Source organism: Solanum verrucosum, unplaced genomic scaffold (genome assembly GCF_900185275.1).
Source record: "Solanum verrucosum unplaced genomic scaffold, falcon-dt-bn FXZP01000252.1, whole genome shotgun sequence".
In the NCBI taxonomy this organism is placed as follows: domain Eukaryota; kingdom Viridiplantae; phylum Streptophyta; class Magnoliopsida; order Solanales; family Solanaceae; genus Solanum; species Solanum verrucosum.
The window spans coordinates 5,443,189-5,587,367 of record NW_026019988.1 but is presented as its reverse complement, the minus strand read 5'-3'; the positions used below and the strand labels follow the sequence as shown (position 1 = coordinate 5,587,367).

The window sequence follows — 144,179 nt, the reverse complement described above, 5'->3', positions numbered from 1 at the left end:
GTCCCAATTTTCGGCCCAAAACTAATTCAAGCCCTAAGCCATACCTTTTTAACTAGCAGGAGCTGTTCCTTTGTCTTCTATCGATAGTTTCCTCTTTTAGTTAAACTCCAGTGATCTTCAAAATGGCAGATACCATCCACTCCAATTCTATGCAAGCCTAGACAACTCCACTTGCTCTCTCTCTTATTCTCATCTCTCTTCTTTAATTTGGTCAAAGGAAAATGCCAAAAACTTCTGCGATTTCTGATGGAGTAAGCTCAGGGATTTGAGTTTGAATTCAAACGGCTCCTTCACTCTTTTGAATCCCGCCAAAACGCTAAGCCAGAAAACCTAGTCTTTACCTATAAATACATCCTCACATCTTTAGCCAGGGGGAGAGATTTTCAGCCTCCATAGAAGCCTTGGCATTCATTTTTAAGAAGTTTTTCCATCGCACGATAGCCCCCTTAACCACTGTGTATTTTGCTCCAAAATATCATTTTGGTTCTATTTTTCTCGATTGAGAACTCTAGTTTCGAGCTGGTCGTTGTTCGAAGGTAGGCCTTAGACCAAAGCATCTCCGTTCACTGCCCGATAACAGGTAATACTCGCCCTTTTCTTTTCCTCTATTTTTGTCTCTGTAATAAAATGTTGTGTGTGCTTTAATAAACTGATACATCGAGAGTGATTTGTTAGCTGTAATGAAGTGTAAAAAATGAGTCTGTGTCCTGTTTGAGATCTGTACAGAGCTGAGTTTGTATTGCCTTGAAGTTTCGAACGTCGAACTTAAAGAATTATCTTGTTTTACGACTAGACTAGATAGCCGCATGAATCCGTTTTTGCTCCAAGTTGTCTTGCATTTGATAAGAAGTTTCTGCCCATGTATTATTAGGAAGAAAGCGATATAATTTTGTCTTGTTTGAGTGAGCTGTTAATCATGTATTTTCTTAACAAAATGCGAGTAAGTAGCTCGGCCATATATCCCACACCTAAAAACTATAAAATTTCAGATTCCTTTGGTATTCTGTCATATCCATATTGTATAGTGATGTTCGTTTGATTCTCTTTAATTTGCAACTTATACTTTTTTTTTTTGGTTTAACAGAAGCATGTGAGAACCAATTTTAATTTTTCTTAGTTAGGTAGTATTGTGTAGAATAACTATTTAAACCATTTGTATCTCTCTTTCACGTTCCCAATATATACATTTAGTTATCTTAAGTAGGTGTATAAGTTATCATTTTAAATAACATCATATAGTATATATTGTCAAGACTCGTACATTATATTTCGTTGTTCATAATAATTCATAGAAATGACACTTCTCTTATAGCTCAAATCTGATGTGTTTAAATTTAGCTTATACTCGAAAGAATACATTTGTTTTGATTTTGTCATTGTTAGTCGGTTTAAAGGTCGTTATTCAATAAATGAGTATTTTATTTGATGCTTGCATATCTTGTGTTTGTAATAATATATACATTGTATAATTTTGCTTAGCTCTATATTTGATTTTCACTATTATTTAAAGTTGAATCGTCTCACTAATCTCTTCTTTACTTTCTTTTTATTTACATGTACATTCGGGGGGTGCGTATGGAGTTGCAATATGACTCCACCTCTATCCAAATTAGAGAAGCAACCTACCTTGCATTTAGCTCGTGTCTAGAATGATTCACTCATTCCAAAAGAAAATCCCGCACTTCCTCCTTATCTCAAAGCTTTATATTTTTTATGCATACATATATGTTGTTATCTTTGACTAACATTTTATACTTTCTTTTGGTACCTATATTTATGTTTTGTTTCAATTTATATTTGAACTTATGCAAACTAATCAAATAAGAACTTAAGCAAACCTAATAGCTCACCTTCCCCTCCTCTAGATATTGGGTTTAATATATTAATTTAGCTTAGAACAATGACCTTTAATTTAGGTTCTTTTGTTGTTTAATTCGTTTGTTAGTTTGAGAAATCTTTGTTTTGCAAAGAAGTTAGACCCTTTTTTATAATGAATATGTATCAACTTTTAAGCTATACTTTTTGATAAACTAAGGTTTTAAATACAACTTTTCTAACACTTTCCACAAACCTTTGTTAAAATTAAGAACAAGGTAAGTGATCTCTTGTTCCTTTTTCAAGCTTAAGTTGTTTTTAGCGGTCCAGCTCGCATACTCATACATTCCATGTACTGATGCCAGTTGGCCTGCATCGTTTTATGATGCAGACGCAGGTACCCAGGATCAGCATCCTGCACGCCGTTGATCCAGTTGAGCACTCTAGAGTCAGTGGTGAGCCTCCTTGCTTCCAAAGGGCTCAGTTATTTTGTTCTCTTAGTTTTGTTTATTAGGGTGTTGTGGGGTCTGTCCCAACATCCATCTAAGTATTTTAGAGGCTTCATAGACAGTCAGTTAGTTAGTTTTGAGTCTCTTATCTATGTATATATGTAAGTATTCTACTTTGAGACTCGAGTTGCCTTTTTGGCCAGATATGTATCATTTAAGTTGTTTATGCCTCTGCATAGCATTGAGTTATTCTGTTGAGTAGGTTTCCGCTGAGTTAAGAAAGCCAGGCCAAGGGTTCGCTTGGGGCCAGCAATGGTCTCCGAGTGCCGGTCCCGCCCAGGGTGTAGGCTCGGGGCGTGACACGAAATGACTTAATTGTGCAACAATTAAGGCACCAGATGTAGTTAACGACGAATGCCACCAAGATAAACCATGAGGGAATGTCAAATCCGGGTTATGAATAACTTTGTCCATGGATGAGTTGATTTCAACTTCGAAGAACTCAGCACCGTGATCATCACACTCAATAGTGACATTGTCTTTTAGAGTTCCTGCCCATGGATAGTAAAATGTAAGAGCTTTTGACAAAGAGTTTGCTAGATATTCAAATAATTGGTGTTTGGGGATTGTAGCCACTTCATGGTTTGGATAGAAAAAAACAAAGGGCATATACATATTAGCAACAACTTGATCGATAAGGGAAAGATTGTGGCATCTTTGAGTAGATGGGGTGGGAGAAGAAAGTTTGATAGTCTTCTTGGAAATAGTTGATATCATTTTTTTTATATATGATGAAGTATGTATTTCTTCTTTTACGCTCACATCAAATAACTATATATAGTGGTGACAACTGAGCTGAATTTGAATGGATCAAAATGAATTGAGTTAATAAGTAAGTGGGATATTAGTCTGTTCAAAAGTTACTTTTGTGAAATTATCTAGAAGGTAGGTCAAAACTCAACCCTTTCATCTCTTACTATGTTTTATTTGTCTTTCTAGTATAACTTTTTAGTATTTAATAAAATTATTATTTTTCTTCATTTTGGCTAATTATGTATAACTTATCAAATAGAAAAATGTCTTTTTCGAAATATCTTACAAGATCTCTCATAGACTAATTTGGGTTAGATATTAGCCCAAATTTTGATCGGTTGAAATAATATGAGTTAATAAATAAGCGAGTTAATAATCAGTTCAAACCAAAGCAAATTGGGCGGATTATGATTTCATGAACTTATATTGAGAGAGAGAGGGGATCTAGTTTTTAAGCTTTTCCAATTTGAACAAATATATAATTGTCAAACACTAGTGTAGATATTGAAAATTTGAGGAATTATGTAAGAGGTGTTTAATTCTAGTTGGAACTCTACAAGATGTATTTGATTCTAGTTAGAATTTTTGGAGGCTACTAATCCTAAACTCTTGCTTATGCCTATATAAAGGGTATTATATTCCTTAAAGACGCATCTCGAATATTCCACAAATTCATGAAATATTCATAAAGAGATCAAATCCTAGTTCAAGAAATACGCCACTAACGGGCCTGATATCATGAATAAAGGGAGGGATAAATGTTATTAGAGAAGAATCAAGAGACTCAAATCATGGATAAATGTTATGAGAGAAGAATCAAGGGAACAAAATTGTACCTGCATTACTTATCAATAAAATATTATTGTTTCTTCATATTTTATTTCTGATTACATTTTATTTTCTTTCACATTGAAATTTATCGCAACGGGATATACATACATATTGAACAATACATGCATCTGCGGAATAGTTACATCAGTGTTGTTATAATTTTGGTAAAATACGTATTTGTATACGGTGTCTACATTGGATTTATTCAACTTATTATGATCAACTAACTTTCATAAATTTACGTGGAGTGGACTTTTGTAAGGGTGGTGTTTAATTTTTGACCCCATTAAAAAAAATTTATGCAAAATGAATATATATACATCCATCAAATTTGGTGTTAATTCAGAATAATTTTAAAGGAAAAACATGTCAACAAATTTATAATGATCATTATGATTTCTAATTAATTGCAACTGTAGAAATAAAGGAATAGTTAGTTGATAGTTGTGTATAGATTAGTTAGTTAAGAAGTTTGTTATTAAGTTTCCAATTAGAAGTTGACAAGTGGATAGTTAGTAACTAACTTTGTAAATGTTTTTGTAAATGCACTGTGTATAAGTGGATCCATGATTGTAAGGATCAGTTCAGAAGTGTGAATAATAAGAAAATCTCAACACAACACAATTGCTCTCTATTAGCTTTCTTCCTTTTCTACTACAGAGCTCTCATCAATGGTGGCCTGAGTGCAAATTTTATCATGGTATTAGAGCACGGTGTCAGTGAGTTCCATAGCTAATGAGCTCCTTCATCGGCTTCCTTATTTTCCCCATTTCTTTCTTCCTTGAAATTCTTATTCTTCTTTACTGATTATCTGATTCAAAGTTTTTTGAACAATGGGAGACAATTCTACATCTGTTAGTGATGTGAAACAAGAAGATAAAAATAAAATAGAAATAAAAAAAGCTAGATAAAAGAGATAGACACAATTAAATTCAAACAACTAAGAGATGTAATGGTGATACTAACCAAAAACACCACTTAATTGGGAAATAAAAGCACCTAATCTATTAGAATCCTCAAGAAAGTAATAATCTTACTTGCAAATTCTAGGACAAAATGTTGAAGTTCAACAAAGGGCTTCCAAACTCTCACAAGAGGCATAACATGTCCAAAACTACTTATGAAACCCTAATATCTACTATTTATACTAAAACTAAAATAGTGAAGAAAGACTCAATTGCCCTTCATTAAAATTACAAGGTAATTAAAATGGTAGGGCACTTAATATATTAAATATCTTCAAGTCTTCCATGTTGGTGCCTTCCAAAGGTTCCATCTTCATCCATAAAGCTTGCAATGCTTGAAGATCCTTAGCTTGACTCCTTGTGAAAGGCCTCCTTGAAGTAGTGTCACTTTGATCTACATCACACTCCCCTTCTTCAAAAGAATTCGTCCTCGAATTCGCCATACCTACATCAAAAAGAGATAAATCACTAACATTGAAAACATTATGGACCAAATACTCACTTGGTAAGTCTACTTTGTAAGCATTATCCCCAATCTTCTCAAGCACTTGAAAAGGTCCATCTCCTCTTGGCATAAGTTTGTTCTTCCTTTTGCTTGGAAATCTTTCCTTCCTAAAATGAACCCATACCCAATCACCGGGTGCAAACGTGACTCGCTTTCGTCCCTTGTTGGCTCTTTTGGTTGCATCATTGTTGGCCTTCTCAATTTGCATTCTTACTTTCTCATGGATGTTCTTCATAGCTTTTGCCTTAGCTTTTGCATCTATACTCACAATAACATCTTTGGGTAAAGGAGTTAAATCTAATGGAGTCAAGGGATTAAAGCCATAAACACACTCAAAAGGGGTTATGCCAATAGATCTATGAATAGTTCTATTATATGCAAACTCAATTAATGGCAATTGATCCTCCCAAGAAGTTAACTTCCCTTTAACCATAGCCCTAAGCATGTTACCTAAGGTTCTATTAACCACCTCGGTTTGACCATTCGTTTGGGGATGACAAGAAGTAGAAAATAGCAACTTAGTTCCCAAATTTCCCCACAAACACCTCCAAAAATGACTTAGAAACTTTGAATCTCTATCACTAACAATTGTTTGGGGAACACCATGCAATTTCATCACATTATGAACAAATAAGGTAGAAACATGAGATGCATCATCACTTTTATGACAAGCAATAAAGTGAGCCATTTTAGAAAATCTATCCACAACAACAAAGATGCTATCCTTACCCTTCTTAGTCCTCGGGAGACCAACAACAAAGTCCATGGAAATATCTAGCCAAGGGCCACTAGGAATAGGCAAAGGGGTATACAACCCATGGGGTTGGGTACAAGATTTAGCATGCTTACAATCCAAACACCTAGCACAAATTCTTTCCACATCTCTTATCATCTTAGGCCAAAAGAAATGTTCACTAAGAATAGCTAAGGTTTTTGACACTCCAAAATGACCCATCAAACCTCCATTGTGTGCCTCTTTCACTAACAACTCTCTCCATGAGGACATAGGTACACAAAGCTTTCCATTCCTAAACAAATAGCCCTCCTTCAACTCAAACCTAGGAGTTCTAGCTTCATTACCCTTCTTAACAACTTGTACACACCTATTCAAGCTCATTTGACACTCCCCAAAGACTTTTTTAAAATCATCATCATTAGAATATAACTCCTTCAAACTCTCAAAACCCATCAATCTAGAAGTCAAGGTATTCATCAAAGCATATCTTCTAGATAAAGCATCCGCCACAATATTCTCTTTGCCTTGCTTATAATTAATCACATAAGGAAAAGACTCAATAAATTCTATCCATTTGGCATGTCTTCTATTAAGCTTATTTTGAACCGTAATATGCTTCAACGCCTCATGATCGGTTCTAATCACAAACTCCTTATGCCACAAATAATGTTGCCAATTCGCTAAGGCTCTCACTAGGGCATATAGTTCCTTATCATAGGTAGAATATTGCAATGGAGCTCCTCTTAACTTCTCACTAAAGTAAGCTATGGGTTTCCCTTCTTGCATCAAGACCGCACCAATGCCTACTCCACTAGCATCACACTCAATTTCAAACATCTTCTCAAAATTGGGAAGTTGAAGTAAAGGAGTGGAACTAAGTTTCCCCTTTAAGATTTTAAAAGCTTCCTCTTGTTTTATACCCCAAATGAAAGGCTTTTCCTTTTTGATGACCTCGGTTAGGGGAGCGGCTAAAGAACTAAAATTCCTCACAAACCTTCTATAAAAACTTGCCAACCCATGAAAACTTCTAACATCACTAATGGACTTAGGGGTTGGCCAACTCCTAATAGCCTCTACCTTCTCATCATCCACCTCAACTCCACTTGAGCTTACAACAAAACCAAGGAAAACAACACGGTCCACACAAAAAGAACACTTTTTAAAATTCACATACAACTTTTCATTTCTCAACACATCAAAAATCAACCTCAAATGTTGCACATGATCATCCAAGCACTTGCTATAAACCAAAATATCATCAAAATAAACCACAACAAAATCATTAATAAACGGTTTAAGTACGTGATTCATTAGTCGCATAAAAGTGCTTGGTGCATTGGTTAGCCCAAAAGGCATCACCATCCACTCATATAATCCAAATTTAGTTTTGAAAGCGGTTTTCCATTCATCTCCGGATTTCATTCGAATTTGATGGTATCCACTTCGCAAATCTATTTTAGAGAATAAGGTAGAACCACACAATTCATCTAGCATATCATCAAGTCTAGGAATAGGATGTCGATATTTTACCGTAATTCTATTAATGGCACGACAATCTACACACATCCTCCATGAACCATCCTTCTTGGGCACTAGAATCACGGGCACCGCACATGGACTTAAACTTTCTCTTATCAATCCTTTTTCCAAAAGTTCCTCAACTTGTCTTTGCAATTCTTTAGTGTCTTGAGGGTTGCTCCTATAAGCGGCTTTGTTGGGTAGTTGAGAACCCGGTACAAAGTCAATTTGATGTTCTATTCCCCTCAAAGGAGGCATTCCACTAGGCATTTCTTCCGGAAATAGATCTTCATAACCTTGCAACAAAGAAGAAACAACACTTGGCAAAGATAAAGATGTTAGTTCACTATTAGAAAGCAAAGAATATCCTTTAGGTTTAATAAGTATGACTTGAGTATCATCCTCAATGTTTAGCTCTTTCATACTCTCTTGATTTTGTAAAATCATGCACATCTTTCCTTTTTCTTTGACCTTTTGTTTTTCTTGCTCATCTTTTTTTTTTTTTTTGTGATAATTCATTCTCACTTGAGCTCTCAACCTCTCTTTTTCCTTCTTTTGAATTATCATTTTTCACTCCCTTCCTCTGCTCTTTTTTTTTTTTTTCAAGTTTTTCTTTCAACTCTCCCATTTTTCTATATTCCTCTCCCACTTGAAAAGGAGAAAGAGGGCTAAGAATGTGCTTTTTACCATCCTTAACAAATGCATATTTATTGGACCTTCCATCATGTTTTACGCCTATGTCATATTCCCATGGCCTTCCCAACAACAAATGACAAGCTTGCATAGGTACAACATCACAAAGCACTTCATCATGGTAGCTTCCAATCTTGAACTTTATCAACACTTTCTTGGTCACTTTGAGTTCACCACATTCATTGAGCCATTGCAACCTATAAGGTTTTGGATGCCTTCTTGTTGGAAGTTTCAATTGTTCCACCATAGATACACTAGCAACATTTGCACAACTTCCACTATCAATGATAAAGAAACATAGTTGCTCTTGAACCCTACACCAATTATGAAACAAATTTTCCCTTTGATCAAGATCTTCCCTCACTAGAGCACTCATACTCCTCCTTACAACAAGAACAAGTTTTCCATCATCATTAATTTCTTCTCCATCCCCTTCTCCCATAAACTCATCACTACTATCATCCTCTCTATGGTCATCCTTAGATTCATCTTCCGTTTGATAACCACCATCATTCAATGCAATGATAGTTCTTCTATTAGGGCATTCATTTGCTTTATGTCCATATCCTTGACATTTAAAACACTTTATTTTAGATGGAGTTTCAAGTTTAGATTTGTTACCTAAATCCTTGTAGTCCATCTTTGGTTTGGCTTTGTCAAAATTGGACTTGAAGTCTTGCTTTGCACCTTTGGAGTTGTCCCAAGTAGGAGATGATTTCCAAACGTCTTTATTTTTTGCCCATGAAGAAGAAGAAGATTGCACTCTTGATTTGTTTTCCTTTTGATGTCCCTCCACCTTGAGTGCCATTTGATAAGCTTCATATAAAGTAGGAAGACGATGCAAATCTAATGGTTGCCTTATCTCTTTATTTAAGCCCGAGATAAATCTTGCCACAAGATTCATCTCTCCATCATTGACATTAGCTCGAAGCCTAGTATGCTCTAGCTCCTCATAATACCCTTCCACACTCTTGCTTCCTTGTTGAAGATTGTAATACTTTTTGAGTGTATCTTGTTCATAATTTTGACCCACAAATCTTTCTCTCATTCTTCTTTTCATGTCATTCCAATTTGTAACAAAATTTCTATTCACCAAAGCATCCCTTTCAATTTTCTCCCACCATGTAGAAGCAAAACCCTCAAGGTGACTTATAGCATAATTCATTTTTTTAACATCGCTTACATTGTTGAGATTATATTGTCTTTCAAGCTTCACTATCCAATCAAGGTATTCATTTGGGTCACTACTTCCCTTGAAAAATGGAAGTGTAACCTTGATGTTGTTGAATCCTCGATCTTCATCATCATTCCTTCGATTGTATTCTCTACCATCAACCGGATGCCAACCTCCATTTCCTCCTCTTCTTCCTCTCCCACCTAACCTCTCTTGTTGAGCTTGATCGTCTATTCCATAGCCATAATTATCACCATCAAAAGAATCATGCTCCTCAAGGTTATGTTGGGCTCTCATTTGAGGTCTAATTACTTGTGGTGGAAGATTTGCTTGTTGACCCCCCCCCCCCTTTTGGAAGTGTCATTTGATTGTGAGCCTTCGTTGGTAATGTGACATTAGGAGATAGGGTATCTTGCACAATGAAGTGTGATGGAGTTGCATCAAGAGGAGTTTTACTTGATCCCTCATCATTTTGACCACTAGGATTGAAAATCTCAAGTGGTTGCTTTGCGATTTCTTGAGTTCTCACCCTCCTATCCACATCTTCCAATTTTCCCTTCATATCTCTCATGTCTTCCAATAGTTGTTGAAGCATCATTTCCATTTTGCTAGAGGGTTCTCCCTCCAATTGAGTCATTGTACCTACAAAAAGAAATAAAGAGTAAGTAGAAAAAGTTCCTCACCACTAGTTTTTTTTTTTTTTTTTTTCACTCACTCTCGTGTAGTACTCTAAGGCCAAGGCTTTTAAGGCTACCCTCCAATGAACTCACTTCACTCTTGCCTTTTACCACTCTTGAATAACCCAAGGTTGAGAGTCAACACCGTCAAATAATTCACAAGTGGTACTACTTCTTCGGGATGGAGTGGAGTTTATGTAAATCAAGAAAGGACATGGAAACAAATAAACATTCGACAAAATAAGATAAAAAAAAATAAAAAGAAGTGGCACGAACAAGAACTAGCTTAAGTTAAGTATGAACTAATACTCAAAGTAAACTAGCTAGAGTGAACTAACAAAAGTAGAGAATTTTTTTTTTTTTTTTTTTTTTTGTTCTTCTTCTCCAAGAAGTGGGTCAAATTTTTTTTCTTTTTTTCTTTTTTTGTGTGTTTTGAACTAATCCCCTTCAATACTCCATCAAATAGACTCAAATTCGGGAAAGCACTATTCCACAACTATATCAACAAGTTTTATCCACCAATTTCTACAAACAAACAACAAATCAACAAACCCATTTTCAAGTTTCTTCTTCAAAGCTTCAAATCCTAACAATGGCTTCTCATTTTTCTTTTGCCATGTATTCTTTGATTTTCAGCTAGAAAACAACAATATGTAGCTCAAAGAACTCAACCAACTCTCAAATTCATCAACTACACCCAATATTTTATTTATTTATTTTTTTTGGGCGGATTTTTTTTTTTTTTCTTCAGATTTCAGAAATTAAGCAATTCAAAGATTAAGAATTGTAGGAACAATTCTTTGACCTTGCTTTGATACCAATTTGATGTGAAACAAGAAGATAAAAATAAAATAGAAATAAAAAAAGCTAGATAAAAGAGATAGACACAATTAAATTCAAACAACTAAGAGATGTAATGGTGATACTAACCAAAAACACCACTTAATTGGGAAATAAAAGCACCTAATCTATTAGAATCCTCAAGAAAGTAATAATCTTACTTGCAAATTCTAGGACAAAATGTTGAAGTTCAACAAAGGGCTTCCAAACTCTCACAAGAGGCATAACATGTCCAAAACTACTTATGAAACCCTAATATCTACTATTTATACTAAAACTAAAATAGTGAAGAAAGACTCAATTGCCCTTCATTAAAATTACAAGGTAATTAAAATGGTAGGGCACTTAATATATTAAATATCTTCAAGTCTTCCATGTTGGTGCCTTCCAAAGGTTCCATCTTCATCCATAAAGCTTGCAATGCTTGAAGATCCTTAGCTTGACTCCTTGTGAAAGGCCTCCTTGAAGTAGTGTCACTTTGATCTACATCAGTTAGTACTGGAGTAACAGGTCCAAGAACTACTCCTCAATTGGATCGCAATGAAGCTGTATATGCAACATTCAGATACACTAGGTATCTCTCTCGTTCCTCAGCTGTTGACAGGAACTGATAATTACTCAGAATGGAGTAGATCAATGTTGTTTTCTCTGCTAGTAAAGAATAAAGTAGGGTTCATTGATGGATCTTGCAAGAGAGAAACATAACTGCAAGATGAGTTCAAGTTACATCAGTGGGATAGGTGTAATGCGATTGTACAGTCATGGATCATGAGTTCTGTGACTCAAGAATTGAGAAAAGGCATTGTATATTCTGAAAGTGCTCACAAGGTTTGGAAAGCATTTAAGGAAAGGTTTGATAAAGTATATGCAACCAAGATTTTCCAGCTTCACAAGGAGATTTGTATGATTGATCAAGGGATTCAAAACATCTATGTTTACTTCTCCAAGTTGAATGATTTGTGGGATGAGCTTGAGTCTATAATCCATTTTCCAGCATGTGATTGTGATAAATCAAAGAATTTCACAGCTTATTTGCATCAGCAGAAGTTTATGAAATTCTTGATGGGCCTAAATGAGACTTATGCTCCACAAAGAAGTCAAATTCTTATGGTGATACCTACTCCTACTTTGGATCAAGCGTATTCTATGATGATTCAAGAAGAGATCTAAAGAGGGAGTAATGGAATCTTTGGCGTTTCACCAGTAAAAAGGACTCACAGCTCTCTAATTGTTGCAAATATCTTTAATGTGAGACCTTGAAGGAATCCAAACACAGAATTAAAGTGTGATTACTGCAAGTTAAAGGGTCATACTAGAGAAACATGTTACAAGTTGATTGGATATCCTCCAGGGTTCAAGTTTAACAATAATAGAAGGAAGACCTCTTGTGATCAATCATCAGCACATAATGTGATGAATCAGGAAGAGCATGTTTTAAGGAATGGTGATAGGCTTCATGCGACTAGTGGTATGGGTTCTGTCTTCCAAGGTCTCAACAATGATCAGTACTTGCAGCTTGTGCAAATGATGGAAGATTTGAAGAAGAAGAATAAAGGAGAGGAAAAGAAAGATTCACCAGTAGATGTAGCCAATATGCCAGGTATGGTATCCACTAAATCAGACTGTTGGATTATTGATTCTGGAGCTTCAAATCACATGACTTCTTCCTTGAGTTCACGGATAAATCCAATTCCTTCATCTGAACCTACTTATGTTCATCTTCTTACTGGCATGGCACTGAGATTACACATACAGGGTCTTGTAGTTTGTTACCCTCTAAAAATCTTCACAATGTTCTGTGTATACCTAAATTTAACACCAATTTATTGTTTGTAGCTAGGAATACAAGAGAGCTTAATAGTTTAGTACATTTTTACCCTGATTTTTGTTTCTTTTAGGACCTCTCAAGTGGCAAGGTGAAGGGGATTGGTAGACAAGAAAGTGGCATGTACATCCTTAATCCTTCAACACCTGCTACAAGCTTTCCTTTCAAGTGCATGACTACTGCAGTATCTGTTTCTGTGTCACATTTATGGCATCAAAGGCTAGGTCATGCCCCCATTTCTATTTTGAAACATATACCTGTAATATCTAGGTTACTAGATGATGTTGCCCATTGTCATTGTCCTGTTTATCCCTTAGCTAGGCAGACTAGGTTGCCTTTTCTTGGTAGTATTTCTAAAACTTTAGTTGTGTTTGATCTTGTTCATGCTGACATTTGGGGACCTTACAGGGTTCCCACTTATAATGGATTCAAGTATTTTCTTACTCTTGTTGATGATTTTTCGATAATGACTTGGATTTTTTTACTAAGGCTTAAGAGTGATGTGTTTGTGCTGCTTAAAGATTTTATTCTTCTTGTTGGGAACCAGTTTTCTACCAGAGTAAAAATCTTGAGATCAGACAATGGTACTGAGTTTTTTAACACTTTATGCACTAATTTCTTAAAAACTAAGGGGATTATTCACCAAGTAGTTATGTTCATACTCCACAACAAAATGGAGTTGTGGAGAAAAAACATAGGCATCTCCTGGAAGTGGCAAGGGATAGTAGGTTTCAGGCTAGTATACCTATCAAGTTATGGGGTGACTGTATACTTACAGCCACTTATATTATCAATAGGCTTCCTAGTACTGTCCTAAATGGCATTTCACCTTATGAAGTTTTTCATGGTACACCAACAATTCTGTCTCATTTGAGAACTCTTGGTCTTTGTTATGCTACTATTCTTGTTTTACATGACAAATTTTCTTCCACGGTTATTACAGGATTCTTTATGGGGTATTCTGTTGCTCAGAAATGTTACAGGGTATATGACATTGCTGTAGAAAGGTTTATGATCAGTGGAGATGTTACATTTCATGAAAATATGTTTCATCTCTCTCATCCTAAGTCACAGTTTCTTCCTACTTCTAAGGACTCTTCTACTACTTCTGTGCCAGATTCTCCTCATGTACCTTCACTAGACCTTCCTGATGAGCATCCTGATTGTCCTAATCTTTGTGCCTCCTCACCTGTTATTTCTTCCCATGATGCTACCTGTATGGCTTACTAAGCCTCCTATATGGCTCACAGATTATGTTCATCCTTCTTTGCCCTCTACTACTTCCTCTACTTCTGCAAGTTCTTGTTCTCTTTATCGTATTCAGTCATATCTTTCATATTCTCATCTTTCTTATCCATTACAGGCTTTTCTTGCCTCATTTTCTTCTATTTCTGAGCCTACTTCTTATTCCCAAGTTTTTAAGGATCCTAGGTGGATTCAAGCTATGAAGCTTGAACTTGAGGCTTTAGATCATAGTCATACTTGGGAGGTGGTGGATTTTCCATCTGGGAAGGTTCCTATTGGTTCTAGATGGGTTTACAAGGTAAAATATCATGCTAATGGGACTGTAGAAAGGTTTAAAGCAAGGTTAGTAGCTAAGGGGTATACTCAGAAGGAAGGCATTGTCTTTCATGATACTTTCTCCCCTGTAGAAAAAATGACCACAATTAGGACTATGATTGCATTGGCTGCCCTTAGGCATTGGCCTATTTTTCAAATGGATGTCCACAATGCATTCCTTAATTGTGGTCTTTCTGAGGAGGTGTACATGGCTTTGCCACAAGGTTTTATTAGCCAGGGGGAGTCAAAGGTATGAAGGCTACTCAAATCCTCATATGGTCTGAAACAGGCTTCTAGATAGTGGAACCTGAAATTGACACAAGCTCTAACAAGTTCTGGATTCACACAGAGCAAGAATGATTATTCTCTTTTCACAAAAACAGTTAATAACAAGCTAGTGTTGATTCTTGTTTATGTAGATGACTTGCTTATCATAGGGTCTGATCTACAAGAAATCAATAGAGCTAAGCTTGATTTGCATAAAAACTTCAAGATGAAGGATCTAGGAAAACTGAGGTATTTTCTGGGAATTGAACTTGCCAGGTCAAGTGAGGGAATCCTCCTATCACAAAGGAAGTATGCTCTGGAAATGATCTCAGAGACTGGATTGAGTGGTTCAAAACCTAAGTGGACACCAATGGAGAAGAACATGAAACTAACCAGCAGTGAGTAAGATCTTAGATTCTCTGAAAAATCTGAGGATGTTCTTTTAGAAGACAGAAGTATCTATCAGAGACTGGTAAGAAAGCTCTTGTATCTTACAATCACAAGGCCTGATATATCATATGTTGTTCAGTCCTTAAGTCAGTTTATGTATGCCCCTAAAAGGTCTCATTATGAAGCTGCTTTGCATGTGGTGAAGTATATCAAGATTCAGCCTGGGCTTAGTCTCTTAATGTCTAGTAAAGGGGATGAGAAAATAGAAGCATATTGTGACTCTAACTGGACGTCGTGTCCTATGTCTAGAAGGTCTGTCTATGGTTTTTGTATTAAATTGGGAACATCTCTCATCTCTTGGAAAGCTAAGAAACAAAACACTATCTCTAGAAGTTCTACTGAGGCAGAATATAGGTGCATGACTCAAACAATAGCTGAATTGACTTGGTTAAAAGGGTTGTTACAAGAGTTGCAGGTGAAGGTGCAATTGCCAATTGATCTATATTGTGATAATAAAGCTGCATTACAAATATCAGTCAATCCCATGTATCATTAAAGAACAAAACACATTGAGATTGACTGCCATTTTATAAGGGAAAAATTGCAAGAAGGTTTGGTAAGAACTAACTATGTTGCAAGCAAGGAACAACCAGCATATGTCGTCAACAACATGCTGCATTACTGGTCAAGTTAGGAATGAAAAACATTTTCCATTCTCAACTTGAGGGGGAGTGTAGAAATAAAGGAATAGTTAGTTGATAGCTGTGTATAGATTAGTTAGTTAAGAAGTTTGTTATTAAGTTTCCAATTAGAAGTTGACAAGTGTATAGTTAGTTAGTAACTAACTTTGTAAATGCTTTTGTAAATGCACTGTATATAAGTGGATCCATGATTGTAAGGATCAGTTCAGAAGTGTGAATAATAAGAATATCTCAACACAACACAATTGTTCTCTATTTAGCTTTCTTCCTTTTCTTCTACAGAGCTCTCACCAATGGTGGCCTGCGTGCAGATTTTATCAGTAACAATTACCATAACTTTTTGTTAAGGCGAGTCTTGTGACGACTTATCAAAATTTATTGTTATAATAAATCTTGCTCTAGCAAATAAAAAATTATTACAGACTTTTATTTTTTACTTAAAAGTTGTTTGTTTGTTTGAATACAATTTTGGTAAACAATAATAGAGCAGAAATAATTATGTCATTAGAAAAAGAAACAGACAAAAAATATCTAAGTCATACTGACTCTTTTTAAATTGACTTTTAAACTCATATATTTCAATAATTCCAAATTGTTTCTATTTCTGCTGAGTCTAAAATTTTTGGAGCTCATTTAAGAACATTTTTGTTTTTTGTTGTTGAAACAATCTAGATAAATATTGAAAAAATTGTTTTAAAACTTAATTTAAAATTTTGATCTATTGTAAACGTGAATCGTTTTGAGTGAAAATATATCAAATGATTTGAAACATCGAGATGAGCTCATATCTAAAATTAAGGACTATTTAGAGCAGCTTTGAGTTGGTCTGGATTAGAAAAAAAAACCTACAATGTATAAATATTGTATTAAACATGGTATATTAATGTGTGTGTGTCTATATATATAATACATAGTTATACATTATATATACAAAACTATATGCTATTATACAATATTGATACATTAAATAACTATTTATAAAATGCCCTTAAACTATGCAAAAGGAACAAAAGCACCATCCGTTTGTAGTTTGATCCAAAAATATCCTTGTTGTCAATATTTTCGTCCAAAAATGCCCTTATTGTTATTTAATGGGTCAAAAATGCTCATTTTCCAAAGAAACATATTATTATTTTCTTTTTAACACATTCTTTTTCTAATATTTTTTTTAAAATTACCAAATGTTTATCTTACTTCAATTCAGAAAAAAAATAAAAAATGAAAATATTTCTTATTTTATTATCATTATTTTTTATCGTTATATAAATATAAATTAAGGATGGATATACTATGATCTTATATATGTATGTATATATATATATATATATATAACATATATTATCTGTCGAAAGGATACATGAAGTTATTCTATTTTAATTGATAAAATGAGATTAAGAAAACAAAATATTTCCTACATTTTTATTTGTTAAAGTGATTTTTAGAAGAAAGACAACAATAATAGTGTTCTTTAATAATATTTTAATTAGGAAGACGATGTATTTAAAAAGAAAAATAATAATATATTTATTCAAAAAAGCGAATTTTGTAACTATAGGGGCATTTCTGGACCAAAGTATTGATTGCAAGGGCATTTTTGAACCAAAGTGTTGACAATAATGGCATTTTTAAACCAAACTATAAACGGAGGACATTTTTGTTCCTTTCACATAGTTTAAGGGTATTTTTGACCATTTTCCCTATAAAAGAGGAACAAAAAAAAGTGCTAAATTGTGGACAAGAGAGAGTACGATATACTATTTTTAGCTTCATTTTAACATATAAAGCATTGTCTTAAATGTGGATAAGTAAGAGAACATACAGTAGACCAATTAATTAAAACATCACAAAATCATTTTTGGCAAATACAATAATAAGAAATGAAACACTAAAACCACTCTCATTGACAGCCCTGAAATTAATAACCAATGTGCTTGGCAGAAATACCCCCATCAATACCTCTACGATTATGAAGACATGATATATATATATGCTTGAAAAGCTTCACCACTTATTATAATTCCTCTTCAACAGCTCCACGTCTTTCATTCTCTCAGGAATCTCCTTTAAATTTGCACAGTCATAGATACCAAGACCTTTAATCAGAGGCATTGCACTTGTGCCTAAATGCCATCTTTCTAGCTTCTCAAGGTCACCAAGAATAAGGAACTCTAGTTGACTGAAGTTGTTATCACTGCACATTATTTCTTTTCCTTCATAAGCACTAACCAAATCGAGATTCCTTAGGTTTGGCAACATTCCCAAAATGGGCATCGGATCTTCTGTCAGTACTGAGTTCTCAAGAAGCATCATTGTGATGGAATTTGAAAACAGATGAGGCAGTTTCTCTATTCTACCTCTTAACCACAATTTTTGTAGCTTTTCACAACAATTAACAAATTCAAGGGATGGGAATGGAGATGAGTTACCATACTCACCCGACAATATGAGAGTGCTAAGGTTTTTCAAGCTGCTAATGTTGTTTAGGGAGTAAGATTTTGATGAGATATGAGTGTAAGGTAGTTAAGGAGTTAGTTATTTCACCAAGATGCTCAAGGGTAGTATAGACCTTTTATATTGTTTGTTACAACTAATTCTTCAAGTTAGTTAGTTAGTTTGATTAGAAGTTAGATTCTATAAATAGTACTTTTCAGCATTGTAAAAGTTAGTCTTTGAACTCAAACAATGAGAGTTTCTCTTCTTCTATCTTAGCTCCTTGTTAATGGAGATTTTGTGTTAACTCTGTTTCAGTTCGTTTTACTTCATGGTATCAGAGCCACACACAGTGATTACTGTGATAGGCAATTTCGATCGAGGATTATAGAATCAAGTTACAGATTCACAGATCCATCGGTTCATCAGTCGATCTATAGGTTTTACACAAAGTTTTGGGTAAAATTTGTAGATAATTGGTGAGTGCTTAGCTTCTGCAAACAATTGTTGATCAGCAGTGAATCAGGATGACGAATGGAAGAACATCTGCAGACTCAATTCCAGGCAACAATGGAGAAAACACAGGTGTATCAATGTCGATACCTAATTCTGTAATTGGCCAAGGTATTGACTACAATCATCCTCTTTTTCTTAGTCCTACAGATTTAAGTGGAGTAAATCTTATTTCGTTTCAATTACTTGGAATTGAGAACTACTCTCTATGGAATAGATCGATTACACTAGCATTGTTAGGACGCAATAAACTGGGGTTAATTGATGGAACCTGTAGTAAAGAGATGTTTAGTGAAGAATTGTGGGGACAATGGGAGAGAGTGAATGCTGTAGTACTGTCCTGGTTAATGAACTCAGTGTCGAAGAGTTTACTGAGTGGAATTGCTTTTGCTACAAATGCTTCTCATGTTTGGAGTGATTTAAAAGAAAGATTTGACAGGGTAGATGGTTCGAGAACCTATAGTCTTCATAAAGACATTGTATCACTACAACAGGGGACTGCTTCTGTTTCTGTGTATTACACCAGACTCAAGACCTTGTGGGATGAGTTTGAGGCTGTAGTTCCTTCTCCTGGATGTAATTGTGCTAAGTCGAAGGAGTTTGTAAACCACTTGAGCAGACAGAAATTGTATCAGTTTTTAATGGGGCTTAATGAGTCATATCATCAGGCTAGAAGTCAAATTTTAATGATGAATCCCTTACCAACTGTCAATCATGCTTATGCTATGGTAGTAGGGGATGAGAGTCAAAAGGCAGTGATTTCACACATTAGCAATATGGGGCTGAGTTCTGAGAGTATGGATCCTATGGCCATGTACTCTAAATCATCTGCTGCTGGTTCTACTTCAGGAGTGAATCAAAGATTTAAAAGGAACTCTCTTCTCATTTGTGATTTCTGTAAATGTAAGGGTCATAGTAAAGAATTTTGCTACAAAATTGTGGGGTATCCTCCTGATTTCAAGTCCAAAAGGAAGGTTCAAGGTGGTGTTCCTTCAGGCTACAACAATCCTGGTTCAGGTCAGGCTCATTTTTCTTATGGCTTGAATACTAATGTGCATGAAGCAGGATGGGATCTGAAGTCTGCTACTGCACAAAGTGAGCATGGAAGAGTGGATGGTAATAGCATTTCTAAAGCAGCAAGTCAAGCAGAAATAGATGTGAAACGATTACTGAAGGGTTGTACATTCACAAAGGAACAATATGACCATATTCTTAGAGGTCTCACACAAAACCAAGGCCCTGCAACATCTGAGAGCAATACTACTTTTGCTGCTCACACTGCAGGTAAATCCTTGTTTGTTTCTGAGACTAATGCAGTATGGATTGTAGACTCTGGTGCAACAAACCATATGGTTTCTCAGATGGACATGTTTATAAAAGGTTCTGTGTCAAAATTACAGATTCCTAAAATTGTACATCTGCCTAATGGGGGTACTACTCAGGTTACTCATGTTGGTTCTTGTGCCTTAACAGACAGGAGTGTTATCTCAAATGTATTTTACTTACCTGAATTCAAGTATAACTTGATGTCTGTGAGTAAGTTAACAAAGGAACTTGATTGTTCAGTTACATTCTTCCCTAACTTCTGTGTTCTTCAGGAGCTTTACAATGGGAAGGTGAGAGTGGTTGGTAAAGAAGCAGGGTGTCTGTATACACAAAGTTCTGGAGGTGATGAAAAGAATACTGCATTGACAGTAGCACAAGTCCCATCTGATATGGAATTGTGGCATCAAAGGCTTGGACATGTGTCATCTGTAGTACTAGCTAAGATGTTTGATTTGAATATCAATAGTATGTGTAAAGTTTCCAAATGTTTAGTATGTCCCTATGCAAAACAGACTCGACTTCCTTTTCCATCTAGTAGTATCAAAAGTTGTACTAGCTTTGATTTGATTCATGTTGATCTTTGGGGTCCATACAATACAGCTACATTTGATGGCAATAAGTACTTTCTTACCATTGTTGATGATTTTTCCAGAATGACTTGGCTCTTCTTACTTAAACACAAGTTTGATGTATGTGTAGCATTAAAGATTTTTTTGCAGTATGTTAAGAATCAATTTGCTACACAAGTCAAGGTGATCAGATCTGACAATGGTACTGAGTTTGTAAACTCAGTTTGTACTACAATGTTTCAAGAGTTGGGTATTATTCATCAAAGGTCTTGTTCTTATACCCCTCAGCAAAATGGGGTAGCTGAGAGGAAACATAGACACTTACTAGAAGTGACAAGGGCATTGAGGTTTCAGGGTAAAATTCCATTGAAGTATTGGGGGCATTGTGTTCTAGCTGCAGCATATCTCATTAATAGAGTTCCTAGTAGTGTTCTGAATTATCAAAGTCCCTATGAAAGATTATATGGAAGTAAACCTAGATTGACACACTTGAGAACTATTGGATGTCTGTGTCTTTCCAAAAATCTAGTTGAACATGACAAAATGATGCCCAGATCTAAGTCTGCAGTTCATATGGGGTATTCAGAGACACAAAAAGGTTATGTTTTATTTGATCTTACTGCTAAATCATTCTTTGTTAGCAGAGATGTTATATTTAGAGAAGATATATTCCCTTTCTCACAGATCAAGATGTCTGAAAAACATTCCTTGTTTCCAAATCCACTGTCAGATTCAGCTGCTCTATTTGATACCTCCACTACTCAATTTTTCCAAACACCTAGTTCTATCAATGATGAACTATCTTGTCTTGAAGGCTCATCTGTGCTACCAGATGTTGAGATTGTTTCTTCAGATGTTTCTGATTCAGTTGGGGAACCAGTTCCAGCAGTCACAGATGCTGTTATACCAGCTGATCCCAGAAGATCTACCAGAACTAAAAATACTCCTACATGGCTCAAAGATTTTGTTTCCTCCAAATTGCATTCCAAAGTGCAGTATCCTGTGTGCAATTATATCAGTTATGGTCATCTTTCTCCTACTTATCAATCATACATTGCTGCTACATCCTCAGTTAGAGAACCTACCACCTATTCAGAGGCTGTGACAGACACTAGGTGGGTAGATGCTATGCAAACTGAGATTCAAGCCCTTGAAGATAATAAGACTTGGGAGATAACTGAGCTACCACCAGGAAAGAAACCTATTGGTTGTCGGTGGGTTTACAAGATTAAATACAAGTCCACAGGAGAGATAGAAAGGTTTAAAGCAAGGCTAGTTGCTAAGGGATATAGTCAACTGGAAGGTATCGACTATCAAGAAACTTTTTCCCCTGTTGTGAAGATGGTGACTGTGAGGACAGTGGTGTCTTTAGCTGCTTCAAGACATTGGCACATTCATCAAATGGATGTGTTCAATGCCTTCTTGCAGGGTGATCTTGATGATGAGATTTATATGAAGCTCCCTCAAGGCTTTGTTAGTCAAGGGGAGAAAGTATGCAAACTAACAAAGTCATTATATGGGCTCAAACAGGCTCCAAGGCAGTGGAACCATAAGCTGACTGAAGCTCTTACTACTCTTAACTTCAAACAAAGTCAATATGATCATTCCTTATTTGTCAATAAATCAGAAGCAGGCATTGTTGTGGTGTTAGTATATGTGGATGATATGATGATTACTGGCAGCAGCTTGAAGTTAATAGAGAAGACAAAACTGGAATTGCAGCAGGCTTTTAAAATGAAGGACTTAGGTGAATTGAAATATTTTCTGGGCATTGAGTTCACTAGGTCAGCAGAAGGGATATTGATGCATCAAAGAAAGTATGCTTTGGAACTTATAGCTGAGGTTGGGATGTCAGCAGCTAAGCCTGCAGGTACTCCTATTGATGTTAATGTTAAACTAACCTCAAAACTATATGATGAACATGAGAAAAGTCATGGAGCTCCTGAAGATCCTCTAGTAGATCAGACAATGTATCAAAGATTAATTGGAAAACTGTTGTATCTGAACATGACAAGACCAGACTTGTCTTTCAGCACACAGAACCTAAGTCAGTTCCTACAACAGCCAAAGAAATCTCACATGGATGCAGCCTTAAGAGTAGTGAGATATTTGAAAAAACAGCCTGGGCAGGGGTTATTGTTTCCTAGCTCTTCTGATGAAGTAGTCACTGCATTTTGTGATGCAGATTGGGCATCTTGTCCACTTACCAGAAGATCAGTAACAGGATATGTGGTTAAGGTAGGGAACTCTTTGGTGTCATGGAAGGCAAAGAAGCAGACTATAGTTTCCAAGAGCTCAGCTGAAGCTGAATATAGGAGTCTTGCCTCCACTGTGTCAGAGTTAATTTGGTTACTTGGATTACTTAGAGAAATAGAAGTTGACGTGCAGCTACCAGTTCAAGTGTATAGTGATAGTAAAGCTGCCATACAGATTGCTGCAAATCCGGTATATCATGAGAGGACAAAACATATTGAAATCGATTGTCATTTTATAAGGGAAAGATTACAACAAGGTTTGATCAAAGTTAACTACCTTCCTACACAAGAGCAGCCTGCAGATGTATTGACAAAAGGGCTATCAAAGTATCAACACGAATATCTCTTATCCAAGTTAGGTGTCTTAAATATTTTTTGCCCCACCTAACTTGAAGGGGAGTGATGAGATATGAGTGTAAGGTAGTTAAGGAGTTAGTTATTTCACCAAGATGCTCAAGGGTAGTATAGACCTTTTATATTGTTTGTTACAACTAATTCTTCAAGTTAGTTAGTTAGTTTGATTAGAAGTTAGATTCTATAAATAGTACTTTTCAGCATTGTAAAAGTTAGTCTTTGAACTCAAACAATGAGAGTTTCTCTTCTTCTATCTTAGCTCCTTGTTAATGGAGATTTTGTGTTAACTCTGTTTCAGTTCGTTTTACTTCAGATTTCTTAATATCATCCATGCTTAATTCTCGAAGATTGACTAAATCAACTGGGTCAACATCTTTCCACTGATCACAACAGATGTTTTGAACAACTTGAAGACTAGTGAGTTTGCTTATATGTACCATAGGTTTTGTATGCCGAGCAACTATATGTCTTAGATTTATCAGGTCAGCTGTCTCGCGGGGTAGTTTGCAAGAGTATGCCCCCTCATTGACAACAAGTGTCTGTAGATTCTTGAGGTTGCCAATGGAAGAGGGAACATCACGGATACCTCTCAAGCTTAACAACTTGAGGTGGTACAAACTTCCTATGGCATCAGGTACGTCTATAGACATATTCCCAACATTCATATCCAAGTACAACACATATAGATGTTGGAACACACTCCTGAAGTTTATAAGACTCATCTTACGAAAATCTGGATTGAAGAATATAATTGACCTCAACTTTAAGTTAGAAAGATCAAGTGAGAGGTACCTTTCTCCTTGACTATGAATCACATGTCTGATACATAGAGAGGATATGGAGTGACTTTTTGGATCATAAATGTCAAAGAAGTTTACCTCCAATGCCTTTTGTATCGCAAGATCATGGAGTAAATCATGAACCCTACATTCAGTAACTCTTTCCCAAAATGTATAAGCCACTTGAACCAAGCTTCGTCTTATCAGTTCATTCAAGAAGCCTTCAGCGACATCCTCCATTCTTTCTTCTCCTCTGGGTATGAAACCCTTCGCCATCCACAACCGTATTATGTTATCTGCCCCGACCACTTTATCTTCTGGAAAAATACCAAAGTAGAGAAAACACTGCTTGAGCGCAGTTGACAAATCATTGTAGCTTAAGGATAGTATGTTAGAGATTTCAATAGATTTATCTTCTTTAATATTCTTCCAAAGGTGATCTTTCACCTTTTGCCATTCGTTTAGCCCCTTTTTATGGGAAAGTAGTCCGCTCAATACAACAATTGCAAGAGGTAAGCCTCTACACTTTTCCACCATATCCTTAGCTAGACTTTCCATTTCTGGAACCATTGATCGAACATCAAGTAGTTTCCTACGAAAGAGATCCCAACTTTCTTCTTGACTTAAGAAACGAAGTTTATGAACAAAACCTCTGTTGTCTGCTCTTTTAGCAACATCCTCTTTGCGCGTGGTAATAATGACTCTGCTGCCATTCTTGCCACCCGGGAATGCTCTTTCCAAACTCTCCCATGCTTCTCTCTGCCATACATCATCAACCGCCACAAGGTATTTGCGATCTTTCAATAGATCACGAAGGTAAATTTCTAAATCTCTTTCTGTCATCCTTTCCAACAAATCTAGAGTTTCCTTGGTGCAACCTTGGATGGATTTTATGATATTCCTAAGAAGATCCATTGTGTTGTAATCTTAAGAAACACATATCCAAGCGCGTGTAGGGAAGCTAGAGACTATATCAGGACTGTTGTAAAGTTTTCTCGCAAGAGTGGTCTTGCCTAATCCCCCCATGCCATAAATGGAGAGGACGCTTCGACGAGGCTCTGCTTTGAGAAGTTCAGCTAGCAATTTTTGTACAACATCCTGAAGTCCAACAAAAATGTAATCCTGGTCATCCACATATGAGGTAGTTCTCCTCAATGTTGTAACCTGATTACTTGTTCCTTCTCCTGCATTACTATTGATATTTGTAATACCATAAGTCTCTCGTTTGCGAGTGATATCTATGATTCGCTGCTTGAGTGATTGAATCTCCTCGGCGACATTGTAGAATTTCTTCTCCTTCCTATATATGCAAACGCAAGTCTTGACACGACTAGCAAATTCATCAACATCACCTTTACCAGCCTCGAAGCTGTAAGTCTCGAGTATAGCAACAGCGTCATTAGCAATAGTGTTGATCTCAAACACCCATTGTTGAACTCTATGATCTCCACTTTGCTTTAGTTCTGCATCTTTGAGGAAAGACTGTATGAAGAGTAGCTCATTTCTCAGCCATATAACTTCATCTCTCAGATTTGATATCAGGGAAACTTGTTGAATGAGGAAATCACCCAATTTTTGAACTGCAAATGACAGAAAGGCATCAGCCATCTTCAGGAGTGTTGATTTTTATCTGGAAAAGAGGAATAACTAGTTTTGATTGAAAAAAAGAGGAGGCTGTATATTGGAATAAGAGATATACACTCAGAAGCAGTAGAGATAAATAGTGTGTTCAAAGGGTCCACTTGTCTGATTGTTGAAATATGTATTAAAGCTCAACAACCATTACACAACTTGTGGGAAAATATCTACGGAGAAAAGTCTAAAAGTAATAATTATATGTATTGTCAACAAGAGAAATTAGAGCAATGAAAGTGATATTTGGCATCTTTGACTGGGCAAGAGAAAATCAAAGTGTTCCATTTTCAAAAATTAGAGCAATGAAAGTGAAATGTGCCCTATTTTGTGGTGTGGTCCTTCCCAGAACTTTGTTAGTGCTGAATATTGTGTGTACTTTGACTTTCTTTTTATCACATCGCTCAACAATGAAAGTACCACCCAAATTTAGTTCCTTTTAAGGTTAGATCATGTTAGGTGAAAAAGGCATGTAATTAAATTTGAGTCAGAAAATTAGACTTCTAATGATTGGATTATTTTGGTATACGTTGCTATGTAATTATGATTCTTTGAGGTCGTTAAAATGATTTTAAAGTTGTTTTTTGGAATTAAAATGTGATTTAGTATGAATGTCATCCTTTAATATTCGGATTCTGCAGCAACCAAGGCTTTAAGCGTGTTTATCTTGGATTCGGAGAAAATGAACCTCTGATGGATCCATCCTTCCATTTTCGGCTAGACAACAGGGGAAACCAGAGGACCATCAAATGGTGATGGCATTAGTGAATCCTTAGCAAAGTATGGAGGAGATAATGTTGATTTTGGATCTCGAGTTAACCTAGCCCAATCCCTCAAGAAGAAGTAAGCGTTGCACGCGTCTCCCACCTATTAGGAGAGAAATAACAATATGTCATGTGAAAAGTAATAGTTGTAAATGTTGAAGGACGATAAATCAGAAGCAAAAGTAAAAGATATTCTAAAATAAAAACATAATGTTTCATATGATTTGATCAAATGACCTATATATTCGAAAACTAATATAAAAAATACATGACAAACTCTAACACTATGCATGCACCTTGTGCAACATGCAAAAACTAAGAGCGATTCCTCCACACTCGAAATGGCTTAATTGTGCAAGAGTTAAGGGACCAAATGTTGATGACGACGAATCCCTACAAGATAAACCTTGTAGGAATGTCAAATCAGGGTGATTAATAACTTTGTCCATGGAAGAGTTGATTTCGACTTCAAAGAACTCAGCACCATGATCATCACACTGGATAGTAGCATTGTTTTTTAGACTTCCTGCCCATGGATAGTAAAATGTAAGAGTTTTTGACAAAGAAATTGTTAGAAATTTAGATAATTGGTGTTTTGGGATGGTAGCCACTTGATGTTTTGGGTAGAAAAAACAAAGGGCACATAAATGTTACCAAAAAATTGATCAAGAAGGGAAAGATTGTGCCATCTTTTAGTATATGGGGTGGGAGAAAAAGGTTTGATAATCTTCTTTGAAATAGTTGATATCATTTTTTTTAATGGTAAGTCCAATTAACTCTATAGTATATATATTGAATAATACATTGATATTAGATGTGCTAGTCAAAGTACAACTACTAGTTGCACATGGGAATTTAAGGCAAAAACAATGACAGGTATGTATATATTGGGAATATCACAAATTATAGAAGTCATGTACTACACCTATCTATTCGTCAATAATTTATATAACATTCAATGCGAAGAAATTCTTGTTTAGTCAGGACGTTGTTTTCGTTTGTTATTATACTTTTTTGAAATTTCTTGTTTTGATTTGATTATAAGTTATATTTGGATATACTATCTAAAATTGCAATATCTTATGAGGGTCAAATACCTCTAATCTCTACTATAAGTGTCAAAGAACAATAAAAAGAATCCTCAATAAAAGCAAAAAAGACCATCTTGATCAATGATAAACAAGATAAGATCATATCGAGGTTCTAATTGTACAACTTTGATATAATGGCTCAAACTGAAAAGTGTTACACTCCCTTGAAATAAGTATATGTACATCATACCTCCTACGATTGTTGCAAAAATTCCGAGTGAATCTGAAATAATTAAGTATTGCAGCCTCATTCTAACTAGGCTCCAAAATCAAATAACGAATTAAATTAGACCGGTCCACCAAACCGAAATTACTACTCCCTCTATTCCATATTAAGAGAATTTTTGGACCTTTTTCATTGTATGAAATGTTGGTGAAATTATATATTACAAATCACAATTGAAAATTGAAAATTGAAAATTAACTGAAACACAAATTGTAATTCGACAAACTCTAGACAAGAATTGAGTAAAATAATATGAGATTGAATGAAGAACTAATGGTCATGGCAACCACGTCCATTGAGCATTGAATCCAAATGGAGTAATTAGGGACACATGCCTCCAACGTTTTAATGCAGCAATGCGAAGATGCATATGTTAAATTTATACTAATAAAATGCCACACTAACACAAAATAATATGAATTTCTTTTCATATTTGCGCAAAATAATATGCATATTATTCAAAATTGAAGATAAATGTTCAATTGAGATATTTAATTTAGTGGGGATAAATTTTCCTAATATAGACGCAAAAACATTTAGCGACAATAGACAATCGATTTAATTTCCTTACCACAAAAAATACCATCAATATAAATTTCTCAAGGTTGTTGTCTCCTATATTCAGACTAGTCTTTGGAAACGTGCGCTGCACGTTAGCCTCCTACTGTTATAAATTTTGTGCATATTTAAAAAGTTTTAAGTTATAAAATAAAAATGCTAAAATCAAGGTATCTAAATTTATTCATTAAGAAATTCATAATAGTGGGACGATGTAATAGCCTCTAATAGCATGAATATATTAATGAAATCTTGAATCCTCATAAATGCATGTAAAAAATTCAAAATTACAAGAAAACATGAAGAAATACATATATTTTACAAAACCTGCAAATAGAGCACAGCTAGGATGGTTTGTTTAGATTTAGAAATACTTTATCAGATTAAATAAAATATAAAATCAACTTGCACTACCTAATCAAATATTATATTCCACTTTTCTCAGCCAAGCCAGGTATTTACTTAGAGATGTCGCTTCAAAGATTTTATTCTCGTAGTCTCAAATAATTAAAGAAATAAATACAAAAAATATTAAATGAGATTAAAATTTTAACACCACAGAAAAAAAGAGAGGATACATTCTACTTCACTAAAATTACAATACCTCTATATTCTATAATCCAGATTAATTAACAATTAAATGGTTAATTATGATACACTACAAGAATTATACATACAAATAAGACATAATTTAAAATCAACAATTTCTCCTTATACTTTTCATGCCTTGACAATCACAAAGTCATCAGGAGTTGAAAAGTATTTACCAAACAATAATTTTTTTAACTCCTATCTTATCGATCGATCTTTTATGTCTGAAGTACTTCGTCCATGCACAGAAGGTTGTACAAATCTGTTATATCCGATACCTGTTATTATGTTAAAATAAAAATATGAGCACGGTTATAAAACAAAGGGAAGTTTGCAATTTGTCAATTAGAAAGGAGAAGCAACCACATAATAATATGTATTGAATTATATGATTAGTTAGCTGCACTATGTGTACCTTCACATGATAATATGATGGTAAAAGTTAATTGCTTCTTCGTGGTGTTCAATAAAAAAAGTCCAGATTTATTTTATTTAAACTTGTCACAAGTAATATATAGCATGTGAAAAAGATGGTTAATTACCTCTCCTTCATTGAACCAAATGTGCAATTTGAGCTTTATGGCGAAGAAACTGCTTAACAGTAAGCCTGTTGCATTTGACAATGGATATATATCATGAAAAAGGAACAGAAGAAGACATCCTTAAAACCAATTAACAACAAATGGGCAAAACAAATCCCCACCAAAATATAAGAAGCTACTTTCCATATAAAAAGAGACTAAAAAAAAGAAGTTGAACAGTCTCTTTGTAACTGCTCTACTTTAGCATTATTATGAGATTGTGTAATAAACTTTTCATTTTCTCCAAGTGTTTGATTATTTGAACTCAGACGTGTTACTAATGAATAATAAACATAAATATTAATATGCTTATTAGTATAATATGATATCATTTAATATTTAATTAGTTAAATACTTTATAACATTTTAATTTAGTGTAGGGGTAAAATGGTAATCCAACTTTGCACTTTGGAGCTTCCCACTTTTAGTATTATATGATTAGCAAACCAGAAATAATAAAAGATGAAAAGAAAAAGCAATCCGAGTCCACAGAACCCATTGTGTGTCCTTTAAGAAATTTAATCCCCTCAAGTACCCGAGGTTGCAGATTAATTCCTCTCAAGATAAAACGGTTGAACCATTAAAGAAGTAGTGGTACCTCAAACTTCAATAATTTCAACGAACTCAAAATGACAGCAACGAATTACACACACAGACACGATCGATCGATTTTGTTTTGTAAGAAATGTATGCAAAAGAAGGGAAGAATTCAATCCAGAAAAATGAGAGAAAGACTCTCTATTTATAGCCAACAAAGGGTATAAATCTTAGGAAAGAAGACAATCTTTCATAAAGGTCACAACACTTTGGAAAAGGCACAACCTTTCCAACGGTCACAACCCTTTAGGAAAGACACAACCTTTCATAAAGGTCACAACCTTTCGGCAAAGTCACAACCCTTCATTTCCTGTTCACACCTTTAAAACCCAACAAAAAATTGATCATCTCGCTGACTTAAGAGTGATTTTCTCTTTTATTTTATCTTTTTTTTCTCGCTACTTATGAGCGATTTGCTCTCTATTTTTTTCCCAAATATCGCTCCACACCAAACTCAACTTCTTTTATTATATGTCCTCATAGTAATCCCGTCATTAATTTTCATTTAGATAACGATAAAAAAATTTCTATAAATATAGAAAACATTTTTATTTATTAATATTTTTTATAAATTGAAGTATGATAAACATTTTCTAATGAAAATATCATTATTAGGAAAAGAACATATTTTAAAAAAGAGATATAATATATTTAATTGTCTCAAAAATGTCCTTACCGTTAATATTTTTTATTTAAAAATGTCCTTGAACTATGCGAAAGGAACAAAAGAACCCTCCGTTTGTAGTTTGATCCAAAAATACTCTTGTTGTCAATACTTTGGTCCAAAAATGTCCTTATTTTTTAATGGGTCAAAAATGCTCAATTTTCCAAATAAATATATTATTATTTTTCACACATTCTTTTTCTAATAATTTTTAAAAAAATAGCAAATGTTTATCTTACTTCAATTCAGAAAAAAATAAAAAATGAGAATATTTCTTATTTTATTATCATTATTTTTTTTTATCGTTATATAAATATAAATTAATGATGGATATACTATGATCTTATATATATGACATATATTATCTGTCGAATTCTATTTTAATTGCTAAAATGAGATTAAGAAGAAAATAAAATATTGCCTACATTTTCATTAATTTGTTAAAGTGATTTTAAGAAGAAAGAAAACAAGAATAGTGTTCTTCAATAATATTTTAATTAGGAAGAAGATGTGTTTAAAAAGAAAAAAATAATATATTTATTCGAAAAAGAGTATTTTGACCCATTTTGTAACTATAGGGGCATTTCTGGACCAAAGTATTGACTGCAAGGGTATTTTTGAACCAAAACATTGACAGTAAAGACATTTTTAAGTCAAACTATAAACGGATGATACTTTTATTTCTTTCACATAGTTTAAGGACATTGGAAAAAAAAATTAGTAAATTGTGGACAAGAGAGAGTACCCATATACTATTTTTAATTTCATTTTTTTAACATATAAAGCATTGTCTTAAATGTGGATAAGTAAGAGAACATACAGTAGACCAATTATGTTCAAAGCAAAAAGCTTAAAACAATAAGAAACCAAACATTAAAACCACTCACATTGACAGCCAAGGATGAGGAATTAGTGGCTGTAAATTTGCATTTTTGTCAACTAAATTGGAAGAGAGATCGTGCATAAATGTACTCATGGTCTTCCTCTAGCCATCAAGACCACAGGTGGGATGTTATCATCAAAACCACATTCACTCGGGGATATGTGAAAACTAATTTCGAGAGAAATTGGTATCGGATAGTGAAAGAAATATCTCTGTAATGGCTTCTTTGCAAACTAATTAGCTATGATGCTCAGCTAAAGAAGTGTATGTTATGCTTCTCAATCTATCCAGATGACCATGAAATTGAAGTCCGTGGCGATGGCACAGAAACTGCAACAGATGTAGCTTTTAGTCAATTAATTAAAACAATAATGTTCAAACCAACTACACTCACTCAAAAAGCTTAAAACAATAATAAGAAATCAAACACTACAACCACTCTCATTGACAGCCCTGAAATAAATAACCAATGTCTTCAAGTGCTTGGCCCATCAATCCGTATAATAATAATTACTCTTCAACAGTTCCACGTATTTCATTCTCTCAGGAATCTCCTTTAAATTTGGACAGTCATGGACACCAAGACCTTTAATCAGAGGCATGGCATTTGTGCCTAAATCCCATCTTTCTAGCTTCTCAAGTTTACGAAGAATAAGGAACTCTAGTTGACTGAAGCTGTTATCACAACACATTATTTCTTTTCCTTCATAAGCTCTAAGCAAATCGAGATTCCTTAGGTTTGGCAACATTCCCAAAATAGGCATCGGATCTTCTGTCAGTACTGAGAAATTCAGAACCATCATTGTGATGGAATTGGGAAACAGATGATCAGGCAGTTTCTCCATTCTCCCATATAACCTCAATATCTGGAGCTTTTCACAACAATTAACAAATTCAAGGTCTGGGAATGATTCACCACTTCCACAAAACAATCTGAGAGAGCTAAGGTTTTCCAAGCTCCTAATGTTGGTTAGGGAGTAAGATTTCTTAATATCATCCATGCTTAATTCTCGAAGATTGACTAAATCAACAGGATCAACATCTTTCCATTGATCACAACCAACACCTTTAAGAACTTGAAGACTAGTGAGGTTGCTTATATGTACCAGAGGTTTTGAATAGTACGGAGCAAGTAAATGTCTTAAATTTATCAGGTCAGCTGTCTCGCGGGGTAGTTTGCAAGTGTATCCGTCCACATTGACAACAAGTGTCTGTAGATTCTTGAGGTTGCCAATGGAAGAGGGAACATCACGGATACCTTTCAAGCTTAAGAACTTGAGGTGGTACAAACTTCCAATGGCATCAGGTACAAATACTACAGACAAATTCCCAGCAGGTATACCCAAGTACAACACATATAAATGTTGGAACACACTCCTGAAGTTTATATGACTCATCTTACGTAAATCGGGATCGAAGAACATAATTGACCTCAACTTTAAGTTAGAAAGATCAAGTGAGAGGTACCTTTCTCCTTGACTGTGAATGCCATGTCTGATACATAAAGAGGATATGGAGTGGCTTCTTGGATCATAAATGTCAAAGAAGTTTACCTCCAATGCCTTTTGTATCGCAAGATCATGGAGTAAATCATGAACCCTACATTCAGTAACTCTTTCACAAAATGTATTAGCCACTTGAACCAAGCTTCGTCTTATCAGTTCATTCAAGAAGCCTTCATTCTTTCTTCTCCTCTGGGTATGAAACCCTCCGCCATCCACAACCGTATTATGTTATCAGCCCTGACCACTCGATCTTCTGGAAAAATACCAAAGTAGAGAAAACACTGCTTGAGCGCAGTTGACAAATCATTGTAGCTTAATGATAGTATGTTGGAGATTTCAATATATTTATCTTCTTTAATGTTCTTCCAAAGGTGATCTTTCACCTTTTGCCATTCGTTTAGCCCCTTTTTATGCGAAAGTAGTCCGCTCAATACAACAATTGCAAGAGGTAAGCCTCTACACTTTTCCACCATATCCTTAGCTAGACTTTCCATTTCTGGAACCATTGCTCGAACATCAAGTAGTTTCCTACAAAAGAGATCCCAGCTTTCTTCTTGGCTTAGGAAACGAAGTTTATGAACAAAACCTCTTTCGTCTTCTCTTTCAGCGACATCCTCTTTGCGCGTGGTAATAATGACTCTGCTGCCATTCTTGCTATCCGGGAATGCTCTTTTCAAACTCTCCCATGCTTCTTTCTGCCATACATCATCAACCACCACAAGGTATTTGCGTTGTTTTAATAGATCACGAAGATAAATTTCTAGATCTCCTTCTGTCATCCTTTCCAACAAATCTAGAGTTTCCTTGGTGCGACCTTGGACGGATTTTATGATATTCCTAAGAAGATCCATGGTGTTGTACTCTTGCGAAACACATATCCAAGCGCGTGTATGGAAGCTATTGAGTATATCAGGACTGGTGTAGAGGTTTCTCGCAAGAGTGGTCTTGCCTAAACCACCCATTCCATAAATGGAGAATACGCTTCGACGAGGCTCTGCTTTGAGAAGTTCAGCTAGCAATTTTTGTACAACATCCTGAAGTCCAACAAAAATGTAATCCTGGTCATCCACATATGAGGTAGTTCTCCTCAATGTTCTAACCTGATTACTTGGCCCTTCTCCTGAATTAGTACTATTGATATTTGTAATACCATAAGTCTCTCGTTTGCGAGAGATATCCATGATTCGTTGCTTGAGCGATTGGATCTCCTTGGCAACATTGTAGAATTTCTTCTCCTTCCTACATATGCAAGCGCAAGCCTTGAGACGAGTAGCACCTTTACCAGCCTCAAAGGTGTAAGTCTCGAGTATAGCAACAGCATCATTAGCAATAGAGTTGATCTCAAACACCCATTGTTGAACTCTTTGATCTCCGCTTTGCTTTTGTTCTGCATCTCTGAGGAAAGACTGTATGAAGAGTAGCTCATTTCTCAGCCATGTAACTTCATCTCTCAGAATTGTAAGCAGGGAAATTTGTTGAATGAGGAAATCACCCAATTTTTGAACTGCAAATGACACAAAGGCATCAGCCATCTTTAGGAATAACTAGTTTTGATTGAAAAAAAGAGGAGGCTGTATGTATATTGGAAAATGGGTGATACACATAAAAGTAAGACCTCAAATTAATAATTTGTTGAAAGGGTCCACTTATCACGTATGTGATTTAAGATTAGAAAAAAACGAAACATGACCATGTGGTTTCTGAATAAAGAATTACCATTGGATAAAAGGACAAAGATGTATTAAAGCTTTTTGAAATTTTCCACTAAACAAAAGGTAATTTTTTTTAATTAAAGCATCTTCAACAACCATTATACAACTTGGGGAAAAACACATATAGAGAAAAGTCTTAAAAAAAGAAAGCAACTTCAACAATCACTGCACAACTTGTGGAAGATATGTATTGAGAAAAGATTAAAAAAATTGAAGCATCTTCAACAATCATTACACAACTTGTGGAAAAAAAATATTTGTTTTTATTTGTTCATAATAATTATTTTATTTTTTTTCTCTTTGCTTGTTACAATGATATTAGTATCCGTGCCCGTCTGATGCGCGGTTTCATTATGTTAACTTATGACTGTGATTTTATTTGGTTAAATACATCAGGACATATTGAGTTCAAAAATATCTAATTATCATTTTATTTTTCTATATAATATATTCAATTACAAAATTATTATTAAATTTAAAGAAAATAAATTTTAAATACACTCATCAAATATAATTTTTTAAACTAATTTTTATCTCATAGTTTCCTTTTAGTTTGTACCAAAAAGACTTTATGAATTTTGTAGCAATTGTGTCATATATTTTAGATAGAACAAAGTGAGAAAACAGCCCGCTATACAATAAATGCTAAAAAAATAATTATCGATGTTTAACAAACTTTTTTAAAAAAAAAAGTAAATTGTATATATCAAGCAACTATAATCAGATAAATTCTTCTCAAATAAACAAATATTTCATAGGTCCTCATTAACGTGTTTAGAATGAGTGCACAACGTAATGCTTTGATCCAAGAAGCAACAATAACATGCATATCAAATTCAGAAATTGTTACTTTAATTCAATTTATGTATACGCTTGTAACATCCGAGTCAAATAAAGCATCATGTAATAAATCAAAATTGAATGTTCTAAGAGTAAAGTTAAGCACATAATAATCGCAATAACTTATATTAGTCCATTTAAATATTTGTATAGTTGAATCTATTAGGATTGAAATATGTTTATCTCTTAAATCCTCAACAAAATTTCATCTGTCTTCTCAAATGAGAAATAATTTGTTATTTTTTGAACAACAAAAAAAATATTCATCTTATCTCCATTTTAAGAATACATAATTTTAAATTTTGTATTAAAGCCTTTTTGAAATTTTCCACTAAACAAAAGGTAAATTTTTTTAATTAAAGCATCTTCAACAACCATTATACAACTTGGGGAAAAACACATATAGAGAAAAGTCTTAAAAAAATAAAGCAACTTCAACAATCACTGCACAACTTGTGGAAAATATATATTGAGAAAAGATTAAAAAAATTGAAGCATCTTCAATAATCATTACACAACTTGTGGAAAAAAAATATTTGTTTTTATTTGTTCATAATAATTTTTTTTCTCTATTTGCTTGTTACAATGAAATTAGTATTCGTGCCCGTGCGATGTACAATTTTACTATGTTAACTTCTGACTATGATTTTATTTGGTTAAATACATTAGGACATATTGAGTTCAAAAATATCTAATTATCATCTTATTTTTCTATACAATATATTCAATTACAAAATTATTATTAAATTTTAAATGCACTCATCAAATATAATTTTTGAAACTAATTTTTATGTCATAGTTTCCTTTTAGTTTGTACCAAAAAAACTTTATGAGTTTTGTAGCAATTGTGTCATATATTGTAGATAGAAAATCTTTTATAGCAATTACATAGTAACAAAGTGAGAAAACAGCCCACTATACGATAAATGCTAAAAAAATATTTATAGATGTTTAACAAACTTTTTAAAAAAAAAAAGTAAATTGTATATATCAAGCAACTATAATCAGATAAATTCTTCTCAAATAAACAAATGGTTAATAGATCCTCACTAACGTGTTTAGAATGAGTGCACAACGTAACGCTTTGATCCAAGAAGCAACAATAACATGCATATCAAATTCAGAAATTGTTACTTCAATTCAATTTATGTATAAGCTCGTAACATCCGAGTCAAAAAAAGCATCATGTAACAAATCAAAATTGAATGTTCTAAGAATAAAGTTAAGCACATAATAATCGCAATAACTTATATTAGTCCATTTAAATATTTGTGTAGTTGAATCTATTAGGATTGAAATATGTTTATCTCTTAAATCCTCAACAAAATTTCATATGTCTTCTCAAATGAGAAATAATTTGGTTTTTTTTTTAACAACAAAAGAAATATTCATCTTATCTCCATTTTAAGAATACATAATTTTAAATTTTGTATGTGAATCTGGATCAATTCAACTTCAAACAAGTCTTATCCTTCAATTTTTTATGCATTTTTTCCTTATTTTTATTTTCAACATTAGCAATTAGCAATTATTTAATTGGTTACTAACATTTAAAAACTGAAAAAAATTAAAAAAAATTATGCTTTTTGTTATTTTGGTTGCAACGATGTATATATCGCTGAAGGAATGGATCTTCATGTCAATTCAAATTTCGTTCAAATTTAAATTTAAATATCATATCAGTTTGTTGCTACAATATTGGATAAAATTTTGAAATACCATTGATGTGTGCACTTGATTTTCTTATTCTTTAGCACATTTTAATAATTATAAAAAAGATCTACTAAAACATCTTCATCCAGAATTTTAATTGAGGAATCAATAGAAAATAAATAACTACAATAACAATAACAATAATAAATAGGAGACTCACCATATGGAACTTCTACATATATTGTGGGACAACATTTGTACTGATTTTTAAGAATAATGCCGTTGTTGCATATGGCAACATAAACAAAAACATATGAATCAGAAAGCAAATTCGATGACAATTTTAAGCAGACATAACAAATTTGAATCTTTTGAAAATATTTACAGAGAAATTTTGATGATATTGTTGTTGAATGTGGGCACACAAACTAAATTTAACCTGAATAAAGTGGCTGTTTTTTTTTTTGGAACCCCAGGATAACCCGCAGCCGCTACAACCTTTGCCACAACCTCTACCCTTCGGGTGAGCACTCTGTGGTGAGCACTTTGTGCGCACTGGGTAAACCCCCACTGTGTAATAACCTACAAACCACACAGGGGATGTAAACCGCACTAGGCAAGCCCTATGCGACAGGCTCGACACAGAAGACATTGAGGGGGATCGATCCCGGGTCATCCGTGTGGATAACCACCCTCCAAACCAACTGAGTGTAACACCCTAGAGAATTTTCGAACTAAGACTCGAGCCGTCCTTTATGTGGAGTGAGATTTTACCGAGGAATAAAATTTCTTGAGTGTTAAGTTAAGATCCCTAGATGTAGCACATTGAGTTCCAAGAAGAGTTGAATTGGAAATAGTCATTTTGGAAAGAATCTGGAAAATTTGGCTATGGAAAAAAAGTGAGTTTTTGGTCAACTTTGAGCAGTCGTAACTCCTAGCTCAGAATGATTTAGGCGAATTTCCAGTTATTTCTGGAAAGCCCTTGGAATGATCTTTCCAACGCCGCCGAGTTTGCTTGATTCTGAGTTCGTATGAGTGAGTTATGCCCTTTGGAAGTTGGGCTGTCGGCACAGTCGCACAGTCGCACAGTGCAGTTTGTTTAGTCCGAAAATTTTAAGGGTATTTTGGTCTTTTCCCTAATAATTTCTTTGGGTTATATTGAGGTGTTAGACTGATGTTTGGATCATTTTTGTCCCATTTTAAAGAGTGAGAGTAAGAGTGAGAGTTAGGGCTTGGAAGATAAGAGAGAAAGAAGAGGAAAAGAAGAGGAGAAAGAGAAGAAGAAGCTAAGGATCGTCGTGGATTTTCGTCGGGGGTGATCCCTAATCAGGTATGTGAGTCTTTAGTGTGGGTTTATCCTTTCCCCCCACATACCAAGCTCGTTTTTATGATTTGAGAAGAGATTGGATTTGTTGTTGAAGTTGTTGAAGTTGTTGAAGTTGTTAGTTGTGTTGTTGAAGTTATTGTTGGTTGTGGGACAGGATTGGGCTGTGTATTTGAGTTGTGATCTATTGTATATTGAGGGATTTTATGATCCTTAGTGTTGGTTGGTTCATACCCCCACACACCAACTCGTTTTTAATTCCAAGAGAAGATTTATTGGTTGTTGAAGTTGTAGTGGTGTTGTGTTGAAGTTCTTGCTGATTTAGTACAGATTTCTGGCTGTGATTTTTGAGTTGAATCTATTGTATAATAAGGGTCTTTATGATTCTAAGTGTTGCTGCTGAAACCTTGAGGTTGAGAGGGTTTAGAATTGGAAAGAAACAAGGGGAAAAAGTCGGATTTTTGGGGAAAAAGGGGCTGGGCTGTTGCACCTCTCCTAGTGCCAAGGACACCAATCCTTCCCTTTCATTTACCATTTTTTTCATACATGTTCCTAGGTATTATACCTATGTTTCCTAGTTGTTTCCAACACTCCAAGGTACTTCTAAAAGTCAAGAACTCATCCGTAACATGTGATCAATCCAAATTTCAAGTCAAGTGAAGTTAGTTTCAAAGTCAAGTGAAGTTAGTTTCCAAGTCAAGTGAAGTTAGTTTCAAAGTCAAGTGAAGTTAGTTTCCAAATCAAGTGAAGTTAGTTTCAAAGTCAAATGAAGTTAGTTTCCAAATCAAGTGAAGTTAGTTTCCAAGCCAAGTGAAGTTAGTTTCAAAGTCAAGTGAAGTTAGTTTCCAAGTCAAGTGAAGTCAAGCTTAGAAGTAAGTAAGTCAAAGCAAGTCTTTAAGGTTTTCCAAGAGTCTTCATTGAGCGTTTTAACTTCATTCTAAGGCTCAAGTTCCAAGTTAAGTATTGAGTTTCAAGTCAAGTCAAAAGTTAAGAGTTTCAAGTTGAGTAAAGAGTTTCAAGTTGAGTCAAAGTATCGAGTTTCAAGTAAAGTAAATAGTAAAGAGTTGAGTTCATTTTCTCAAAGTTATTAGGGAACTATGTATTCCCAAAGAAGTTTTAAAGAAATGTTTTTACATTTAAACAAGGTTGGAAACTGAGATTTCCAAAAGAGCCTTCGGGCTAGTTTTTGAGTAATTATCTCATATCAGCAGGAATAAATATGTTTTAAAAACATAAGAGCCAGTACATTTTTGGGAGTAGTATTGAGCACCGAATTGGGGGAGCGTTCAAAGAACCCACAGCCCCCATAGAACCATGTTAGCCACCATGGGTAGAAAAGGATCATACTTTTTAGATGAATCCTTTTCAGATTAGACTAGTGGATCCATTAGGCAGTTCAGGTCTTATACCTTTGGCCGGGTATAAGATGCTCTGGCAGCGTGAGGTCGATCGCTGTATCATCACTATAGCTCTTATGTGATGGTTGTCGGTTAGAGAAACTCCCACAACAGTTATTGTATTTTTATACACAGAAATTATTGTATTTTATATACATCAGTTCATTTGTATTTCTATATACATCTCAGGCTTATTGTATCCTTGTATACACACAGAGTTTATAGCATGTTTTAAACAGTCTTTCTTTATATCGCACTTGTTTTAAATTACCTTATATTGAAAGAAGTCAGTCAGGTTGAGTTCAGTTATTCAAGAGTCGAGTATCCTTGAGTTAAGTATCTTTGAGTTAAGTATATATCTTGAGTTGAGTATATATCTTTGAGTTGAGTATCTGTCTTTGAGTCCAGTATCTATCTTTTGAGTTGAGTAAGTTTGAGTAGTTTTGAGTATTCCTTGAGTTGAGAAAGTTTGAAAAAGAGGTAAGTTATTCAGTTTATTCCAGTGTTTCTTCTAGCCTATGTTGTTTAGATTTCCAGCTTACATACTCGTACATTCCACGTACTGAGCCATTTGGCCTGCATCTTTTTATGATGCAGACACAGGTATTCAAGATCATCAACAGGAGATTCGTTGATACATCCGGGAGTTCCAGTTAGCTATGACAAGCCTCTTTGCTTCCGGAGGATTTCATTTACCTTTCAGTTGTATCAGTTGTTAGGAGGTCGTGGGTCTTGTCCCGGCTTCCATCTTTATCAGTTAGAGGCTTCATAGATAGACAATAGAGTTTCAAAAGTCTCTTCATTTATTTTGTTAAATGTTTTGAAGACTAAAGTTTCCTTTTATGGCGAGTTGTATATATATTCTATTATCAGAGTTTTCTTTTGAGTTAAAGATTTGTAAAGTTGAGTTTATAAACTTTTTTTTCAGTTTTAAGCTCTTGTATGCTTAAGTTAGTATTCCGCTTGGAGTCAGCCAGGATGAGGGTTCGCTTGGGGACCAGCAATGGTCTTCGAGTGCCGGCCACGTCTAGGGTGTAGTCTCGGGGCGTGACACTGAGTCATCCCGAAGGACATGAAGTGGCAGTTTGTAAGGGATAAAATCAGTAATTTTTGTGTTTTCGCAACATGGCAGTTATTTTAGGCAGTTTTTTTTCCATAACTAATTTTGTTTCCGTTTCTTTGTTTAGGCGTTAGGGAATAGGGATATAGATTTTTTTAAAAAAATTAAGAAATCAATTCGAAATAATTCATAATCTGATAACTACTGCAAGTTTAAATTTGAATTCAAAATTAGACATGTATGCATCGTGTGCTTTACCTTTTATTTGTTTTGCTACGTCCAATTAAATAAAAATCACAAATGGTTTCAATTCAAATTTAAAATTAACTACATTAATTTTTATAATTTATTTATATTTATAACATCCTTCTCAATTTATTTTTATTTTATTTTACATTTGAAAACTGTGTGTGAAAATTTTTGTTACTATTTTTAAAAATAGGCATAAAAGGAAAATCGCAAAAATGTGTCTTTCTTTTCATGATTTGAAAACAAATTAAATAATGTATCTATAAAAAAAAACTTTTTAAAATTGTTTCAAATCAAATGAATAGGGTTTGCTACTGCTTAAATGTAAATGCATGTTCTATTATGTTTACAATTTTATTTAGTTTTCAAAAGAAACTGGCAAAATTAAATTGACAATCAAAATTGAAATTTTTATTGTTATTTTCAGATTTAAAAAAATATCTTATTAATATTTTGTTGATTAATTTTTAGAGTTTGTATATAAGTTGGAATGTAATAGGAAGTTTTGAAACTGCATTTAAATTCTTATTGTGTTTTAAAATATTAATAAAGAAATATGGCAAAGTTTATAAATTTGTTTTTTTTTTTTAAATATTGAATATTTCCTACATTAAATGGTTTTAAAAAAATAAATTTAAAAGTTATATATTGAGGACATATGGAATTGTCGTTTTAATTTTAAAAAAAGTTTATAAATATGTTTTTTTTTTAAATATTGAATCAGTGGTATATTAAAAAAATCAGTGTTTTACTAATTTATAAATTGTATTTTAAAAAAATTAAATCTGTTTTCAAAAATTCTGACAGTTTTTTAGTGATTGCAATTTTTATTTTTATATTTTAAATTAATTTTAATAATTCACAAATTCTTTTTTGTGGTGATGACACGTGGCACTTTTTCTTCTCCTATTATATATAGATAGATAATTTAGGATTCATTAAATTGATTACAATTGTCCGCAATCCTAATTGCGCATATTACATAATATTAATCTAAATTTAATGGAGCGGTATTATTTAAAAAAATCCAAACGTACCAAATCAATTTTAACAACTCAAGTTTCAACTGATTTGGAAGAATGAGCTAATTAGTCAAAAAAAAAATATCGATGAAATTTTTGGAGGCCTGTAGCAAAAGCTTCATTGATTTTTCTCTTAAGCCATTTTTGTCCTTTAAATGGTGACACAACTTAGAAAAATCCAGCATACGCTACTGGTTGTGGTAATAGTTGTTAGGATATTAAATGTTGTTAGCTTATATGTGTCCACCATAGGTCAATGGACTAGATTCCTTGACAAAGTTAAGAACAATACCGAAAGTAATGCTTAAAGTAAAGGACAGGGATTTTAAAACTTGTTTGCATAGGCTCATGCACTGATTTACGGTCAATAATCCCAGGGAATGTTTACGTGGAAACCTCCTTGCTCAAGAGATAAATGCTGAGAGAGAAGACTTTTGCATTTCAAAATTCATGTTTGCAAAAACTATGTTATTTCTTATCAAAGTGATCAATATAAGATGGACAAAAACAGCCTAGTGTAACTCCATTGGCTGGGAACTGGTATAAGGTTGACCATAGCTCTATGCCCGATCCATCTATTTTTGGGGCTATATTAAATTACGAGCTCTATTTTGATCCTGACTACAGGTTTCCCAGTTTCAACGTTGTCAAATTTCTCGAAACCAATGATGTGGCTCTGCCTGTGGGAAAAGCTATTAATGAAAAGCCTTCTGCACCTCTTTTCCCGTGCTCACCAATCACCACAGTTGTGGCAGTTTTATTGTTGTTCCAGATCTCATAGTTTATTAAATCATCATAACTTCATAATATAACAAATACTATCCAGTAATTATGTTTTATCATTTACCCTACATTTTTTATAATAGATTTATCATGTATCCTACTTTTCGTGTAGTTTGTCCTTCAAATTATCGATGTGTGACAACATGTAATGACCGAAAAATGATATATTCTATTAAACAGTGTATTCATCAAAAAGATAAAATACAATATAATACAACACACCATCATATAATATAATATATAAGAACCATCCAAACAAAGTGTAAGTCAAGGATCAAGATATAAGCAAGACTGTCAAAAATTGGACGATCAATACGAAAGTAATATATATGCACTACTTCTTTGCCGGCATATGCATTGGTTAAAAACCAATGGCTTTGGTATAACGAAAGTCATATTTCATCCTAAATGATTTTCTAAAAAAATATTGTTCTCCAATAACATTTGTTTAGAAAATGTTTTATGATGATTAACCCAGTGAGTGAAAAGTAATTTTTTAGAAAAAAAAAAATATAAAGTTTATTCATAATCATGTCTAAGTATTAATTCAAGTAGTATGAAAACAACAGTGAGAAAAGTTGTTTCTCCCCTTTTAGTAGAAAATTACTAACAAACATGTACTCCATAATAATATAACAATAGCAATAATATATTGAGTAAATTAAATTTCCACAAGTAGTGGGGTGTATGAGACCTTAACTCTATCTTTGTGGATAGAGGGATTGTTTTCGAAAGACCATTGGCTAAAGAAAATAATTCTCAAAACATGTTTGAAAGAAATGTGAGAGGCAAAATAGTTATGAATGAAAATATGTTTGCCAATGAATATTTAGTGAAAACTAGAAACAAGTAGCACCAAAATCATGGAATATTTAATTTGCATTGATGGAGAAACCAATAGAGATGGACATAAGAAGATGCAAGAAATAGTTAGGCAATTTATGGATTCAATTTTTGGAATGAGAGTTCTAACGACGTACATTCCTTATAATTGGAATGTTTTTGTTTAGTAGTTTTGTGAGAAGTGAACCAACTACCAAAGAAATTAACCATATTTGCAATGGCAATGTGTATGATAAGAGTGGTCCATTTGCACTAAGTTTGGCTTATGTTGTTGAAGCATTACAAAATGTGATACCAAATCAAGGCTATGATTATAACATCCTAATGATGCTTTAGCTTATGGCCATGCTACTTGCAACTGCATTATTGAATTTTCAGATTGTGATACCAAATCAAGGCTATGATTATAAAGTCATTCTTGTTGAGTACTTGTGATGGTAGCATTGGTGTTCAAGTCGAATTTGTTGATTGCTCAATGAGGTATGAGCAATACTCACTACCACAAGAAGATTCAGTACCCCTCACTACTTGTTATCGAATTTAGTTAGACAAAGAGGAACTGAAAAAATATTAATCCAACTTGATTGATGGTTGGAGAAGCCAAGTTGATGAAGGTGAATGTGCAGCTTCTTCTCTTTGATTTAACACAAATATTATTTATATAAAATTAATTTAGTTAGTCAAATTAATTTAAATCAAATATATATTTATTAGCTCGACGTAAGTACTCAAATAAAATTTTATCTTTGTGAGGTGTAAATACAATTCATCAGTATTTAATTATTAGAGTTTATATTCTACACACAATTTATCAACGTAAAAGGATATAAGAAATCATAACATACTTTTCTTTGCAAAGTAAAAAAAAATTTTAAAGAAAAAAAGTTATATTGCTGAACTTTCAAATACTTTTGCAAGATCAATAAGAAGTTTCTTCTCATTGAAAAATATTGAATTGCTTTTTACTATTAAAATTGGAAAGAACAAGAAAAAAAAAACTTCTTTTTTTTAAAATTATGGGTATAATTTAACCAAAAATATACTTCTTTTGTTTGATTTCTTGTGGAGTAACTTTACTAAATATTGATATACTTTTTTTTTACTCTTTGAAATATTAGGGAATTTTACTTTGGGATAAAAAAAAAACACTCCATATCAACATATTAGGGTCCATAACTATAGGTTCTAACGTACAAAATTTTTGATAAATTAAAATCTTTAAAATTAAAACATTTTTAAACATAACATTTTTTTTTAAAAAAAAAAATTGGAAAATAAATGTCATACAAAAAAAGAGAGTAATAAATTCAAATTTCTTCAATGAGGAATTTGACCCTTACTCATGAGAGAGAATTAACTATAGGGTTGAAAAACATCAATGCTTATTATAATCCTAAATATTCCCTTCGTTCCTACTTATATGTCATAATTTTAGATTTTACGTTCCTTAAGAAGCTAGGTAAGTGTACCATTGTACCCTTATTTAGTGGTCTTTTGAGGTCAAATTTTCAATAGTTGAACATAAATTAATTTATTTTGATTAATTAAATTGATCAATGAACATGTATTAATTATTTAGTTTTCCTATGTGGTCAAATTTGTAACATCCGGCAATGTGAAATAATTGAAGAGGCTTAGAATTGGAAATTTTCATTTTTTGGAAAGGATTCGAAAATCTGGAAAATTTTGGCTAAGTATGGAAAAGGTGAGTTTTTGGCCAACTTTGATCAGTCGTAACTTCTAGCTCATGACGAGTTAGAAGTATTTCCAGTTATGGTTGCATAGCCCTCGGAACGATCTTTCCAACGCCTCCGAGTTTTCTCAATTCCGAGTTCGTATGAGCGAGTTAGGGCCTTTGAAAGTTGGGCAGTTGACAAGGAAATCCGTCCGGGAATCATTAAGGGCATTTTAGTCTTTTCCCTAGCCAATTCTTTTGGGATTATATTGTTGTATAGGGCTGATCTTTGGATCATTTTGTTCCATTCTAAGAGAGTGAAGGCTAGGGCTTGAGAGTGAAGAAGAGAGGAAGAAGAGAAGAAGAGGAGAAGAAGAAGAGGAAAATCGAGGAGATCAACCAGTTCCACCAAGATCATCGTGGATTTTCGTCGGGGGTGATCCCTAACAAGGTATGTGAGCTTTTAGTGGTGGGTGATCCTTTCCCCCACACACCTAGCCCCTTTTATTCATTAAGAAAGGTTTGATTATGTTGTTAAAGTTGTTTGTTGTTGTTGTTGGAATTATTGTGGGTTGTGGAACATGATTGGATTGTGTTTTTGAGTGGTATTCTATTGAATGTTGAGGGATATTATGTTTCTAAGTGATTGGGGCTGGAACCCTTGAGGTTAGAGGATTTAGAGTTGGAGACGTGAAGGAGAAGTCGGGCAGCTTGCGAGGAGCACGTCCGCGTCGCGGACAGGACGCGGACTCCACTGTTTTCATAATTTATGTTCGAAGATTTTCTTTAGTTTGGCTGTCCCAAATCATTCCTAAACACCACGAGGTCCTTCCAAATACCAATCAAGTCCTTGAATCCATAATTAAATTCAAGAAAGTTAGATCAAGTCAAGTGAAGTTAGAAGTCAAGTGGAGTTAGAGCCAAGCTTAGAAGTTAAGCAAGCCAAAGCAAGTCTTTAAAGCTTTTCAAGAGTCGTTATTGAACGTCTTAACGTCGTTTCAAGTCTCAAGTTGAGTTAAGAGTATCAAGTCTCAAGTTGAGTTAAGAGTTTCAAGTCAAGTCAAAAGTAAAGAGTTTAAGTAAAGTAAGGAGTAAAGAGTCGAGTCCATTTCTCCAAAGTTATTAGGGAACTATGTACTTCCCAAAGAAGTTCTAAATGTTTTTACATTTAAGTAAGAAAGGAGCCATGTTTTCCAAAAGAGCCTTTGGGCTAAGTTTTGAGTAATCGTCTCAATCAAAGAAAGAAGTTATTTTAAAAGCATGAGCCGAAGTATTTTTGGGAGTAGTATTGAGCACCGAATTAGGGACACGAGTTCATATTAACTCAACTCTCCATAAGAACCATGCGCCAACATGGGACGTGACGTATCATTCTTTTTAGATGATCACGTAAGATTAGGCTAGTGGATCCACTAAGCAAAAGTAAGGTCCTATATCGATGGCAAGGTATAGGATGGTCCTTTGGCAACGTGAGGTAAAACGTTGTATCATCACTAAGGCTCGTAGTGGTGGTTGTCGGTTAAAGAACCTCCCACAAAAGCTGTATTATGTTTATAAAAGAAAAGTGGAGTTTGTTGTCATTTTATCCTTAACGATCTAAGTTGTTTACATTCTTTTACAAGCTTTATATGTGTGGCTCGTGTCTTATTGCTTTACTTTGAGTCCAGTTATGTATATGAGTCGTTCAGAGTCAAGGTAAGTGATCTCTTGTTCTCCTTTCAAGCTTAAGTTGTGGTTCAGCTTTTCCAACTCACATATTCGTACATTCCATGTACTGATGCCAGTTGGCCTGCATCGTCTTATGATGCAGATACAGGTACCCCGGATCAGCATCCTGCACGTCGTTGATCCAGCTGAGCACTCCAGAGTCTGTGGTGAGCCTCCTTGCATTCCGGAGGACTCAATTATTTTGTGTACTTAGTTTTGTTCTATTAGGATGTTGCGGGGTCTGTCCCCACATCCATCTCAGTATATTAGAGGCTTCAATAGACAATCAGTCAGTCAGTTAGTTTTGAGTCTCTCATCCATGTATATGTATATATATATATGTAAATATTCTATTTTGAGGCTCGAGTTGCCCTTTGGGCCATATTTTTATTAGTTAAGTTGTTTATGTCTTTGCATGACGTTGAGTTATTCTGTTGAGTTAGGTTTCCGCTGAGTTAAGAAAGTCAGGCCAAGGGTTCGCCTGGGGCCAGCAATGGTCTCCAGGTGCCGGTCCCGCCCAGGGTGTAGGCTCGGGGCGTGACAAAATTCATGCTTTCAAGACTAATAACTCTCAAGGGTAAAATAGGAAGAATAATGTGGTATGCATTAATTTGTGAAATGATAAATATTAAGAAACATCTATTTTTAATAAGAACGACATACAAATATGAACATAAAAAGTAGTAATTAAACTCTTAAGAGTTTAGAATTTAACTATAACATTAATACACAATTCATGAATTTGTTATCAAAAATAAATTATGCATATTTTTTTCTTGATAATAATACTATTACTTAACTATAAGTGTGGATAACCACCTAGCTGGTGGTCAACATGTCTGTTTGACCTGTGTGGTTTCACATTTACACATACATTTGTCTATTTTTTTTCTTCGTTTTAATTTATTTGTCTTATTTTAAATTTTTTATATATTTAAATATTCGTAAAAAATACTATAAATCATGATAATTGACAACTTAAAATATTTTTTAAAAAAACATATAAAAAATTCAATTGCTTATAAAAAATTTCAATTGATTCATAAAATTAATCTGTCGGTGTCACTTAAAATGGGAAAAAGAAGTAACATGTATTATTTAATTTGAAAACTACCTAAAATCTAGAGTGTTTAATTACAAGAGAGAAATGAAAACAAGAAAGAATTTTGGCAGTTCCTGTTTTCCAGTATAATGGCATGTGTTCTCTCCCTCTTGTTTTTAATTTTTATTTGGTCTCCTTCATGTGGGGATCTTTTCCCTTTTTATCAAACCCATTTTTAACCCACTCATATTCAATTCAACATGTCCATTTTGAGTCATCGTAATTCGTACACGACCTTGTACGCTAGAAATGTTCACAAGAAAACTGACTCAGCTACCTCTTTTAGTCGCATACTAATGAAAGTTGCATTGTATCCTCTGATGGGTATTTTTTCCTTGCTTCGCTGAGTTAGCGATGGCCTTTGATATTGTCACGACTCGAGCCTACACCCTGGTGTGGCCGGCACTCGAGAACCATTGTTAGTCCCCAAGCGAACCCTCATCCTGGTTGACTACAAGCAGAAGACTAACTTAAGCATGCAAAGCTTAAAAACTGAATAAAAATTCATGAAACTCAATACAAAACTCTGAATAATAGAATATATTCAACTCTCCCCAAAATAGGCAACTTAAGTCTCTAAGACAGTTAACAAAATAAATGAACAGACTTCTGAAACTCTACTATCTATCTATGAAGTCTCTAAATGATAAAGATGAAAGTCGAGACAAGACCCATGACATCCTGACAAAATTGAAAAGTAAACGAAATCCACCGGAAGCAAGGAGGCTCACCATAGCTAACTCGAACTCCATGTGGTATCAACAAAGCTCATGTTGATGACCCTGAATACCTGTATCTGCATCATGAAAGGATGCAAGCCAAATGGCTCAGTACATGGAATGTACGAGCATGTAAGGGGAATTCTAAAGCATAACAAAAGCATGAAACTTGATAAAAAGGGAAACATACTTAACTCTTCTCAAACTTACTCAACTCAAGGAATATTTAAGGATACTCAAAACTACTCAAACTTACTCAACTAAGAAGTACTTAAGGATAAGATACTCAACTCAGTAATAAGGTTCTCAACTCAGGATACTCAACTCAAGATACTCAACTCGAAAGACTCAACTCATGATACTCAAGGATAAAGCAATAGTAAAATATGCAATATATATGGAAAGATGTAAAACTGTGGATAGCAACTCAATGTATTGAAAAATACAATAATACTCAGTGTGTATATAAAAATACAATACAACTCTGTGGGAGTTTCTCTAACCGACAACCACCACTATGAGCCTAGGTGATGATACAACGTCTTGCCCATGCTGCCAGGACTGCCCTATACTTTGCCATCATATAGAACGACTTAACTAAGTGGATCCACTAGTCTATGCTAAAAAGCACTAAGGAGTCATCTAAAAAGTATGATCCTTTCTACCCATGATGGCTCTATGGTTTATGGAGACTTGAGTTATTATGAACTCACGTCCTCATATCGGTGCTCAATACTACCCCCAAAATATACTTAGCTCATACGTTTAAAAACATAACTCTTTATTTGGTTTGAGATAATTGCTCAAACTACCCTCTTAAAAGAGGTAACTACCCTTGAAATAACTTTTGAACTCATAACTCATTTAGAAATCTTAGTTTCTCTTTATCAATGTAAAAATTGATGCCTCTAGGAATACATAGTCTCCTTATACTCATACTTGAAAACTCATTCTTAAAAACAATTTAAAATCATATTATAATATGATCATTGATGACTCGGAAAGTCATACTGCATAAACATTGATATTTGATAGTATATCTAATACCATACTGCTTATACATTGATGGCACACTTGATTGTCATACTAATCATGCTTTAGAAACTCTTTTCTCAAAACTCATCTTTACTTTCTCAAAACTCAGTTTAAGAACTCAACTGTTGGCTTTAAAAAAGAGTTTTTAATAATTTATAGCTCAAATCATAGAGTTCATGCGGAATTATGGACATGAACGACTCAACTCAAGAATGCTCAACTCAGAGGGTTCACGTGGAATTATAAGCATGAACTACCCAATACTCAAGACTTAGAACTTGAAGACACTACTCCTCTCAAAGGTACTCAACTGATAAAGTTCATGCGGAAGTTATGGGCATGAACAACTCGACTCAAGGGTCAACATATCAATAAGGAGCTTATGTATACGACTCTTCTCATTCTCTTACTTACTTTCTCAAAACTTAGCTCAAATCGATAGTTGATCTCAAATGATCCATAATTGAACTCAAAGACTTACTTGAACTGTACTCTTAACTCTCCCTTGAATGTGAATTATGAATTCAAGAGTTATGGTTCATGGTATGAAAGATCTCGTGAATACATTCTCCTTACTCTCATACTCATTTTCTCGAGTCTTGAAACAAGTTATTAGAAATTGTAGAAGACTCCTCAAAAGACTCAAAGGGACTTTCTTAGAATGTTCGAAAGAATTCTCAAAAACTTAACTCTTAACTCTAACTTGAATTTGATTTATGAATTCAAGGTTGTGATTTGTGATAGGAAATATCTCGGGATGTTTAGGAGTGTTTTTAGATAGTTAAACATGAGAAACGATCAAGAAATCACTGTTTGGAAGCATGTCCGCGATGCGTAGATGCATTTAATTACTCGGTTGCAGAATAAATTTTGAGGCAGGACCACTCCGCTTCGTGAAGAAAAATTTTGTGAAATGAGGAGGCAGGTCCGCAACGCGGACTGGGTTGCTAGATTCGACTGACTTTTTCTTCTTTATTTTCTAACCTCAATTCGCCTAAATTAGATTCTTTTTCGCAATCCTTCTTTAGATTTAGATACCCAGCACAAAGACACACGAACCTACTCATATACCACTCTAAAATCGACATGATTTCACCAAGAACTCAACAATCTCATCTAAACTCAAGAACTAAAGCCAATTTCGAGAACATAATTCAAGAACATCATACTTTCAACTTTCTAGAACGAATTTAATGTTGAAATTAACATGCTTGGCGTATGGGTGAACAAACCCAACACTATGGAAGCTTACATACCTGAAAGAATCATCTTCTTGAAGAACTTGAAGGAAAATCTAGGAAGATGAACCCTAGCCTTATCGTTTATTGAATTCCTTGAGCGTAGAATTTTAGGAGTGGATGAGAGGGTTTGATTTATGAAAACTGATTTTCTACACGTTTAGGGCAATTTAGATGACCTCCTAAGGGTTTTTAGGACTAAAATACCCTTAAATAAATAAATAAAAAGAGTTGGGAGTCAGAATGATTTTTCACCAAGCAGTGAGGTCCGTATTGGCTCCGTAACGCAGAGTCATCACGAAGCTGCTGCCAAGTTTGAGCGTCGTTAGTAAACCAGTCATAACTTTTTTCTTAGAGCTCGAAATTTAGCAAACTCGGTGGCATTGGAAAAAGAACTCGAAGATCTTTCATTTTTCATCTTATGGCACACCTAACTCATCTTGTACTAAGATATATGGTTATTTGAAGTTGATCCAAAACTCATAACTTAAGCATGACTTGCAAAATTTCAAATTTTGCTATTTCCAATTTAATTCTTTTTAGAACTCAAGGTGCTACATCTAGTGACCTTAACACTTAGGAAAAATTTAAACTCCTTGGTAAAACTAACTCACTACGGATGGTTCGAGTCTTAGTTCAAAAAAATTTATGGGGTGTTACAAATATAGCCTTTGGTAGCCAAAATCCAGGTCTTTCGATAGAGGCTGAATGATCATGTAACACCCCGAATATGGATAACTTATTGATTCTATATTTATTTTCTATCTATAATCTATATGAATAAAGTCTTACGAATGATGTGTATGTTGTATTTTTCTTCTATCTAATTTTTTTTATCATTATCGTAAGTCCGTATTGTTATTTGGCTCAAATTAGTCATTTGTGACTTTATTGGAAGTGTGTTAACTACTAATAAAGTTAAAAAAATTACCGATAATAGCTTCAATGGAATTGATTTACCGATGGGAGCTTCAAAGGAATTGATTTTAAACATTACAATGTGCCCCTCATTTGGTGTTTCTTGACGCACATTAAAAAAAATATTACTCACTTCACATGATTTGCATAAAACTTTAATTGTTCTAATGAATCTATAAAAATTTACATAGAACACACGTGCAACGCACGTGTCCAGAGACTAGTTTATTTAAAAGAGGGAAAAAGATAAAAAAATGCCCTTAAATTATGTGAAAGGAACAAAAATGCCCTCCGTTCATAGGTTGGCTCAAAAATGTCCTTACCGCCAATATTTTGGTTCAGAAATGCCCTTAAACTATGCGAAAGAAACAAAAGTACCCCCCGTTTGTAGTTTGATCCAAAAATACCCTTGTTGTCAATACTTTGGTCCAAACATGCCCTTATTGTTATTTAATTGGTCAAAAATGCTCATTTTCCAAATAAATATAATATTATTTTCTTTTTAACACATTCTTTTTCTAATTTATTTTAAAAAAATTAACAAATGTTTATCTTACTTCAATTCAGAAAAAAAATGATAATATTTCTTATTTATTATCATTATATAAATATAAATTATTGATGGGTATACTATGATCTTATATATATATATATATATATATATATATATATATATAGTTTTTTGACACGTGCGTTGCATGTGATTACCAATTCAGAACATATATGTTATAGTAAATAGTATTGCTTATTTAGGCGAAGATTTGAATACTAAGCTTAGCACAAAATAATATTGCAGATTCTTTTGTGTATGTTCAATGTGGATCGTTATTTATATCTCTTATTCACATGAACCTATGAAGATCGTAAATGAAAAATTTTATTTCATAAATGCAATAATGTATATATTTATTTTAATTTGATGAAGTTCAATCATGTAATTAGTCGTATCTCACTAATATTACCTTATAGACAATATTTGTTGTGTATTTTTCTTGTCATCTAACTAGATGTGCTTTGCATGTGTATTCCACGTTAAACTGTTTAAATGTCATATAAACATGAAGAGAACAACTACATTTTATCTTTTAGAACTATTTTTTGTAAGTTATAACATAATAGATGACGTTCGTGTTGTTGGCTCTAATACTTGACTTCTCGATTGACTGTGTACAAAAATCAAAGATAGTTATCTAAATGTCCATAGTTAACCTATGATCACCTCATATTGATAAAAAGTCCAGAGAACAATTTTTTATGAAAATCAAGAAAAAAAATTTGGTCATAAAAACAGAAAGGCAAGAAAGGTTTCTTTTTACTGGAAAAAACTAAACAATAAATTAAAGAATATATTCTATGTGTGAAATAATATATATAATCACCTAATCATCTTGCAACCAACAAAGATATAATTCATATATTTGTAAATTATTTCCATTTATCAACCAAGTATGATTTGTCAAAGGAAAAATAACAACACCATATTATCACATATATAGGGGTGGTGTAATAATATGAAAATTTATTGGCCAAAAGTTAATATAAGGAGAGATGAAAGATAGAAATATAATTAATATACTAACTATGGAATTCATAATATCATACCTAAGAATGTAAAATAGTATAAATAATGTTTGCAATAATTAGTAATAACAAAGAGAAATTACAATGTAATAACTAATGAATTAATGTGCAATAGCTGAATTTCTAATAAATTTTATACTTACATAAATAAATAGGACTTTTAATTAATGTTACTATTTCTTTTAGTTATTAGATTTTAATTTAGTGTAGGGACATAATGCAAATATTTATTCCATATTACTGAATATAAAATTTATTTTTTAAATGATTCATATATATTCACGTATTTTCACATTTGTTGTGAGTGTTTTTTTTTAAAAATAACTCAAAATATTTAAAATAATATATTTTGAAGTTAGCAGATCTTGTTAAATCGATGATACATTTGTGACATATATAATACTTTAATTTAAATAAAAATACCTACCCAAATATAAATATATATTTGCATTAATGAAAATATTTATCTCATAAAAATTAGCTATTAAATTAATACAAACTTCAACTTGCATTATTGCAAAATCATATGGACTTGTCTTCGTCTAAAATACTTAAATATCAAGAAATAGTAAATAAGTAAAACAAAAGGCCAATGTTTATATAGTAATAACTATTTTGAAGCAAACTTCGTGACAATCTCAATCACATAAGTAGCATTGATAAATAAAGTCCTTCTATTGTCTAGAACATTAAAACAAACAAATCATGAAAATTCTCTAAATTTTGGAGGAAGATATTCAGAAGCATATATCTACATCACAAGAGAAATTGTTAACAAAAACAAATGAAATTAGACTACATCATGTTAACTGCATATATTGGAACATTACATACTAATGTATATATTAAGCAAAAAAATAATTATTTTATAATTAAAATTATTTTCTTCAAGTACTCGAAGTTATGGAATATACCCACTTAGAATAGAACGATTTACTTCATCAGAATAGTGCTCCATAGTCCACTAAACTTCGAACTCACTCCACGACAATAAATCACATAAAAAAAATTGAAATGCAAGAAGAAGAAGAGTAGTAGAAGATTTAAAAAAAAATTGTGGTTGAAAAATGAGAGGAAGCCCCTCTATTTATTATCAACAAGGGTAGTATATATGAACAAGTGTTTTTTTTTTGTCTTATCTGAAAAGTCATGTCCTTTCCGAGAATTCACAACCCTTTGGAAAAGTCACAACTTATTGAAAAAGTCACAACTCTCTAGAAAAGTCACAACTCATCAAAAAATCACAACCCTTTGGAAAAAGTCACAACTTATCGGAAAAGTCACAACTCATTGAAAAAGTCACAACCTAAGTTAGGGATATTATAGTAATTTAATATTCAAGTTAGAAGTTCATGATTTTAAGGTAATATAGATATAGATAGATGACATATATTATCTGTCAAAAGGGTACATGAAGTTATTCTATTTTAACTGATAAAATGAGATTAAGAAGAAAACAAAATATTTCCTACATTTTATTTGTTAAAGTGATTTTTATAAGAAAGAAAACAAGAATAGTGTTCTTTAATAATATTTTAATTAGGACGAAGATGTGTTTAAAAAGAAAAAGAATAATATATTTATTCAAAAAAAGGCATTTTGACCCATTTTGTAACTATAGGGGAATTTTTGAACCAAAGTATTGACTGCAAGGGTATTTTTGAACCAAAGTATTGCTGCAAGGGCATTTTTAAGCCAAACTATAACGGAGGACATTTTTATTCCTTTTACATAGTTTAAGGGTATATTTTTACCCTTTTCCCTGTAAAAGAGGAACAAAAAAAAAATACTAAATTGTGGACAAGAGAGAGTACCATACACTACTATTTTTAATTTCTTGTTTTTTAACATATAAAGCATTGTCTTAAATGTGGATAATCAAGAGAACATACAGTAGACCAATTATGTTCAAACCAATTACACTCACTCAAAAAACTTAAAACAATTATAAGAAATGAAACACTAAAACCACTCTCATTGACAACCCTGAAATTAATAACCAATGTGCTTGGCAGAAATGCCATGCCCCCATCAATACCTCTTAGATTATGAAGACATGATATATGCTTGAAAAGCTTCACAACATATAATTCCACTTCAACCGCTCCACGTCTTTCATTCTCTCAGGAATCTCCTTTAAATTTGGACAGTTATGGATACCAAGACCTTTAATCAGAGGCATGACACTTATGCCTAAATGCCATCTTTCTAGCTTCTCAAAATCACGAAGAATAAGGAACTCTAGTTGACTGAAGATGTTATCACTGCACATTATTTCTTTTCCTTCATAAGCTCTAAACAAAACGAGATTCTTTAGGTTTGGCAATATTCCCAAAATAGGCATCGGATCTTCTGTCAGTACTGATAAACTCAGAACAATCATTGTGATGGAATTTGGAAATGGATGAGGCAGTTTCTCTATTCTCCCTTGTAACCACAATTTCTGGAGCTTTTCACAACAATTAACAAATTCAAGGTCTGGGAATGATTGACCACCTCTACAAAACAATCTGAGAGTGCTAAGGTTTTTCAAGCTGCTAATGTTGTTTAGGGAATAAGATTTCTTAATATTATGCATGCCTAATTCTCGAAGATTGACTAAATCAATAGGGTCAACATCTTTCCACTGATCACAACCAAGGCCATCAAGAACTTGAAGGCAAGTGATTAGACTTATATGTTTCAGAGGGTTTGAATACAGGGCAACTAAATGTCTTAGATTTATTAGGTTAGCTGTCTCATGGGGTAGTTTGCAATACTGTACACCGTCATTGACATACAATGTCTGTAAATTCTTGAGGTTGCCAATGGAAGAGGGAAGATCACGGATACCTCTCAATCTTAACAACTTGAGGTGGTACAAACTTCCTATTGCATCAGGTACTATAAACACACTCCCAACATGCATATCCAAGTACAACACATATAGATGTTGGAACACAATACTGAAGTTTATAAGACTCATCTTACGAAAATCTGGATCGAAGAACATAATTGACCTCAACTTTAACTTAGAAAGATCAAGTGAGAGGTACCTTTCTCCTTTACTATGAATGCCATGTCTGATACATAAAGAGGATATGGAGTGGCTTCTTGGATCATAAACGTCAAAGAAGCTTACCTCCAATGCCTTTTGTATCGCAAGATCATGGAGTAAATCATGAACCCTACATTCAGTAACTCTTTCCCAAAATGTTTCAGCCACTTGAACCAAGCTTCGTCTTATCAGTTCATTCAAGAAGCCTTCAGCCACATCCTCCATTCTTTCTTCTCCTCTGGGTATGAAACCCTCCGCCATCCACAACCGTATTATGTTATCAGCCTCGACCACTTGATCTTCTGGAAAAATACCAAAGTACAGAAAACACTGGTTTAGTGCAGTTGACAAATCATTGTAGCTTAATGATAGTATGTAGGAGATTTCAATAGAGTCATCTTTAATGTTCTTCCAAAGGTGGTCTTTCACCTTTTGCCATTCGTTTAGCCCCTTTTTATGCGAAAGTAGTCCGCTCAATACAACAATTGCAAGAGGTAAGCCTCTACACTTTTCCACCATATCCTTAGCAAGATTTTCCATTTCTGGAACCATTGATCGAACATCAAGTAGTTTCTTACGAAAGAGATCCCAACTTTCTTCTTGACTTAGGAAACGAAGTTTATGAACAAAACCTATGTCGTCTGCTCTTTCAGCAACATCCTGTTTGCGCGTGGTAATAATGACTCTGCTGCCATTCTTGCTATCCGGGAATGCTCTCTTCAAACTATCCCATGCTTCTTTCTGCCATACATCATCAACCATCACAAGGTATTTGCGTTGTTTTAATAGATCACGAAGATAAATTTCTAGATCTCCTTCTGTCATCCTTTCCAACAAATCTAGAGTTTCCTTGGTGCGACCTTGGACGGATTTTATGATAGTCCTAAGAAGATCCATTGTGTTGTACTCTTGAGAGACACATATCCAAGCGCGTGTAGGGAAGCTATTGAGTATAGCAGAACTGTTGTAAAGTTTTCTCGCAAGAGTGGTCTTGCCCAATCCGCCCATGCCATGAATGGAGAGGACGCTTCGACGAGCCTCTGCTTTGAGAAGTTGAGCTAGCAATTTTTGTACAACATCCTGAAGTCCAACAAAAATGTAATCCTGGTCATCCACATATGAGGTAGTTCTCCTCAATGTTCTAACCTGATTACTTGGCCCTTCTCCTGAATTATGTACTATTAATATTGTCTCGAAAGGTAAATAGTACTTATACAGTCCATTTCTTTGGTGATTCCAGTAATTTGGGTTAGAAAAAGAGATATACTCTCAGAAGCAGTGGACATAAATATGTGATTGTTGAAATATGTACTATTAAAGCTTCTTCAACAACCATTACACAACTTGTGGGAAAAAGTATAAAAGTAATAATTATATATGCTGTACATTGGTCCACAAATATCATAAAGTTATGTATAAAAACTGAAAGAATGAAGTTTTTTTTTATGCCTATTGATACATTGTTAGTTGAGAATATAATTGTCTATGATTTATGTCAGATTGGCTCGTGAATGTGATTTTTGCCTACATACACATTGTCTATGCTTTCAGTGTATGGTATATATTTTAAATTTTCTTGGTATTAGGTATGGTATTCGGTGGTTATAAATAAAATATCAAATAGCGTATCAAAATATGTAAGTACATAAATATTTCATATATTATTATAAATACTAACATATATTCCTCCTACCATTAGTACAACATCAAATGTTGAGATGTTGGAATACTCCTACCATTAGTTTTTTTTTATGCCTATGATACACATGTATATATCTACATGTGTGAAATGTTGGTAACATATAATTGAGAGAATTTTTGAAAAGTCAGAGTTATAGTTATACGAGTATATTTGATGAATTGAGTAATTTGTGTGGGATTTTGAGTTAGTTAGCATGTGGACTTGAGTCTTGAACTGTGACCTTTTTCACTAGCATGGAATGAATGTGACACAACATAAGTAGATGCACCATCTGGTCTGGTTAGCTTTAAGCAGACTCACTCACCCTATATATATATATCGAACATATTTAGACAGTTATGCTCTTTAGTGGGAATTGTACATGATGTTTTCCAAGCAAAATGACTTTCGTCACATCAAACACACATCATTTTAGTACCACCCAATTTTAGTTCCTTTTAAGGTTAGATCATGTTTGGTGAAAAAGGCATGTAATTAAATTTGAGTCAGAAAATTAGACTTCTAATGATTGGATTATTTTGGTATACGTTGCTATGTGGTTATGATTCTTTGAGGTCGTTAAAATGATTTTAAAGTTGTTTTTTGGAATTAAAATGTGATTTAGTATGAATGTCATCCTTTAATATTCAGTGAATACATACACAGGATTCTGCAGCAACCAAGGCTTTAAGCGTGTTTATCTTGGATTCGGAGAAAATGAACCTCTGATGGATCCATCCTTCCATTTTCGGCTAGACTACAGGGGAAACCAGAGGACCAACAAATGGTGATGGCATTAGTGAATCCTTAGCAAAGTATGGAGGAGATAATGTTGATTTTGGATCTCGATTTAACCTAGCCCAATCCCTCAAAAAGTAGTAAGTGTTGCACGCGTCTCCCACCTATTAGAATAGAAATAACAATACGTCCTGTGAAAAGTAATAATTATAAATCTTGAAGGACGATAAATCAGAAGCAAAAAGTAAAAGCTATACTAAAATAAAAACATAAAGTTTAATATGATTTAATCAAATGACCTACATATTCGAAAACTAATATAAAAAATACATGACAAACTCTAACACCATGCACCTTGTGCAACATGCAAAAACTAAGAGCGATTCCTCCACACTCGAAATGGCTTAATTGTGCAAGAGTTAAGGGACCAAATGTTGATGATGACGAATCCCTACAAGATAAACCTTGAAGGAATGTCAAATCAGGGTGATGAATAACTTTGTCCATGGAAGAGTTGATTTTGACTTCGAAAAACTCAGCACCAATCACACTCAATAGTAACATTGTTTTTTAGACTTCCTGCCCATGGATAGTAAAATGTAAGAGTTTTTGACAAAGAATTTGTTAAAAATTTAGATAATTTGTGTTTTGGGATTGTAGCCACTTGATGTTTTGGGTAGAAAAAAACAAAGGGTACATAAATGTTACCAAAAAATTGATCAAGAAGGGAAAGATTGTGCCATCTTTTAGTATATGGGGTGGGAGAAAAAGGTTTGATAATCTTCTTTGAAATAGTTGATATCATTTTTTTTAATGGTAAGTCCAATTAACTCTATAGTATATATATTGAATACTACATTGATATTAGATGTGCTAGTCAAAGTACAACTACTAGTTGCACATGGGAATTTAAGGCAAAAAAATGACAGGTATGTGTATATTGGGAATATCACAAATTATAGAAGTCATGGACTACCCTTGTTGTGCACTACACCTATCTATTCATCAACAATTCATATATCATTCAATGCGAAGAAACTCTTGTATAGTTAGGATGCTATTTTCATTTTTTATGGTGTTTTTTTTTAATTTCTTGTTTTGATTTGGTAAATTATGTCTGGATTTACTATCTGATGAGGGTCAAATACCTCTAATATCTACTATAAGTGTCAAAGAACAATAAAAAGAATCCTCAAATATAAAAGCAAAAAAGAACATCTTGAATGATAAACAAAATAAGATCATATCAAGGTTCTAATTGTACAACTTTAATATAATGGCTTAAACTGAAAAGTGTTACACTCCCTTGAAATAAGTGCATGCATGTACATCACACCTCCTACAATTGTTGCCAAAGTTCTAAATGCATTCATTTCCAACCATGCTCCAAAATCAAATAACAAATTAAATTAGACCGGTCCACCAAACCAAAATTACTACTCCCTTTTTTTCATATTAAATGAATTTTTGAACCTTTTTCATTGTTTAAAATGTTGGTGGAATTATATATTATAAATCACATTTGAAGATTGAAAATGAAGAAAATAGAATATCTTTTGGAGTGAAGCGCTGATATTTCACTCTCTTTAAGCATAATCAAGTTCACTGCAATAAATTTTTTCACCGATTCAGCAGTAATGCTCTTGACTTATCCCCTTTAGAATACAACAACCCAAACACAAAGTGTAATTCGACAAAGTACTCTAGACAAGAGTTGAATAAAATAATATGAGATTGAATGAAGAACTAATGGTCATGGCAACCACGTCCAGTGAGTAATTAGGGACACATGCCTCCAACGTTCTAATGCAGCAATGCGAAGATGCATATTTTTTATACCTCCGCCCTATTTGTTTTTTATTGACTTGACACCTATAGAAAATAATAATTGATATAGTAATTTTTACCATTTTATCCCTATTAATTGATAGAATTCCAAAATCAATTTACTCGTTACAGAGGTTATACTTTTTTCAAAAATATTAACTTCCTAAATAAATTGAGAGTATAAAAGGTAAAAAAAATATTGTCTTTTCTTGATTTGTCTAAAATGACAAGTAAAAAAGGACAGAGGGAGTACAATCAAAATATCACACTAACACAAAATAATTGAGTAGTTCAAAATTCAGAATAAATTGAAGATGAATGTTCAAATAAGATATTTAATTTAGTGGGGATAGATTTTCGTATTATTACCGCAAAAACATTTAGCGACAATCAAATTAGTGTCATTATATCCAGATTAATAGTTAAAGTCTTTAGCGGTATTTCTATAAAATGTTAATGGAAGATCAAGACATGTCCTACCCCGTTTAAACCCGTCTCATTAATATTTCTATATAGGCCTAAACTCAAATGTGATGGTCAGCTCAATCAGAGCAAAAATGGTCAAACAAAATTATAGTGAAACAATGAATCTAATAATCATGTTACGATAATTTTCACTTATAAAAAAGTTAGAATATGTTAACAAGAAAATTAAAAAAAATAATCTCATATGTTTGAGGTAGGTTCAAAGTCTTCTTTAAAATATATTTTCTTAAATAATTTTAATCCACTAAATATACCAAAATTGAGTACTTTTAATCTCACCTCAAACATATAACAAATTCTGATTGATAAATTTTAGTAGAGATTTTAAATAATAAAAAAAGATTAACCAAAAACTCCAATAATATATGTATAGTCAAATTCCATAAATTACAAACCAAAAACAACACTAGATACCAAAAATGCATAAATGAAAGTGTGAAAGGGACTCAATCATATACCCTAGTTCATGCCTATATAAATAGAATATTCCGTAAATTAATGGAATATCCATTGAGAGATCAAAATCAATCATCCTAGTTCGAGAAACACGTCACTAACAGCCCCCGAATTGTGGAGAAATATACGAGAGAGGAATCAAGGAGGAACATAATTGCACCTAATATTTATCAATAAAATATTCTTATTTCTTCAGATTTTATTTATAGTTGATTTATTTTTCATATATTATCCTAGTTCGTGAAACACGCCACTGACACTCGAATCATGGATAAATCTTATGAGAAAGAAATCAAGGGATCAACCGATTTGTACTCACAATCTTTGATGAATAAAATTATGTTTCTTCATTTTTTAATTATGATTGCAATTACCAACATGGGTTGTGGTGCACTGGTGGGAGTGTTTCACCCTTAACCAGAGGTCTCGGGTTCGAGCCCTGGGTATGGAGAAAATCCTGTTAGGAGCGCCACCCCCGAATGGGCCCTGCAGAGCACAATTCGGATTTAGTTGGAGCTCCAATGTGGACTTCGAACACCGGGTGGGAAACCAAAAAAAAAAATTTATGATTGCAAGTTATTTTTCTGTCACTATAAAATTTGTTGCAAACAAAACAAACATATTGTCAAATTACAAACCAAAAACAACAAAACAAGACAACAGAAATGCATAAACAGATAAAAAGAAAATGAAAAATTGCACCTCAAAAAGGTGCTACAGATTCTAGAAATAGAACACCTTTGACCTAACTTTCAAAGTAAAATAGAACACTTTGACCTAACTTTCAAAGTAAAATAGAACACGTTGACCTAACTTTCATTTTGACCTGTTCATTTGACGCCCTTAAAATGGAGTAGCAAATTGGAGGAGGTCATTGTCATTCTTGAAAACAGACATGTGCTGTTCATTCAAATTTACAAAGGCTTCAACTCCTCTATCATGATCATCAGGTGTATTCATTAAGATAAACAAGTTGCTAAATGAACCACTTTCTTGGCTTGCTCTACTAGGTTTCCCAAATCCAAAATCTATTTTTTCGAATTCGAATGCTAATATACTAGTAATAGTATAAACATCACAATTCCTTTGATGGAATGGCAATTTCCCTGTTCTATATGCCTCCAACATCACTGTGATATATTCATTTTCTTGTAGATTGTTTCTGGTGGACATGTCGTGTTTGGACTTTCTTATGTCGGTTACTAATTTTGGCAGTTTGAGGTCATGTTCGTAGTTTTCATATATTGGTGTGGAAAATATAGTGGCAATATTTCCTATGCTGGTTGGTGGTAGTGGTGCTTGACTTCGCAAGTTTGAGGTTTGGACTAACTGAGATCGTCCTAAATTGGTAGTTGAAGAAGAAGCGGTGCATTTGTAGATGAGGGCGCTCACGACCTCGTTCCTTGTTGGGTTTTGCACGCAGGATTCTGCAACAACCAAGGCTTTAAGCGCGTTTATCTTGGATTCAGAGAATACAAACCTCTTTTGAATACATCTTTCCTTTTTTGGCTCAATAACAGGGGAAAACAGAGGAACATCAAATGGTACTGATGGCATTAGTGAATCCTGAACAAAGTATGGAGGAGATAATGTTAATTTTGGATCTCGAGTTAACCTAGCCCAATCCCTCAAGAAGTAGTAAGCGCTGCACGCGTCTCCCACCTGTTAGGATTGAAATAACAAGACATGCATAATGCATGCAGAAGTTAATAATTGCAAACCTTGAACGAATCAGAAGAAAAAGAAAAGTATACTAAAAGAAATATGGAGCAAACTCTAACACCACCTTGTGGGACATGCAAAGACTAAGCGCGATTCCTCCACACTCGAAATGGCTTAATTGTACAACAATTAAGGCACCAGATGTCGATGATGACAAATATCCCCAAGATAAACCTTGAGGGAATGTCAAATCAGGGTTATGAATAACTTCGTCCATGGAAGAGTTGATTTCAACTTCGAAGAACTCAGCACCGTGATCATCACACTCAATAGTAGCATTGTCTTTTAGACTTCCTGCCCATGGATAGTAAGATGTTAGAGTTTTTGACAAAGAGTTTGTTAGAAATTCAGATAATTGGTGTTTTGGGATTTTAGCCACTTGATGGTTTGAATAGAAAAAAACAAAGGGCATATACAAATTATCAACAACTTGATCAATAAGGGAAAGATTGTGCCATCTTTGAGTAGATGGGGTGGGAGAAGAAGGTTTGATAATCTTCTTTGAAATAGTTGATATCATTTTTTTAATGATAAGTATGCCTTTCTTATTTTAGGATCATATCAAATAACTATATATAGCGGTGACAATTGAACTGAATTTGGATGGATCAAAATGGATTGAGTTAATAAATAAGTGGATTATTAGTCTGTTCAAAAGTTACTTTTGTGAAATTATTTAAAAGGCAGGTCAAAACGTAACCCTTTCATCTCTTACTATGTTTTATTTGTTTTTCTAGTATAATTTTTTAGTATTTAATAAAATTTTATTTTTTTTCGTTATGGCTAATTATGTATAACATATCAAATAGAAAAATGTCTTTATGGAAATATCTTACAAGATCTCTCAGAGATTAATTTGGGTTAGATATTAGCCCAATTTTTTATTGATTGTAATAATATGAGCTAATTAATAAGCGAGTCAATAATCAGTTCAAACCAAAGTAAATTGGACAGATTATGATTTTATGGAATTATGGCGGATTATGATTTCATGGAATTATATTAAGACATATATATAGTTTTAAGTTTTTCCAATTTGAACAAATAAATAATTGTTAAACCCTAAAGTAGACATTGAAGTTTGTGGGATTCGGTAAGACGTGTTCAATTCTATTTGATTCCAGTTAGAATTCTTGGAGGCTATTAACCCTAAACCCTAGCTTATGTATATAAGGGGTCATTTGGTGTGAGGGATAATACCATATAGTCCCGGGATTAAATTATAGTACCGCTTATTTTGTTGTTTGGTTGGCAAGTTCGGGATAACTTATCTCTGGATTAATAATTAGTACCGGGATAAGTTATCCCTCTATTTGGGTGGTATAGTAATCCCGGGATAACTTATCCCGGGATAAAATAGGTAAATGACAAAAATGTCTCTTTCAACCCTTTTGTTATATCACTTTTTACATTAATGAAGGGCATTTTTGTAAACAAATAAATTGTTCTTAAAATTTATTATTTTGAATACAACAAACCAAACACTCAATAAAAAATAATCCCAACACAACTTATTCCATCATAACTAATCCCAACATAACTTATCCCAACATAACTTATCCCATCATAACTCATTTTCAAACCAAACGACCCCTAAGGGTATTATATTACTTAAAGAGACATCTTGAATCTCGAATATTCCACAAATTAATATAATATTCATAAGTGATCAAATTCAAATCATCCTAGTTTGAGAAATACGCCACAAACGACCCCGATAAATGTTATGAGAGAAAGAACGGCCCTAATAAATGTTATGAGAGAGAGAATCAAAGATCAACGGAGGAACAAAATTGTACCCGCACTACTTATCAATAAAATATTCTTGTTTCTTCATATTTTGTTAAGGGAGGAACGGAGTTGTAACCGCACTACTTATCAATAAAATATTCTTATTTCTTCATATTTTATTTCTGATTGCAATTTAATTTCTGTCACATTGAAATTTATCGCAAACAACTAGATATACATACATATTGAAGAATACATGCATCTGCCGTATAGTTGCATCATCCATGCAGTAGTGTTGTTCTATTTTCGGTAAAATACGTATTCGTATACGGTATCTACATTGAATTTATTCAACTTATTATGATCAACCAAATTTCCGAAATCTACGTGGAGTGGACTTTTGTAAGGCTAGTGTTTAATTTTTGACCCCGTTAAAAAAAATATTATGCAAAATGAAACTATATACCTCCATCAATTATTAAGGATTTTTTTTTTACTTAAAAATTGTTTGTTTGTTTGAATACAATTTTGGTAAACAATAATAGAGCAGAGATAATTACGTCATTAGAAAAAGAAACAGACAAAAAAATATCTAAGTCATGCTGACTCTTTCTAAATTGACTTTTAAACTCATTTTTTTCAATAATTCCAAATCACCATTATTTGAAACAGGTAACAGTTATAACTGATTAAGATTAAGATGTGATCCTGATTAAGATTTTTTAATATTATCGAACTTAGAATTTAGATCGTAACCTAAATCAATTATTGAATCGAACATAAATTAGTACGCAATTGATAAAAAAAGACTAAAAGAAAAACTTATATATAAAAATTGACTAATCTTAAAACATTACTAAACTGAGACTAGTTATTTCCTTCCTCTTTCACTTCCAGGACTAAGCACCTTTCTCTTCCTCTTCCAAACGTGTCCCGCGAAGCGGAGTGGAATACATGTATGGATGGAGGGGGAAACAACTTTCCCTTTCTGTCAAAATGCGATCTTCACGTTGTTGATTTACCTCTCTTAATACTTTCAACTTGACATTCTGCTCCTCCTTCTTGACATTCTGCTCCTTTCGATATTTTCTATAACTATCAATAGCATACATGTATTACCTGCCCAGTCATCACTCATGATTTTCGATATTTGTACAAACCTCTATCAATAGCATACAAACCTACTATCATAAGAACGCAATTACCTGCCCAGTCATCACTCATGATTTGATATAGTACACTCTCGGCAACAATTTTTTTCTCAACTTACAATAAACCGAACAAGAAAACAGTTTATTCAACAAAATATCTTTCTGATTATAATAAAAAACTTGGTATAAAACCTTTTTCAATACTTTCTGATATTCATACAAGTAATCGCAAAATCATTTGTAAAACTATCTGACAATGGAAAATGGATTGAATCCTTACATGCAAACAGTGGTGACGAAATACTCAACAACCTCTTCCTCACTATGCAGGTGAGCATCAAGCAGGGGTGGAGCTACATTGGACACTATGTTGCTCGGACTCTTCAAAAATGTCGAGGGGTGCATGTCGGATTTGTCAAAAGTAGGATATTTTTGGAGAATCCGACATGGGTGCGGCATCAAAAGTGAAGAGTCCGCACAACTTAGATTGGACATCCTTTGCCGAAAAATTATACCGTACACCTAAGTAAAATGTTGTTCAAATGGTTAAATTTAATATGGACTAATGACAAATATCATATCAGTATTAAAAAATCATTACAACTTGGAAGTATGAACAAAAAGCTTCTTCGATTGATTCATGTTAAGTATTTGTTCCTGCACATTAATACATGGTGTCATCTTCTAAGATATAACATGCTCTTTTACAATACAATACTTTTTGACTATGCCAAACTCGTTTGGTAATTCAAAAGTCATATAAACTTCATGTTGATGACAGAGACGATTCTGTTATTATCAACGATTCGTGAGGATTTCAATAGAAAAAACATATAATGACATTACTTTTGGAGATTGTAGGACTTCCTGAGTTTCTTAAGTTGTGATTTTGACCTAACTTGATTAACACATGGTCAGCTCCATCTATTACGTTGTCATTGCAAATGTTCGACTAAAACATGAAAATTAAATCGGAGCTACAAATTAGTTGTAAATATATCAGTATAAAGAAATCAATCAGAGATGTTTATGATCAGTCTAAAGACTAAAATTCGAAATATAACTTGCCTAATTATATTCACTTTCAAATAGTAATCTATCAACATTTTTATTTCACAATGGTATGTCATTTATCGAAGTAAATAACATATGACCGCCATGGAAAAGATTAGGTAGTTGTAATGGACTTTTAGTTAGGGGAAGAGAATAAATTCTAAAAACTACCAATAAACTCAAGCAAATATTCCTTGTATTTTTCATAAGAACAGAAGTTAATAGCCTCTATAGAGTTGTGCATAGCTAGGTTGCAGAGACTCTTCACTTTTGATGCACTATCTGTGTTGAATTCTCTAAAAATACTCTACTTTTGGAGAACCCGATAGACACCTAATGACATATTTGAAGAGTTCAAACAACATAGACTCATAGCATATAATAAATTTCATTTTAAAATCTATACATACCTTGACTCATTATCAGTAAATTTGAGCAGGTGATCCATGTATTTTTCATAACAAAAGTAGTTGATTGGTAGCCATATTGGACTCATCATAGAAATCCTATGTAGGGAACGAAGCCAACACTGTCAAGGGCGACGTCTGTACTCCGTTAATTAGGTCATCACAAAGTCCAAGAAAAAGTTCTCTTCCAACACATGTTTCCAAAAACAGAAAGAAATTAAACATTGAAAAAACAAAACATAAGAAAAAACAGAATGTTGAAATAATCCAAGTTGATTGATGGTTGGAGAAGCCAAGTTGATGAAGGTGAATGTCTTCAAGTGACAGCTTCTTCTCTGTTGATTTAACACAAATATTATTTATATAAAAGAGAGAAAAGAGTTAAAAATGCCCTTACACTATGTAAAAGGTATCATCCGTTTGTAGTTTGATCCAAAAATACTTTTGCTTTCAATACGTTGGTCCAAAAATGCCCTTATTGTTATTTAATGAGTCAAAAATGTTCATTTTCCAAATAAATATATTATTATTTTCTTTTTAACACATTCTTTTTCTAATAATTTATTAAAAAAATTTAGCAAATGTTTATCTTACTTCAATTCAGAAAAAAATAAAAAATGAAAATATTTCGTATTTTATTATTATAATTTTTTATCGTTATATAAACATAAATTAATGATAGATATACTATGATCTTTTTTATATATCTATATAATATGATATATATTATCTGTCAAAAGGGTACATGAAGTTATTCTATTTTAATTGATAAAATGAGATTAAGAAGAAAACAAAATATTTTCTACATTTTTATTTGTTAAAGTGATTTTTAGAAGAAAGAAAACAAGAATGGTGTTCTTTAATAATATTTTAATTAAGAAGACGATGTGTTTAAAAAGGAAAAAATATATATATATTTATTCGAAAAAGGGCATTTTGTAACTATAGGGGCATTTCTGGACCAAAGTATTGACTGCAAGGGCATTTTTGAACCAAAGTATTGATAATAATGATATTTTTAAGCCAAACTATAAACGGAAGATATTTTTGTTCCTTTCCCATAATTTAAGGTTATTTTTGACCATTTTCACTATAAGAGAGGAACAAAAAAATGCTAAATTGTGGACAAGAGAGAGTAGCATATACTATTTTTAATTTCATTTTAACATATAAAGCATTGTCTTAAATGTGGATAAGCAAGAGCACATACAGTCGACCAATTAATTGAAACATCACAAAATCATTTTTGGCAAAAACAATTATCTTCAAACCAATCACACTAAAACCACTCTCACTGACAGCCCTGAAATTAATAACCAATGTCTTCAAGTGCTTGGCAGAAGATATATATATATGCTTGAAAAGCTTCACCACTTATTATAATTCCTCTTCAACAGCTCCACGTCTTTCATTCTCTCAGGAATCTTCTTTAAATTTGGACAGTCATAGATACCAAGACCTTTAATCAGAGGCATTGCACTTGTGGCTAAATGCCATGTTTCTAGCTTCTCAAGATCACCAAGAATAAGGAACTCTAGTTGACTGAAGTTGTTATCACTGCACATTATTTCTTCTCCTTCATAAGCTTCTACTAAATAGAGATTCCTTAGGTTTGGCAACATTCCCAAAATAGGCATCGGATCTTCTTTCAGTACTGACTCCCTCAGAACCATCATTGTGATGGAATTTGGAAACAGATCTGGCAATTTCTCTATTTTCCCTCCTAACATCAATTTCTGGAGCTTTTCACAACAATTAACAAATTCAAGGGATGGGAATGATTCATAATCTTCACAACACAATGTGAGAGTGCTAAGGTTTTTCAAGCTGCTAATGTTGCTTAGGGAGTAAGATTTCTTAATACTATTCATCCTTAATTCTCGTAGATTGACTAAATCAACAGGGTCAACATCTTTCCATTGATCACAATGGATACCATCAACAACTTGAAGATTAGTGAGTTGCTTATACCTACCAGAGGTTTTGAATAGTACCGAGCAACTAAATGTCTTAAATTTATCAGGTCAGCTGTCTCGCGGGGTAGTTGGAAAGTGTATCCGCCCCCATTGACAACAAGTGTCTGTAGATTCTTGAGGTTGCCAATGGAAGAGGGAACATCACGGATACCTCTCAAGCTTAACAACTTGAGGTGGTACAAACTTCCAATGGCATCAGGTACTATAGACACCTTCCAAACTTGCATATCCAAGTACAACACATATAGATGTTGGAACACACTCCTGAAGTTTATAAGACTCATCTTACGAAAATTTCGATCGAAGAACATAATTGTCCTCAACTTCAAGTTAGAAAGATCAAGTGAGAGGTACCTTTCTCCTTCACTATGAATCACATGTCTGATACATAAAGAGGATATGGAGTAGCTTTTTGGATCATAAATGTCAAAGAAGTTTACCTCCAATGCCTTTTGTATCGCAAGATCATGGAGTAAATCATGAACCCTACATTCAGTAACTCTTTCCCAAAATGTATTAGCCACTTGAACCAAGCTTCGTCTTATCAGTTCATTCAAGAAGCCTTCAGCGACATCCTCCATTCTTTCTTCTCCTCTGGGTATGAAGCCCTCCGCCATCCACAGCCGTATTATGTTATCAGCCTCGACCAGTTGATCTTCTGGAAAAATACCAAAGTAGAGAAAACACTGCTTGAGCGCAGTTGACAAATCATTGTAGCTTAAGGATAGTATGTTACAGATTTAAATAGATTTATCTTCTTTAATGTTCTTCCAAAGGTGATCTTTCACCTTTTGCCATTCGTTTAGCCCCTTTTTATGCGAAAGTAGTCCGCTCAATACAACAATTGCAAGAGGTAAGCCTCTACACTTTTCCACCATATCCTTAGCTAGACTTTCCATTTCTGGAACCATTGATCGAACATTAAGTAGTTTCCTGCAAAAGAGATCCCAACTTTCTTCTTGACTTAGGAAACGAAGTTTATGAACAAAACCTATGTCGTCTGCTCTTTCAGTGACATCCTCTTTGCGTGTGGTAATAATGACTCTGCTGCCATTCTTGCCATCCGGGAATGCTCTTTTCAAACTCTCCCATGCTTCTCTCTGCCATACATCATCAACCACCATAAGGTATTTGCGTTCTTTTAATAGATCACGAAGATAAATTTCAAGATCTCCTTCTGTCATCCTTTCAAACAAATCTAGAGTTTCCTTGGTGCAACCTTGGACGGATTTTATGATATTCCGAAGAAGATCCATGGTGTTGTACTCTTGCGAAACACATATCCAAGCGCGTGTATGGAAGCTATTGAGTATATCAGGACTGGTGTAAAGTTTTCTCGCAAGAGTGGTCTTGCCCAATCCGCCCATGCCATGAATGGAGAGGACACTTCGACGAGGCTCTGCTTTGAGAAGTTGAGCTAGCAATTTTTGTACAACATCCTGAAGTCCAACAAAAATGTAATCCTGGTCATCCACATATGAGGTAGTTCTCCTCAATGTTGTAACCTGATTACTTGTCCCATCTCCAGCATTAGTACTATTGATATTTGTAATACCATAAGTCTCTCGTTTGCGAGAGATATCCATGATTCGTTGCTTGAGTGATTGAATCTCCTCGGCGACATTGTAGAATTTCTTCTCCTTCCTACATATGCAAGCGCAAGCCTTGAGACGACTAGCACCTTTACCAGCCTCGAAGGTGTAAGTCTCGAGTATAGCAACAGCATCATTAGCAATAGAGTTGATCTCAAACACCCATTGTTGAACTCTTTGATCTCCATATTGCTTTTGTTCTGCATCTCTGAGGAAAGACTGTATGAAGAGTAGCTCATTTCTCAGCCATGTAACTTCATCTCTCAGACTTGTTCTCAGTGAAATTTGTTGTATGAGGAAATCACCCATTTTTTGAACTGCAAATGACACAAAGGCATCAGCCATCTTCAGGAGTGTTGATTTTTATCTGGAAAAGAGGAATAACTAGTTTTGATTGAAAAAAAAGAGGAGGCTGTAGATTGGAATAAGAGATATACACTCAGAAGCAGTAGACATAAATAGCGTGTTCAAAGGATCCACTTGTGTGATTGTTGAAATATGTATTAAAGCTTCTTCAACAACCATTACACAACTTGTGGGAAAATATCTACGGAGAAAAGTCTAAAAGTAATAATTATACGTATTGTCAAATATGTCAACAAGAGAAATTAGAGCAATGAAAGTGATATTTGGTCCCTTTGAATGGGCAAGAGAAAATCAAACCCGAAAATATCTTTCATGAGTTGCTTTACCTAAATTCTGCAGATTCATATTTCCTGACAATAGGTAATTATTGAATTCTAAATTAATAATGTCTCGAAAGGTAAATAGTACTTATACAGTCCATTTCTTTGGTGATTTCAGTAATTTGGGTTAGAAAAAGAGATATACTCTCAGAAGCAGTAGACATAAATATGTGATTGTTGAAATATGTATTAAAGCTTCTTCCACAGCCATTACACAACTTGTGGGAAAAAGTATAAAAGTAATAATTATATTTGTTGTATATTGGTCCACAAATATCATAAAGTTAGGTATATATTATAAATTTTCTTGGTATTAGGTATGGTATTCGGTGGTTATAATCAAATAGCGTATCAAAATATATAAGTACATAAATAATTCATATATATTATTATAAATACTAACATATATTCCTCCTACCATTAGTACAACATCAAATGTTAAGATGTTGGAATACTCCTACCATTAGTTTTTTTTTATGCCTATGATACAATGTGGGATTTGAGTTAGTTAGCATGTGGACTTGAGTCTTGAACTGTGACCTTTTTCACTAGCATGGAATGAATGTGACACAACATAAGTAGATGCACCATCTGGTCTGGTTAGCTTTAAGCAGACTCACTCACCCTATATATATATCGAACATATTTAGACAGTTATGCTCTTTAGTGGGAATTGTACATGATGTTTTCCAAGCAAAATGACTTTCGTCACATCAAACACACATCATTTTAGTACCACCCAATTTTAATTCCTTTTAAGGTTACATCATGTTAGGTGAAAAAGGCATGTAATTAAATTTGAGTCAGAAAATTAGACTTCTAATGATTGGATTATTTTGGTATGCGTTGCTATGTGATTATGATTCTTTGAGGTCGGTAAAATGATTTTAAAGTTGTTTTTTGGAATTAAAATGTGATATAGTATGAATGTCTTCCTTTAATATTCAATGAATACATACACAAGATTCTGCAGCAACCAAGGCTTTAAGCGTGTTTATTTTGGATTCGGAGAAAATGAACCTCTGATGGATACATCCTTCCATTTTTGGCTCGACAACAAGGGAAACCAGAGGACCATCAAATGGTGATGGCATTAGTGAATCCTTAGCAAAGTATGGAGGAGATAATGTTGATTTTGGATCTCGAGTTAACCTAGCCCAATCCCTCAAGAAGTAGTAAGCACTGCACGCATCTCCCACCTATTAGAATAGAAATAACAATACGTCATGTGAAAAGTAATAATTGTAAATCTTGAAGGACGATAAATCAAAAGCAAAAGTAAAAGTTATACTAAAATAAAAACATAATGTTTACTATGATTTGATCAAATGACCTGCATATTCGAAAACTAATATAAAAAATACATGACAAACTCTAACACTATGCATGCACCTTGTGCAACATGCAAAAACTAAGAGCGATTCCTCCACACTCAAAATGGCTTAATTGTGCAAGAGTTAAGGGACCAAATGTTGATGACGATGAATCCCTACAAGATAAACCTTGAAGGAATGTCAAATCAGGGTGATCAATAACTTTATCCATGGAAGAGTTGATTTCGACTTCGAAGAACTTAGCACCATGATCATCACACTCAATAGTAGCATTGTTTTTTAGACTTCCTGTCCATGGATAGTAAGACGTAAGAGTTTTTGACAAAGAATTTGTTAGAAATTTAGATAATTTGTGTTTTGGGATTGTAGCCACTTGATGTTTTGGGTAGAAAAAAACAAAGGGTACATAAATGTTACCAAAAAATTGATCAAGAAGGGAAAGGTTGTGCCATCTTTTAGTAAATGGGGTGGGAGAAAAAGGTTTGCTAATCTTCTTTGAAATAGTTGATATCATTTTGATTTTTTTCTGGTACGTCCAATTAACTCTATAGTATATATATTGAATAGTACATTGATATTAGATGTGCTAGTCAAAGTACAACTACTAGTTGCACATGGGAATTTAAGGCAAATTATAGAAGTCATGTACTACACCTATTTGTTCATCAATAATTCATATATAACATTCCATGCGAAGAAACCCTTGTTTAGCCAGGACGTTGTTTTCGTTTGTTATGATACTTTTTTTAAATTTCTTGTTTTGATTTGATTATAAGTTATATTTGGATATACTATCTAAAATCGCAATCTCTTATGAGGGTCAAATACCTCTAATCTCTACTATATATAAGTGTCAAAGAACAATAAAAAGAATCCTCAATAAAAGCAAAAAAGAACATCTTGATCAATGATAAACAAAATAAGATCATATCGAGGTACTAATTGTACAACTTTGATATAATGGCTCAAACTGAGAAGTGTTACACTCCCATGTACATCATACCTCCTACAATTGTTGCCAAAATTCCGAGTGAATTTGAAATAATTAAGTATTGCAGCCTCATTCTAACCAGGCTCCAAAATCAAATAGCAAATTAAATTAGATCGGTCCACCAAACCAAAATTACTACTTCCTCTATTTCATATTAAGTGAATTTTTGGACCTTTTTCATTGTATAAAATGTTGGTGAAATTACATATTACAAATCACAACTGAAAATTGAAAATTAAAAATGTAAATAATAAAATATTTTCGGGGTGAGACACTGATATTTCGTTCTCTTTAAGGAGATTCAAGACCACTGCAATAAATCTTTTCACCGGTCCAGCAATAATCCTCTTGATTTATCCTCTTCAAAATACAATAACCAAAACACAATGTGTAATTCGACAAGCTCTAGACAAGAGTCGAGTAAAATAATATGAGATTGAATGAAGAACTAATGGTCATGGCAACCACGTCTAGTGAGCATTGAATCCAAATGGAGTAATTAGGGACACATGCCTCCAACGTTCTAATGCAGCAATGCGAAGATGCAGATTTTTTATACTTTCTCTATCCCTATTTACTTGTCTATTTTTTATTTAACAAACCTATTAAGAAAATAATAATTGGCATAGTAGTTTTACAATTTTACCCCTATTAATTGATGGAATTTCAAAATCAATTTACTCATTAAAGAGGTTTTACTTTTTTCAAAAACATTAACTTTCTAAATAAATTGTGGGTATAATAGGTAAAAAAACGTATTGTTTTTACTTGATTTGTCAAAAATGACAAATGAAAAGTCAAAATTGGACAAGTAAAAAGGGCCAGAAGGAGTATTATTAAAATGCCACACTAACACAAAATAATTGATCAGTTGTTTAAAAATCAGAGTGAGTGTTTGAATTTTTTTTTCATATTTACCAAAAATAATATGCATATTATTCAAAATTGAATATGAATGTTCAAATGAGATATTTAATTTAGTGGGAATAGATGTTTTTACTATTGACACAAAAATATTTAGCGACAATCGAATTAGTGTCATTACATTAAGATTAATAGCTAAAGTCTTTAGCGATATTTCTATAAAATGTTGATCGAAGATCAAGACATGTCCTACCCCGTTTAAAACCGTCTCATTAATATTTCTAACCTGAAGTCAAATGTGATGTTTTATCAGAGCAAAAACGGTCAACAAAATTATCGTGAAACAACGAATCTAATAGTCATGTTATACTATAATTTTCACTTATAAAAAAATTTAGAATATGTTAACAAGAAAATAAAATAAAAATTCTTATGTTTGAGGTAGGTTCAAAGTCTTCTTTAAAATTCTTTCTTAAATAATTTTAATCCTTCTAAATATACCAAAATTGAGTACTTTAAATCTCCATCAACACATATAACAAATTCTGATTGATAAATTTTAATAGAGATTTTTTTAAAAAAAAGATTAACCAAAAACTCCAATAATATACGTATAGTCAAATTTCATAATTACAAACCAAAAACAACACTAGATACCAAAATGCTTAAATATAGATAAAAATAAAACGGAAATTGAACCTCAAAAAGGTGCAACAAACTTTAGAAATAGAACACTTTAACTCAACTTATTTAAGAAAAACAAAACACTTTTCTTGGATGGTTGTTAATTAGGTATTATTTCATAATCTATTATATTGTACTGTATTATGTTGTATCATACTTTATTATTTTAAAATATGATAAAATATGAAATATGATTTTTAAATAATAAATAACGATAAAATGAGAAGAAAATATTAAAGTAATGAACTGATCACACCAAATCGATCGTTACATAATCATTAATTTAAACGATACGATACAGTAAAATTTAAGTAACAATCAAAACAAACATTGTATTAAAACTAACAACTATCAACTTAGTTCATTTTGGCTTGTCCCCTAAAATGGAGTAGCAAATTGGAGGAGGTCTTTGTCATTGATGAAAACAGACATATCTTCTTCATTCAAATTTACAAAGGCTTCAACTCCTCTGTCATGATCATCATCTGGTGTATTCATTAAGATAAAAGTGTTGCTAGATGGACCACTTCCTTTGCTTGCTCTAGCAGGCTTCCCAAATCCAAAATCTAATATTTCGAATTCGAATGCTAATATACTAGTAATCATATAAACATCACAATCCCTTTGTTGGAATGGCAATTTACCTGTTCTATATGCCTCCAACATCTCTTTAACAAACATATTTTCTTGTATATTGTTTATGGGGGAGAGGTCGTGTTTGGACTTTCTCATATCGGTTATTAATTTTGGCAGTTTGAGGTCTCGTTCGTAGTTTTCATATATTGGTGTGGAAAAGACAGTGAGAATATTTCCTATGGTTGTTGGTGGTTGTGGCGGTTGTAAACTTGCCTGACTTCGCAAGTTTAAGGGTAGGACTAACTGAGATCGCCCTAAATTGGTAGTTTAAGCTGACATTCTGCTCCTTGACATTCTGCTCCTACCGATACTTTCTATAACTATCAATAGCAACACAAACCTCTATCAATAGCATACAAACCTACTATCATAAGAACGCAATTACCTGCCCAGTCATCACTCATGATTTGATATAGTACACTCTCGGCAACAATTTTTTTCTCAACTTACAATAAACCGAACAAGAAAACAGTTTATTCAACAAAATATTTTTCTTATTACAATGAAAAACTTGGTATAAAACCTTTTTCAATACCCTTTATATAAACCTTTCTTTCTCCAAAATCCTATTTGAATGCGGTAATGTTTACAAATCCAATTCCTAATTAAAAAAACATCAGCAGCTTTAATAATGTAGTACAATTTCAATTGGACTTCCACGTTATAGACTTGGCAAAATTTCATTAATAATTTACTTATATAAATAAATACCAAAGAAGTATATATAATTTAATTTTTCTATTTTTCTTATTTTGGAGCAAGTATTAGTAATCCTAACACCATAAGTATCGCTTTCTGATATTCATATAAGTAATCGCAAAATCATTTGAAAAACTATCTGACAATGGAAAATGGATTGAATCCTTACATGCAAACAGTGGTGACGAAATACTCAACAACCTCTTCCCCACTATGCAGGTGAGCAGGGGCGGAGCTACATTTGGACATCCTTCACCGGAAAATTATACCGTACACCTAAGTAAAATGTTGTTCAAATGGTTAAATTTAAATATGGACTAATGACAAATATCATATCAGTATTAAAAAATCATTACAACTTGGAAGTATGAACAAAAAGCTTCTTCGATTGATTCATTTTAAGTATTTGTTCCTGCAAATAAATACATCATGTCATCTTCTAAGATATAACATGCTTTTTTACAACAGATCAAAGATAAGTTATCTAATACAATACTTTTTGACTATGCCAAACTCGTTTGGTAATTCAAAAGTCATATAAACTTTATGTTGATGACAGAGACGATTCTGTTATTATCAATGTTTCGGACAATTTTGATTATTCAAATAGCGGGACGAAAAAAACATAACTTGGAGAATTTATGTGCATACGTGATTTGCTCAAATTAATCATAGCGTGTGTCTCCTTCAACAAAGTTGTGTGCGATCATTCTTAATCTATCAACATTTTCATTTCACAATGGTGTGCCATTTATCGAAATTAAAAGCATATAACAGTTACTGACCACCATGGAAAAGAATAGGTAGTTGTAATGGACTTTTAGTTAGGGGAAGAGAATAAATTCTAAAAACTACCAATAAACTCAACCAAATATTCCCTGTATTTTTCATAAGAACAGAAGTTAATAGCCTCTTATAGAGTTGTGCATAGCTAAGTTGCACACACTCTTCACTTTTGATGCACTATCTGTGTTGAATTCTCTAAAAATACTCTACTTTTGGAGAACCCGACACACACCTAATAACATCTTTGAAGAGTTCAAACAACATAGACGCATAGCATATAATAAAATTCATTTTAAAATCTATACATACCTTGACTCATTATCAATAAATTTGAGCAGGTGATCCCTGTATTTTTCATAACAAAAGCAGTTGATTGGTAGCCATATTGGACTCATCATAGAAATCCTATGTAGGGAACGAAGCCAACACTGTCAAGGGAGACATCTGTACTCCAATATCTTAACTTTTTCATCTTCTCTCATCAAATATGCCAATGTTTTTCCAATCAATCACTAAAGCACCAAAAAGTTTTATCATAAAAGTAGGTATTTTTTTTACTATGTATAAGTGCAATAATAATCTTCATTTATCTTCTTCAATCATAACAACTTAGACTCACCATCAGAAGCCAAAGAAAGTCAATATTGAACCAAAATCTTCAGAATTGACAGAGAAATATATTGTAGAAAATCTGTAAGAGAAAATAATGAAAAATCATTTATTTGGTTCAAGCATACCATCAAACACCTTTGTTGCACCAACTCTTAACCTCAAGGGTAATATATATATATATAATACATTGTTATACATTATAAATACATAACTATATGCTATTATCCAATATTGATACATTAAATAACTATTTATACAATATCAATACATAACATATAAGCAATTCATTATATATGCATGCGGCCATTTTTGCTGATTTTTTTGTAATTAAGAAGATTTTCTATTTCTAAACCTCGTAGATTTTGGAGCTGTTAGTTTGGACTTGGTCCATTGCTTCACCTAAATCCAACCTAATCTGCGATTTGATAGGATTGAGCTAAAAAAAAAGCTAAAGTTCATTTAAGAACGAGATTGTTTAGCCTAACCTAAATAAGCTCGTCGACTCATGAGGCTTAATCAAGACTGGATTGGTCCAACCCAGTAAGTCGAGTAAAAAACATTTAATTAAAAATATTAAAATAAAAATAAAATAAAGTAGAGGACTTGGAATAACAAGAAAAAACAAAAAAAGGCCAAACTCAAAATTTATATAACCCATTATATATGCATATTGTAAAATTCTAATAGTTGGAGATTGTCTACGATTGTTTTTATTTATTTTTATTAAATTTGACATTAATTAATTAAAAGTTGAGCTAAAATGTATTAATTTCCTTTTTCAATGAGAATGGGTTTCTCACATGAAAAAAGTCCAAACATTTTACTAATTGAGGGATAATTATGTGATGAAAGATATTACTAGTAATATAAATAAATAAATGTATATTTTTTTTAATGGATAAAAACAAAAATAATGTTATGATAGCAAGGTAAGACAATTCAGATCCAAATATCGAATTTATCTTTAGTAGTAATCACATGTAGTTCCCTACCAGTATATATTATCTTTCTTTTTCTTTTTCTTTTTAAATTGATGTAAAAACTCGTTCATGGGTTATATTGGGATGATCAAATTTCAAAGTCAAAGTTAAAAACATCAATTTTTTCCTTCAAAATACATAAAGGGCCATTCAATTTTCGGTTTAATCAAAAGGGACACTTCGCTAGAGAAGGAGCGAGATATGTTTGTGCTATAACTATCGTTAACGGCATAAAAAATGGATCATCTCGCTGACTTACAAGCGATTTTCTCTTTTATTTTAACGTTTTTTCTCGCTACTTATGAGTGATTCGCTCTCTAGCCCCCCCCCCCCCCCACCCACCCACCCAATATCGCTCCACACCAAGCGAGTTTGCAAGTTCTTTTTTTTTTGTTATTCTCACTGCACACTAGGCGAGTTCTCAACTTCTTTTATTATATGCCCTCATAGTAACCCTGTCATTATTTTTCATTTAGATAACGACAAAAAACTTTCCAATAATATAGAAAACATTTTTATTTATTAATTTTTTCATAAATTGAAGTAGGATAAACATTTTCTAATGAGAAAAATCATTATTAGGAAAAGAACGTGTTTAAAAAAGAAGAGAGATAACATATTTAATTGAAAAAAGACAGTTTTGACTTATTAAGTAACAATAAGAGCATTTTCAGATCAAATTATTAGAGACAATGATATTTTTGGATCCAATCAGTGGCGGAGCTAGAATTTTTAATAAGGGGTTCAATAGTTGAAGAACTAAACACACCAATTAACTGAAGGGGGTTCAACGTCTATTATATATACATAAAAAATAGTTTTAACCATGTATAAATAGTAAAAATTTCCACCGAAGGAGGTTCGGATGAACCCTCTAACAGAAGGCTAGCTCCGCCCCTGGATCAAACTATTAACTGAGGCTATTTTTATTCATTTTACATAATTTAAGAACATTTTTAACTTTGTTCCGTTAATTAGGTCATCACAAAATAAATAAATAAAAGTTCTCTTCCAACACATGTTTCCAAAAACAAAAAGAAATTAAACATTGAAAAAACAAAACATAAGAAAAAACAGAATGTTGAAATAATCCAAGTTGATTGATGGTTGGAGAAGCCAAGTTGATGAAGGTGAATGTCTTCAAGTGACAGCTTCTTCTCTGTTGATTTAACACAAATATTATTTGTATAAAAGAGGGGGGGAAAATTAAAAAAATTGTCCTCCGTTCATAATTTAGCTTTAAAATATTCTTACCGTCAATATTTTGGTTCAAAATGCTCTTAAACTATGCGAAAGGAATAAAAGTACCATCCGTTTGTAGTTTGATCCAAAATATGCCCTTATTGTTATTTAATGGGTCAAAAATACTCATTTTCTAAATAAATATATTATTATTTTCTTTTTAACACACTCTTTTTCTAATATTTTTTTAAAAATTAGCAAATGTTTATCTTACTTCAATTCAGAAAAAAATAAGAAATGAAAATAATTCTTATTTTATTATCATTATTTTTTATTGTTATATCTATATCTATCTATACTACCTTAAAAGCATGAACTCCTAAACTGAATATTGAATTACTATAATACCCCCAATTAAAAATACTCAATTTATTTTATTTATTAATTTAATTATTTGTATTATATTAAATGTAGATACCCTTTCTTATTAAAGGGTTGTGATTTTCTCAAATCAATGTGACTTTTTCAAAGGGTTGTGACTTTTTTGACGGATTTTGACATTTTCAAAGGGTTGTGCCTTTTCCGATGAGTTGTGACTTTTGCAAAAGGTTGTGATTTTTCCGATGAGCAGTGAGTTTTTCGAAAGGTTATAACTTTTCTGATAAGGAACAATTAACATCAATTAATACTACTATTTGTTAGCTGTAAATAGAGGGCTCCCTCTCACTTTTAAACTACGATTTTTTAAAGTTTTCTACTCTTCTTCTTCTTAAAAAATCTCAGGGTTATTTGCAATACAGTTGATTAAGTTCAAAATTCAACGAAATTTGAGGTACCACATAAGAAAGAGTTGGTGAACAAATCGTAGCAAATCATTCATAAATTCACAATCATATTTTTTCTTACGAGTTTCATGACAAATAGTGATTGGTCATAAAATAATCTTAAATCAAATTAAAGATTCTATAAACAATACTTTAAATTTTATTCATCTATTAATTTTTATTATTGAAAAAGTTTAATATATTGTATCACGATACAACTTCTATAAGATTCTAGCTACTTTCATTAGACAACAACTATATGATATGTATGAGGCAAGAAAAAGAAGAAGACTACAATTCTACAAAGATAAGATAGAAACTTAAAGAAATGAAATATTTTTCACCAAAGGTGATGTTGTTCATATATTAAAATTAAATTAGCTACTGAAATATATATGTATATCTAAATCAAATAATTGGTCAAGCTAAATATTTGACATAAACTCAAACCTCAATTTAACCATCATTCGTATAACAATAAAGTACCTTTTTTTTTTTTTGTAGAATTACCTCTCTATGATAGTTTTACTCAAATATTAATTGGTAAAAGATAGATTACGAATAAAGATAAAAATATTGAAATATTTATGGTAATCATTATTAGTGGCATGCACATACTAAATTTCAAGTATGAATATTTAAGAGAAAAATTATACTTAAATGGTGTCCATCAATTATGTTCATAATCTCAAGAGGAAAGACTATTGATGACATTTTTTAAAAATCTTGTTGGTTAGATTTGTTTACAAAATTGAGTGAAGTAAATAATGATACTTCTAAAGAACTGTCACTTTCTTCCCATATTTAAACTTTGAATGTATTTTGAAATGCTTCAATAATATCCGGTCATTTTGATCTCAAAATGCATGTAACTCTATGAAAATTTGTATTAATCATTTAAAAATACTTGTCCTATGTTCTTTAAATTATAATTATTTACTAAAAAGTTTTAATTTAGTAATATTAATACTATTTTACAACATCGTATACTTTATATATGATACGCACGTGCAACGTACGAGCCGTGAAACTAGTAAATATAAATTAATGATGAATATTGTAACATCCGGCAATATGAAATAATTGAAGAGGCTTAGAATTTGAAATTTTCATTTTTGGAAAGAATTTAAAGTTATGGAAATTTTGGCTAAGTATGGAAAAATGTGAATTTTTGGCCAACTTTGAACAGCCATAAATTCTAGCTCAGGATGATTTAGGTGGAATTCCAGTTATGGTTGCAAAGTTCGTGGAACGATCTTTCCAACGCCGCCGAGTTTGCTCAATTCCGAGTTCGTATAAGCGAGTTATGACCTTTGAAAGTTGGGCAGTTGACAAGGAAATCCGTCCGGGAATCATTAAGGGCATTTTGGTCTTTTCCCTAGCCTTTTATTTTGGTTATAAAAATGTGTTAGGCTGATCATTTTGATCAGTTTTACCATTTTAAAAAGAAGTGAGAGTGAGGGTTTTGAGAGAAGAAGAAGAGAAGAAGAAGAGAAGAAGAGAAGAAGAGAAGAAGAGGAAGATCAAGCAAGTTCCGTCAAGATCATCGCGGATTTTCGTCGGGGGTGATCCCTATCAAGGTATGTGAGCTTTTAGTGTTGGGTGATCCTTTCCCCCACACACCTAACCCCTTTTATTCATTAAGAAAGGATTGGCTTTGTTGTTAAAGTTGTAAGTTGTTGTGGTTGAAGTTGTTAAAGTTGTTAAAGTTGTTAGTTGTGGTTGTTGTTGAAATTATTGTTGGTATTGTTGTTGATTGAAATGTTGAGATTCTTGATGATTTGGGACTTGTTTTCGGTTGGGGTTTTGAGTTGAAATCTATTGAATGTTGAGGGATTTCATGTTTCTAAGTGATTGGGGCTGGAACCCTTGAAGTTAGAAAGTTTAGAGTTGGTAACGTGAAGGAGAAAGTCGGGCAGCTTGCGAGGAGCACGTCCGCGTCGCGGACTTGTTCCCTCTGTGAACAAAATCTTCTCCGCGTCGCGGACAGGACGCGGACTCCACTGTTTTCATGATTTATGTTCGAAGATTTTCTTTAGTTTGGCTGCCCCAAATCATTCCTAAACACCATGAGGTCCTTCGAAATACCAATCAAGTCCTTGAATCCATTATTAAATTCAAGAAAGTTAGGATCAAGTCAAGTGAAGTTAGAAGTCAAGTGGAGTTAGAGCCAAGCTTAGAAGTTAAGCAAGCCAAAGCAAGTCTTTAAAGCTTTTCAAGAGTCGTTTCAAGTCTCAAGTTGAGTTAAGAGTTTCAAGTCAAGTCAAAAGTAAAGAGTTTAAGTAAAGTAAGGAGTAAAGAGTCGAGTCCATTTCTCCAAAGTTATTAGGGAACTATGTACTTCCCAAAGAAGTTTTAAATGTTTTTTTACATTTAAGTAAGAAAGGAGCCATGTTTTCCAAAAGAGCCTTTGGGCTAAGTTTTGAGTAATCGTCTCAATCAAAGAAAGAAGTTATTTTAAAAGCATGAGCCAAAGTATTTTTGGGAGTAGTATTGAGCACCGAATTGGGGACACGAGTTCATATTAACTCGACTCTCCATAAGAACCATGCGCCAACATGGGACTTGACGTATCATTCTATTTAGATGATCACGTAAGATTAGGCTAGTGGATCCACTAAGCAAAAGTAAGGTCCTATATCGATGGCAAGGTATAGGATGGTCCTTTGGCAACGTGAGGTAAAACATTGTATCATCACTAAGGCTCGTAGTGGTGGTTGTCGGTTAAAGAACCTCCCACAAAAGCTGTATTATGTTTATAAAAGAAAAGTGGAGTTTGTTATCATTTCATCCTTAACGATCTAAGTTGTTTACATTCTTTTACAAGCTTTATATGTGTGGCTCGTGTCTTATTGCTTTACTTTGAGTCCAGTTATGTATATGAGTCGTTCAGAGTCAAGGTAAGTGATCTCTTGTTCTCCTTTCAAGCTTAAGTTGTGGTTCAGCTTTTCCAGCTCACATATTCGTACATTCCATGTACTGATGCCAGTTGGCCTGCATCGTCTTATGATGCAGATACAGGTACCCCGGATCAGCATCCTGCACGTCGTTGATCCAACTGAGCACTCCAGAGTCTGTGGTGAGCCTCCTTGCATTCCGGAGGACTCAATTATTTTGTGTACTTAGTTTTGTTCTATTAGGATGTTGCGGGGTCTGTCCCCACATCCATCTCAGTATATTGGAGGCTTCAATAGACAGTCAGTCAGTCAGTTAGTTTTGAGTCTCTCATCCATGTATATGTATATGTGTGTAAATATTCTATTTTGAGACTCGAGTTGCCCTTTGGGCCATATTTTTATTAGTTAAGTTGTTTATGTCTTTGCATGACGTTGAGTTATTCTATTGAGTTAGGTTTCCGCTGAGTTAAGAAAGCCAGGCCAAGGGTTCGCCTGGGGCCAGCAATGGTCTCCAGGTGCCGGTCCCGCCCAGGGTGTAGGCTCGGGGCGTGACAAATATACTATGATCTTTTATATATATTATCTGTCAAAAGGGTACATGAAGTTATTCTATTTTAATTGATAAAATGAGATTAAAAAGAAAACAAAATATTTCCTACATTTTTATTTGTTAAAGTGATTTTTAGAAGAAAGAAAACAAGAATAGTATTCTTTAATAATATTTTAATTAGGAGACGATGCGTTTAACACGAAAAAAAAAAATTATTCGAAAAAAGACATTTTGTAACTATAGGGGCATTTCTGGACCAAAGTATTGACTGCAAGGACATTTTTTAACCAAAGTATTGACTGTAATGACATTTTAAGTCAAACTATAAACAGAGGACATTTTTATTCCTTTTACATAATTTAAGGGTATTTTTGACCATTTTCACTATAAAAGAAAGAACAAAAAAATGCTAAATTGTGGACAAGAGAGAGTACCATATACTCTTTTTAATTTCATTTTAACATATAAAGCATCGTCTTAAATATGGATAAGCAAAAGAACATACAGTAGACCAATTAATTAAAACAATTATGTTCAAACCAATTACAGTCACTCAAAAAGCTTAAAACAATAAGAAATCAAACACTAAGACCACTCTCACTGACAGCCCTGAAATTAATAACCAATTACAGTCACTCAAAAAGCTTCAGGTATTTATTAGACCGCTTCAACAGCTCCACGTATTTCATTCTCTCAGGAATCTCCTTTAAATTTGGACAGTTATGAATACCAAGACCTTTAATCAGAGGCATGGCACTTGTGCCTAAATCCCATCTTTCTAGCTTTGAAAGATCCTCGAGTTGAAGGAACTCTAGTTGACTGTAATGACATTTTTAAGTCAAACTATAAACAGAGGACATTTTTATTCCTTTTACATAATTTAAGGGTATTTTTGACCATTTTCACTATAAAAGAAAGAACAAAATGCTAAATTGTGGACAAGAGAGAGTACCATATACTCTTTTTAATTTCATTTTAACATATAAAGCATCGTCTTAAATATGGATAAGCAAAAGAACATACAGTAGACCAATTAATTAAAACAATTATGTTCAAACCAATTACAGTCACTCAAAAAGCTTAAAACAATAAGAAATCAAACACTAAAACCACTCTCACTGACAGCCCTGAAATTAATAACCAATGTCTTCAAGTGCTTGGCAGAAATCAATACCTCTACGATTATGAAGACATCATATATATATATATATATATATATATATATGTTGACACCCAATTTTGACCCTCCTTTCTTCCAATTCATTGTTTTCGAGCTTCTAATTTAATAACTCATCAAATTATCCTTTTTCGTAACTATTTTTACTATTATGACTATTTATCTACTAAAATTATATGTTTATTATTGAAATGATTATTGTCACTTTTACACCTTCTTTTCTTAAAATAATTATTTGTTGTCGCCTTCTCTCAAGTTTCTAACCTATTTAATTAATTATAAAATCTTTTTTTTTTTGTAGTTGTACTTTATATTAGTGTAAGGTTTTAATATTGATATTTTATTATGCAAATCATTAGTTATCATTTTTTAATATATGTATTATATTAGTTATTAAGTTAGAAGCCCAAAAATAATTTAAAAGAAGAAAGGAAAAAGGGTGAGAAATTTGGCCCAACAGCCTCAAATAAGACCAAAACTTTTCAGCCCATATTTTATATCAAATCTGTCCAAAATAGCCCAAAAACTCATCCCAAATCCACTCAAAATTTCAGCCCAAACGCAAGCCCTTATTCTAACTTGTACAGCAGCTGCGCCTTGTCCCAAAGCATCGTTCTTCCTCTTTGAGGAAATTTCAGAAGACCTTTAACCATGGACAGAGTTCAGTCTCTCTATTTTCGTGCAAGAGCAACGTCTTCTCTTCTGCGGAAAACAAGACACTCTCTTCCTCTTCATGATAAACATCTCCCTTCTTTAATTTGATCAACAAGAAGCCAAAAGACTTTTTGAATCTCTGATGGAGAATCAAAGGTACGATTTCTGAATTCAAACAGCCATTTTCTCAATCGATATCCCGCCCAAAATTCAATCTTAAAGACCTAGTTTTTTTCACTATTTATAGGAACCTCGGCCTTCATTTTTAAGGGGAAGATTTTCAGTCCTTTGACCTCCATAGCAGCTTTGGCGTTCATTTTTTTTAAGAAGCTTTTCCATTACACCATATTACTGCTTAACTACTATTTTCTGCTCTAAAAAAATTGCCTTCGCATCCTCTTTCAATCTCGACCAAAACTCAAGTTTCGAGCTTGTTTGAGTTCGTCATTGTTCGATTATAGACACTTGATCTAGCAGCCCCATTCACTGTCCTATAGCAGGTGATATTCCACTCCTCATCCTCTCTGTTTTCTTTTTTACTTAATCAAAATACTTTCTTTGTTACAGTATTAAAATGGTATATATATCAAAAGTGATTTATGCTCAATATAACTATAGTAAAAGTGATATTTGCCTTCTATGTTTCTCTGTTTCTGTCTATTTTTGAGAAGTTAATGTATCATGAACAGTTTCAGCTTCGCTTAGTTATTATATAAAATTGATGCTTAAAAATTGGATTTGCTCGAGACTCATACAAATCTGAAGTTATATCCCTTTCACGTTAGTCGTCACATGCTTAACGAATGGTCTCATTTTGTGAGTAATTTATCATTTTGAATCAGTTTTTGTTTTGATTTTAAATTACCTCATGCCTTTATTCTGCAAATGGTTTGATTAGTGCTTGCTCACTGGTTTTTCGGGAAGAAATAACTATGCTCACTGCCACAATCTACTCTATATCTATGCCAACATATAAACTTTAGTTTAAGCTTTTTTTTTATTGCTTGTTGAAGCCTCTCTTCTATTATGTAAGTAGAGAGTTAATTGAGTTTATTTCTAGTTCTTAATATTTAGTATAATCCATGTAAAAGTCAATGTCAATTGATCATGTTGTAGTTTAAAAACCTGTTGAAGTTGGGAATTATTTTTGTACCTAAAGGGCATGTATATGGCTGCTTCTAGTTGGGTTCAAAGTTTCCCGTGCTTGCATATCTTCCATTCCGGATAATATCTTTGTTGTGACTTTTATTGTCTTCATGTTTGGTTTAATCAATATTGATTAAAGTCGACTCGTGCTAACTTCTTTACTTCCTTTTATTTGCATGAACACTTTGGGAGCAAAATGGAGTCTTTGATTCAAGACTCTAGCAAATCATGAGTCTCATAGACTCAACATTATCCTCACACCCGCACATGGAGTCTTCACTACATCTTTGACCATTCGAAATTGCAAGCAAAACAAGTGGTCCTATCTTGGAGTCACTTATGGCTACTTACATTTTGCATTATTTGTTTACGTGTTTTTCTTTACATGTTATACTTGCTTGTGTGATTTAGATATTTCTAGTTTGGATTCATAATAGTTGACTTAACATAAATGTTTGGGTTTGGATACCTTTGGTTAGAAACAAACCTATTAGTTACTTTAGCTTTTATAAACTTCACTTGGCAAATTCTTTTTAAACATTCCATTTTGCATCATTTTTAAACTCACTAATTTATACCGTTTTGTTCAAACTTGGCAATGTCTTTCAACAAAGAAAAAGAAAATATTTTGTTCTAAATTCTTATTTTTCTAAAACTTTTTCTAAAGGAAACACCTTGTCAATCAATGAACAAATGTCTATTTTTTAATTACTTTTTTTTTTTAGTCATGGATTTGTTTTATTTAAAAATATATATATAGGGAAAAATGACTTAGTTTTCGAAAAACCGATTAAACTTATGGTTTAAGAGAAATCGGGTTTCCAAAAGGACAGAGTCGCCACTTAATTTTTTTTTTAGTAAAAATCAAGAAAAACTATAAGGTTTCCAAAAGATTTAAACAGACAAAATCAATTGAAAACGGGTTCGAGTTCAAATGTACATTCCGAGAAGGTGTTAGGCCCTCGGAATGCCCGCTAACTTGCGGTTGACCGGCGATTTGACTAAAAGTGATTTTTTGACTAACTTTGAAATTTTAACTAAATAAAAGAACTCATTTATATTAACTATATATTTTTTTGAAATTTTAACTTAGTAAAAGAACTAATTTATATTAACTATATATATATATATATTTATTTATTTATTTATTTATGAAATTGACTTAGAAAGACAACTAATTTATTTTGAAATTTTAGCTTAGTAAGAAAACTAATTTATCTTGAAATTTTAGCTTAGTAAGAAAACTAATTTATCTTGAAATTTTAACTTAGTAAGAAAACTAATTTATTTTAACTTATTTATTTATTACCATTATTATTTTTATCACTTTATTTATTTTAAGGGGGAATGAACTAAAGGGGAATTTTCAAAAGGGGAAATAACATAAGTGACAAGACAAATAAAATTAAAGCTAAGTATAACACAAAGATACTTTAATTTAAATATATATGTATATATATATATATATATATATATATATATATAATAAAAAATAATTTTAAAAAAATGGCTATCTTGAGGAATTTAATTAAATTAAACCATAGGATAATCAAAGTGTTAGTCAAATACAATATCAAATAAATAGGAAAGGGAAAGGAAAGACAATATTGAATTTGGGCCAAAAAGGCCCAAATCCACAAATCTGCTAAACCTGCAAAAAATAAATAAATAAGTAAATTGGGCTTTTGGCCCCATTTCCATCCTCCTTGCTCACGATATACGCCAAGTGTATATTCGATGTATACACCGTGTATACCACTAATTCTCGGACTCCCAAACCTGTATTTTGTTTTAAATTCCTTAATTCTGCATTTTTTACTCTGCACATTCGCGTTTTGACCTGTATACCATATTTTCTGACTGTATATCGTTGTATACAGCAGGTATATTAGTCTATTTTCAGCTTCCCGGAACCTCAAAACCTGATTTACAGGCCTGCATTTCACTTTTGGGACCTGTACTTCATTGTGATTGACTCGATAACGGTGTTGGGTTTCAATCCGACTCCAAATGCAAGGGAAGAGTCTCGTGGACTCAAGGCAAGTGTCACATACAAAAGGAATACAACAAAGATTAATATTCACACTTAAAGGGCGAACCATGAATTATTTTAACAAAATTCGCAACTATATACAATAAGAAAAAAATAAAAAGAGTTGAGGAAAAAAATCACCAATTGGTCATTCGAAAGAAAATTAAATATGCTAAAATCATGCTTAGACTACAAAACTAAATATGCTACAATCATGCTTGGACTATAACATATAATAGTTGTGCTCAAACTGACCGAAGTTCCACTTAATGAATTGAAACTTCACAAGAGAATAAGGCAGCAGATGGAGGCATATTGACAAAAATGCGAGAACAAAAACAGAGGCGACCATGAACTCATCCATTTTTAATAATAACAACACATAGAGGAATATATGAACTAATCGAAATACTACTAACACAAGATATCTAATAAAATAATGAAGTAAACTAAAGAATGTATACTACTATGACATAATATATATATCACGAGAATGCCAAGAGTAAGGAAGATTCATCTTTTTTATTTTTTTATTTTTTACAGTAAGGCAAGTTAGATATGTAAAAAAAAAAGAAAAAGAAATGAGCATTATGAACAATAAATGACAGAATGCATTATTCCTTTCACAACAAACACAAAGATTTAACTCTAATATCAAAACCTAAATAAAAAAAATGGAAGGAAGAGAAAAAACACAAAAATAAAAAAAATCACGAGCTAGTAAACTTGCACTTGAACATCAAACTATTTTAAGCAAAACGAGTCATGGATTCAGCCGACTTCCTCAAAACAGAATAAAACGAACCAACAGTAAGACAACTAAAACTTTTAACTGTCAAACTTTCATCTCCAACAACTAAGGAAAAATATCAACTAAGACATTAAACGAGCGATTATCGAACTTTAACAGTGAATCAAAATGAAACAGATGCATTCATGAGAGGGAGAGAAAGAACCGACAGAGAGCTTCAATTCCCAAATGAAACGCCAACTAAAACGAGTTAAGATCAAAAGAAGTTTACCTTTCGGGGAGCAGCGAACTTGGGACAGCTGAGCTGGAGCGAGCTCTTCCACCACACGACCACGAACACCGACAACAAACCAGAGAAAACGAGCAAAGACTCTATCAAACCGAAATTCTCACTCTCTGATTTTAGTTTCTGTATGTCCTCCCAAATTCCAACAACTTCCTCTTAATATTTTCTTTACTTTCTTTAATGATTCTCTAACACAAGAATATTTTTAACTCCGAAAAAAAAAGAAATCCCCCACAACTTGTAGAAGAACAAGGTATTTATAGTAGAGAATCAGGGTTCGAATTTTTTGGGGGGAAAGGGATAAAGCTCGGATTCAAAAGGCCAAATTTGAAATTCAAAACTTCAAATTCCTTTCACCAATTAAGGAGAGACACCTTTTCTTGCAATTTTTGCTCCATTCCGAAAGAGGAAAGGGGAGAAAATCGTGCTTCTTTCTCTGCTGTACCAGTTCTGGGTTTCTTGAATTGCTGGAGAAGAAGAATGATGTGGGGTCGGTTTTGGGTTATTTGTTGTATGTATTGTTGTTGATGGGTGCTGGAATTGGGCTGGGAATTATTTGTTGTTGGGCTGCAGAGAATGGGTTGCTGAAAAATTGAACTGAAAACGGAGTGGGCTGAAATGGTTTAAGGAAAATGGCCCAAAATAGTCTCAATTAGGTTTAGGGTGGGGAAATTTATGGTTAAAATTGCAATAAAAAGGTTAGGCAAATGAATTAACAATCTAGCCAAATTGAATTTTATTAGTGAATCCGACTAAAGATTAAATGAAACAAATTAATATTAATTAACGAGCTTCTTAATCTTTACAAAATAAAATAATTAACTTAATTATAAACTAATTAATTTAAAATAGAAACTATTACTTAAACCAAATTAGTTGGCAAAATATTTACCTAAAACTAAAATACTTTTGAGACAATAATTCGAATATTCATAAAATATACTAACTAATAATATATATATATATATGTGTGTGTGTGTGTGTGTGTGTGCGCGTGTGTATACATTATTTAAAAGTTCCCAACAAATGACAAAATCACATAAAACTAGCTTGAAAATATTTTGAATTTTATAAGGTCAATTATTTCAAATCGTTTAGAATTTATGAAGCTCGATGATTAATTTATATTGTGGAGGTCCAAAATTGGGTGTCAACAGGATTTGTCTAAATTGATCTAAATAAATTACTCTTTTCTTAAATCTTTTTCATTCTAATAAAATTGTAAAAAAGAGCTTTAAAATAAAAAATGTTTTCCAACTTGGTTACTCAATTACTTAACCTTTAGCATTCTTTTCATTTTTAACCTAAGTTTGGTCGGTAATCGTATTTTTAACGAATCTTAAAGGATGCCTTATCCCTTCCCTTTAGGATAATTAGAGTCCTTACTTAGAATCTTAAGTTTAGTAGACCATCTAATTGAAGTCATTTTAGTATTACTTAGTTAAATATTTAGGTGTCCTAATTCACCATAATTAATTAGGTGGCGACTTCTTAAGTTAATTAATTTGGAAATCACCAAAATGTCGTACACCATTTTGACCTCGAGTTAAAATGCGGTATAACAATATATATGCTTGAAAACTACATATAATTCTTCTTCAACAGCTCCATGTATTTCATTCTCTCAGGAATCTCCTTTAAATTTGGACAGTTATGAATACCAAGACCTTTAATCAGAGGCATGGCACTTGTGCCTAAATCCCATCTTTCTAGCTGTTATCACTGCACATTATTTCTTTTCCTTCATAAGAAGCTGTAGACAATCTAGTTGACTGAAGCTGTTATCACTGCACATTATTTCTTTTCCTTCATAAGAAGCTGTAGACAATCGGAGATTCCTTAGGTTTGGCAACCTTCCCAAAATAGGAATCGAAAAGAGTTATCATTGTGATGGAATCTGGAAACAGAGGCAGTTTCTCTATTCTCCCACTTAACCACAATTTCTGGAGCTTTTCACAACAATTAACAAATTCAAGGGATGGGAATGATTCAGTTTCAAGACAATTCAATGCGAGAGTGCTAAGGTTTTTCAAGCTACTAATGTTGTTTAGGGAGTAAGATTTCATAATACTATGCATCCTTAATTCTCGAAGATTGACTAAATCAACAGGATCAACATCTTTCCATTGATCACAACCAACAGCATTAAGAACTTGAAGACTAGTGAGTTTGCTTATATGTACCAAAGGTTTTGTATACTGAGCAACTAAATGTCTTAGATTTATCAGGTCAGCTGTCTCGCAGGGTAGTTTGCAAAGGTATCTCCCCTCATTGACAACAAGTGTCTGTAGATTCTTGACGTTGCCAATGGAAGAGGGAACATCACGGATACCTATCAAGCGTAACAACTTGAGGTGGTACAAACTTCCTATAGCATCAGGTACTATACACCTATTCGAATTATCTATTTCCAAGTACAACACATATAGATGTTGGAACACACTCCTGAAGTTTATAAGAATCGTCTTACGAAAATCTCGATCGAAGAACATAACTGACCTCAACTTTAAGTTAGAAAGATCAAGTGAGAGGTACCTTTCTCCTTCACTATGAATCACATGTCTGATACATAAAGAGGATATGGAGTGGCTTCTTGGATCATAAATGTCAAAGAAGTTTACCTCCAATGCCTTTTGTATCGCAAGATCATGGAGTAAATCCTGAACCCTACATTCAGTAACTCTTTCCCAAAATGTATAAGCCACTTGAACCAAGCTTCGTCTTATCAGTTCATTCAAGAAGCCTTCAGCGACATCCTCCATTCTTTCTTCTCCTCTGGGTATGAATCCCTCCGCCATCCACAACCGTATTATGTCATCAGCTCAGACCACTTGATCTTCTGGAAAAATACCAAAGTAAAGAAAACACTGCTTGAGCGCAGTTGACAAATCATTGTAGCTTAAGGATAGTATGTTGGAGATTTCAATAGATTTATCTTCTTTAATGTTCTTCCAAAGGTGATCTTTCACCTTTTGCCCTTCTTTTAGCCCCTTTTTATGTGAAAGTAGTCCGCTCAATACAACAATTGCAAGAGGTAAGCCTCTACACTTTTCCACCATATCCTTAGCTAGACTTTCCATTTCTGGAACCATTGCTCGAACATCAAGTAGTTTCCTACAAAAGAGATCCCAACTTTCTTCTTGACTTAGGAAACGAAGTTTATGAACAAAACCTCTGTCGTCTGCTCTTTCGGCGACATCCTCTTTGCGCGTGGTAATAATGACTCTGCTGCCCTTCTTGCCATCCGGGAATGCTCTTTTCAAACTCTCCCATGCTTCTCTCTGCCATACATCATCAACCACCACAAGGTATTTGCATTCTGTTAATAGCTTACGAAGGTGATTTTCTAGATCTATTTCTGCCATCTTTTCCAACAAATCTAGAGTTTTCTTGGCGCAACCTTGGATTGATTTTATGATAGTCTTAAGAAGATCCATTGTGTTGTACTCTTGCGAAACACATATCCAAGCGCGTGTAGGGAAGCTAGAGGCTATGTTAGGATTTTTGTAGAGGTTTCTTGCAAGAGTGGTTTTGCCTAATCCGCCCATGCCATAAATGGAGAGGACGGTTCGACGAGGCTCTGCTTTGAGAAGTTGAGCTAGCAATGTTTGTACAACATCCTGAAGTCCAACAAAAATGGAATCCTGATCATCCACATATGAGGTAGTTCTCCTCAATGTTCTAACCATGGCAGACTGATTACTTGGTCCTTCTCCTGAATTATAATTGATATTTGTGATACCATAAGTCTCTCGTTTGCGAGATATATCCATGATTCGTTGCTTGAGTGATTGAATCTCCTCGGCGACATTGTAAAATTTCTTCTCCTTCCTACATATGCAAGCGCAAGCCTTGAGACGACTAGCACGTTTACCGGCCTCAAAGCTATAAGTCTCAAGTATAGCAACAGCATCATTAGCAATAGAGTTGATCTCAAACACCCATTGTTGAACTCTTTGATCTCTACTTTGCTTTAGTTCTGCATCTCTGAGGAAAGACTGTATGAAGAGTAGCTCATTTCTCAGCCATCTAACTTCATCTCTCAGATTTGTAAGCAGGGAAACTTGTTGTATTAGGAAATCACCCAATTTTTGAACTGCAAATGACACAACGGCATCAGCCATCTTCAGGAATACTAATTTTGATTGAAAAAAAGAGGAGGCTGAATATTGGAAAATGGGTGATACACATAAAAGTAAGACCTCAAATAATGTGTTCAATTAAGGGTCCACTTATCACTTATATGATTAAAGTTTAGAAAAAAACGAAACATGACCATGTGGTTTCTGAATAAAGAATTACGATTGGATAAAAGGACAAAGATGTATTAAAGCTTTCCACTAAGCCAAAGGTACTTTTTTGGATGGCTTAGAAGATAGTTAAACCTATTTTTAATTATGGATACCCATTATTGTCTATTCCTTGCATGTATGCATCATTGGTATCTTTATTGGTAGCATTAGCTTGCCTGCCCTTCATTAGTGTGTGATTGTGGTAAAGTGGATTCATTGCTTAAATTGCTTTCTTTGGGTTCATATTTTCGGTTTCATCTATTGTATTTATTACTGAAAATCATAGAACTTCTCAATTGATATTTCATAGGAGAAAGCATGAGTTGTCTCGGGCCGAATTGACTAATCTATAAGGTGACTTATCCATATATGAGGGCTCCTGGTGTGATTTACGAATGGTAGACTTGGTTTAGGAATATCCAAAACAAATGTAAAAATCGTCCATTTGTTCTTTTAAAAAAACATATAAAAAATTCAATTGCTTATAAAAAAATTCAATTGATTCATAAAATTAATCTATCGGTGTCACTTAAAATGGGACAAAAGAAGTAACATGTATTATTTAATTTGAAGACTACGTAAAAAGTATTGTAAATCTATAAAGATTAACAACATGGTGTTGACCGCCATATGTGTGGTTATCCACACTTATAGTTAAGTAGTAGATTTGCCCTACATATATTAGGACACGGGAAGTAACATATATTATTTAAAAATTACGTAAAAAGTACTACAAATTACAATAATTAACAACTTAAAATATTTAAAAATCATATTAAAATTTATCTATGTCACAAAAAGTGAGACAAAAAAATAACAAATATTGGGCTCGTGCTAGCACGGACACTCTTATCTAGTACTATCGTATATATATATATATATATATATATATAAAAGATAACCCTAGACAAGCCTATGTGGCACCACCACAAACCAAGATTCCCTTTTAATTTATCCAGAATGGGATAAACAACCTGTGATGAAAAACATATATTGAAGTTTATGCAGTATCAACTTCATTGTAACTTTGGCTAGCTATATTAGCTAGGAGATACCATTTGTGCACTACCTTCATGTAGTCTACACTTCAGATTGGTTGACTATTTGTGGTTGTTCACGTTAAAGGTTTAGAACATGACCAGTAGTTTCTAATGATAAATATGCTTGATACATGTTGCATGTAGTCTAGACTTTAGATATACTCCTTTTTGTTTGTAACTTTGTTCTTTCTCCTTGTTAGATCATTTTCTGGTGATGGTGAAAAGGTGTGAGGTTATTAACTTGTGGCTTCATAAATGATCCGTAAATGAAAATGTATATCAATTGGAAATTCTTGGAGAACTGTTTATTTCTTTGCTCAGAAGAGGTTTTTTCTTTTATGATAATAAGTAATTCTTGATGTAGTCAAGTGGATAGGCTGTGTGAACTTCTTTTAACAAGTCGTTTGAATGCGTATGTGAGTATATGAGAATTGCTTTTTTGGCCCAGGGCACCATTATTTCATTCTCATTTTCTGACTATCTGTATTTACTCATTCCACTTGCAGTTCAATAGTGCCTTGAGTATTAGTAAGCACTTATATATCCTTGAGACCTTTTGTTATTAAAAGAAAAAAAGAGAACTTCTTGCTCTAATTGTCTCTTGAAAAAGTGTAGTTCTCATTTTACTCAGATCAGGCCTCTAAATCAGCATGGTTTTTCTGATGGAGAGGTATTGAAGATTTCGACCTGATCTAATTGCTGAAGCAAAAATTCTCAAAGCTAGATTAGAGTAATGAATTTTCAATGATCTCACTCCAGTGATGATGGAAGCATATTTATTTATCAATGCTAGAAAAAGTATTAGATGAAATTTGGGAGGTCAATGGAGTATAACTATAGATGTGAAGGGCATTAACAATATGAAGAATCTACACAATGCGACAGTAAAGTATGAAGATCAAGAAAGAGATTATGCCTCAAGTTCTACATCAAGTAAATCTGGTGATTTCATTTTCCGAGACGTTTAACTATATTCTTCCATACTGGAACTTGGACAAAGCCAAACAATTGGTGAACGGAGCCAGGAAGGGTGTTGCTATGTTTAATGAAGATGCAGGTTTTATTTTTCGGAGGCTGATTAATGATGACTATTCTCTATCTGTCATATGATTGTCCAACATTCACCGATTGGCTGTGGGTGATGAAATTGGGATATATTGGGATCCTAGGTTTCAAACGTTTATGTTCCAATTACTTTCTATGGTTTGTAGGAAGAAGATATTCTCTTACAAAGTTAACAACACGCCTTCAGTAGAGAGCTAATAGAGACAGGCCCTTCCCAGACAATCCATTCAAATAACATGATGCACATGAGGAAAAAGATTACCAGTCACTTTTGGAGAGCTGTGGATTTCATTTTTCGCCATGTTTGACTACATTCTTCCATACTGGAAGTTGGAGCTGGCAAGAAGTTTGGTGAATGGGAATGTGGCGCACGTTGGCTTGTGGGATGTAACAGAGAAGAAGTGTGGCAGGACTAATAGGTATGAAGATGTAAGTTTTTCTTTTAGGAAGCTGTGTAGTGATGACTACTCTCTAACGTGCATGACATTGATCAATGATCGTGGATTGGGTGTTGGTGATGAAATTCTGCTATGTTGGAATCCTATTATTTCAAAGTTTATGTTCAAATTAATATAAACTTGGAGTGTGTTCCTGTATTGAATTACCCTAAGAAGTATGAAGGTGAAACTGTTAGCTTTAGGAAGTTGCCTAATGATTAAGGAATTGTTCAATGATAGCGGATTGGGTGTTGGTGATGAAATTGTGCTATTTTGGGATCCTAGATTACCATCGTTTATTCTCAGGTTGGTGATTCAATAAGTAGGCATGTATTGATTGATTAGGGGCTTGTAGAAATTCAAGTTTTATGTTCAAATTCTGTAAATGAGTTTTAATTCATCTGTTCACTCTCTATTAAAGATGGTTATACAACTTTGAATGTAACCTATTTTACAGCAAACAAATAAAACAATTCTACACTGCCGGCTATTGGCTACTACACCAATAAACATCACCTACAATAATTGGAAAAATTAGAAACAAACAGAATTCCACGAAGATATTATTTTAGCACAACAATTCTATACCTTACATTAAGAAATACATAATCTCCAAATGTATAATTAAATAAACTACTATTAGCTATACTGCGGTAGATATATGTTGTAGTAGAAAATATAGCATTTGCGTCCAGTTAAGCTGTTACAATATAAAGCTTTTCCCATAACTTTAAACATGTCAAAAGATTGTCAGTCAAAGACTTTTCTATTTTGTAGTCGATTCGTTTGTTCCTTTCTGTTTTTTTTTAAAATGATTTCAGTTTTTTATACATATGAAACATTTTGTCTATATTAAGTCGACTTCTAAGAAAATGTAATTCAATCAATATGACAATATTTTTTTCTATATATTTTAATGTGATGTCTTTTATTATGGATGTCATGTCTTTATTTACTTTTCTTTCTATTCTGTTTAAACTTGTAATTTTTTCTATAAATTTGATGTTACACCACCTTGACATTTTGTAATGTTTTTCTTTATACATATCTTTTTTATAGACAATTTCTTTTTGGATTATTAAAACTTACGTTTAGTAATTAAGATATATTAATTCTTCTGATATTATAAAAGGTTTATTTTTTTATGAAGTATTGAAAATATCAAACCTCCAACATCTGACACAAGATTTTCATGCTATATTTTGTGAAGAGTTATATTCTTATGTCAAACTTATATACAAAAGGACATAGCTTTAAACTTAGTGATGAATTTCTGTAGGCTCCACTATGATTATATAAATTAACTTTTCTAATGTCAATTAGGGGACAAACGTGCAACGCACGTTCTCAAGACTAGTTCATCCTAAAAATAGAATCAAAGTATTGACAGTAAGGACATTTTTAAGTCAAACTATAAACGGAGGACATTTAGTTCCTTTCACATAGTTTAAGGATATTTTTGACCATTTTCCCTATAAAAGAGGAACAAAAAATTACTGAATTGTGGACAAGAGAGAGTAGCATTTACTAGTATTTCTAATTTCATTTTAACACATAAAGCATTGTCTTAAATGTGGATAAGTAAGAGAGCATACAGTAGACCAATTAATTAAAACATCACAAAATCATTTATGGCAAAAACAATTATCTTCAAACCAATTACACTCACTCAAAAAGCTTAACATAATTATAAGAAATCAAACACTAAAACCACTCTCATTGACAGCCCTTAAATTAATAACCAATGTCTTCAAGTGCTTGGCAGAAATGCCCCCATCAATACCTCTTCAACAGCTCCATGTCTTTCATTCTCTAAGGAATCTCCTTTAAATTTGGACAGTCATAGATACCAAGACCTTTAATCAGAGGCATGTCATTTGTGCCTAAATCCCATCTTTCTTTTTCTTCATAAGCATCTTCTAGTATGAGATTCCTTAGTTTTGGCAGCATACCCAAAATAGGCATCGGATCTTCTGTCAGTTCTGAGTTCTCAAGAACCATCATTGGGATGGAATTTGGAAACAGATTAGGCAGTTTCTCTATTCTCCCTCTTAACCACACTTTCTGGAGCTTTTCACAACAATTAACAAATTCAAGGGATGGGAATGGAGATGAGTTACCATACTCACCCGACAATCTGAGAGTGCTAAGGTTTTTCAAGCTGCTTATGTTCTTTAGGGAGTAAGATTTCTTAATATCATCCATCCTTAATTCTCGAAGATTGACTAAATCAACAGGGTCAACATCTTTCCACTGATCACAAGAGATGTTTTGAACTACTTGAAGACTAGTGAGTTTGCTTATATGTACCAAAGGTTTGTATTCCGAGCAACTAAATGTCTTAGATTTATCAGGTCAGCTGTCTTGCGGGGTAGTTTGCAAAAGTATCTGTAACATCCGGCAATTTGAAATAACTATGAAGAGGCTTAGAATTGGAAATAGTCATTTTTGGAAAGAGTTTAAAAATCTGGAAACTTGGTTAAGTGTGGGAAAAAAATGAGTTTTTGGTCAACTTTGAACAGTCATAACTCCTAGCTCAGGATGATTTAGGTTTAGTTCTAGTTATGTTTACGAAGCTTGTTGAATGATCTTTCCAACGCCATCTAGTTTGCTCGATTCTGAGTTTGTATGAGTTAGTTTTGCCCTTTCAAAGTTGGGCCGTTGGTAAGGGAAGTCAGTCCGAAAATTGTAAGGGTATTTTGGTCTTTTCCCTAACCAATTCTTTTGGATATATTAAGGTGTTAGACTGATTTTAGATCAGTTTTTCCCTTTTTAAAAGAGTGAGAATGAGGGTTTGTGAGTAAAGAGGAGAAGAAGAGGAGAAAGAGAAGATCAAGCAAGGTTTCGTCAAAGATCGTCGTGGATATCGTTGGGGGTGATCCCTACTAGGTATGTGAGTTTATAGTGTTGGGTTGGTTCTTTTCCCCACACGCCAAACTCGTTTTATTTCTGAGAAAAGATTTGGTTGTGTTTGTTGAAGCATTGTTGTTGTGGTTGTTGAAGTCTTGTGATTGTGTTAAAGTTCTTGTTGATTTGGGACATGTTTCCGGTTGTGTTTCCGGGTTAAATCTATTGTATTTTGAGGGGTTTTATGATTCGAAGTGTTTTGGGCTGGAACCATTGAAGTTAAGGAGGTTTAGAGTTGGAAAAATGAAGGAAAAAAGTCGAAATTTTGAGGAAAATGGCTGGGGCGTCGCGCCAGCCAGCGCGCCCCAAATAGGCCTCTGAAGCCCAGCCCTTGGGGCGGCGCGCCTAGCAGAGCACCAGCAGGCCCCTTCTGAGCTTTGTGTTCTGGCGCCCCGCGCCTCTCAGAGCGCCAAGGATGCCAACCTTTTCCATTCTTTCCCCACTTCTTCATGCATGTTCCTTGGCATTGTACTTATATTTCATAGTTGTTTCCAACACTCCATGGTACGTCTAAACGTCAAGAACTCATCCATAAACATGTGATCATATACCATGAATTCATAATCCAATTCAAGGCGAGTTCGGATCAAAGTCAAGTGAAGTTAGAAGTCAAGTCTAGAAGTTAAAAAGTAAGTCAAAACAAGTCTTTAAAGTTGTTCAAGAGTCTTTATTGAACGTTTTAACTTCATTTTAAGGCTCAGGTTTCAGGTCAAGCTGTAACACCCCGTATCCGAAAATAGAGATTTCAGATTTCTAGTGTTACAGGTGGCACTCACGGACACCATCCACGGACCGTAGATGGACTCACGGTCCGTCCTGCAGGTCCGTGGTTCGTGACAGAAAACTTCCCCATAACTCAGTCAGAAAATTTGGCTAAGTCCCGACTCACGAACAGACTCACAGTCCGTAGATCAGACCACGGTCCATGGTCTATGTTCGTGGATCGAGACTTCCCTTACTAGTCTCTGACACAAACTACGGTCGACCAGCATGGACCGTCATTCGATCCACGGTCCGTAGGTCTGACCGTAGATGAGGTTAGCAGCTAGTTAGATGAAAAATATTGATGGGTCAACTTTAGATGGTCATACTTTTAGCACAAAACGAATTATGTGTCCCATCACCTATGGTTAGATAGATAATTGAATTATCTTTCCAACGCCACTGAATTTGCTAAATTCCAACCTCTGAGTAAAAAGTTATGCCCGTTTTAGTGAAGCCCTGTCGGGCAGACTCGACCTACGGACCCAATCGACGGACCGTCAGTTCCGTCCATCAGTCACTCCGACAGCAGCTAATTCAGGCGTCTTTTGGTCTTTTCCTATTTCATTTAACCCCTAAGATACGTCGTTTAGACCCTAAATCATGAGATTTTAATCAGTTTAAGCGTAGAAACATAATTAGAACTTACCTTAGTCAAAATCATTAATCAAAATCTTAGAAAAATTAAAAGCAAGAGAGGAGAAAAAGGTCAAGAACCCTAGTTCAAGAACGCAGCGAGGTTCCTTCAGTTCCAGCCCCAAAATCGAAAGATTTCTCCGTGGAATTCGTCACCATGTATGTGGGATTTCACTAGTGGGTTCCTTTCGCCCATTAGGTCCCTAGAATTCAGTCAAATTCTTGATTCCATGATTATGAACAGACCTAGGGTTTCTAGAATTATAGCAGATCATCATGAATTAGTTAGCTAAATGTTCCAAATCAGATTATCATGTTATTGCTCAGTTTATCGCATGAATTTCAGAACCCTAGCTATGTATTTCTTTAGTTCTTGAATTACACATGCTAGGTCAGATATTTCAGTATTCAGTTTTACATGCCTCAGTTTATGAATGCATCATTATCAGATTAATTGTTGCATTCTCAGTTTGCATGTTCAGTTTCGAGCTATCCAGTATTTACAGAAACTCAGTCATAATGTGTTAACCACTTAATCTATTGGGAGTAGCATAATACCGAGTTGGACTAGGATTTCAGCGTACCCATATAGTCCCAGAACTACGAGCCACGTAGGTGTAAGTCCCCTCTGTGGGCAACATCAGTTTAGTGATCACGCCAGCCATGCCTCTATACCTTTGGCCGGGTATATTGGGTCATCTCGATGGGGCGTATACATCGGACTCCACATTTAGCTCATGTGGTTTTATGTCGGTTATTAGTAGCTCCCACAGTTCAGTCAGACTCTATTGCATTGACCATATTTCAGTACAGTCAGTATTCAGTCTCAGCATGTTATAAATTTGGTCATTACATCAGTTAGCTCAGTATTCAGTATTTTCAGCATCTATATCGTGTTCAGATTATATCATTGCTTTATTGCTTTGTTCAGTTATATGTTATTTCAACTTTACTTTATCCTGCATGCTCAGTACTTCTCAAGTACTGACGCACACGTGCGCTACATCTTCTCGTGATGTAGGTTCAGGTTCTTAGCATCTGGATCACGCTTAGATCGGTTCCCGATCTCCAGTTCAGCAGAATCAGTGGTGAGTCCTCATTCTCCGAGGACAATAGTCATGAGTTTCCTTTCACTATTTTAGTCCTTTAGTTTCAGTTTTGCTAGACTTAGTTGGGGCCTTTCCCAGCATTTCTAGTCAGTTTAGAGGCTTATTTCAGACATAGTTAGATTCAACTTAGTGTTTCGAGTTTGATATTTCTTTTGTATTAAACTCTCAAATTTGATATATTCAGTTATAGTATATGGGTATTCCCTATCTCTTCAGATTTATTTATGATTTAGCTTCCGCATCAGTTTATTATCTTTAGTATGCTCATGATCATGCCAGCAGGGTTAGCTTGGGATCACTGGTGGTCCTAGGTCCCATGTCCGTGTCTCGGGGGTAGTTCGGGGCGTGACACAAGCAAAAAGTATAGAGTTTCAAGTTAAGTCAAGAGTTTAAAGTTGAGTTCATTTCTCAAAAGCTATTAGGGAACTAAGTATTCCCAAAGAAGTTTATAAATGTTTTTTTTACATTTGAGTAAGAGGGGAAACATGTTTTCCAAAAGAGCCTTTGGGCTAAGTTTTGAGTAATTACCTCAACTAAAGAAAGATGTGTTTAAAGACACTTATGAGCCAAAGTATTTTTGGGAGTAGTATTGAGCACCGAGTTTGGGACACGAGTTCATATTAACTCAACTCTCCATAAGAACCATGAGCTAACATGGGACTTGACGGGTCATTCTTTTTAGATGACCACGTAAGATTAAGCTAGTGGATCCACTAAGTTAAAGTAAGGTCTTATATCACGGCAAGGTATAGGATGGTCCTTGGGCAACGTGAGGTAAAACGTTGTATCACCACTAGGGCTCATAGTGGTGGTTGTCGGTTAAAGAATCTCCCACTAAAGCTATATTACTTTTATATAAGTAAAGTTGAGTTTGTTATTGTTTTATCATTAACGAGCTAAGTTGTTTACATTGTTTTACAAGCTTTATATGTATTGCATATGTCTTATTGCTTTACATTTGAGTTCATTTATCCATGAGTCGAACAGAGCCAAGGTAAGTGTTCTCTTGTACTCCTTTCAAGCTTAAGTTGTGGTTTAGCTTTCCAGCTCGCATACTCGTACATTCCATGTATTGATGCCAGTTGGCCTGCATCTTATTATGATGCAGACGCAGGTACCCAGGATCAGCATCCAGCACGCCGTTGATCCAGCTGAACACTCCAGAGTCAGTGGTGAGACTCCTTGTTTTCCGGAGGACACTGTTATTTTGTGTTCTTAGTTTTGTTTTGTTAGGATGTTGCGGGGTCCATCCCAACATCCATCTCAGTATTTTAGAGGCTTCATAGACAGCCAGTTAGTTAGTTTTGAGTCTCTCATCTATGTATATATGTAAATATTCTATTTTGAGACTCGAGTTGCCTTTTGGCATGTTATGCATCAGTTAGGTTGCTTTATAACCTTGCCAAGCATTGGGTTGTTCTGTTGAGTTAGGTTTCCGCTGAGTTAAGAAAGCCAGGCCAAGGGTTCGCTTGGGCCAGCAATGGTCTTCGAGTGCAGGTCCTGCCCAGGGTGTAGGCTCAGAGGGTGACAGTATCCCCCCTCATTGACAACAAGTGTCTGTAGATTCTTGAGGTTGCCAATGGAAGTGGGAACATCACGGATACCTGTCAAGCTTAACAACTTGAGGTGGTACAAACTTCCATTGGCATCAGGTACTATACACATTCCCAATATTTATATCCAAGTACAACACATATAGATGTTGGAACACACTCCTGAACTTTATAAGACTAATCTCACGAAAATCTCGATCGAAAAACATAATTGACCTCAAATTTAAGTTAGAAAGATCAAGTGAAAGGTACATTTCATCTTGACTATGAATGGCATGTCTGATACATAAAGAGGATATGGAGTGGCTTTTTGGATCATATATATTAAAGAAGTTTACCTCCAATGCCTTTTGTATCGCAAGATCATGGAGTAAATCATGCACGCTACATTCAGTAACTCTTTCCCAATATGTATAAGCCACTTGAACCAAGCTTCGTCTTATCAGCTCATTCAAGAAGCCTTCGGCGACATCCTCCATTCTTTCTTCTCCTCTGGGTATGAAACCCTCCGCCATCCACAACCGTATTATGTCATCAGCATCGACCACTCGATCTTCTGGAAAAATACCAAAGTAGAGAAAACACTGTTTGAGCGCAGTTGACAAATCATTGTAGCTTAAGGATAGTATGTTAGAGATTTCGATAGATTTATCTTCTTTAATATTCTTCCAAAGGTCATCTTTCACCTTTTGCCATTTGTTTAGCCCCTTTTATGCGAAAGTAGTCCACTCAATACAACAATTGCAAGAGGTAAGCCTCTACACTTTTCCACCATATCCTTAGCTAGACATTCCATTTCTGGAACCATTGCTCGAACATCAAGTAGTTTCCTACAAAAGAGATCCCAACTTTCTTCTTGGCTTAGGAAACGAAGTTTATGAACAAAACCTCTGTCGTCTGCTCTTTCCGTGACATCCTCTTTGCGTGTGGTAATAATGATTCTGCTGCCATTCTTGCTATCCGAGAATGCTCTCTTCAAACTCCCCCATGCTTCTTTCTTCCATACATCATCAACCACCACAAGATATTTGCATTCTTTTAATAGATCATGAAGATAAATTTCTAGATCTCCTTCTGTCATTCTTTCTAACAAATCTAGAGTTTCCTTGGTGCGACCTTGGATGGATTTTATGATATTCCTAAGAAGATCCATTGTATTGTACTCTTGAGAGACACATATCCAAGCGCGTGTAGGGAAGCTATTGAGTATATCAGGACTGTTGTAGAGGTTTCTCGCAATAGTGCTCTTGCCTAATCCGCCCATGCCATAAATGGAGGGGACACTTCGACGAGGCTCTGCTTTGAGAAGTTGAGCTAGCAATGGTTTTACAACATCCTGAAAGCCAACAAAAATGTAATCCTGGCCATCCACATATGAGGTAGTTCTCCTCAATATTGTAACCTGATTACTTGGCCTTTCACCTGAATTATAATTGATATTTGTAATGCCATAAGTCTCTCGTTTGCGAGAGATATCCATGATTCGTTGCTTGAGTGGTTGAATCTCCTTGGCAACATTGTAGAATTTTTTCTCGTTCCTACATATGCAAGCGCAAGCCTTGAGACGACTAGCATGTTTACCAGCCGCGAAGTTGTAAGTCTCGAGTATAGCAACAACATCATTAGTAATAGAGTTGATCTCAAACACCCATTGTTGAACTCTTTGATCTCTACTTTGCTTTTGTTCTGCATCTCTAAGGAAAGACTGTATGAAGAGTAGCTCATTTGTCAGCCATGTAACTTCATCTCCTCCCGCTTGTCTTTATTTGTCTCTCCTTCATATGAGAATCTTTTTCTTTCATATCTAATCCGTTTTCAACCCGCTCATATTCAATTCAACCTGCCCATTTTATGTAAGACACTTGAATTGGGATGGAAGGAGTAAAAGTTTCAGTTGTTGCTAGCTTGCCTGCCCTTCATTAATGTGTGATTGTGGTAAAGTGGATTCATTGCTTAAATTGCTTTCTTTGGGTTCATATTTTCGGTTTCACCTATTGTATTTATTACTGAAAATCATAGAACTTCTCAACTGATATTTCATAGGAGAAAGCTAGCAGTCTATATCCATTTTCCATAGGGAAAGCATGACTTGTCTCGGGCCGAATTGACTAATTAATCTATAAGGTGACTTATCCATATATGAGAGCTCCTGGTGTGATTTACGAATGGTAGACTTGGTTTAGGAATATCCAAAACAAATGTAAAAATCGTCCATTTGTTCTTTTTCCCAAGATTAAAACTTAAGATAGTCATGAGGTGATCATTTTTTATAATGTTCTTCAAGTTTTAGAAAATAATCAAATATGGTTGTTACTAACTTGCTTTAATCTTTTAAACTGCTTCCATATAGACATAAATGCTATACTACTTTGAGTGGTTCTTTAAACAGAAGCCTAGTAACACTTTTGGGTCATGCGTTGAATATTTGATAAAATTTTGCGAAAAATTTCAGGTACTAGCTATATTTTTTATTTGCGTGCTTGTTCTCAGTTTCCTCCATTTCGTAATTTTTTTCCAAAAAAATATATATATTAATTTTTGAATTTTTAAATTATGAATTTATGATATTCAATTGAATTTTTTCTTAGCACCATCAATGAGAAGATAAGATTTATGATGTTGTTTTGTTAGTTTAGTTATCTTTACTATTTTTACAAAATTATATTATAACTACCTGTATTAAGTTTAAACCCCACTTTATTATGTCCAAATATCAGATGTCCCCTTAAAAATATATAAAAATAAGAAGTTAGCATGATTTCTCATGTAGGCGATGAAAAAATCTCAATTACTTTTATTTTTTCATCAATTAATCATTGCTATGACCTTTGTTTGGATTTGTGCCAGAAAATTTGATTGGCTTATTATTGCTGTTATTATTATTTTTATTGACAGGAATGTAACTAGAAGTCTGCTGAATTTAATAGTTTTTATGCAAAACAATACTATCCCTTCGAATGAAAAAAACAAAAAACAAAAAAGGCATAGAAGAATGGAAAGCAAAAGAAGGAAAACAATATTTTGTAAAAGAAAAATAAATTATTACTAATAATATTGCATAAGCAACAAAGTTAAAAATAGAATTACTAAAATAATCTTAAATTGCTGATTTATATATATATATATATATGAAGAATCTTATTTGTTTTTAATTACGAAGCTATTTTTTCATTACTTATAGGTTAAAATAATCTAAAAGTCATTATTATTACTCCAATCTTTCAACTGTTCTATTACTAACTAATGAGGAGAAGCCCAAAACGTACTATAATAACTATTCAATCTTTTCATAGTTAACAATGCTAAAAGAAAAAGAATTTTAAAAGTCACTATACATATTAGTATAAATATATCTCATGTTTCGTTTTTTTTTTCCTTCCAAATTTAAAATTATCATTTCAATTTTCTTTGATTATTCTCAAGATTTTTGGTTGTGCTTATGTGTTATAGGTTCTTTTCTTATTTTATTTTAAAACAACGTTACAAATATTGGAAATCAGTATGTGTTTAAAACAACGTTACAATGTTACAACGTCATTATTAAGATTTTTTATTATGCTCGTAAATAATATTATTTAAATATTTAGAAGGTTCAATTTTACTTAATAAACATCGTGTATGTGTTTCATTTTTTTAAAATTTATTGATTTATTTTATTTTTTGTTCATTGTTTTATGTAAAATATATTTTTTTTCTTTGTGTGTTTTCGTAGGTGGTTACAAAAATGATAAATTGCTCATGAATAAGAAATTAAGAATGCTGAAAGGAAATTTTCTCGCCGTATACACTTTAGTTGATTATTGCTTTCATTGATATTATTTCTAACCATTTAAATATCAGAAGGCAGGCTTAATCTTAGTTTTAAAAAATAATGCCAATAAAATTATATTTTCTTCTGGACAAACTTTATTGGTTGAGAAATGAAATCAAACTTAATTTTGACATATTTAAAGTTTCAAAATTTAGTTCCAAACTAAAAAAAGAGTGAATTGTGTTTTTCAAATTAGAATAATCTCATTTTTGTATGTGTTGAATTTGTTTTTACATGAGTAATTTGAATGTAAGTTATTATAAATAGTTTAACAAATCAAAAAACTTAAGTTGAATTATCATCACAATTTTTTAATTTATCAAAATATATGAGAGCTTGTAATTTAAAATCTATATCTATATATATTTATATAAAGTTGGACATAAACAAGGTGATGTTACAATAATCATTTTTTTTTACCATTCTCCTATTTTCTTAATCTGTTTTTGTTATTAAAATCAAAAAATAATAATCAAAGGTCACTAATTAAAATATTTCTCCTCAATATGCGTTACTCATTTTTTTCCAATTACTCATTGTTAAGTACCACTTATTGTACCTGAGTCTCTTTAATTTGTTAGTGCCCCTCATTTTAATTTAAAAGTCTAACTTTGACTAAATAATTTGTCAATTAATTAGGAGAAGACAATTATTATAGAAGACAAGGAAAGATAAAAAACGTTAGTTTCGAATAGGTGATGAAAATATTAAAGTAGAAAGAAGCAAATTTTCTTTTTGATTATTTAAAAAATAGAGCACAATATTTAACTAGCAACAAGAACTAGAGAAACAAGAAAACAATTCAATAAAATAAATAATTCAACATAGGAAAGATGGAAGGAAGTAACTAAACAAAAGGAGGAAGTAGGATTAGGAGATAATATCTCAAATGGTCACTCAACTATGAATAACTTTCTCAAAAATTCACTCAACTATGAGTAGTTTTCTCAGAAAGTCACTCAACTTTGTTTTATAATACAAAAGTCACTCAACTATGTGTAGTTATCTTAGAAAGGCACTCAACTATTGGTATTCTACATAAAACGTCACCTAACCAATTTAAAGAATTTTTTCATTAATTTTTGTTGACTTGAAAATTTTATTTTAAGCTAAATTTTTAAGAAATAAAAAGATCTTCATTATAATCTTTTTATTGACGTGTCCCACTAAAATTAAGTAATATATATTATAACAAAATTTATAACTATAGTTAGTAAAACAAACTTATATCTAAAGTACCAATATAAATTATAAATATAAAAACACACAACTCAGTTACGCATTTTATATATTAAAAAAAAGCTTATAATTGAGTAATCAGTTAATTATATATGTCAACATTTGAACAATAGTTAGACAATAACAAAGATTCCAATGTTTCTAATTATATGAGAAAAATTAGAGTAGTAAATTATGTCGTCATATTTGAGTGATTGCTTTAAATATTATTTTAAATGCTTATAAAATGAAGTGATCTTGATAAATATATATTTCTATATAATTTTAGTGAGGTGCATCAATAAAATGATTAAAATTGACACTTTTTTTATTTTTTAAAAATTTAGTATAAAATAAAAATCTCATGTCAACAAAATTTAATGAAAAAATTATTTAGATTGGTAAAGTGATTTTTCAAGATAAATATTCATGATTGAGTGACTTTATAAGATAACTATACATAAGTGAGTGACTTTTGAATTTATAAATAATTTTCGCGCGGAAATGTTGACTAGTTCTTGTATAAATGAACATTAAGAATGTGTCTAATTCTCAACGGTCATTGAATGGAATAATAGTTGATAATTACAAAGTAAGGTATGTAGAAATTTTCTTTTGCAGTCAAACAAGAGCCATTTAATCATCTTTGTATACTCATTTTGGTACGGTTACATACTATATATCACATTTTTGGACCTAATAACATAAAATTTAATCATTACTTTAATTCCAAACCAAATTTTGCTGTCCAAATTTTGTAGGTTCATGAAATGTCTAATCATTTTACATACGATAAATAAGTTATTTAAATAGATTGATTGTTCATATATTTCAAATTATATATTTTTTTGTTGAAAAGTGGTGATACTCATCACAATGTGATTTGATATAACTCATACTTTATATAATATTTTCACGGAACTCACGTACAAAGCACGTGTCCAGAACTAGTGTGGATATAAGCAAGAGAACATAGAGTAGACCAATTAATTAAAACATCACAAAATCATTTTTGCCAAAAACAATTATGTTCAAAACAATTATACTCACTCAAAAAGCTTAAAACAATAAGAAATCAAACACTAAAACCCCACTCATTGACAGCCCTGAAATTAATAACCAATGTCTTCAAGTGCTTGGTAGAAATACCTCTTCGATTATGAAAACATGCTATAATTCCTCTTCAACAACTCCACGTCTTTCATTCTCTCAGGAATTTCCTTTAAATTTGGACAGTCATGGATACCAAGACCTTTAATCAGAGGCATGGCATTTGTGCCTAAATGCCATCTTTCTAGGTTATCAAGATCATTAAGAATAAGGAACTCTAGTTGACTGAACCTGTTATCACTGCACATTATTTCTTTTCCAAGATAAGCTCTAAACAAATTGAGATTCCTTAGGTTTGGTAACATTCCCAAAATAGGCATCGGATCTTCTTCAGTTCCGACTCCCTCAGAACCATCATTGTGATGGAATTTGGAAACAGATCTGGCAATTTCTCTATTTTCCCTTCTAACCTCAATTTCTGGAGCTTTTCACAATAATTAACAAATTCAAGGGATGGGAATGATTCATAATCTTCACAACACAATGTGAGAATGCTAAGGTTTTTCAAGCTGCTAATGTTGTTTAGGGAGTAAGATTTCTTAATACTATCCATCCTTAATTCTCGAAGATTGACTAAATTAAATCAACAGGGTCAACATCTTTCCATTGATCACAACCAACGCCTTCAAGAACTTGAAGACTAGTGAGTTTGCTTATATGTACCAGAGGTTTTGAATAGTACCGAGCAACTAAATGTCTTAAATTTATCAGGTAAGCTGTCTCGCAGGGTAGTTGGAAAGTGTATCCGCCCACATGGACAACAAGTGTCTGTAGATTCTTGAGGTTGCCAATGGAAGAGGGAACATCGCGGATACCTCTCAAGCTTAACAACTTGAGGTGGTACAAACTTCCAATGGCATCAGGTACTACAGACATGTTCATATCCAAGTACAACACATATAGATGTTGGAACACACTCCTGAAGTTTATAAGACTCATCTTACGGAAATCTCGATCGAAGAACATAGTTGACCTCAACTTTAAGTTAGAAAGATCAAGTGAGAGGTACCTTTCTCCTTGACTATGAATGCCATGTCTGATACATAAAGAGGATATGGAGTGGCTTCTTGGATCATAAATGTCAAAGAAGTTTACCTCCAATGCCTTTTGTATCGCAAGATCATGGAGTAAATCATGAACCCTACATTCAGTAACTCTTTCACAAAATGTATTAGCCACTTGAACCAAGCTTCGTCTTATCAGTTCATTCAAGAAGCCTTCAGCCACATCCTCCATTCTTTCTTCTCCTCTGGGTATGAAACCCTCCGCCATCCACAACCGTATTATGTTATCAGCCCTGACCACTCGATCTTCTGGAAAAATACCAAAGTAGAGAAAACACTGCTTGAGCGCAGTTGACAAATCATTGTAGCTTAATGATAGTATGTTGGAGATTTCAATATATTTATCTTCTTTAATGTTCTTCCAAAGGTGATCTTTCACCTTTTGCCATTCGTTTAGCCCCTTTTTATGCGAAAGTAGTCCGCTCAATACAACAATTGCAAGAGGTAAGCCTCTACACTTTTCCACCATATCCTTAGCTAGACTTTCCATTTCTGGAACCATTGCTCGAACATCAAGTAGTTTCCTACAAAAGAGATCCCAGCTTTCTTCTTGGCTTAGGAAACGAAGTTTATGAACAAAACCTCTTTCGTCTGCTCTTTCAGCGACATCCTCTTTGCGCGTGGTAATAATGACTCTGCTGCCATTCTTGCTATCCGGGAATGCTCTTTTCAAACTCTCCCATGCTTCTTTCTGCCATACATCATCAACCACCACAAGGTATTTGCGTTGTTTTAATAGATCACGAAGATAAATTTCTAGATCTCCTTCTGTCATCCTTTCCAACAAATCTAGAGTTTCCTTGGTGCGACCTTGGACGGATTTTATGATATTCCTAAGAAGATCCATGGTGTTGTACTCTTGCGAAACACATATCCAAGCGCGTGTATGGAAGCTATTGAGTATATCAGGACTGGTGTAGAGGTTTCTCGCAAGAGTGGTCTTGCCTAAACCACCCATTCCATAAATGGAGAATACGCTTCGACGAGGCTCTGCTTTGAGAAGTTCAGCTAGCAATTTTTGTACAACATCCTGAAGTCCAACAAAAATGTAATCCTGGTCATCCACATATGAGGTAGTTCTCCTCAATGTTCTAACCTGATTACTTGGCCCTTCTCCTGAATTAGTACTATTGATATTTGTAATACCATAAGTCTCTCGTTTGCGAGAGATATCCATGATTCGCTGCTTGAGTGATTGAATCTCCTCGGCAACATTGTAGAATTTCTTCTCCTTCCTATATATGCAAGCGCAAACCTTGAGACGACTAGCACCTTTACCAGCCTCGAAGCTATAAGTCTCGAGTATAGCAACAGCATCATTAGCAATAGAGTTGATCTCAAACACCCATTGTTGAATTCTATGATCTCCGCTTTGCTTTAGTTCTGCATCTCTGAGGAAAGACTGTATGAAGAGTAGCTCATTTCTCAGCCATCTAACTTCATCTCTCAGATTTGTAAGCAGGGAAACTTGTTGAATGAGGAAATCACCCAATTTTTGAACTGCAAATGACACAAAGGCATCAGCCATCTTTAGGAATAACCAGTTTTGATTGAAAAAAAGAGGAGGCTGTATGTATATTGGAAAATGGGTGATACACATAAAAGTAAGACCTCAAATAATGTGTTGAAAAGGTCCACTAATCACTTATGTGATTAAAGATTAGAAAAAAACGAAACATGACCATGTGATTACTGAATAAAGAATTACCATTGGATAAAAGGACAAAGATGTATTAAAGCTTTTTGAAATTTTCCACTAAACAAAAGGTCAATTTTTTTAAAATTAAAGCATCTTCAACCACCGTTATACAACTTGGGGAAAAACACATATAGAGAAAAGTCTTAAAAAAATAAAGCAACTTCAACATCATTGCACAACTAGTGGAAAATATATATTGAGAAAAGATTAAAAAAATGGAAGCATCGTCAACAATCATGACACAACTTGTGGAAAAAAATATTTGTTTTTATTTGTTCATAATAATATTTATTTATTTCTATTTGCTTGTTACAATGAAATAATTTAGGATTCATTAAATTGGTTACATTGTCCGCAATTCTAATTGTGCATATCACATCATATTAATCTATATTTGATGGAGCGGTATTATTTTTAAAATAATCCAAACGTACCAAATCAATTTTAACAACTCAAGTTTCAACTGATTTGGAAGAATGAGCTAATTAATCAAAAAAAATATCAATGAAATTTTTGGAGGCCTGCAACAAAAGCTTCATTGATTTTTCTCTGGAGCCATTTTGTCCTTTAAATGGCGACACAGCTTAGAAAAATCCAGCGTACGCTACTGGTTGTGGTAATGGTAGTTAGGGTATTAAATGTTGTTATCATATATGTGTCCACCATAGGTCAATGGATTAGGTTCCTTGACAAAGTTAAGAACAATACCAAAAGTAATGCTTAAAGTAAAGGACAAAGATGTTTACATGGAAACCTCCTTGCTCAGAAGATAAATGTTGAGAGAGAAGATTTTTGCATTTCAAAAATCATGTTTGCAAAAACTAGGTTATTTCTTATCAAAGTTATCAATATAAGATGGACAAACACAGCCTAGTGTAACTCCATTGGCTGAGAACTCTGCACCTCTTTTCCCATGCTCACCAATCACCACAATTGTGGTGGATTTATTGTTGTTCCATGTTGTCTGTCTTGTATGTCTGTCGCTCATGGGATCAGGTACCTCTACCAGATCTCATAGTTTATTAAATCATCATAATTTCATAATATAACAAATACTATTTAGTAATTATGTTTTATCATTTACCCTACATTTTTTATAATAGATTTATCATGCATCCTACTTTTCGTGTAGTTTGTCCTTCAAATTATCGATGTGTGACAACATGTAGTGACCGAAAAATGATATATTCTATTAAACATTGTATTCATCAAAAAGATAAAATACAATAGGCAAAATGGTCTGGTGGACCCTTATACTTTTATGCATTTGTATTGTGAACCCTTCTACTTAATCATTTATCAACTGAACCCTTAAACTCAATAAAACACAATTTAACAAACCCCTCTGACCATTGACCATGCTTATGTGGCATTAGGATGTCTGAGTTGGCAAAAGTGTGTAACTACTGTAACATCCGACAATTTAAAAATGAATATGAAGAAGCTTGAAATTTGGAAATAGTCATTTTTGGAAAAATTTAAAATCTGGAAAATTTGGCTAAGTGTGGAAATCAGTGAGTTTTTGGCCAACTTTGAGCAGTCATAACTCCTAGCTCAGGATGATTTAGGAGTAGTTCCAGTTATGGTTTCGAAGCTTGTGGAACGATCTTTCCAACGCCACTGAGTTTTCTCGATTCCAAGTTCGTATGAGCGAGTTATGATCTTTGAAAGTTGGCAGTTGGCAGGGATTCCGTTCCGGAAATTTAAGGGCATTTTGGTCTTTTCACAAATAATTTCTTTTGAGCTTATATTGTTGTATTAGGCTGATATTTGGATCATTTTGTCCCATTTTGAAAGAGAAAGAGTTAGGGTTCAAGAGAAGAAGAAGAGAAGAAGGAGAAGAAGAAGAGAAGAAAGAGGAGATCAACAAGATTTGTCAAGATCATTGTGGATTTTCGTCGGGGGTGATCCCTATCAAGGTATGTGAGTCTTTAGTGTGGGTTTATCCTTTCCCCCCACATACCAAGCTCGTTTTTATGATTTGAGAAGAGATTGGATTTGTTGTTGAAGTTGTTAGTTGTTGTTGATGTTGTTAGTTGTGTTGTTGAAGTTATTGTTGGTTGTGGGACAGGATTGGGCTGTGTATTTGAGTTGTGACCTATTGTATATTGAGGGATTTTATGATCCTTAGTGTTGGTTGGTTCATACCCCCACACACCAACTCGTTTTTAATTCCAAGAGAAGATTTATTGGTTGTTGAAGTTGTAGTGGTGTTGTGTTGAAGTTCTTGCTGATTTAGTACAGATTTCTGGCTGTGATTTTTGAGTTGAATCTATTGTATAATAAGGGTCTTTATGATTCTAAGTGTTGCTGCTGAAACCTTGAGGTTGAGAAGGTTTAGAATTGGAAAGAAACAAGGGGAAAAAGTCGGATTTTTGGGGAAAAAGGGGCTGGGCTGTTGCACCTCTCCTAGTGCCAAGGACACCAATCCTTCCCTTTCATTCACCATTTCTTTTTTTATACATGTTCCTAGGTATTATACCTATGTTTCCTAGTTGTTTCCAACACTCCAAGGTACTTCCAAAAGTCAAGTAAAACTACAAGTCAAGTGAAGTTAGTTTCCAAGTCAAGTGAAGTTAGTTTCCAATTCAAGTGAAGTTAGTTTCCAAGTCAAGTGAAGTCAAGCTTAGAAGTAAGTAAGTCAAAGCAAGTCTTTAAGGTTTTCCAAGAGTCTTCATTGAGCGTTTTAACTTCATTCTAAGGCTCAAGTTCCAAGTTAAGTATTGAGTTTCAAGTCAAGTCAAAAGTTAAGAGTTTCATGTTAAGTTAAGAGTTTCACATCAAGCCAAGAGTTCAAGTAAAGTAAAGAGTTTAAAGTTGAGTTCTTTTCTCAAAGTTATTAGGGAACTATGTATTCCCAAAGAAGTTTTAAAGAAATGTTTTTACATTTAAACAAGGTTGGAAACTGAGATTTCCAAAAAGCCTTCGGGCTAGTTTTTGAGTAATTATCTCATATCAGCAGGAAGAAATATGTTTTAAAAACATAAGAGCCAGTACATTTTTGGGAGTAGTATCGAGCACCGAATTGGGGGAGCGTTCAAAGAACCCACAGCCCCCATAGAACCATGTTAGCCACCATGGGTAGAAAAGGATCATACTTTTTAGATGAATCCTTTTCAGATTAGACTAGTGGATCCATTAGGCAGTTCAGGTCTTATACCTTTGGCCGGGTATAAGATGCTCTGGCAGCGTGAGGTCGATCGCTGTATCATCACTATAGCTCTTATGTGATGGTTGTCGGTTAGAGAAACTCCCACAGCAGTTATTGTATTTTTCATACACAGAGATTATTGTATTTTTTATATACATCAGTTCATTGTATTTTTATACACATTTCAGGCTTATTGTATCCTTGTATACACACAGAGTTCATAGCATGTTTTAAGCAATCTTTCTTTATATCGCACTTGTTTTAAATTGCCTTATATTGAAAGAAGTCAGTCAGGTTGAGTTAAGTTGAGCCAGGTAAGCTATTCAGTTTCTTCCAGTTTTCCTTCTAGCCTTTGTTGCTTAGTTTTCCAGCTTGCATACTCGTACATTCCATGTACTGATGCCAGTTGGCCTGCATCGTTTGATGATGCAGATTCAGGTACCCCGGATCAGCATCCTGCACGTCGTTGATCCAGCTGAGCACTCCAGAGTCAGTGGTGAGCCTCCTTGCATTCCGGAGGACTCAATTATTTTGTGTTCTTAGTTTTTGTTTTATTAGGATGTTGCGGGGTCTGTCCCAACATCCATCTCAGTATTTTAGAGGCTTCATAGACAGACAGTCAGTTAGTTAGTTTTGAGTCTCTCATCTATATATATATGTAAATATTCTATTTTGAGATTCGAGTTGCCTTTATGGCCATATTTTATAAGTTAAGTTGTTTTGTAATATTGCATTGCATTGAGTTATTCTGTTGAGGTTTCCGCTGAGTTAAGAAAGCCAGGCCAAGGGTTCGCTTGGGGCTAGAAATGGTCTCCGGGTGCCGGTCCCGCCCAGGGTGTAGGCTCGGGGCGTGACAACTACACGCCTATTAAGGCGAGTGAGAAGCATTTTTACTTTAAAAAATATTAAAAATTATTTTAAAAAATTTTAAAATTTTACTAAAACATTAATTAAAAAACTCCTTTTTCTTGACCCATTACACCTCCTTTTCAGCCATATCCATCCCCTGCCCAACCCTTTTTTTCTTTTTTTCCACAATCTATTTTCATTTATTTAGATTATCTTGGGCACCTCCTTCAGTCAACTAATTCACCGACGGAGGGAAAGAGCGGTGCTGGTGGTGCGATCGCTGAACACCATTGATACACAGTGGAGTGAGAGAGAGGCGCGGCTGAAGAGGAAAACAAGGTGGGTGAGGGTGCGAAGATCTAATCATGGCGGCGAAAATGGTGATGGTATGCGGCGGGGATGAAGGCGCAAATGGTGATGGTGTTCGGCTAGATCTGGTGTGGTGGCTTAGGTTGTTGGTTTTGTGAGGTTGGAGAAGGAAAGGAAAATGGTCGTGACGTGCGGCAGAGATGAAGGCAGGTAAAGGAAGGAATATGAGTGGTTTCGCCGGCAGCGACGGTTTGGGCCATGAAATAGTGGGAAGGGGAGAAATTGTAATGGGTTTTACTTTAAATAATATAATTATTTTTTTTCATTTTACCTTTTATTAAACAATTTTGATTAGTAATTTTTAAAATAATTATGACATGGCATTAATATATCTGATGTGTATATGATATGTCATTTATATAAAGGAGAGTGAGCTACACACATGGTTGAAGGGGTTTAAAAGACTCATTTTTATTGAATTAGAAATGTTCACAATACAAATGCATACAAGTATAAGGGTCCACAAGACCATTTTGCCAATACAATATAATACAACACACCATCATATAATATAATACATTATAAAATAATATATAAGAACCATCCAAACAAAGTGTAAGTCGAGAATCAAGATATAAGCAAGACTTCCAAAAATTGGACGATCAATACGAAAGTAATATATATGCACTACTTCTTTGCCGGCATATGTATTGGTTAAAAACCAATGGGGGCGTGTTTGGTACGACGAAAGTCATATTTCATCCTAAATGATTTTATAAGAAAATATTGTTCTCCAAAAATATTTGTTTAGAAAATGTTCTATGATGTTTAACCCGCCGGTGAGTGAAAAGTAATTTTTTAGAAAAAAAATATATAAAGTTTATTCATAATCATGTTTAAGTATTAATTAAAGTAGTATGAAAACAACAGTGAGAAAAGTTGTTTCTCCCCTTTTAGTAGAAAATTACTAACAAACATGTATGTTTCCCTAGGAATATAATATAACAATAGCAATAATATATTCAGTAAATTAAAGTTCCACAAGTAGTGGGGTGTATGTAGACCTTAACTCTATTTTTGTGGATAGAGGAATTATTTTTGAAAGACCCTTGGCTAAAGAAAATAATTCTCAAACCATGTTTGAAAGAAATGTTTTCAAGTGACAGCTTAAAATGAAGAAATGTTATGTAAGATTGGAATTTGTTTGTATATTTAATTTTCGTATTATCAAATACACTTCACGTCTTTCATCCTCCTTCAGCTTTGGACAATTATTAATATGAAAACCTTTAATTAGAGGCATGGCACTTGTGGCTAAATCCCATCTTTAATTATCCGATCTATATGTTTGGTTAGTGCTACCATTAATACCAACTATAATTCTCTAACATATTTGGTACAAGATTTTTGATAAATTAAAATCTTTAAAATTAAAACTATTTTTAAACATAATATTTTTTAAAAAAAAAATGGAAAATAAATGTTATACAAAAAAAAAAAGAGTAATAAATTCAGATTTCTTCAATGAGGGATTTGATCCTTACTCGTGAGAGAGAATTAATTATAGGGTTGAAAAACATCAATGCTTATTATAATCCTAATTATTCCCTTCGTTCCTACTTATATGTCACCATTTTAGATTTTACGTCCCTTAAGAAACTAGGTAAGTGTACCGTTGTACCCTCCTTATTTAGTGGTCTTTTGAGGTCATATTTTCAATAAATGAACATAAATTATTTATTTTGATTAATTAAATTGATCTATAAACATGTATATATTAATTATTTAGTTTTCCTATGTGGTCAAATTCATGCTTTCAAGACTAATAATTCTCAAGGGTAAAATAAGAAGAATAATGTGGTATGCATTAATTTTGTGAAATGATAAATATTAAGAAACATCTATTTTTAATAAGAACGACATATAAATATGAATGAAAAAAGTAGTAATTAAACTCTTAAGAGTTTAGAATTTAAATATAACATTAATAGACAATTCATGAATTTGTTATCAAAAATAAATTATGCATATTTTTTTCTTGATAATAATTCTACTACGTAACTATAAGTGTGGATAACCACCTAGCTGGTGGTCAACATGTCTGTTTCACCTATGTGGTTTCACACTTACACATGCATTTGTTTATTTTTTCTCTCCATTTTAATTTATTTGTCTTATTTTTTTATATATATTTAAATATGCGTAAAAAATACTATAAATCATGATAATTGACAACTTAAAATATCTTTTAAAAAACATATAAAAAATTCAATTGCATATAAAAAAAATTGATTGATTCATAAAATTAATCTGTCAGTGTCACTTAAAATGGGAAAAAGAAGTAACATGTATTATTTAATTTGAAAACTACGTAAAAAGTATTGTTATTTAATTTGAAAACTACGTAAAAAGTATTTGTGCTACATATATTATGACAAGGGAAGTAACATATAGTATCGGGCCCGGGCACTTTTACTTATGTCACATAAAGTGAGACAAGAAAATAACAAATATTGAGTCCGGACACTCTTATCTAGTATTATTTATATAATAGAGAAACAAAAAATAGTAAATTGTGGACAAGAGAGAGTACCATATAATATTTTTAATTTCATTTTAACATATAAAGCATTGTCTTACATGTGGTAAGAGATCGTACAATAGACCAATTAATTAAAACATCACAAAATCATTTTTGGCAAAAACAATTATCTTCAAACCACTCTCATTGACAGCCCTGAAATTAATAACCAATGTGCTTGGCAGAAATGCTCCCATCAATACCTCTACGATTATGAAGACATGATATATGCTTGAAAAGCTTCACCGCATATAATTCCTCTTCAACAGCTCCACGTCTTTCATTCTCTCTGGAATCTCCTTTAAATTTGGACAGGCATGGATATGAAGACCTTTAATCAGAGGCATGGCACTTGTGCCTAAATGCCATCTTTCTAGCTTCTCAAGTTCACTAAGATGAAGGAACTCCAGTTGACTGAAGTTGTTATCACTGCACATTATTTCTTTTCCTTCATAAGCTCTAACCAAGTCGAGATTCCTTAGGTTTGGCAACATTCCCAAAATAGGCATCGGATCTTCTGTCAGTTCTGAGAAATTCAGAAGCATCATTGTGATGGAATTTGGAAACAGATGAGGCAGTTTCTCTATTCTCCCACTTAACCACAATTTCTGGAGCTTTTCACAACAATTAACAAATGCAAGCGATGGAAATGATCCATCATACTTACAAAGCAATCTGAGAGTGCTAAGGTTTTTCAAGCTCCTAATGTTGTTTAAGGAGTAAGATTTATTAATATGATCCATGCTTAATTCTTGAAGATTGACTAAATCAACAAGGGCAACATCTTTCCATTGATCACAACAAATGCCATCAACAACTTGAAGACTAGTGCGTTTTCTTATATGTACCAGAGGTTTTGAATAGTACTGAGCAACTAAATTGTCTTAGATTTATCAGGTCAGCTGTCTCGCGGGGTAGTTTGCAAGAGTATGCCCCCTCATTGACAACAAGTGTCTCTAGATTCTTGAGGTTGCCAATGAAAGAAGGAACATCACGGATATGGATCAATCTTAACAACTTGAGGTGGTACAAACTTCCTATGGCATCAGGTACTATAGACACATTCCCAACATGCATATCCAAGTACAACACATATAGATGTTGGAACACACTCCTGAAGTTTATATGACTCATCTTACGCAAATCGGGATCGAAGAACATAATTGACCTCAACTTTAAGTTAGAAAGATCAAGGAGAGGTACCTTTCTCCTTGACTATGAATCACATGTCTGATACATAAAGAGGATATGGAGTGGCTTCTTGGATCATAAATGTTACAGAAGTTTACCTCCAATGCCTTTTCTATCGCAAGGCCACGGAGTAAATCATGAACCCTACATTTAGTAACTCTATCCCAATATGTATAAGCCACTTGAACCAAGCTTCGTCTTATCAGTTCATTCAAGAAGCCTTCAGCGACATCCTCCGTTCTTTCTTGTCCTCTGCTAAGGTTTTTCAAGCTGCTAATGTTGTTTAGGGAGTAAGATTTCTTAATATATTTCATGCTTAATTCTCGAAGATTGACTAAATCAACAGGGTCAACATCTTTCCACTGATCACAACGAATGCCTTCAAGAACTTGAAGACTAGTGAGTTTGCTTATATGTACCAGAGGTTTTGAATAGTACCGAGCAACTAAATGTCTTAGATTTATCAGGTCAGCTGTCTCGCGGGGTAGTTTGCAAGTGTATTCCCCCTCATTGACAACAAGTGTCTGTAGATTCTTGAGGTTGCCAATGGAAGAGGGAAGATCACGGATACCTCTCAAGCTTAACAACTTGAGGTGGTACAAACTTCCTATGGCATCAGGTACTATAGACATATTATGTTATCTTCTGGAAAAATACCAAAGTAGAGAAAACACTGCTTGAGCGCAGTTGACAAATCATTGTAGCTTAAGGATAGTACGTTAGAGATTTCAATAGATTCATCTTCTTTAATTTTCTTCCAAAGGTGATCTTTCACCTTTTGCCATTCGTTTAGCCCCTTTTTATGTGAAAGTAGTCCGCTCAATACAACAATCGCAAGAGGTAAGCCTCTACACTTTTCCACCATATCCTTAGCTAGACTTTCCATTTTTGGAACCATTACTCGAACATCAAGTAGTTTCCTACAAAAGAGATCCCAACTTTCTGCTTGACTTAGGAAACGAAGTTTATGAACAAAACCTCTGTCGTCTGCTCTTTCAGCGACATCCTCTTTGCGCGTGGTAATAATGACTCTGCTGCCATTCTTGCAATCCGGGAATGCTCTTTTCAAACTCTCCCATGCTTCTCTCTGCCATACATCATCAACCACCACAAGGAATTTGCGATCTTTCAATAGATCACGAAGGTAAATTTCTAGATCTCTTTCTGTCATCCTTTCCAACAGATCTAGAGTTTCCTTGGTGCGACCTTGGATGGATTTTATGATATTCCTAAGAAGATCCATTGTGTTGTACTCTTGAGAGACACATATCCAAGCGCGTGTAGGGAATCTATTGAGTATATCAGGACTAGTGTAAAGTTTTCTTGCAAGAGTGGTCTTGCCTAAACCCCCCATTCCATAAATGGAGATGGCGCTTCTACGAAGCTCTGCTTTGAGAAGTTCAGCTAGCAATGTTTGTACAACATCCTGAAAGCCAACAAAAATGTAATCCTGGTCATCCACATATGAGGTAGTTCTCCTCAATGTTGTAACCTGATTAGTACTATTGATATTTGTAATGCCATAAGTCTCTCGTTTGCGAGAGCTATCCATGATTCGTTGCTTGAGTGATTGGATCTCCTTGGCAACATTGTAGAATTTCTTCTCCTTCCTACATATGCAAGCACAAGCCTTGAGACGACTAGCACCTTTACCAGCCTCGAAGCTATAAGTCTCGAGTATAGCAACAGCATCATTAGCAATAGAGTTGACCTCAAACACCCATTGTTGAACTCTTAGATCTCCGCATTGCTTTAGTTCTGCACATCTGAGGAAAGACTGCATGAAGAGAAGCTCAGTTCTCAGCCACTGTATATCCTCTCTTAGACTTAAACGTAGGTTAATTTCCTGAATGAGGAAATCACCCAATTTTTGAACTGCAAATGACAGAAAGGCATCAGCCATCTTCAGAAGTGTTGATTTATTATCTGGAAAAGAGGGGGATGTATATTGGGATAAGAGATATACACTCAGAAGCAGTAGACATAAATAGCGTGTTCAAAGGATCCACTTGTGTGATTGTTGAAATATGTATTAAAGCCTCTTCAACAACCATTACACAACTTGTGGGAAAATATCTACGGAGAATTTTTTGTGTACTTTGACTTTCTTTTTATCACATTGCTCAACAATGAAAGTGAATATTTTTAAGTATATAGCAAGCCCTCAGTTCCTTTTTTTTGAACGCGCAGGTGGACTATTTGTTAGGAGACAATCCACTAAAAATGTCATACATGGAGCTAGGTATCCACAGAGGATTCATCACAGGGGATCCTCAATCGCAAACCATACAGCAAAGATACAATGCAGGTCTGGTTTCATTGTGATGAATTCACAATCACCAAACCCGAACATACTAGTGGGGGCTGTGGTGGGTGGTCCTGATCAGCACGATCATTTCCCAGACGAGCGTTCAGATTACGAGCAATCTGAACCCGCCACTTACCTTGCTCATTCATTTGGCCAACTCTAAGTCAAGTGTAGAATCAAGAATGGCCATGTTGACCTTTTTTTTTCCCTAATTGCTTTGTTTCACTTGTAGTAATATAATTCCCCCTTGTTGGGGCATATGTTACCACTATTATTGAAACTAATTTTTGATGTTGAAATATGTACTATTAATATTGTCTCGAAAGGTAAATAGTACTTATACAGTCCATTTCTTTGGTGATTTCAGTAATTTGGGTTAGAAAAAGAGATATACTCTCAGAAGCAGTGGACATAAATATGTGATTGTTGAAATATGTACTATTAAAGCTTCTTCAACAACCATTACACAACTTGTGGGAAAAAGTATAAAAGTAATAATTATATATGTTGTACATTGGTCCACAAATATCATAAAGTTATGTATAAAAACTGAAAGAATGAAGTTTTTTTTATGCCTATTGATACATTGTTAGTTGAGAATATAATTGTCTATGATTTATGTCAGATTGGCTCGTGAATGTGATTTTTGCCTACGTACACATTGTCTATGCTTTCAGTGTATGGTATATATTTTAAATTTTCTTGGTATTAGGTATGATATTCGGTGGTTATAAATAAAATATCAAATAGTGTATCAAAATATATAAGTACATAAATAATTCATATATCATATATTATTATAAGTAGGAAGAGTTTAACCCAAAAGTTGATTTACCGTTTTAACCCTACAGTTTTCATAAATATTAATTTATTATAAATTAGCTCATAATAAATATTAATTTATAATAAATTAGCTGATAATACCTAATTTAATTCTCCAGAAACCAAACGTTGCCTCAGCCTCATCGTTCAACGTAACAGAAACGTAGAGTTTCTGCTCAAACTCCTCGATCAGTGCGACAGACCTTTTTCGACGCTCAGGTTCAGCTGATCAAAAGCCTTTACAGATACTTCAGGCATCTATATAAATGTCTCCAACAAGTTGTTATTGCCAATTAGCTGTTACTCTTTTCTGTGCCTCAATCAAATACAACATTGTCAGGTAAAAAAAATTTCTCCTCATATTGTTGTTTAATCAATAAGTACGGTAAGTAAAGTACTCCACAGATTGTTGTTTAATCAATAAGTATGGTCAGTAAAGTAAAATTTCTATCTTTTACTTCTTGATTCTGCTTGAAAGCATGCATTTTAAGTCGTTAGCAATTTTTTTTCTTTGTGATCCGCATGTCTGGGATCTGTATCAAATACGAAAGTTGTTAGCAATGTTGTGCCTAATGGTTCTCTTTCATATGCAGCTTCTAACAGCAGTTTATTGGAAACTTTTGCATGAATCTGATCCTGCAGCGGTTCAGGTAGTCCTAAAAACTCCATTATGATTTTAATGCAGGAACTCTTTTTTTTTGTTCCAGAAGGACCTTGTCATTTGTTTATCTTCCTCCCATTTTTACTGATTGAATATAAGTTTTATGTGTTGAAATAGTTGACATTGTGAGTGTTCTAATAAAAGAAATTTGATTGCAATTTTGCTCTATGATAAGTTGAATATCTACCCTAAATCCCACTTGTGGAACTACACTACGTATGTTGTTGTTGATTGGTTAGATATGTAGATGATCCATCATTTAATCCCACTTGTGGAATATTTTCCTTTTATGATGAGTTGAACGATCATTTTATCTGAGTTGTTGTTTAGCCATCTGGATCCTCTTCTCCCATTTTAATTGTCCTTGAGAGTATTTTCCAGATTTGCCAGTGTGTCCTTTTCTGTAGTTAGCTAATCATTGCCTTCAAGAATCGCCATGAAAAAATAGAACTTTACTCTGCTTATACTACTGAACGAGTAGTTGCAGTGCTTCACGAGCTCCTTAGTTTGACTATGGAAAAGAGGTTGACATCTGCTCAAATAGATGCATTTCATTCCGAGTTACAGTTACCAGCTAGACTTTTGCTTTGCTTAATCAAACAACATAGTATATTCTGCATCACTAATAAAGGTGTCAGGAGTACCGTGATACTTAAAGAACAGTTACCAGCTAGACTTTTGCTTTGCTTAATCAAACAACATGGTGTATTCTACATCACTAATAAAGGTGTCAGGAGTACCGTGATACTTAAAGAGGCTTATGATGGGTCTAGTTTGATCTGTAAATGCCCTATGTTATTATTTAAAGATAAGTTTATAGCACTTACAGTAGGAAATGATATTGATTCATGTATCAGTGCTCCGACTTAGTTTATTTAATGAAAACAGTGGTTTGACATTGTAGTTTGTTCTTTTTACCCTGTTTCTCAAGGGTGTTGATCAGTATTGTTGCAGTGTTGTTCTTGTCAAGAAGGATATTTTGTGGCTTAATGTCGCAATGAATGATCTGGTTGTCGCACTCTTCATGAAAGTATAACAGACCTCTGGCAATGTCAAGTTCTGTGTCATTTCTTAGCTTATAGCTTGGTCTTTGTCCATCGCAAAAGATCAAATTTGACACAGCCCCATTTTTCAATAATTCATAAACAACAAGCCTGTTGCTTTTTTCATTGCAGAAGCCTAACAAATGAACCAGATTTTTCTAATGTGTGAGGCCTATCACCCTTACTTCTGCCAAAAATTCTTTATCATCACCTTGTTCAATTCCATTTCCTAATTTCTTCTCAGCAACTTCAACTTCTTCATCCTCTAACTTGAGAATTCCGCTATAAACACCACCAGAAGCTCCTTGGCCTAATTTATTCTTGATACAGCTGGTGGCTTCGTGCAGCTGCTGGATTGAAAATGCCCTTAAATACATTGCAATTGCCTTTCTTTTTGGAGGGGTTTTGGCATCTCTGTATTTCTTCATAAAAGTGTGCTAATATATAGCAATTGCTGCAAAAAATTGAGTTCTGAGTCAAAGTCTGAACGAGTGTACTGAAAATCTTTATCATTTTTAATAAAGTATGTTGACAAAGGCACTTGGTGATTTCTTCCTAATTGGCCAAAGTTTCGGTCGATAGAGTTACCTGGTGTATGTGCTCGTGAGATAAGGCTTTTTAACAGAATGCACACTTCCACTACATCAATACTAGTGCACGCACTCATAACAACACTGCTTTACAAATGTCTATCGAGAGAATGAGACAACTTAGCATGGCTCACACGTGCAACGCACGTGTCCATGACTAGTATTATTATAAATACTAACATATATTCCTCCTACCATTAGTACAACACCAAATGTTAAGATGTTGGAATACTCCTACCATTAGTTTTTTTTTTTATGCCTATGATACACATGTATATATCTACATGTGTGAAATGTTGGTATGATATAATTGAGAGAATTTTTGAAAAGTCAGAGTTATAGTTATACGAGTATATTTGATCAATTGAGTAATTTGTGTGGGATTAGAGTTAGTTAGCATGTGGACTTGAGTCTTGAACTGTGACCTTTTTCACTAGCATGGAATGAATGTGACACAACATAAGTAGAAGCACCATCTGGTCTGGTTATCTTTAAGCAGACTCATCCTATACATATCGAACATATTTGGACAGTTATGCTCTTTAGTGGGAATTGTACATATGATGTTTTCCAAGAAAAATGACTTTCGTCACATCAAACACACATCATTTTAGTACCACCCAATTTTAGTTCCTTTTAAGGTTAGATCATGTTTGGTAAAAAAGGCATGTAATTAAATTTGAGTCAGAAAATTAGACTTCTAATGATTGGATTATTTTGGTATACGTTGCTATGTGGTTATGATTCTTTGAGGTCGTTAAAATGATTTTAAAGTTGTTTTTTGGAATTAAAATGTGATTTAGTAGGAATGTCATCCTTTAATATTCAGTGAATACATACACAGGATTCTGCAGCAACCAAGGCTTTAAGCGTGTTTATCTTGGATTCGGAGAAAATGAACCTCTGATGGATCCATCCTTCCATTTTCGGCTAGACAACAGGGGAAACCAGAGGACCATCAAATGGTGATGACATTAGTGAATCCTTAGCACAGTATGGAGGAGATAATGTTGATTTTGGATCTCGAGTTAACCTAGCCCAATCCCTAGTAAGCTTGCATGCGTCTCCCACCTATTAGGATAGAAATAACAATACGTCATGTGAAAAGTAATAATTGTAAATCTTGAAGGACGATAAATCAGAAGCAAAAGTAAAAGCGATACTAAAATAAAAACATAATGTTTAATATATGATTTGATCAAATGACCTGCATATTCGAAAACTAATATAAAAAATACATGACAAACTCTAACACTATGCATGCACCTTGTGCAACATGTAAAAACTAAGAGCGATTCCTCCACACTCGAAATGGCTTAATTGTGCAAGACATAAGGGACCAAATGTTGATGACGACGAATCTCTACAAGATAAACCTTGAAGGAATGTCAAATCAGGGTGGTTAATAACTTTATCCATGGAAGAGTTGATTTCGACTTCGAAGAACTCAGCACCATGATCATCACACTCAATAGTAGCATTGTTTTTTAGACTTCCTGCCCATGGATAGTAAAATGTAAGAGTTTTTGAGAAAAGAATTTGTTAGAAATTTAGATAATTTGTGTTTTGGGATTGTAGCCACTTGATGTTTTGGGTAGAAAAAAACAAAGGGTACATAAATGTTACCAAAAAATTGATCAAGAAGGGAAAGATTGTGCCATCTTTTAGTATATGGGGTGGGAGAAAAAGGTTTGATAATCTTCTTTGAAATAGTTGATATCATTTTTTTTAATGGTAAGTCCAATTAACTCTATAGTATATATATTGAATACTACATTGATATTAGATGTGCTAGTCAAAGTACAACTACTAGTTGCACATGGGAATTTAAGGCAAAAAAATGACAGGTATGTGTATATTGGGAATATCACAAATTATAGAAGTCATGTACTACCCTTGTTGTGCACTACACCTATCTATTCATCAACAATTCATATAACATTCAATGCGAAGAAACTCTTGTTTTCATTTTTTATGGTGTTTTTTTTTTTTTTTAATTTCTTGTTTTGATTTGGTAAGTTATGTCTGGATTTACTATTTCAATCTCTGATGAGGGTCAAATACCTCTAATATCTACTATAAGTGTCAAAGAACAATAAAAAGAATCCTCAATAAAAGCAAAAAAGAACATCTTGAATGATAAACAAAATAAGATCATATCGAGGTTCTAATTGTATAACTTTAATATAATGGCTTAAACTGAAAAGTGTTACACTCCCTTGGAATAAGTGCATGCATGTACATCACACCTCCTACAATTGTTGCCAAAATTCTAAATGCGGCAGCCTCATTTCTAACCATGCTCCAAAATCAAATAACAAATTAAATTAGACCGGTCCACCAAATCGAAATTACGCACTCCCTCTTTTTCATATTAAGTGAATTTTTGGACCTTTTTCATTGTTTAAAATGTTGGTGAAATTACATATCACAAATCACATTTGAAAATTGAAAATGAAGAAAATAAAATATCTTCGGGGTGAAGCGCTGATATTTCACTCTCTTTAAGGAGACTCAAGTTCACTGCAATAAATCTTTTCACCGATTCAACAGTAATGCACTTATCCCCTTCAGAATACAACAATTCAAACACAAAGTGTAATTCGACAAACTCTAGACAAGAGTTGAGTAAAATAATATGAGATTGAATGAAGAACTAATGGTCATGGCAACCACGTCCAGTGAGCATTGAATCCAAATGGAGTAATTAGGGACACATACCTCCAACGTTCTAATGCAGCAATGCGAAGATGCATATTTTTTATACTCATTCTGTCCTTATTTATTTGTCCATTTTTTACTTGACACACCTATTAAAAAAATAATAATTGACATAGTGAATTTATCATTTTATCCCTATTAATTGATAGAATTCCAAAATCAATTTAATTATTACGGAGGTTCTACTTTTTTCAAAAATATTAACTTTCTAAATAAATTGAGGCTCTAATAGGTAAAAAAAAATATTGTCTTTTCTTAATTTGTCTAAAATGACAAGTAAAAAAGGACAGTGGAGTACAATCAAAATGCCACACTAACACAAAATAATAATTGAGTTGTTCAAAATTCAGAATAAATTGAAGATGAATGTTCAAATAAGATATTTAATTTAGTGGGGATAGATTTTCCTATTATTGCCACAAAAATATTTAGTGACAATTGAGTTAGTGTTATTACATCCAGATTAATAGCTAAATTCTTTAACGATATTTCTATAAAAGGTTAGATTGAAACCCGTCCCATTAACATTTGTATATAGGCCTAAAGTCAAATGTGATAGTCAGCTCAATCAGAGTAAAAACGGTCAAACAAATTTTTCGTGAGACAATGTATCTAATAATCATGTTACTATAATTTTCACTTATAAAAAATCTAGAATATGTTAACAAGAAAATTTTAAAAAAATAATCTCCTGTTTGAGGTAGGTTCAAAGTCTTCTTTGAAATACTTTCTTAAATAATTTTAATCCTCTAAATATACCAAAATTGAGTACTTTTAATCTCCCCCAAACATATAACAAATTCTGATTGATAAATTTTAGTAGAGATTTTAAATTTTTTTAATAAAAGATTAACCAAAAACTCCAATAATATATGTATAGTCAAATTCCATAAATTACAAACCAAAAACAACACTAGATACCAAAAATGCATAAATGAAAGTGTGAAAGTGACTTAATCATATACCCTAGTTCATGCCTATATAAATAGAATATTCCTCAAATTAATGGAATATGCATAGAGAGATCAAAATCAATCATCCTAGTTTGAGAAACACGTCACTAACAGCCCCCGAATCATGGATAAATATACGAGAGAGGAATCAAGGGGGAACATAATTGTACCTACATATTTATCAAAAATATTTTTATTTTTTCAGATTTTATTTATGGTTGATTTATTTTCCATATATTATCCTAGTTCGTCAAACACGCCACTAACACTCGAATCATGGATCAATCTTATGAGAAAGGAATCAAGGGATCAACAAATTTGTACTGACAATCTTTGATGAATAAAATTATGTTTCTTCATATTTTAATTATGATTGCAATTTATTTTTCTATCACTGTAAAATTTGTTTCAAACAAAACAAACGTATTGTCAAATTCCAAAAATTACAAACCAAAAACAACAAAACAAGACAACAGAAATGCATAAACAGATAAAAAGAAAATGAAAAATTGCACCTCAAAAAGGTGCTACAGACTCTAGAAATAGAACACTTTGACCTAACTTTCAAAGTAAAATAGAACACTTTGACCTAACTTTCAAAGTAAACTACGCTTTATTAACTTAGTTTATTTTGACCTGTTCATTTGACGCCCTCAAAATGGAGTAGCAAATTGGAGGAGGTCATTGTCATTCTTGAAAACAGACATTTGTTGTTCATTCAAATTTACAAAGGCTTCAACTCCTCTACCATGATCATCAGGTGTATTCATTAAGATAAACAAGTTGCTAAATGAACCACTTTCTTGGCTTGCTCTAGTAGGTTTCCCAAATCCAAAATCTATTTTTTCGAATTCGAATGCTAATATACTAGTAATAGTATAAACATCACAATTCCTTTGATGGAATGGCAATTTCCCTGTTCTATATGCCTCCAACATCACTGTGATATATTCATTTTCTTGTAGATTGTTTCTGGTGGACATGTCGTGTTTGGACTTTCTTATGTCGGTTACTAATTTTGGCAGTTTGAGGTCATGTTCGTAGTTTTCATATATTGGTGTGGAAAATATAGTGGCAATATTTCCTATGCTGGTTGGTGGTAGTGGTGCTTGACTTCGCAAGTTTGAGGTTTGGACTAACTGAGATCGTCCTAAATTGGTAGTAGAAGAAGAAGCGGCGCATTTGTAGAGAAGGGCGCTCACGACCTCGTTCCTCGTTGGGTTTTGCACGCAGGATTCTGCAACAACCAAGGCTTTAAGCGCGTTTATCTTGGATTCAGAGAATACAAACCTCTTTTGAATACATCTTTCCTTTTTTGGCTCAATAACAGGGGAAAACAGAGGAACATCAAATGGTACAGATGGCATTAGTGAATCCTGAACAAAGTATGGAGGAGATAATGTTAATTTTGGATCTCGAGTTAACCGAGCCCAATCCCTCAAGAAGTAGTAAGCGCAGCACGCGTCTCCCACCTGTTAGGATTGAAATAACAAGACATGCATAATACATGCAGAAGTTAATAATTGCAAACCTTGAACGAATCAGAAGAAAAAGAGAAGTATACTAAAAGAAATATGGAGCAAACTCTAACACCACCTTGTGGGACATGCAAAGACTAAGCGCGATTCCTCCACACTCGAAATGACTTAATTGTGCAACAATTAAGGCACCAGATGTCGATGACGACAAATATCCCCAAGATAAACCTTGAGGGAATGTCAAATCAGGGTTATGAATAACTTCATCCATGGAAGAGTTGATTTCAACTTCGAAGAACTCAGCACCGTGATCATCACACTCAATAGTAGCATTGTCTTTTAGACTTCCTGCCCATGGATAGTAAGAAGTTAGAGTTTTTGACAAAGAGTTTGTTAGAAATTCAGATAATTGGTGTTTTGGGATTGTAGCCACTTGATGGTTTGAATAGAAAAAAACAAAGGGCATATACAAATTATCAACAACTTGATCAATAAGGGAAAGATTGTGCCATCTTTGAGTAGATGGGGTGGGAGAAGAAGGTTTGATAATCTTCTTTGAAATAGTTGATATCATTTTTTTTATGGTAAGTGTCCCTTTCTTCTTTTAGGCTCTTTATCAAATAACTATATATAGCGGTGACAACTGAGCTGAATTTGAATGGATCAATATGAATTGAGTTAATAAGTAAGCAGAGTATTAGTATGTTCAAAAGTTATTTTTGTGAAATTATTTAAAAGGCAGGTCAAACCTCAACCCGTTCATTTCTTACTATATTTTATTTGTTTTTCTATAATTTTTTAGTATCTAATAAAATTATTATTTTTCTTTATTATGAAAAATGTCTTTCTGAAAATATCTTATCAGATCTCTCATAGATCAATTTGGATTAGATATTAGCCCAAATTTTGATTGGTTGAAATAATATGAGCTCATAAATAAACGAGTCAATAATCAGTTCAAACCAAAGCGAATTGGGCGGATTATGATTTCATGGACTTATATTAAGAGAGAAAGAGAGAGAGATATCTAGTTTTTAAGCTTATCCAATTTGAACAAATATATAATTGTTCAACACTACCATAGACATTGAAAATTTGTGGGATTATGTAAGAGGTGTTGAAATTCTACGAGATGTATTTGATTCCATTTAGAATTCTTGGAGGGTACTAACCCTAAACCCTAGCTTATGCCTATATAAAGGGTATTATATTCCTTAAAGAGGCATCTCGAATATTCCACAAATTCATGAAATATTCATAAAGAGATCAAATCCTAGTTCAAGAAATATGTCACTAAGGTAATGTTATGAGAGAAAAATCAAGGTAGGGATAAATGTTATGAGAGAGAATAAATCAAGGGAGGGATAAATGTTATGACAGAAAGAATCAAGGGGAGGAACAAAATTGTATTTGTACTACTTATCAATAAAATATTCTTGTTTCTTCATATTTTATTTCTGATTGTAATTTAATTTTTGTCACAGTGAAATTTATCGCAAACAACTAGATATACATACATATTGAAGAAAACATGCATCTGCCGTATAGTTGCTTCATCCATGCAGTAGTGTTGTTCTAATTTTGGTAAAATACGTATTCGTATACGGTGTCTACATTGGATTTATTCAACTTATTATGATCAACTAATTTTCAGAAATTTACGTGGAGTGGACTTTTGTAAGGCTGGTGTTAAATTTTTGACCCCGTTAAAAAAAATATTATGCCAAATGAAAATATATACCTCCATCAACTATTAGGGATTTTTTTTTATTACTTAAAAGTTGTTTGTTTGTTTGAATACAATTTTGGTAAACAATAATAGAGCAGAAATAATTACATCATTAGAAAAAGAAACAGACAAAAAATATCTAAGTCATGCTGAGTCTTTCTAAATTGACTTTTAGACTTTTTTTTTCAATAATTTCAAATTGTTTTTATTTCTGCTGACTCAAAATTTTGGACCTCATTTAAGAACAAAACTCTATTATTTTTTTTGAAAAAATCTAGATAAATATTGAAAAAAATTCTTTAAAGCTTCACTTAAAAACTTGATCTGTCGTGAATCGTTTTGAGTAAAAAATCTTTGAGTTGGTCTGGACTAGAAAAAAAAACTACAATGTATAAATATTTTATTAAACACGGTATATTAATGTGTGTGTATATATATACGAGAAGTGCTCTTTGTAGACCACTTAATACCATGTATAGCTGTCCGTATAGAAACACATAAATCGTAATCTAAATCAATTATTGATTGAACATAAATTAGTATGCAATTGATCAAAAAAGACTAAAAGAAAAACTTATATATAAAAATTGACTAATCTTAAAACATTACTAAACTGAGACTAGTGTTTTTCCAATCAATCGCTAAAGCACCAAAAAGTTTTATCATAAAAGTAGGTATTTTTTTTTTACTATGTATAAGTGCAATTATAATCGTCATTTATCTTCAATCATAACAACTTAGACTCACCATCAGAAGCCAAAGAAAGTCAATTCTGAACCAAAATCTTCAGAAATGACAGAGAAATATATTGTAGAAAATTTGTAAGAAAAAATAATGAAAAATCATTTATTTGGTTCAAGCATACCATCAAACACCTTTGTTGCACCAACTCTTAACCTCAAGGGTAATATATATATATATATATATATATATATATATATATATATATAATACATTGTTATACATTATAAATAAATAACTATATGCCATTATCCAATAATGATACATTAAATAACTATTTATACAATATCAATACATAACATATAGGCAATTCATTATATATGCATGCGGCCATTTTTGCTGATTTTTTTGTAATTAAGAAGATTTTCTATTTCTAAACCTCGTAGATTTTGGAGCTGTTAGTTTGGACTTGGTCCATTGCTTCACCCAAATCCAACCTAATCTGCGATTTGATAGGATTGAGCTAGAAAAAAGCTAAAGTTCATTTAAGAACGAGATTGTTTAGCCTAACCTAAATAAGCTCGTCAACTCATGAGGCTTAATCAAGACTGGATTGGTCCAACCCAGACTGTGAGTCGAGTAAAAAATATTTAATTAAAAATATAAAATAAAAATAAAATAAAGTAGAGGACTTGGAATAACAAGAAAAACAAAAAAGGCCAAACTCAAAATTTATATAACCCATTATATATGCATATTGTAAAATTCTAATAATTGGAGATTGTCTACGATTGTTTTTTATTTATTTTTATTAAATTTGACATTAATTAATTAAAAGTTGAGCTAAAATGTATTAATTTCCTTTTCCAATGAGGATGGGTTTCTCACATGAAAAAAGTCCAAACATTTTACTAATTGAGGGATACTTATGTGATGACACATTAAAGATATTACTAGTAATATAAATATATAAATGTATTTTTTTTTAATGGATAAAAACAAAAATAATGTTATGATAGCAAGGTAAGACAATTCAGATCCAAATATCGAATTTATCTTTTGTAGTAATCACATGTAGTTCCCTGCTAGTATATATTATCTTTCTTTTTTTTTTTTAAATTTTAAAATTGATATAAAAACTCGTTCATGGGTTATATTAGGATGATTAAATTTCAAAGTCAAAGTTAAAAACATCAATTTTTTCCTTCAAAATACATAAAGGGCCATTCAATTTTCGGTTTAATCAAAAGGGACACTTCGCTAGAGAAGGAGCGAGATATGTTTGTACTATAACTATCGTTAACGGCATAAGAAATGGATCATCTCGTTGACTTACAAGCGATTTTCTCTTTTATTTTAACGTTTTTTCTCGCTACTTATGAGCGATTCGCTCTCTAGCCCCCCCCCCCCCCCCCCACCCAATATCGCTCCACACCAAGCGAGTTTGCAAGTTCTTTTTTTTTTGTTATTCTCGCTGCACACTGAGCGAGTTCTCAACTTCTTTTATTATATGCCCTCATAGTAACCCTGTCATTAATTTTCATTTAGATAACGACAAAAAACTTTCTAATAATATAGAAAACATTTTTATTTATTAATTTTTTCATAAATTGAAGTAGGATAAACATTTTCTAATGAGAAAAATCATTATTAGGAAAATAAATAATATATTTAATTGAAAAAAGACAGTTTTGACTTATTAAGTAACAATAAGAGCATTTTCAAATCAAATTATTAGAGACAATGATATTTTTGGATCAAATCAGTGGCAGAGCTAGAATTTTTAATAAGGGGGTTCAATATTTGAAGAACTAAACGCACCAATTAACCAAAGGGGGTTCAACGTCTATTATATATACATAAAAAATAGTTTTAACCATGTATAAATAGTAAAATTTTCCACCAAAGGGGGTTCGGATGAACCCCCTAACAGAAGGCTGGCTTCGCCCCTGGATCAAACTATTAACTGAGGATATTTTTGTTCATTTTACATAATTTAAGAATATTTTTAACTTTGTTCCGTTAATTAGGTCATCACAAAATAAAAAAAAAGTTATCTTCCAACACATGTTTCCAAAAACAAAAAGAAATTAAACATTGAAAAAACAAAACATAAGAAAAAACAGAATGTTGAAATAATCCAAGTTGATTGATCGTTGGAGAAGCCAAGTTGATGAAGGTGAATGTCTTCAAGTGACGACTTCTTCTCTGTAGATTTAACACAAATATTATTTATATAAAAGAGGGGGGTAAATGAACAAAAATGTCCTCCGTTCATAATTTAGCTTTAAAATATTCTTACCGTCAATATTTTGGTTCAAAATGCTCTTAAACTATGCGAAAGGAATAAAAGTACCATTCGTTTGTAGTTTGATCCAAAAATGCCCTTATTGTTATTTAATGGGTCAAAAATACTCATTTTCCAAATAAATATATTATTATTTTCTTTTTCTAATATTTTTTTAAAAAAATAGCAAATGTTTATCTTACTTCAATTCTGAAAAAAATAAAAAAAATAAAATATTTCTTATTTTATTATCATTATTTTTTATTGTTATATCTATATCTATCTATACTGCCTTAAAAACATGAACTCCTAAACTGAATATTGAATTACTATAATACCCCCAATTAAAAATACTCAATTTATTTTATTTATTAATTTAATTATTTGTATTATATTAAATGTAGATACCCTTTCATATTAAAGGGTTGTGATTTTCTCAAATCGATATGACTTTTCCAAAGGGTTGCGACTTTTTGATGGATTTTGACATTTTTGATGAGTTGTGACTTTTTCAAAGGGTTGTGATATTTTCAAAGGATTGTGACTTTTTCGAAGGGTTGTGCCTTTTCCGATGAGTTGTGACTTTTCCGATGATTGTGATTTTCCGATGAGCAGTGACTTTTTCGAAAGGTTATAACTTTTCTGATAAGGAACAATTAACACCAATTAATACTAATTAGCTGTAAATAGAGGGTTTCCTCTCACTTTTAAACTAAGATTTTTTAAAGTTTTCTACTCTTCTTCTTCTTAAAAAATCTCAGGGTTATTTGCAACACAGTTGATTAAGTTCAAAATTCAACGAAATTTGAGGTACCACATAAGAAAGAGTTGGTGAACAAATCGTAGGAAATCATTCATAAATTCACAATCGTATTTTTTCTTACGATTTTCATGAGTTAACAGTGACGAAAAGTTGTGGAAAAGACAATAATAATAAACAAATATGAAAAAAGTCACATGATTTGGTTAAGATATTTCTTCTTTGGTTTTTTATTTTTTATTTGTTTACCCTCAAATGAAGCAGTTTCTTTTTGATTTTACTAAAACAACGGGCATCAACGTTGTCCATTGAATCAGTAGTTTTGTTGTTAAATCCACAATTTCAAAAATAGATTTTCACTTTTACTTATAATATGATAATATAGACATGAAAATAATTATTTTTTAATAGATATGTGAGTAAAAATGAATGAAGAAAGTAAAGAGTTGGTGACAAGAGATTTTAATCAAATGGAACACTATAGTGAATATAGCATGAAAATATATTTTCTTCTTCCTTCTTCATTGGCTATGTATCGTTCCATATATTTTTTTTCCTATTATTTTTTGTTCATTTTAATTTGAGAAAAATTTATATCACAAGATACACTCCTTGTTAGCTGTATAAAAATAGATAAGAAAATAGTGATTGATCATAAAATAATCTTAAATCAAATTAAAGATTCTATAAACAATACTTTAAATTTTATTCATCTATTAATTTTTATTATTGAAAAATTTAAATATATTGTATCACGATACAACTTCTATAAGATTCTAGATACTTTCATTAGACAACAACTATATGATATGTATGAGGCAGGAAAAAGGAGAAGACTACAATTCTATAAAGATAAAATAGAAACTTAAAGAAATGAAATATTTTTCACCAAAGGTGATGTTGTTCATATATTAAAATTAAATTAGCTGCTGAAATATATATGTATATCTAAACAAATAATTGGTCAAGCTAAATAGTTGACATAAACTCAAACCTCAATTTAACCATCATTCGTATAACAATAAAGTACCTTCTTTTTTTTTTGTAGAATTATCTCTCTATGATAGTTTTACTCAAATATTAATTGGTAAAAGATGGATTACGTATAAAGATAAAATATTGAAATATTTATGGTAATCCTTATTAGTGTCATGCACATACTAAATTTCAAGTATGAATATTTAAGAGAAAAATTATACTTAAATGGTGTCCATCATTTATGTTCATAATCTCAAGAGGAAAGACTATTGATGACATTTTTTGTATTGATATTTTTTAAAAATCTTGTTGGTTAGATTTGTTTACAAAATTGAGTGAAGTAAATAATGATACTTCTAAAGAAATGTCACTTTCTTCCCATATTTAAACTTTGAATGCATTTTGAAATGTTTCAATAATATCTGGTCATTTTGATCTCAAAATGCATGTAACTCTATGACAATCTGTATTAATCATTTAAAAACACTTGTCATATGTTCTTTAAATTATAATTATTTACTAAAAAGTTTTAATTTAGTAATATTAATACTATTTTACAACATCGTATACTTTATATACGATACGCACGTGCAACGTACGTGCCGTGAAACTAGTAAACATAAATTAATGATGGATATACTATGATCTTTTATATATATATATATATATATATATATATATATATATATATATTATCTGTCAAAAGGGTACATGAAGTTATTATATTTTAATTAATAAAAGGGTATAGGGTCAAATATGCCCCTAAACTATTCGAAAAGGTCTAGATATACCCTCCGTTTAAAGTTTGGCTCACTCATGCTCTCGCGTCCAACTTTTGGTCTAAATATGTCCTTATGGGCGTTAGTTGGCCTGCTGGACATATCCAACTCTTTTTTCATTTCTTTAAATGTCACATGGAATTGTCATGTCATTTTGACTTTACCACATGACATCTATATGAAAATGGAAAGGGATCAATTATACCCCTAAAAAATTCAAACCCATAAACACCTAATCCGACCCATAAATCAACCCCCCCTTTTAAATAAACTACCCGACCCATTTTCAATAATTTTGTTTAAATTTTTATTTTTTTTGATAAATTCCGAAAATTAGTAATTGATTAATAAAAAATATGAAAAAAAAAATAAAATTAATGCCAAAAATTCACAAATAAATATTGTAACCTTAAATTCAACAATTTCAACAATTTTTTTTAATTTTTATTTTTTTCGGTAAATCCTGAAAATGAGTAATTGATTAATTAAAAATATGAAAAAAAATATAAAATTAACGCCAAAAAATCACAAATAAATATAGTAACCTTAAATTCAAAAATTTCAACAATTTTTTTTAATTTTTATTTTTTTTAATAAATTACTCATTTTCGAAATTTGCCGAAAAAAATAAACATAGGACATTTTTATTCCTTTAACATAATTTAAGGGTATTTTTGACCATTTTCACTATAAAAGAGGAACAAAAAAAATGCTAAATTGTGGACACGAGAGAGTACCATATACTATTTTTAATTTCATTTTAACATATAGAGCATCGTCTTAAATATGGATAAGCAAAAGAACATACAGTAGACTAATTAATTAAAACAATTATGTCCAAACCAATTACACTCACTCAAAAAGCTTAAAACAATAAGAAATCAAACACTAAAACCACTCTCACTGACAGCCCTGAAATTAATAACCAATGTCTTCAAGTGCTTGGCAGAAATCAATATGAAAACCATATATATATATATGCTTGAAAACTACAATAATTCCTCTTCAACAGCTCCACGTATTTCATTCTCTCAGGAATCTCCTTTAAATTTGGACAGTTATGAATACCAAGACCTTTAATCAGAGGCATGGCACTTGTGCCTAAATCCCATCTTTCTAGCTTTGAAAGATCCTCAAGTTGAAGGAACTCTAGTTGACTGAAGCTGTTATCACTGCACATTATTTCTTTTCCTTCATAAGAAGTTGCAGACAATATGAGATTCCTTAGGTTTGGCAACCTTCCCAAAATAGGCATCGGATCTTCCATGAGTTTTGAACCCAAAAGACTTATCATTGTGATGGAATCTGGAAACAGAGGCAGTTTCTCTAATCCCCCACCTAACCACAATTTCTGGAGCTTTTCACAACTATTAACAAATTCAAGATCTGGGAATGGAGATGGGTTATCATATTCACCCAACAATGCGAGAGTGCTAAGGTTTTTCAATCTGCTAATGTTGTTTAGGGAGTAAGATTTCTTAATAAAGTCCATGCTTAATTCTCTAAGATTGGCTAAATCAATAGGGTCAACATCCTTCCATTGATCACAAACAACACCTTTAAGAACTTGAAGACTAGTCAGTTTGCTTATATGTACCAGAGGTTTTGTATACCGAGCAACTAAATGTCTTAGATTTATCAGGCCAGCTGTCTCGCGGGGTAGTTTGCAAAAGTTTACCCCCTCATTGACAACAAGTGTCTGTAGATTCTTGAGGTTGCCAATGGAAGAGGGAACATCGAGGATACCTCTCAAGCTTAACAACTTGAGGTGGTACAAACTTCCTATGGCATCAGGTACTATAGACATGTTCATATCCAAGTACAACACATATAGATGTTGGAACACACTCCTGAAGTTTGTAAGACTCATCTTACGGAAATCTCGATCGAAGAACATAGTTGACCTCAACTTTAAGTTAGAAAGATCAAGTGAGAGGTACCTTTCTCCTTGACTATGAATCACATGTCTGATACATAAAGAGGATATGGAGTAGCTGCTTGGATCATAAATGTCAAAGAAGTTTACCTCCAATGCCTTTTGTATCGCAAGATCACGGAGTAAATCATGAACCCTACATACAGTAACTCTTTCCCAAAATGTATTAGCCACTTGAACCAAGCTTCGTCTTATCAGTTCATTCAAGAAGCCTTCAGCCACATTCTCCATTCTTTCTTCTCCTCTGGGTATGAAACCCTCCGCCATCCACAGCCGTATTATGTTATCAGCCTCCACCAATTGATCTTCTGGAAAAATACCGAAGTAGAGAAAACACTGCTTGAGTGCAGTTGACAAATCATTGTAGCTTAAGGATAGTATGTTAGAGATTTCAATAGATTTATCTTCTTTAATGTTCTTCCAAAGGTGATCTTTCACCTTTTGCCATTCGTTTAGCCCCTTTTTATGCGAAAGTAGTCCGCTCAATACAACAATTGCAAGAGGTAAGCCTCCACACTTTTCCACCATATCCTTAGCTAGACTTTCCATTTCTGGAACCATTGCTCGAACATCAAGTAGTTTCCTACAAAAGAGATCCCAACTTTCTTCTTGACTTAGGAAACGAAGCTTATGAACAAAACCTCTGTCGTCTGCTCTTTCAGCGACATCCTCTTTGCGCGTGGTAATAATGACTCTGCTGCCCTTCTTGCCATCCGGGAATGCTCTTTTCAAACTCTCCCATGCTTCTCTCTGCCATACATCATCAACCACCACTAGGAATTTGCGATCTTTCAATAGATCACGAAGGTAAATTTCTAGATCTCTTTCTGTCATCCTTTCCAACAAATCTAGAGTTTCCTTAGTGCAACCTTGGATGGATTTTATGATATTCCTAAGAAGATCCATTGTGTTGTACTCTTGAGAGACACATATCCAAGCGCGTGTAGGGAAGCTATTGAGTATATCAGGACTGGTGTAGAGGTTTCTTGCAAGAGTGGTCTTGCCTAATCCGCCCATGCCATAAATGGAGAGGACGGTTCGACGAGCCTCTGCTTTGAGAAGTTGAGCTAGCAATGTTTGTACAACATCCTGAAGTCCAACAAAAATGTAATCCTGGTCATCCACATATGAGGTAGTTCTCCTCAATGTTGCAACCTGATTACTTGGCCCTTCTCCTGCATTATAATTGATATTTGTGATACCATAAGTCTCTCGTTTGCGAGAGATATCCATGATTCGTTGCTTGAGTGATTGAATCTCCTCGGCGACATTGTAGAATTTCTTCTCCTTCCTACATATGCAAGCGCAAGCCTTGATACGACTAGCACGTTTACCAGCCTCAAAGCTATAAGTCTCAAGTATAGCAACAGCATCATTAGCAATAGAGTTGATCTCAAACACCCATTGTTGAATTCTATGATCTCCACTTTGCTTTAGTTCTGCATCTTTGAGGAAAGACTGTATGAAGAGTAGCTCATTTCTCAGCCACTCAATTTCCTTTCTCAGATTTTTACGCAGGGAAACTTGTTGTATGAGGAAATCACCCAAATTTTGAACTGCAAATGACAGAAAGGCATCAACCATCTTTAGGAATAACTAGTTTTGATTGAAAAAAAGAGGAGGCTGTATATTGGAAAATGGGTGATAGAAATAAAAGTAAGACCTCAAATAATGTGTACAATTAAGGGTCCACTTATCACTTATGTGGTTTCTGAATAAAGTATTGCGATTGGATAAAAGGACAAAGATGTATTAAAGCATCTTCAACAACCATTTTACAACTTGAGGAAAAACACATATAGAGAAAAGTCTTAAAAAAATAGAGAAACTTCAACAACCATTGCACAACTTGTGGAAAATATATATTGAGAAAATTGAAGCATCTTCAACAAGCATTACACAACTTGTGGAAAAAAAATATTTGTTTTTATTTGTTCATAATAATAATTTTATTTTTTTCTATTTGCTTGTTACAATGAAATAATTTAGGATTCATTAAATTGGTTACAATTGTCCGCAATTTTAATTGTGCATATTACATCATATTAATCTAAATTTGATGGAGCGATATTATTTTTAAAAAAATCTAAATGTACCAAATCAATT

At 33.3% G+C, this 144,179-nt stretch overlaps 2 protein-coding genes and 3 pseudogenes across 3 annotated transcripts; all 5 read right to left on the bottom strand.

Annotated features, from left to right (window-relative positions):
- Nucleotides 1-17,760: 17,760 nt before the first annotated feature.
- LOC125818966 (disease resistance protein RPP13-like) lies at nt 17,761-25,604 on the bottom strand (annotated as a pseudogene).
- A 730-nt stretch (nt 25,605-26,334) lies between these two features.
- On the bottom strand, nt 26,335-32,969 carry LOC125818965 (disease resistance protein RPH8A-like). Its single transcript, XM_049498472.1, has 3 exons — nt 32,087-32,969; nt 26,678-26,907; nt 26,335-26,484 (listed from the first exon to the last, which is right to left on the bottom strand). The coding sequence occupies exons 1-3, from the start codon at nt 32,967-32,969 to the stop codon at nt 26,335-26,337; spliced, it is 1,263 nt and encodes a 420-aa protein (XP_049354429.1).
- A 535-nt stretch (nt 32,970-33,504) lies between these two features.
- LOC125819107 (disease resistance protein RPP13-like) lies at nt 33,505-34,609 on the bottom strand (annotated as a pseudogene).
- Nucleotides 34,610-56,012: 21,403 nt separating this feature from the next.
- Nucleotides 56,013-143,688, bottom strand: LOC125819085 (disease resistance protein RPP13-like). Of its 2 annotated transcripts, XM_049498597.1 has the most exons (3): nt 142,943-143,688; nt 113,150-113,377; nt 56,013-57,604 (listed from the first exon to the last, which is right to left on the bottom strand). In XM_049498597.1, exons 1-3 carry the CDS (start codon nt 143,655-143,657, stop codon nt 56,013-56,015), a joined length of 2,535 nt encoding a protein of 844 aa, XP_049354554.1. In that variant the 5' UTR covers nt 143,658-143,688. The 2 variants fall into 2 exon arrangements, with proteins under 2 accessions (XP_049354554.1, XP_049354555.1); XM_049498598.1 differs by lacking the exon at nt 113,150-113,377 and having other exon boundaries at nt 142,715-143,688.
- On the bottom strand, nt 94,709-95,336 carry LOC125819119 (disease resistance protein RPP13-like; annotated as a pseudogene).
- Nucleotides 143,689-144,179: the final 491 nt, after the last annotated feature.

What these genes read in the sequence shown, in the direction of transcription:
- LOC125818965 (XM_049498472.1), bottom strand. Translation starts at nt 32,969, where the DNA reads ATGAGTCATATAAACTTCAGGAGTGTGTTCCAACATTTATATGTGTTG. An exon ending in ATACGTGGAACTGTTGAAGA is followed by an intron (nt 26,908 to 32,086) that starts GTAATTATTATT and finishes ATCCATGGGCAG; the next exon opens with GAAGTCTAAAAAACAATGCT. An exon ending in GTTTTTGCATGTTGCACAAG is followed by an intron (nt 26,485 to 26,677) that starts GTGCATGCATAG and finishes CTCTCCTAATAG; the next exon opens with GTGGGAGACGCGTGCAACGC.
- LOC125819085 (XM_049498598.1), bottom strand. Translation starts at nt 143,657, where the DNA reads ATGGTTGATGCCTTTCTGTCATTTGCAGTTCAAAATTTGGGTGATTTC. An exon ending in TGAAAGAGCAGACGACAGAG is followed by an intron (nt 57,605 to 142,714) that starts GTTTTGTTCATA and finishes CAGACGACATAG; the next exon opens with GTTTTGTTCATAAACTTCGT.